Here is a 122,764-nt window from a genome sequence, read left to right on the forward strand (position 1 = left end):
GTCAGAGCCAGAATTAGACTGAGAGGTCAGAGCCAGAAGCAGTCTGAGAGGTCAGAGCCAGAATCAGTCTGAGAGGTCAGAGCCAGAGTCAGTCTGAGAGGTTAGAGCCAGAATTAGACAGAGAGGTTAGAGCCAGAATTAGACTGAGAGGTTAGAGCCAGAATTAGACTGAGAGGTCAGAGCCAGAATTAGACTGAGAGGTCAGAGCCAGAATTAGACTGAGAGGTCAGAGCCAGAATTAGACTGAGAGGTCAGAGCCAGAATCAGTCTGAGAGGTCAGAGCCAGAATCAGTCTGAGAGGTCAGAGCCAGAGTCAGTCTGAGAGGTTAGAGCCAGAATTATACAGAGAGGTTAGAGCCAGAATTAGACTGAGAGGTTAGAGCCAGAATTAGACTGAGAGGTCAGAGCCAGAATTAGACTGAGAGGTCAGAGCCAGAATTAGACTGAGAGGTCAGAGCCAGAATTAGACTGAGAGGTCAGAGCCAGAAGCAGTAAGAGAGGTCAGAGCCAGAATCAGTCTGAGAGGTCAGAGCCAGAGTCAGTCTGAGAGGTTAGAGCCAGAATTAGACAGAGAGGTTAGAGCCAGAATTAGACTGAGAGGTTAGAGCCAGAATTAGACTGAGAGGTCAGAGCCAGAATTAGACTGAGAGGTCAGAGCCAGAATTAGACTGAGAGGTCAGAGCCAGAATTAGACTGAGAGGTCAGAGCCAGAATCAGTCTGAGAGGTCAGAGCCAGAGTCAGTCTGAGAGGTTAGAGCCAGAATTATACAGAGAGGTTAGAGCCAGAATTAGACTGAGAGGTTAGAGCCAGAATTAGACTGAGAGGTCAGAGCCAGAATTAGACTGAGAGGTCAGAGCCAGAATTAGACTGAGAGGTCAGAGCCAGAATTAGACTGAGAGGTCAGAGCCAGAAGCAGTAAGAGAGGTCAGAGCCAGAATCAGTCTGAGAGGTCAGAGCCAGAATTAGACTGAGAGGTCAGAGCCAGAATTAGACTGAGAGGTCAGAGCCAGAATTAGACTGAGAGGTCAGAGCCAGAATCAGTCTGAGAGGTCAGAGCCAGAATTAGACTGAGAGGTCAGAGCCAGAATTAGACTGAGAGGTCAGAGCCAGAAATAGACTGAGAGGTCAGAGCCAGCATTAGACTAAGAGGTCAGAGCCAGAATTAGACCGAGAGGTCAGAGCCAGAAGCAGTCTGAGAGGTCAGAGGTCAGAGGCTCTGACCTCTCAGAATCAGTCTGAGAGGTCAGAGCCAGAATCAGTCTGAGAGATTAGAGCCAGAGTTAGACAGAGAGGTCAAAGCCAGAATCAGTCTCAGAGGTCAGAGCCAGAATTAGACTGAGAGGTCAGAAGCAGAATTACTATGAGAGGTCAGAGCCAGAATCAGTCTGAGAGGTCAGAGCCAGAATCAGTCTGAGAGGTCAGAGCCAGAATTAGACTGAGAGGTCAGAGCCAGAATCAGTCTGAGAGGTCAGAGCCAGAATCATTCTTAGAGGTCAGAGCCAGAATTAGACTGAGAGGTCAGAGCCAGAATTAGACTGAGAGGTCAGAGCCAGAATTAGTATGAAAGGTCAGAGCCAGAATCAGTCTGAGAGGTCAGAGCCAAAATTAGACTGAGAGGTCAAAGCCAGAATTAGTATGAGAGGTCAGAGCCAGAATCAGTCTAAGAGATCAGAGCCAGAATCAGTCTGAGAGGTCAGAGCCAGAATTAGACTGAGAGGTCAGAGCCAGAATTAGACTGAGAGGTCAGAGCCAGAATTAGACTGAGAGGTCAAAGCCAGAATCAGTCTGAGAGGTCAGAGCCAGAATCAGTCTGAGAGGTCAGAGCCAGAATTAGACTGAGAGGTCAGAGCCAGAATTAGACTGAGAGGTCAGAGCCAGAATTAGACTGAGAGGTCAGAGCCAGAATTAGACTGAGAGGTCAGAGCCAGAAATAGACTGAGAGGTCAGAGCCAGAATCAGTCTGAGAGGTCAGAGCCAGAATTAGAATGAGAGGAAAGAGCCAGAATTAGACTGAGAGGTCAGAGCCAGAATTAGACTGAGAGGTCAGAGCCAGAAATAGACTGATAGGTCAGAGCCAGCATTAGACTAAGAGGTCAGAGCCAGAATTAGACTGAGAGGTCAGAGCCAGAAGCAGTCTGAGAGGTCAGAGCCAGAATCAGTCTGAGAGGTCAGAGCCAGAATCAGTCTGAGAGATCAGAGCCAGAATTAGACAGAGAGGTCAAAGCCAGAATCAGTCTGAGAGGTCAGAGCAAGAATCAGTCTGAGAGGTCAGAGCCAGAATTAGACTGAGAGGTCAGAGCCAGAATTAGACTGAGAGGTCAGAGCCAGAAATAGACTGAGAGGTCAGAGCCAGCATTAGACTAAGAGGTCAGAGCCAGAATTAGACTGAGAGGTCAGAGCCAGAATCAGTCTGAGAGGTCAGAGCCAGAATCAGTCTGAGAGGTCAGAGCCACAATTAGACTGAGAGGTCAGAGCCAGATTTAGACTGAGAGGTTAGAGCCAGATTTAGACAGAGAGGTTAGAGCCAGAATTAGACTGAGAGGTCAGAGCCAGAATTAGACTGAGAGGTCAGAGCCAGAATTAGACTGAGAGGTCAGAGACAGAATTAGACTGAGAGGTCAGAGCCAGAAGCAGTAAGAGAGGTCAGAGCCAGAATCAGTCTGAGAGGTCAGAGCCAGAATTAGACTGAGAGGTCAGAGCCAGAATTAGACTGAGAGGTCAGAGCCAGAATTAGACTGAGAGGTCAGAGCCAAAATCAGTCTGAGAGGTCAGAGCCAGAATTAGACTGAGAGGTCAGAGCCAGAAGCAGTATGAGAGGACAGAGCCAGAATCAGTCTGAGAGGTCAGAGCCAAAATTAGACTGAGAGGTCAAAGCCAGAATTAGTTCGAGAGGTCAGAGCCAGAATCAGTCTAAGAGGTCAGAGACAGAATCAGTCTGAGAGGTCAGAGCCAGAATTAGACTGAGAGGTCAGAGCCAGAATTAGACTGAGAGGTCAGAGCCAGAATCAGTTTGAGAGGTCAGAGCCAGAATTAGACTGAGAGGTCAGAGCCAGAATTAGACTGAGAGGTCAGAGCCAGAATGAGTCTGAGAGGTCAGAGCCAGAATTAGACTGAGAGGTCAGATCCAGAATTAGACTGAGAGGTCAGAGCCAGAATTAGACTGAGAGGTCAGAGCCAGAATCAGTCTGAGAGGTCAGAGCCAGAATTAGAATGAGAGGTCAGAGCCAGAATCAGTCTGAGAGGTCAGAGCCAGAATAAGTGTGAGAGGTCAGAGCCAGAATAAGTCTGAGAGGTCAGAGCCAGAATTAGACTGAGAGGTCAGAGCCAGAATTATACTGAGAGGTCAGAGCCAGAATTATACTGAGAGGTCAGAGCCAGAATTAGACTGAGAGGTCAGAGCCAGAAGCAGTAAGAGAGGTCAGAGCCAGAATCAGTCTGAGAGGTCAGAGCCAGAATTAGACTGAGAGGTCAGAGCCAGAATTAGATTGAGAGGTCAGAGCCAGAATAAGTATGAGAGGTCAGAGCCAGAATAAGTCTGAGAGGTCAGAGCCAGAATTAGACTGAGAGGTCAGAGCCAGAATTAGACTGAGAGGTCAGAGCCAGAATTAGACTGAGAGGTCAGAGCCAGAAGCAGTAAGAGAGGTCAGAGCCAGAATCAGTCTGAGAAGTCAAAGCCAGAATTAGACTGAGAGGTCAGAGCCAGAATTAGACTGAGAGGTCAGCGCCAGAATCAGTCTGAGAGGTCAGAGCCAGAATTAGACTGAGAGGTCAGAGCCAGAATTAGACAGAGGTTAGAGCCAGAAATAGACTGAGAGGTCAGAGCCAGAATTAGACTGAGAGGTCAGAGCCAGAAGCAGTCTGAGAGGTCAGAGCCAGAATCAGTCTGAGAGGACAGAGCCAGAATCAGTCTGAGAGGTTAGAGCTAGAATTAGACAGAGAGGTTAGAGCCAGAATTAGACTGAGAGGTTAGAGCCATAATTAGACTGAGAGGTCAGAGCCAGAATTAGACTGAGAGGTCAGAGCCAGAATTAGACTGAGAGGTCTGAGCCAGAATTAGACTGAGAGGTCAGAGCCAGAATTAGTATGAAAGGTCAGAGCCAGAATCAGTCTGAGAGGTCAGAGCCAAAATTAGACTTAGAGGTTAAAGCCAGAATTAGACTGAGAGGTCAGAGCAAGAATAAGTATGAGAGGTCAGAGCCAGAATTAGACTGAGAGGTCAGAGCCAGAATTAGACTGAGAGGTCAGAGCCAGAATCAGTCTGAGAGGTCAGAGCCAGAATTAGACTAAGAGGTCAGAGCCAGAATTAGACTGAGAGGTCAGAGCCAGAATCAGTCTGAGAGGTCAGAGCCAGAATCAGTCTGAGAGGTCAGAGCCAGAATTAGACTGAGAGGTCAGAGCCAGAATTAGACTGAGAGGTCAGAGCCAGAAATAGACTGAGAGGTCAGAGCCAGCATTAGACTAAGAGGTCAGAGCCAGAATTAGACTGAGAGGTCAGAGCCAGAAGCAGTCTGAGAGGTCAGAGCCAGAATCAGTCTGAGAGGTCAGAGCCAGAGTCAGTCTGAGAGGTTAGAGCCAGAATTAGACAGAGAGGTTAGAGCCAGAATTAGACTGAGAGGTTAGAGCCAGAATTAGACTGAGAGGTCAGAGCCAGAATTAGACTGAGAGGTCAGAGCCAGAATTAGACTGAGAGGTCAGAGCCAGAATTAGACTGAGAGGTCAGAGCCAGAATCAGTCTGAGAGGTCAGAGCCAGAATCAGTCTGAGAGGTCAGAGCCAGAGTCAGTCTGAGAGGTTAGAGCCAGAATTATACAGAGAGGTTAGAGCCAGAATTAGACTGAGAGGTCAGAGCCAGAATTAGACTGAGAGGTCAGAGCCAGAATTAGACTGAGAGGTCAGAGCCAGAATTAGACTGAGAGGTCAGAGCCAGAAGCAGTAAGAGAGGTCAGAGCCAGAATCAGTCTGAGAGGTCAGAGCCAGAGTCAGTCTGAGAGGTTAGAGCCAGAATTAGACAGAGAGGTTAGAGCCAGAATTAGACTGAGAGGTTAGAGCCAGAATTAGACTGAGAGGTCAGAGCCAGAATTAGACTGAGAGGTCAGAGCCAGAATTAGACTGAGAGGTCAGAGCCAGAATTAGACTGAGAGGTCAGAGCCAGAATCAGTCTGAGAGGTCAGAGCCAGAGTCAGTCTGAGAGGTTAGAGCCAGAATTATACAGAGAGGTTAGAGCCAGAATTAGACTGAGAGGTTAGAGCCAGAATTAGACTGAGAGGTCAGAGCCAGAATTAGACTGAGAGGTCAGAGCCAGAATTAGACTGAGAGGTCAGAGCCAGAATTAGACTGAGAGGTCAGAGCCAGAATTAGACTGAGAGGTCAGAGCCAGAATCAGTCTGAGAGGTCAGAGCCAGAATTAGACTGAGAGGTCAGAGCCAGAATTAGACTGAGAGGTCAGAGCCAGAAATAGACTGAGAGGTCAGAGCCAGCATTAGACTAAGAGGTCAGAGCCAGAATTAGACCGAGAGGTCAGAGCCAGAAGCAGTCTGAGAGGTCAGAGGTCAGAGGCTCTGACCTCTCAGAATCAGTCTGAGAGGTCAGAGCCAGAATCAGTCTGAGAGATTAGAGCCAGAGTTAGACAGAGAGGTCAAAGCCAGAATCAGTCTCAGAGGTCAGAGCCAGAATTAGACTGAGAGGTCAGAAGCAGAATTACTATGAGAGGTCAGAGCCAGAATCAGTCTGAGAGGTCAGAGCCAGAATCAGTCTGAGAGGTCAGAGCCAGAATTAGACTGAGAGGTCAGAGCCAGAATCAGTCTGAGAGGTCAGAGCCAGAATCATTCTTAGAGGTCAGAGCCAGAATTAGACTGAGAGGTCAGAGCCAGAATTAGACTGAGAGGTCAGAGCCAGAATTAGTATGAAAGGTCAGAGCCAGAATCAGTCTGAGAGGTCAGAGCCAAAATTAGACTGAGAGGTCAAAGCCAGAATTAGTATGAGAGGTCAGAGCCAGAATCAGTCTAAGAGATCAGAGCCAGAATCAGTCTGAGAGGTCAGAGCCAGAATTAGACTGAGAGGTCAGAGCCAGAATTAGACTGAGAGGTCAGAGCCAGAATTAGACTGAGAGGTCAAAGCCAGAATCAGTCTGAGAGGTCAGAGCCAGAATCAGTCTGAGAGGTCAGAGCCAGAATTAGACTGAGAGGTCAGAGCCAGAATTAGACTGAGAGGTCAGAGCCAGAATTAGACTGAGAGGTCAGAGCCAGAATTAGACTGAGAGGTCAGAGCCAGAATTAGACTGAGAGGTCAGAGCCAGAAATAGACTGAGAGGTCAGAGCCAGAATCAGTCTGAGAGGTCAGAGCCAGAATTAGAATGAGAGGAAAGAGCCAGAATTAGACTGAGAGGTCAGAGCCAGAATTAGACTGAGAGGTCAGAGCCAGAAATAGACTGATAGGTCAGAGCCAGCATTAGACTAAGAGGTCAGAGCCAGAATTAGACTGAGAGGTCAGAGCCAGAAGCAGTCTGAGAGGTCAGAGCCAGAATCAGTCTGAGAGGTCAGAGCCAGAATCAGTCTGAGAGATCAGAGCCAGAATTAGACAGAGAGGTCAAAGCCAGAATCAGTCTGAGAGGTCAGAGCAAGAATCAGTCTGAGAGGTCAGAGCCAGAATTAGACTGAGAGGTCAGAGCCAGAATTAGACTGAGAGGTCAGAGCCAGAAATAGACTGAGAGGTCAGAGCCAGCATTAGACTAAGAGGTCAGAGCCAGAATTAGACTGAGAGGTCAGAGCCAGAATCAGTCTGAGAGGTCAGAGCCAGAATCAGTCTGAGAGGTCAGAGCCACAATTAGACTGAGAGGTCAGAGCCAGATTTAGACTGAGAGGTTAGAGCCAGATTTAGACAGAGAGGTTAGAGCCAGAATTAGACTGAGAGGTCAGAGCCAGAATTAGACTGAGAGGTCAGAGCCAGAATTAGACTGAGAGGTCAGAGACAGAATTAGACTGAGAGGTCAGAGCCAGAAGCAGTAAGAGAGGTCAGAGCCAGAATCAGTCTGAGAGGTCAGAGCCAGAATTAGACTGAGAGGTCAGAGCCAGAATTAGACTGAGAGGTCAGAGCCAGAATTAGACTGAGAGGTCAGAGCCAAAATCAGTCTGAGAGGTCAGAGCCAGAATTAGACTGAGAGGTCAGAGCCAGAAGCAGTATGAGAGGACAGAGCCAGAATCAGTCTGAGAGGTCAGAGCCAAAATTAGACTGAGAGGTCAAAGCCAGAATTAGTTCGAGAGGTCAGAGCCAGAATCAGTCTAAGAGGTCAGAGACAGAATCAGTCTGAGAGGTCAGAGCCAGAATTAGACTGAGAGGTCAGAGCCAGAATTAGACTGAGAGGTCAGAGCCAGAATCAGTTTGAGAGGTCAGAGCCAGAATTAGACTGAGAGGTCAGAGCCAGAATTAGACTGAGAGGTCAGAGCCAGAATGAGTCTGAGAGGTCAGAGCCAGAATTAGACTGAGAGGTCAGATCCAGAATTAGACTGAGAGGTCAGAGCCAGAATTAGACTGAGAGGTCAGAGCCAGAATCAGTCTGAGAGGTCAGAGCCAGAATTAGAATGAGAGGTCAGAGCCAGAATCAGTCTGAGAGGTCAGAGCCAGAATAAGTGTGAGAGGTCAGAGCCAGAATAAGTCTGAGAGGTCAGAGCCAGAATTAGACTGAGAGGTCAGAGCCAGAATTATACTGAGAGGTCAGAGCCAGAATTATACTGAGAGGTCAGAGCCAGAATTAGACTGAGAGGTCAGAGCCAGAAGCAGTAAGAGAGGTCAGAGCCAGAATCAGTCTGAGAGGTCAGAGCCAGAATTAGACTGAGAGGTCAGAGCCAGAATTAGATTGAGAGGTCAGAGCCAGAATAAGTATGAGAGGTCAGAGCCAGAATAAGTCTGAGAGGTCAGAGCCAGAATTAGACTGAGAGGTCAGAGCCAGAATTAGACTGAGAGGTCAGAGCCAGAATTAGACTGAGAGGTCAGAGCCAGAAGCAGTAAGAGAGGTCAGAGCCAGAATCAGTCTGAGAAGTCAAAGCCAGAATTAGACTGAGAGGTCAGAGCCAGAATTAGACTGAGAGGTCAGCGCCAGAATCAGTCTGAGAGGTCAGAGCCAGAATTAGACTGAGAGGTCAGAGCCAGAATTAGACAGAGGTTAGAGCCAGAAATAGACTGAGAGGTCAGAGCCAGAATTAGACTGAGAGGTCAGAGCCAGAAGCAGTCTGAGAGGTCAGAGCCAGAATCAGTCTGAGAGGACAGAGCCAGAATCAGTCTGAGAGGTTAGAGCTAGAATTAGACAGAGAGGTTAGAGCCAGAATTAGACTGAGAGGTTAGAGCCATAATTAGACTGAGAGGTCAGAGCCAGAATTAGACTGAGAGGTCAGAGCCAGAATTAGACTGAGAGGTCTGAGCCAGAATTAGACTGAGAGGTCAGAGCCAGAATTAGTATGAAAGGTCAGAGCCAGAATCAGTCTGAGAGGTCAGAGCCAAAATTAGACTTAGAGGTTAAAGCCAGAATTAGACTGAGAGGTCAGAGCAAGAATAAGTATGAGAGGTCAGAGCCAGAATTAGACTGAGAGGTCAGAGCCAGAATTAGACTGAGAGGTCAGAGCCAGAATCAGTCTGAGAGGTCAGAGCCAGAATTAGACTAAGAGGTCAGAGCCAGAATTAGACTGAGAGGTCAGAGCCAGAATCAGTCTGAGAGGTCAGAGCCAGAATCAGTCTGAGAGGTCAGAGCCAGAATTAGACTGAGAGGTCAGAGCCAGAATTAGACTGAGAGGTCAGAGCCAGAAATAGACTGAGAGGTCAGAGCCAGCATTAGACTAAGAGGTCAGAGCCAGAATTAGACTGAGAGGTCAGAGCCAGAAGCAGTCTGAGAGGTCAGAGCCAGAATCAGTCTGAGAGGTCAGAGCCAGAGTCAGTCTGAGAGGTTAGAGCCAGAATTAGACAGAGAGGTTAGAGCCAGAATTAGACTGAGAGGTTAGAGCCAGAATTAGACTGAGAGGTCAGAGCCAGAATTAGACTGAGAGGTCAGAGCCAGAATTAGACTGAGAGGTCAGAGCCAGAATTAGACTGAGAGGTCAGAGCCAGAATCAGTCTGAGAGGTCAGAGCCAGAATCAGTCTGAGAGGTCAGAGCCAGAGTCAGTCTGAGAGGTTAGAGCCAGAATTATACAGAGAGGTTAGAGCCAGAATTAGACTGAGAGGTCAGAGCCAGAATTAGACTGAGAGGTCAGAGCCAGAATTAGACTGAGAGGTCAGAGCCAGAATTAGACTGAGAGGTCAGAGCCAGAATTAGACTGAGAGGTCAGAGCCAGAAGCAGTAAGAGAGGTCAGAGCCAGAATCAGTCTGAGAGGTCAGAGCCAGAATTAGACTGAGAGGTCAGAGCCAGAATTAGACTGAGAGGTCAGAGCCAGAATTAGACTGAGAGGTCAGAGCCAGAATCAGTCTGAGAGGTCAGAGCCAGAATTAGACTGAGAGGTCAGAGCCAGAATTAGACTGAGAGGTCAGAGCCAGAAATAGACTGAGAGGTCAGAGCCAGCATTAGACTAAGAGGTCAGAGCCAGAATTAGACCGAGAGGTCAGAGCCAGAAGCAGTCTGAGAGGTCAGAGGTCAGAGGCTCTGACCTCTCAGAATCAGTCTGAGAGGTCAGAGCCAGAATCAGTCTGAGAGATTAGAGCCAGAGTTAGACAGAGAGGTCAAAGCCAGAATCAGTCTCAGAGGTCAGAGCCAGAATTAGACTGAGAGGTCAGAAGCAGAATTACTATGAGAGGTCAGAGCCAGAATCAGTCTGAGAGGTCAGAGCCAGAATCAGTCTGAGAGGTCAGAGCCAGAATTAGACTGAGAGGTCAGAGCCAGAATCAGTCTGAGAGGTCAGAGCCAGAATCATTCTTAGAGGTCAGAGCCAGAATTAGACTGAGAGGTCAGAGCCAGAATTAGACTGAGAGGTCAGAGCCAGAATTAGACTGAGAGGTCAGAGCCAGAAATAGACTGAGAGGTCAGAGCCAGCATTAGACTAAGAGGTCAGAGCCAGAATTAGACTGAGAGGTCAGAGCCAGAAGCAGTCTGAGAGGTCAGAGCCAGAATCAGTCTGAGAGATCAGAGCCAGAATTAGACAGAGAGGTCAAAGCCAGAATCAGTCTGAGAGGTCAGAGCCAGAATTAGACTGAGAGGTCAGAAGCAGAATTACTATGAGAGGTCAGAGCCAGAATCAGTCTGAGAGCTCAGAGCCAGAATCAGTCTGCGAGGTCAGAGCCAGAATTAGACTGAGAGGTCAGAGCCAGAATCAGTCTGAGAGGTCAGACCTAGAATCAGTCTTAGAGGTCAGAGCCAGAATTACACTGAGAGGTCAGAGCCAGAATCAGTCTGAGAGGTCAGAGCCAGAATCAGTCTGAGAGGTCAGAGCCAGAATCAGTCTGAGAGGTCAGAGCCAGAATTAGACTGAGAGGTCAGAGCCAGAATTAGACTGAGAGGTCAGAGCCAGAATTAGTATGAAAGGTCAGAGCCAGAATCAGTCTAAGAGGTCAGAGCCAGAATTAGACTGAGAGGTCAGAGCCAGAATTAGACTGAGAGGTCAGAGCCAGAATTAGACTGAGAGGTCAGAGCCAGAATTAGTATGAAAGGTCAGAGCCAGAATCAGTCTAAGAGGTCAGAGCCAGAAATAGACTGAGAGGTCAGAGCCAGCATTAGACTAAGAGGTCAGAGCCAGAATTAGACTGAGAGGTCAGAGCCAGAATCAGTCTGAGAGGTCAGAGCCAGAATCAGTCTGAGAGGTCATAGCCAGAATCAGTCTGAGAGGTCAGAGCCACAATTAGACTGAGAGGTCAGAGCCAGATTTAGACTGAGAGGTTAGAGCCAGAATTAGACAGAGAGGTTAGAGCCAGAATTAGACTGAGAGGTCAGAGCCAGAATCAGTCTGAGAGGTCAGAGCCAGAATCAGTCTGAGAGGTCAGAGCCAGAATTAGACTGAGAGGTCAGAGCCAGAATCAGTCTGAGAGGTCAGAGCCAGAATCAGTCTGAGAGGTCAGAGCCAGAATTAGACTGAGAGGTCAGATCCAGAATTAGACTGAGAGGTCAGAGCCAGAATTAGACTGAGAGGTCAGAGCCAGAATCAGTCTGAGAGGTCAGAGCCAGAATTAGAATGAGAGGTCAGAGCCAGAATTAGACTGAGAGGTCAGAGCCAGAATAAGTATGAGAGGTCAGAGCCAGAATAAGTCTGAGAGGTCAGTGACAGAATTAGACTGGGAGGTCAGAGCCAGAATTAGACTGAGAGGTCAGAGCCAGAATTAGACTGAGAGGTCAGAGCCAGAAGCAGTAAGAGAGGTCAGAGCCAGAATCAGTCTGAGAGGTCAGAGCCAGAATTAGACTGAGAGGTCAGAGCCAGAATTAGACTGAGAGGTCAGAGCCAGAATCAGTCTGAGAGGTCAGAGCCAGAATTAGACTGAGAGGTCAGAGCCAGAATCAGTCTGAGAGGTCAGAGCCAGAATCAGTCTGAGAGGTCAGAGCCAGAATTAGACTGAGAGGTCAGAGCCAGAATTAGACTGAGAGGTCAGAGCCAGAAATAGACTGAGAGGTCAGAGCCAGCATTAGACTAAGAGGTCAGAGCCAGAATTAGACTGAGAGGTCAGAGCCAGAAGCAGTCTGAGAGGTCAGAGCCAGAATCAGTCTGAGAGGACAGAGCCAGAATCAGTCTGAGAGGTTAGAGCCAGAATTAGACAGAGAGGTTAGAGCCAGAATTAGACTGAGAGGTTAGAGCCAGAATTAGACTGAGAGGTCAGAGCTAGAATTAGACTGAGAGGTCAGAGCCAGAATTAGACTGAGAGGTCAGAGCCAGAATTAGACTGAGAGGTCAGAGCCAGTATTAGTATGAAAGGTCAGAGCTAGAATCAGTCTGAGAGGTCAGAGCCAAAATTAGACTGAGAGGTTAAAGCCAGAATTAGTATGAGAGGTCAGAGCCAGAATCAGTCTAAGAGGTCATAGCCAGAATCAGTCTGAGAGGTCAGAGCCAGAATTAGACTGAGAGGTCAGAGCCAGAATCAGTCTGAGAGGTCAGAGCCAGCATCAGTCTAAGAGGTCAGAGCCAGAATTAGACTGAGAGGTCAGAGCCAGAATTAGACTGAGAGGTCAGAGCCAGAATCAGTCTAAAAGGTCAGAGCCAGAATTAGAATGAGAGGTCAGAGCCAGAATTAGACTGAGAGGTCAGAGCCAGAATAAGTATGAGAGGTCAGAGCCAGAATAAGTCTGAGAGGTCAGAGCCAGAATTAGACTGAGAGGTCAGAGCCAGAAGCAGTCTGAGAGGTCAGAGCCAGAATTAGACTGAGAGGTCAAAGCCAGAATTAGTATGAGAGGTCAGAGCCAGAATCAGTCTAAGAGGTCAGAGCCAGAATCAGTCTGAGAGGTCAGAGCCAGAATTAGACTGAGAGGTCAAAGCCAGAATTAGTATGAGAGGTCAGAGCCAGAATCAGTCTAAGAGGTCAGAGCCAGAATTAGACTGAGAGGTCAGAGCCAGAATTAGACTGAGAGGTCAGAGCCAGAATTATACTGAGAGGTCAGAGCCAGAATTAGACTGAGAGGTCAGAGCCAGCATTAGACTAAGAGGTCAGAGCCAGAATTAGACTGAGAGGTCAGAGCCAGAAGCAGTCTGAGAGGTCAGAGCCAGAATCAGTCTGAGAGGTCAGAGCCAGAATCAGTCTGAGAGATCAGAGCCAGAATTAGACAGAGAGGTCAAAGCCAGAATAAGTCTGAGAGGTCAGAGCCAGAATTAGACTGAGAGGTCAGAGCCAGAAATACACTGAGAGGTCAGAGCCAGAATTAGACTGAGAGGTCAGAGCCAGAAATAGACTGAGAGGTCAGAGCCAGCATTAGACTAAGAGGTCAGAGCCAGAATTAGACTGAGAGGTCAGAGCCAGAATCAGTCTGAGAGGTCAGAGCCAGAATCAGTCTGAGAGGTCAGAGCCACAATTAGACTGAGAGGTCAGAGCCAGATTTAGACTGAGAGGTTAGAGCCAGAATTAGACAGAGAGGTTAGAGCCAGAATTAGACTGAGAGGTCAGATCCAGAATTAGACTGAGAGGTCAGAGCCAGAATTAGTATGAAAGGTCAGAGCCAGAATCAGTCTGAGAGGTCAGAGCCAATATTAGACTGAAAGGTCAGAGCCAGAATCAGTCTGAGAGGTCAGAGCCAATATTAGACTGAGAGGTCAAAGCCAGAATTAGTATGAGAGGTCAGAGCCAGAATTAGACTGAGAGGACAGAGCCAGAATTAGACTGAGAGGTCGGAGCCAGAATTAGACTGCGAGGACAGAGCCAGAATTAGACTGAGAGGTCGGAGCCAGAATTAGACTGCGAGGTCAGAGCCAGAAATAGACTGAGAGGTCAGAGCCAGCATTAGACTAAGAGGTCAGAGCCAGAATTAGACTAAGAGGTCAGAGCCAGAAATAGACTGAGAGGTCAGAGCCAGAATTAGAATGAGAGGTCAGAGCTAGAATCAGTCTGAGAGGTCAGAGCCAGAATCAGTCTGAGAGGTCAGAGCCAGAATTAGACTGAGAGGTCAGAGCCAGAATCAGTCTGAGAGGTCAGAGCCAGAATTAGACTGAGAGATCAGAGCCAGAATCAGTCTGAGAGGTCAGAGCCAGAATCAGTCTGAGAGGTCAGAGCCAGAAGCAGTATGAGAGGTCAAAGCCAGAATCAGTCTGAGAGGTCAGAGCCAGAATTAGACTGAAGGTCAGAGCCAGAATTAGTATGAGAGGTCAGAGCCAGAATCAGTCTGAGAGGTCAGAGCCAGAATAAGTCTGAGAGGTCTGAGCCAGAATTAGACTAAAGATGTCAGAGCCAGAATTAGACTTATGCCTAATTAGAATTAGGCATATTTATGTGCGCGCAAATTTATGTTCGCGCATATATATGGTAGTTTTATATATGGTAGTTATGTGTGCGCATATTTATGTGTGCGTATATTTATGTGCGCGCATATATATGGTAGTTATATATATGGTAGTTATGAGCGTGCATATTTATGTGCGCGCATATATATATGGTAGTTATGTGCGCGCACAGTTATCTGCGTGCACAGTTATGTGCACGCATATATATGGTAGTTATGTGTGCGCATATTTATGTGCGTGCATATATATGGTAGTAATATATATGGTAGTTATGTACGCGCATATTTATGTTCGTGCATATTTATGGTAGTTATGTGCACGCATATTTATGTACGTGCATAATTATGTGCGCGCATATTTATAGGCGTGCATATATCTGGTAGTTATGTGCGTGCATATTTTTGTATGCGCATATTTATGGTAGTTATTTGCGCGCATATTTATGTGCGCGCATATTTATGTGCGCGCATATTTATGGTAGTTATGTGTGCGCATATTTATGTGCGCGCATATATATGGTAGTTATATATGGTGGTTATGTGCGCGCATATTTATGTGCGTGCATATATATGGTAGTTTTATATATGGAAACAAAAAAAGCATGGCAAGGGAGAGTAAAAAAACGTATATATCAAGTAAACATATTTAACTCTCACAACTCCACCCGATATCAAGAAGCATATCTCAACCTCTATGCAGAAATACAGACGGAAAAAGAAGGGTTCAAGACCCAACAAAAGGTAGTTGAGAATATATTGTATGGCCAGACCTGGGCTATACATAGATATATATATACAGTCCTATGAAAAAGTTTGGGCACCCCTATGAATCTTAATCATTTTTAGTTCTAAATATTTTGGTGTTTGCAGCAGCCATTTCAGTTTGATATATCTAATAACTGATGGACACAGTAATATTTCAGGATTGAAATGAGGTTTATTGTACTAACAGAAAATGTGCAATATGCATTAAACCAAAATTTGACCGGTGCAAAAGTATGGGCACCCTTATCATTTTATTGATTTGAATACTCCTAACTACTTTTAACTGACTTACTGAAACACAAAATTGTTTTTGTAACCTCACTGAGCTTTGAACTTCATAGCCAGGTGTATCCAATCATGAGAAAAGGTATTTAAGGTGGCCAATTGCAAGTTGTTCTACTATTTGAATCTCCTCTGAAGAGTGGCATTATGGGCTACTCAAAACAACTCTCAAATGATCTGAAAACAAAGATTGTTCAACATAGTTGTTCAGTGCAAGGATACAAAAAGCTGTCTCAGAGATTTAACCTGTCAGTTTCCACTGTGAGGAACATAGTAAGGAAATGGAAGACCACAGGGACAGTTCTTGTTAAGCCCAGAAGTGGCAGGCCAAGAAAAATATCAGAAAGGCAGAGAAGAAGAATGGTGAGAACAGTCAAGGACAATCCACAGACCACCTCCAAAGAGCTGCAGCATCATCTTGCTGCAGATGGTGTCACTGTGCATCAGTCAGCAATACAGCGCACTTTGCACAAGGAGAAGCTGTATGGGAGAGTGATGAGAAAGAAGCCGTTTCTGCACGTACGCCACAAATAGAGTTGCCTGAGGTATGCAAAAGCACATTTGGAGAAGCCAACTTCATTTTGGAAACAAAGATTGAGTTGTTTGGTTATAAAAAAAGGCGTTATGCATGGCGTCCAAAAAGAAACAGCATTCCAAGAAAAACACTTGCTACCCATTGTAAAATTTGGTGGAGGTTCCATCATGCTTTGGGGCTGTGTGGCCAATGCCGGCACCGGGAATCTTGTTAAAGTTGAGGGTCGCATGGATTCCACTCAGTATCAGCAGATTCTTGAGAATAATGTTCAAGAATCAGTGACGAAGTTGAAGTTACGCCGGGGATGGATATCTCAGCAAGACAATGATCCAAAACACCGCTCCAAATTGACTCAGGCATTCATGCAGAGGAACAATTACAATGTTCTGGAATGGCCATCCCAGTCCCCAGACCTGAATATCATTGAACATCTGTGGGATGATATGAAGCGGGCTGTCCATGCTCGGCGACCATCTAACTTAACTGAACTTGAATTGTTTGTCCAAAATACCTTTATCCAGGATCCAGGAACTGATTAAAAGCTGCAGGAGACGACTAGAGGCTGTTATCTTTGCAAAAGGAGGATGTACTAAATATTAATGTCACTTTTCTGTTGAGGTGCCCATACTTTTGCACCGGTCAAATTTTGGTTTAATGCATATTGCGCATTTTCTGTTAGTACAATAAACCTCATTTCAATCCTGAAATATTACTGTGTCCATCAGTTATTAGATATATCAAACTGAAATGGCTGTTGCAAACACCAAAATATTTAGAACTAAAAATGATTAAGATTAATAGGGGTGCCCAAACTTTTTCATAGGACTGTATATATATATGTGTATTTCTTTTGAGCAATTAGTAACTTTGTAATGTTTTCCTACATCAGCTGTGCTATGATAAGCTGACAGTGCTGGTTTCTGTCTCTGTGGGCTGTCTCTCTGTTTGTATTGTAGTGTTCTTTGTGTCAAAAATATTTCATACTCTATTTATTACTTTTGAGTTTCAAGAATAAAGTACAATATTTTACATTCCATGTCTACGTTGAATATTTCGGCCTTATGTTGGGTCTTGAACCCTTCTTTTTCCGTCTAGTTTTATATATGGTAGTTATGTGTGCGCATATTTATGTGCGGGCATATATATGGTAGTCGTATATGGTGGTTATGTGCGCGCATATATATGTGCGTGCATATTTATATGCTCGCATATTTATGTGCGCACATATATATGGTAGTTATATATATGGTATTTATGTGCGCGCATATTTATGTGCGCGCAAACTTATGGTAGTTATTTGCATATATATGGTAGTTATATATATAGTGGTTATGTGTGCGCATATTTATGTGCGTGCATAGTTATATGCGCGCATATTTATGTGCGTGCATATATATGGTAGTTATATATATGGTAGTTATGTGCGCGCATATTTATGCGCGCGCATATTTGTGTGCACGCATATTTATGTGCGCGCATATATATGGTAGTTATATATATGGTAATTTTGTGCGCGCATATTTATGTGCGCGCATATTTATGGTAGTTATGTGCGCGCATGTTTATGTGCACGCATATATATGGTAGTTATGTGCACGCATATTTATGTGCGTGCATATTTATGTGTGCGAATATATATGGTAGTAATATATATGGTAGTTATATATCGGTAGTTATGTGCGCGCATATTTATATGCACGCATATTTATGGTAGTTATGTGTGCGCACATTTATGTGCGTGCATATATATGGTAGTTTTATATATGGTAGTTATATATATGGTAGTTATGTGCGCGCATATTTATGGTAGTTATGTGCGCGCATATTTATGTGCGCACATATATATAGTAGTTATATATATAGTATTTATGTGCGTGCATATTTATGTGCGCGCATATATATGGTAGTTATATATATGGTATTTATGTGCGCGCATATTTATGTGCGCGCAAACTTATGGTAGTTATTTGCATATATATGGTAGTTATATATATAGTGGTTATGTGTGCGCATATTTATGTGCGTGCATAGTTATATGCGCGCATATTTATGTGCGTGCATATATATGGTAGTTATATATATGGTAGTTATGTGCGCGCATATTTATGCGCGCGCATATTTATGTGCGCGCATATTTGTGTGCACGCATATTTATGTGCGCGCATATATATGGTAGTTATATATATGGTAATTTTGTGCGCGCATATTTATGTGCGTGCATATTTATGGTAGTTATGTGCGCGCATGTTTATGTGCACGCATATATATGGTAGTTATGTGCACGCATATTTATGTGCGTGCATATTTATGTGTGCGAATATATATGGTAGTAATATATATGGTAGTTATATATCGGTAGTTATGTGCGCGCATATTTATATGCACGCATATTTATGGTAGTTATGTGTGCGCACATTTATGTGCGTGCATATATATGGTAGTTTTATATATGGTAGTTATATATATGGTAGTTATGTGCGCGCATATTTATGGTAGTTATGTGCGCGCATATTTATGTGCGCACATATATATAGTAGTTATATATATAGTATTTATGTGCGTGCATATTTATGTGCGCGCATATATATGGTAGTTATATATATGGTAGTTATGTGCGCGCATATTTATGTGCGTGCATATTTGTGTGCATGCATATTTATGTGCGCGCATATATATGGTAGTTATATATATGGTAGTTTTGTGCGCGCATATTTATGTGCGAGCATATTTATGGTAGTTATGTGCGCGCATGTTTATGTGCGCGCATATATATGGTAGTTATGTGCACGCATATTTATGTGCGTGCATATTTATGTGCGCGAATATATATGGTAGTAATATATATGGTAGTTATATATCGGTAGTTATGTGCGCGCATATTTATATGCGCGCATATTTATGGTAGTTATGTGTGCGCACATTTATGTGTGTGCATATATATGGTAGTTTTATATATGGTAGTTATATATATGGTAGTTATGTGCGCGCATATTTATGGTAGTTATGTGCGCGCATATTTATGTGCGCACATATATATGGTAGTTATATATATAGTATTTATGTGCGTGCATATTTATGTGCGCGCATATTTATTTGTGCGCGCATATATATGGTAGTTATATATATGGTAGTTATGTGCGCGCATATATATGGTAGTTATATACAGTATATGGTAGTTATGTGCGTGCATATTTATGTGCGCGCATATTTATGGTAGTTATGTGCACGCATATTTATGTGCGTGCATATATATGGTATATATGGACACTATTGGGGATAATACTGCGTGCAGGGGCCACTAATGCGCATATACAGGGTGGGGCGCATATATATGTGCACACACACATATATATGCACACACACATATGTATATATGCACGCACATCTATCTATCTATCTATCTATCTATCTATCTATATATACACACACAAACACATGCACATACATATGCGCACGCACACACACATATATGCACACACACATATACCGTATTTTTCGGACTATAAGACGCACTGGACTATAAGACGCACCTAGGTTTTAGAGGAGGAAAATAGGGGAAAAAAAATTTGAAGCAAAAACTGGTAAAATATTTAATATATGGGAGTTGTAGTTTTGCAACAGCTGCAAGGCCACATTGACAGGTGACCCTGCAGCTGTACGGGGACGCATAGAGTGTTTTTTTTTGCGGGGCCAGATGTACTTTTTAGTTATACCATTTTGGGGAATGTCTATTTCTTAGATCACCTTGTATTGAAAAAAAAACAGGAGGTGATTTAGAACTTTTATTTATTTCATATTTTTATTATATATTTTTAAAGCTTTTTTTTTTTACTATTTTATTCCCCCCCGGGGGCTTGAACCTGCGGTCACTTGATTGCAAGTCCCATAGACGGCAATACAAGTGTATTGCCGTCTATGGGACATTCTGTCTATTAGTATTAAGGCTGGTCATAGAGATCCGCCGCAATACTAATATAGCCGTGACAGGCCTGGGAGCCTCATTAGGCTCCCAGCTGTCACCCGAACAGGTCGGCTCCTGCGATATCGCTGCGCAGGAGCCGGCCTGCAACTTCAGAGGTACCGGCCCCGGGGGAGAAGGGGCCACCGATACTGACCCGGCATCCGCTGTACTAGAGAGGCGGATGCCGGCGAGGGATAGACACTGGCACAGGTGCCGGGGCCTGAGACATCGCTCCTCTGCCCTGCCTGAAGCCAGCGGCGGGGGACGGAGGAGCGGAATAGCATCGCCGCTGCTGGCTTCGTGCAGGGCAGAGGAGCGCAGCGATGTCTCAGGCCCTGGCGTCTATCCCTTGCCGGCTTCCGCCTCTCTATTACAGCGGATGCCAGGCGCCACATTCAGACTATAAGACGCACCCTTCTTTTCCCCAAAAATTTTTGGGGAAAAAAGTGCGTCTTATAGTCCGAAAAATACGGTATATGCACACAAAGTCCTGCATGTCTGACTTTGTGTCCAGTTAAAAAAAAAAAAAAAAAAAAATGGTTTCGCCACGGAGACCAGAAGACGCACACGGGCGGACACTTTGCAGACCCATTCAAATGAAAAGAAACTGCCAGTTTTCGTCTCCTGTCCAGTTTCTCGGGCAGAGGACGGAAACCTGCAAAGCAGAGAGCGGGCACAGGTGTGTACCCGCCCTAACATACATTCAGCACAGTTTACTATACAATTGTATAGTGAATACTGGATATTACCGGAAAACAGCGGCTTCACTCACAAAACTGCTGCCGATGTTACAAGCAGTGCGGCTTCTGAGTAATACAGCACTTATCTACTACATATAAGCAGTATACAGTACTACATTCACACCACACTGAATAATGGTCATGTCATCACATGGCAGCCTTACATTCAATGAGGGGATTCACATATCCGGGTCACAGACTGTCAAACAATACAACATGTTCTCTTTCCTCACAGATCTCTTCATACACTGACTATATACTATCTTATACCATCTGACACCTCCTAAGTACAGTATATGATACATGGATACAGTGTGAGACAGCTAAATACTATCACTGGAAAGGACCTCACCGGTATGAAACCTTGTAAGTACATGAAAGATGGAAAAGGTCCTTACAGAGTATAGTAAATGGTCAGTTCACTGTGAGACGGCTAAATACTATCGCTGGAAAGGACCTCACCGGTATGAAACCTTGTAACTCAGTCACACTTTTTGCCGAAAATGTTTTTTTTCCATCTGTTATTGATTTCAAACAATTGTTGGAATAATAAAGATAATGTGTCATATCTAAAAATTTTTACGATTTAATCTTGTCCCTTTATTGTGAGATTTACAAACATTACTGAAGCCGGAGCCCAGTTATTATAAAGGTCCTTACAGAGAGCGGGGTTTAGCCAATTCACTGTGAATACTATAAGAGTTCAGGACCGACCAATAGGGGCAAAAACGGTCCCTACAAATGATGGAAATAGACGGCTCACATAGAGTTGGCTAAATACCATCACTGGTGAGGACCTGGCTGTATATATATATATATATATATATATATATATATATATATATATATATATCGGTGCCACAGGGCCCGGGCCATTAGGGGGCCCGGTGACAGCCACTACCGCTGCGTTTTTTTTTAAATAGGCAGTTACGGGCCCTATTCACTTGCCGATCCTGGCTGGGCCGGGATCGGCAAGTGACACCGCGGGCCCCACAGATACTATCATTATACTCGGGGGTCTTTGCAGACCCCCGAGTATAATGTTCGGCGGACCGGGAGAGGTAAGGGAACATAAAAAACTGTTACTTACCTCTCCACGATCCTGCCAGGCCTCCGTCCTACTTTGTCTGACGTCACATAAACCCGGCATGCTTCCCGGGTCATGTGACGTCCGACGTCATTAAAGAAGGACGTGAGCGGCGACCGACAGCATAGGAGGCGGGGAACAGGTAAGCAACAGTGTTTTTTTTAAATGTTTTTATTCCCCTGGGTCTCCGATTACTATACTCTGGGGTCTGAAAAGACCCCAGAGTATTATAATTGTTTATGGGTGTCCACAGAGGGACATAATAGTATGTGCAGGGGACACTATTGGGGATAATACTGTGTGCAGGGGCCACTATTGGGGTTAATACTCTGTGCAGGGGACACTGTTGGGGATAATACTGTGTACAGTGGCCACTAAGGGACATAATACTATGTGCAGGGGACACTATGGGGGATAATACTGTTTGCAGGGGACACTATGGGGGATGATACTGTGTGCAGGAGCCAGTAAGGGACATAATACTGTGTGCAGGGGCCACTAAGGGACATAATTCTGTGTGCAGGGCTTATTAAGGGACATAACAGAGTGCGGAGGAGGGGGTCGGTCGAGGTCTTCGGCGTTAGTTGGGATGGGGGGGGGGGGCATGTCAAAAGTTCGCCACGGGGCCCGCCATTCCTAGTTACGCCACTGATACTATCACTGGTGAGGACCTGGTCCCTCTGGAGTACGGGATTTAGCCAATTCACCGTGAGCTGGTAAATACTATCTCAGTTAAGGACCTGACCACTAGGGGGCAAAAAGGTCCTTACCAGTAATGGGAAATAGACAGCTCGCACTGAGCTGGCTAAATACTAGACGCCGTAAGGACCATACCCTGTCCCCATACACAGGACTGCTCCTGTGTATGGGGACAGGGTATGATAGGACCAGGTCCTTACTGCGTCTAGTATTTAGTCACAACCGTTGTCTCTCTAGGAGCCAAGAACTCTTCCTGTCCGATAACAACGCAATGACGACATCACTGTGCGACAGTTTCACTGCCAATGACGTCACGTTCTCGCAGGATCCGCCCATTGCCTTGGCGAGACTGCGCTGCTGGATATTCCGGGAGCGCGCTCTCAACTGCCCTGGTGACAGGCACGGAAGTCACGTGACTTAGCTGAGACCGGCTGACGGGAGAGGGCGGAGAAGGCAGTGCTGTACCGGACGCAAACGACACCACGTCCCCAGTGTACGGAGCAGCCGGCGCCCTGATCCGCAGTACTAGTGTCAGTGTCTGCGGAGGAGGCCGGCCCCGGGATGGCGCAGTGCCTGCTCTCCGTACATGAGTTCCTCCAGGACTCCTTCATCCCGCAGGTGGCGGCCCTGTGTAGCGATGAGGCCGAGAAACTCGCACGGAAAAACCAGTTGTCCTTCTGCGAGCTCGTCCGGCCCTTCTGCCGACTCAGCACTGAGGGTGAGTGTGGAGTACATGGCCTCATCACTGGCAGCTCCTATCTATAGGGGAAGAGTATGATGGGAGTTGTCCTCCCTGCATGGCCTCATCACTGACTGCTCCTATGTATAGGGGAAGAGTATGATAGGAGTTGTCCTCCCTGCATGGCCTCATCACTGACTGCTCCTATGTTTGGGGGAAGAGTATGATGGGAGTTGTCCTCCCTGCATGGCCTCATCTCTACCAGCTCCTATCTATAGGGGAAGAGTATGATGGGAGTTGTCCTCCCTGCTTGGCCTCATCACTGACTGCTCCTATGTATAGGGGAAGAGTATGATAGGAGTTGTCCTCCCTGCATGGCCTCATCACTGACTGCTCCTATCTATGGGGACAGGGTATGTTAGGAGTTGTCCTCCCTGCATGGCCTCATCACTGACTGCTCCTGTGTATGGGGACAGGGTATGATAGGAGTTGTCCTCCCTGCATGGCCTCATCACTGACTGCTCCTATGTATGGGGACAGGGTATGATAGGAGTTGTCCTCCCTGCATGGCCTCATCACTGACTGCTCCTGTGTATGGGGACAGGGTATGATAGGAGTTGTCCTCCCTGCTTGGCCTCATCACTGACTGCTCCTGTGTATGGGGACAGGGTATGATAGGAGTTGTCCTCCCTGCATGGCCTCATCACTGACTGCTCCTGTGTATGGGGACAGGGTATGATAGGAGTTGTCCTCCCTGCATGGCCTCATCACTGACTGCTCCTGTGTATGGGGACAGGGTATGATAGGAGTTGTCCTCCCTGCATGGCCTCATCACTGACTGCTCCTGTGTATGGGGACAGGGTATGTTAGGAGTTGTCCTCCCTGCTTGGCCTCATCACTGACTGCTCCTGTGTATGGGGACAGGGTATGTTAGGAGTTGTCCTCCCTGCATGGCCTCATCACTGACTGCTCCTATGTATGGGGACAGGGTATGTTAGGAGTTGTCCTCCCTGCATGGCCTCATCACTGACAGCGCCTATGTATGGGGACAGGGTATGATGGGAGTTGTCCTCCCTACACAGGTTCATCACTGACTGCTCCTATCTATAGGGACAGTGTATGTTAGGAGTTGTCCTCTCTGCTTGGCCTCATCACTGACTGCTCCTATGTATGGGGACAGGGTATGATGGGAGTTGTCCTCCCTGCATGGCCTCATCACTGACTGCTCCTATCTGTAGGGGAAGAGTATGATAGGAGTTGTCCTCCCTGCATGGCCTCATCACTGACTGCTCCTATCTATAGGGGAAGAGTATGATAGGAGTTGTCCTCCCTGCATGGCCTCATCACTGACTGCTCCTATCTATAGGGGAAGAGTATGATAGGAGTTGTCCTCCCTGCATGGCCTCATCACTGACTGCTCCTATCTATAGGGGAAGAGTATGATAGGAGTTGTCCTCCCTGCATGGCCTCATCACTGACTGCTCCTATCTATAGGGGAAGAGTATGATAGGAGTTGTCCTCCCTGCGTGGCCTCATCACTGACTGCTCCTATCTATAGGGGAAGAGTATGATAGGAGTTGTCCTCCCTGCTTGGCCTCATCACTGGCAGCTCCTATGTATGGGGACAGGGTATGATGAGAGTTGTCCTCCCTACACAGGTTCATCACTGACTGCTCCTATCTATGGGGACAGGGTATGTTAGTTGTCCTCCTTGCTTGGCCTCATCACTGGCAGCGCCTATGTATGGGGTCAGGGTATGATGGGAGTTGTCCTCCTTGTTTGGCCTCATCACTGGCAGCTCCTATGTATGGGGACAGGGTATGATGGGAGTTGTCCTCCTTGTTTGGCCTCATCACTGACTGCTCCTATCTATGGGGACAGGGTATGATGGGAGTTGTCCTCCTTGCTTGGCCTCATCACTGGCAGCTCCTATGTATGGGGACAGGGTATGATGGGAGTTGTCCTCCTTGCTTGGCCTCATCACTGACTGCTCCTATCCAAGGGGGCTTTGCCACCGGTCTGACTGTTGGTTTGCTAGTGCATATGGTTGGCTGCTGTAGTACCAGTTTGGGTGCACCATCCCCCTAGCCTGGCACAACTGACTGCAGTGGCCTCTTACTTGTCCATGTTGTAAAGTACAGCAGCCCTTTGGTGTGTTGGTTTGCCATGTCTGCCTAGTACAATCACATGGCAAAACAATGTTTGTATGTACTGATTTTATTAGAGGGCTTAAAACTGTGTCAAATGTGCCTCAGCTGAGTGTAGCAGTCCTGTCACTTGTCCATCTGCTATAATTATGTGGCTTTCCAAAATTTTCAAAATAAAAACATCCTCTCAAGTGCAAAAAAATTAAAAACTTTAGGACATGTCATAAAATAATAGAACAACCTGTTCGAGTCCCCCAGAAACAACATCTGCAAGGAGTTTGTATGTTCTCCCCATGTTGGTGTGGATTTCCTCCCATTCTACATAGACATACTGATAGGGGAAAAAAAAGTACATTGTGATCCCTATATGGGGCTCACAATCTACATTAAAAAAAACCTATACTCGCTCAATAACTTTCCAGCGACTCTTGTGCTGTATCTCTGGAGGTCCTCGCCAGTCTTTGTTGATTTTCCTGCAGTGGTGACGTGCTGAAAAATCACATGACCTCTGCAACCAATCATTGACCTTGGTGGTCTTGTGCCGTACACGCCCGGTGATTGGCTGCAGCGGTCAGGTGGGTGTATAGTTTGTCATCACTGTGGAAAAAATTGAGAAAGCCCAAAAGGGATAACTGTAGTGGTTTCTGATTTATTGGGTGATTATTTGTCTTTGTTATTTTAAGCCATTTCTTTATCATGGAGAAAAATTGTCTTATCTTACCAACCCTCATTAATCATTGGGTCGATATGTCATGTTGCTGTTTACTTTTTAGATCAGTTTTTGACTTCCTTCTTTCTAGTCATTGAAGAAGAATCTCTATTGAAGTGGTTGTCCAAGCTAAAATCTTTTTTTATTTAATTTTTTAAAATTAGATCAGGGGAGGTGAGAAAAAAAAAAAGACTCACCTGTCCCTGCTGCTCCGGTGCCTACCAGGCTGGTCCGGTGCTGCTGGTCCATTGTTGCCTTCCCCACTGCACATGACCGCTGAGGCCAATCAGTGGCCTTAGCAAAGGGTATGGGACGTCACTACTAGTGATTTCCCATGTCCCTTCCTAAGGCTGCTGATTGACCTCAACGGTCACATGACCGCTGATGTCAATCAGTAGCTTCCTCAGAAGGGACACTGGGCATCACAGCCAGCCAGAAATTTCAATGCAACACAACAGTGGGAGGTCACCAGAGTACTGGGGACACGTGAGTATGTTGGGTTTTTTCATCACCCCCATCCTTATTAAAAATGAAAATTTAACCTTAACGTTCAGATTATATAACTATGCCCTAGTCATGTAAGGCTTCATTCACATCTGCATCGGTAATCCATTCGGGGGCGTCTGCATGGGGACCACCCCCCCCCCACCACCACCACCCCCTGTCCCCGAACGGACTACCGGATGCATTTGGAAGCGGTGTGCAGTGAAAGCACACGGACCTCATAGACCTATAATGGGGTCCATGTGCTTTCCGCCAGATCTCCACAGGGAACATGCGGACAGGAAAGTAGATTGTGAAGCACTTTCCTGTCCGCAATCTACTTTCCTGTCCGCATGACCCGTGGGGTCCGTGTGCTTTCACTACACAGCGCTTGCAAATTCACTCAGTAGTCTGTTCGGGGGGTCCCCTTGTGGACTCACCGAATGGATTAGCAAACGCAGATGTGAACCAAGGGTAACAATTACATATCTGGATGCCAGAGCTATAACGGGCTGCATGCACACTTGTGCTTGGTGTGATATCCTCCCTTCTATTCTTAAAGGGTTTTCAGAGAATTAAATATTGATGACCTATCCATAGGATTGCTCACCAAAATCTGTTTGTTGGGGTCTGACACCCAGAACACCCACAAATCAGCTGGGGAAGGCTGTTCATTTATCATGTGACTTATTCGCTGTGCAGTTTCATTCAAGTGAATGGGTCTGAGTTTCAATATCAAGCACAGGCCCTATACAATGGGTATTGTGCTTGGTATTCAGTGAGGAGGTCACAGTGCTCACCTGAACAGCTGATCTGTGGGTATCCCGGCTCTTAAACCACCACTAATGAACTCTTGATGAACTACCCTAAGGATATGTAATCCTCGGAAAAACACTTTAATTATCAAAAATAGATCAGAACAATCCTCGAGGGAGAAGACTTAAAATTGTGAGAATTTCCTCTTTAAGTTTCCTTTTACACAGTGTGCTGGGTTCTGTTAGGCCTGGTTCACATCTGTATTCGGTATTCTGATTGGGGAGTCCGCTTGGGGACACCCGAACGGAATACCGAAAGCATTAAGAAGCTGTTAGCTAAGAAACCACACGGACCCCATAGCCGATAATGGGATCTGTGTGTTTTCTGCATGAATCATGTCTGATCTTTGGGAGACCACCATCTACTCTGAGACTGAGGTTTGCAGGTAAGTACAGTACAACTCCTTCCCAGTGTTCAGAAAGTGTTTGCATATAGTAAATCACTTTAATGTGAACGTGTCACTAAGTTTGGGGACCACTGAACCACCAGCATGTTCATATTCTAGCTGGGATTTAGGGTCCTGTCCGTCATTCCATTCTACGTTTAATATCTTTTAACTTGCCAGAGATGAGCCTGGGCATCGCCAGTGGTGGCAGCTCATGTACCTTGCACAACTGAAGCAGAGGGACAGTACACCCTCTTACAATGTACATGGAAGTGATGTGTGCTGTCCCAGGCTTCAGCAGTGTAACACTAGTTAATAAGCATGGAAATGGACTGATAGATCGGACCCAATAATATGATGAGTTATTAAATCTCAGCAATTACATATATTCCTATGGCTGACACACAAAAACTAGTTCTGGGTTTATTTTATTAAATTTTTTTTAACAGAGGAATGGAACAAAATATTTCTAAGGAAAGACTTTCCAGAATTGTTTTAATTATGGGGAATACAACAAATACAATACAATAACAAAGACTCCACATTGCAGAATTGTAGCATTTTGCTTTTTTTTTTTTTTTTTTTTTTTTTTTGCAGATTTTGCTGCGGTTTTTTAGCCAAAGTCAAGAGTGGCTACAAAAGGAATGGAAAATATAAAGCACTTGGATCTTCCCTTCTATTAAATCCATTCCTGACTTTGGCTCAAAAAAGCTGCTACCAAATGAGCAGCAAAAAAAAAAAAAAAAGCACTGCATTTCCACAACGTGGGGCCTTGGCCTAAATTAGACATATCAGAAAAAGTAACAGGTCCTCTTTTTGCCGTGTCTTATGTTCCTCTCCTTTCTGAACACTGAGACACTGAAGTATCAAGTCACAACTCATTGGGATGCCATAAATGTGTTCTCTATAGTGAAATGCAAGAGCAAAGTTTAGTTTATGGGTGTTTTTTCCATCTTTAATACATAGTAAATGTTAGGTAGGCGAGGGTCCCAGCATAGCGCCATGCTTCATAACTCTATGGGGAGATACAGAGACCCCTCAATTTTCGTTTACCACCTCTTTTATAGGCCACACGGAATAGCTACGTTATTAGAGACACCCATGTAGTTGTGTGTTGGATATTCAGAACCGCAGCAATGTTTTCTGGCATGCACAGATATCATTCACAGATATGATAGGACCCAGGGTGTGCCAAGAAAACATTCCACCAGAGAGGAAGGAGTCTTCAGTATATACTTATCCTCCCGTCAGCATGTTCAGTGTGGCGCAACAGAATTCTAGGTTCATCTGACCAGGTGATATATTGTCACTGCTTGGTGATGCAATTTTTGTGTTCTTTGCCCACTTAAGTCTTCCTTTTCTGTTTGCCTTAGATAGCAATGACACACTAGATGTTACTTGTGCTAAGGAGCAGAGAGTTGTGCATTTTGACATCTTGCACTACCTCTTTATCAGAATGATTCTTACGTCCTCCTCTGCCCCTTTAGCTGATGAGTTGTTTATGTGTGAGATGTGGTTTTATCTCCTTGAAGAAAGTTACCATCTGATTATTATTCTGAGATTTGTTTCAATTAAACTACCTGTAAGGAGATGTCCTACTGCTGGCAGTGACTGTTGATTCGTGAAAAACCTACTCACATGCGGCACGTCAGGATCACGTGTGTAGTCTCTATACAGAGAAGCTCTAGTTGTTATAGGGCAATTGTCTCTAATAAACTGACTATCCAGTGTATAATGGAGTATGCCACAGGTAGGGCTGATAACTGTTACCAAACCTCAACCAGGATAACCGACGTGATTTTGTTCATATCTGTTATGTTTGGCCTGCAGTTTAGAACCAAAACTATTATATTCTGGGGTCGCTTTAGATGACTCATCTCTCCTGGGCTCCAGCACAATATCCTGCTGTCTTTGGGTCTGATCATTTAAGTTTGATCATCTTCCCTGGGCCTCTGCTAATTATTCTCTGGCGGTCTGACGGGACCGATAGAAATTGCCGAGTGAACACCTAACACATGCTCATAATGTAAAGGGGTTTAAAAGGGACATGACCTAAATAATCGCCATTAATCATAAGTAAAATTCCTGATTAATTGTGATTTTGATTTTGGATCATAACTGCCCAGCCCTAGTCACAAACATGACAGACTAAGGTTCTCTGTTCTCATTAATCACGGAGGACCCAGCCCTATGGATAGGTATTAATGCTCCAAAAGGGAAACTCCTTTTAGGCCAGAACACATGTGGCACACTTGAGCCTTGGGCACAGCTTCTGCCTGTCAGGCCTTTTGATGTCACATTTATTGGTCTGTTCGCAGCTTAGTCCCATTCGATTGAATACGAAGCATATCTGCTATACAAATGTACTTCTGTGTGCTTGGTAAGTACGGTACTTAAGAGGATGCAGCGCTCACCGGAACGCTGCGACTTCTTCAAACAGCTAATGAGTTGGGGGCTCAGATGTTGAACTTCTGCCCATCTTCAATTGATAAGCTATCCTAAGGATCAGTCATCAATTATTTACCCTGGAAAACCCCTTTGAACAAATCCCATCCATCTACTGCAGAAAGAAACTGCATGGTAGTTATTTTTGGGTGTTTGCTGTTTTTCAACCTTTTGCAAAAGCTGGGTCAGTGACAATGAGCTGACTTAGGCTGTTTTTTCTCTCAAGGCGAGTTCACTGGAGGATGTCCGCACTGCCTGTGTGGCCTTAGTCTGAGGATCCATTCGCACGGAGGAAAATGGTGTGGAATTTCAGTGCTGAAAAACAGGCCTCCCATTGACTTCCATGGGTTCTGCTAGCTTTTTTTTTCCACTAGTGGAATTTTCCGCTAGTGGAAAATAAAAAGCTAGCATAACCCATTGAAATCAATGGGAGGCCTTTTGTTTTTCAGCGCCAAATACAGCACCATTTTCCTCCGTTTGAATGCACCCTCAATGAGTTTTTAAGTATTGACAACCCTTCCTTGGAACAAATTGTCTGTTTTGTGACTCTACACCTGGGACCCCACATATCAGATGGTTGGAGTGGCAGAGGTGCTTTGGTGAGCGCCACCTCTGCTTCACATTCTAGTATTGTCATGTGGCCTATGTTCATCTCAGCCTCAATAAAGTGAATGGGGCTAAGTGGCAATACCAAGCACAACCATTATACAATATACAGCACTGTACTTGAGTAGCAATTTTCCTTACCAATCTGTTATAGATGACCTATCTTAAGGCTAAGTTTAGTTTTAAAATGACTGAGCCCATTATAGTAAGTGGGGTTTTTGAGGCTATTTTAGTGGTCAGTTTCTATGTTGTACTGGTCCTCTGGTGCTAATATGAACCTAGCTTAAGGATGCACCATCAATATGTTAGTCTTGGAATACTCTTTCAATTATGGTATATCTCTGAAATTGGAGACACAGTAGGATATATATATGTAGGAGCAATAACACAAGAAAGGTGAAGGTCTTTGTAAAAATCTACAAATTAAAAGCTTTCTTCTAGAAATGCCACCACACCTGTCCATGAATTTTGGCTGATATTGCAGCTCAGCTTTGAATGGGGCTAAGCACAAATATGTGTAAACTTTGGACAGGTGGGGTGGTGTTTTTGGAAGAAGCAGCATGTTTTTCTATTCCTGTCCAACGAACACCACTTATCCCCTATGCATTATCTGTGAGCAGATAAGTGGTTATTGAGCCCTGTACTCTGTGCTGTCTTCTGCTGTCCTATGCACATTGTGATGGGCGATACTGACCACCCTTTTAGGCTAAGGCCCCGTTTTGCGGAAACGCAGCTTCTTTTATTGCAGATTTTGCTGCGTTTTTTTGAGCCAAACCTAGGAGTGGCTGCAAAAGCAATGGGAAATATATAAGAAGCTCTTTTACTTCTCCCTTCTGCTCAGCCCATTGCTGACTTTGGCTCAAAAAACCGCAACAAAATCTGCAACAACAAAAAAAGCTGCGTTTTCACAACGTGGGTCCTCAGCCTTAATTGATTTTTTTATTTTAGCCCCTTCAGTTTGTGCTGAACAGGTAAATTGCAAAATAAGTTGTACTTTTCTTTCAACTCCCCCTCTGGTTTTGTGCTGGTGTTTCCCTGGTCCTCCTACTTGGCCCCTGCGATGTGGCCACAGTGGTGACATCACAGAGGTTGATATGATGTAATGTAATTGATGGTGCCAGGTAAACAACTACAAAACTACCGTACTTAGATTGACATTTACCAACGTCAAATAGTGTGAAATTCACTGACTTTCAATCTTTTCTTCCCCAAGTTCACATGCGGGATCCCAACAACCAACTCCATGTGATTAAAAACTTGAAGATCGCAGTTAACAACATTGTGACTCAGCCGCCATTGCAAGCAGCCATTCGTAAACTTCTGAATGACGTTGTTGCCTCCAATCAACCTGCCGAAGGTTTAGTTCCAAACGTAATTACGGCCGGAGATTATGACCTGAATATCAGTGGTAAGCGCTCAACTGCTTTCTTTTCCAGGAGAAAAATGTCATCCTCTGTAATGTACTGGCCATGTATCTTCATGGTCACCAGAACCCAGCCCTGTAGATAGATAGCAACGGAGGCAGATTGAGGAGACCCCAACCTATCTATCTTTACTTTACCATAAGTGTCTTCTTTGAGTTCTTCTCTTCTGTTTTGTTTAGTTTGTGTAGTCCGTGGTATTTTATTGCACCCTGTGATATTGACTTCTCATCAAAACTCACAAGGACTTTCAAACCCCATCTTAGACTATGTTTTCATCACTTATTTATTTTTTATATATGATTGATATCCAAAACTGTATAGAAAAATATACATGTGTTGTGAATAAGGCAACTCTATTAACTGTCATTGAGTGGCTAATCGGGCCTTAGGTCATTCAGCCTAAGGTGTGGTTCACATCTGTGCACGGGTTTCTGTTCATGGAGTCCACTTGGGCCCCCCCCCCCCGAACGGAAACCTAATCCGCATAAAAGCGGTTACCTTAGGAAACCCGCGGACTCCATAGACTATAATAGGGTCCGTGTGGTTTCCACATGAAGAATGCGGAGAGAAAAGTGCTGCTTGCAGAACCTTTCTCGAGGCATTTTTCATGCGGTAGGGGAATGGAATGGCCCGAACGCAGATGTGATCTAGGCCTAAGTGCCTCATTCATAAACCCTTGAGGTATTGGTAAATCTTCAGAATTTGTATAGGTAATAGCTTTGGTATGAGCAGTTTTCGGCATACACATGGCAGATAGTGGATATAAGGTCAGATCTTCCTGTAATCTTGTGATGTGCTAGTGGAAGGCCTGAAGTCTTTGTATTAATATTCTTGCCAATTGCAACAAGTCATTATTGGTCCATGCAGATTTTTATGAAGAATAAACCTTTTCATTTATTAAATGAACACTAAAGTACAGAAATTAATATCCCAGCACCTCTTCCCGTAGTCCTGTTTTTTCTTGGATTTCAGTTTAAAGAGGACCTTTCCCCATTTGGGGCACATGCGGTTTAATACACCGCTAGAAAGCAGACAGTGCACTGAATTCAGCGGTGAGGAACGCCCCCCTCCTCTCCTGATAGTACTCGTCTATGGACGAATATTAGAGGGGCGTTACTCACCGCTCAGCGTCATGGCTGGGCAGTAAGGAACGCCCCCTCTCACATTACAGAGCAATAGATGCTACTGTGAGGAAGGACGTTCCTGACGTTCCACAGCTTTTTGTGCCAGGTGACCCCTGCAACCAATGACAGGCCTCAATGGTTCCCTCTTCAAAAATGACATATGACTGGTGTGATGTGCCATCTGTGAAGAGGCCACCATTGAGGCCTGTGAGGGTTGCAGTGGTCCCCTCGCACAAACTGGACAAAAATAGTTCAGTCATGCTGTATGTATTTAGCTAGTGGTTGGCCAATATCAGTATAGGCCAAAAGTGGCTGGTCAACCCACCTGAATGGGCAGTTTAGTAGTTAATGTTAATGGTGGGATCATTTGATAGGACTGTATAAAATGTATGACTGAAATTAGGTAGGTAGGTAGGTCTTTATTTTTTATGTTATATTTGCATGTTTACCTTTCCTAAAGTAAATTGACTGATTGAAAAATGTGTTGGGATTGCTGGACTGATTCCTGCTCTGTATAGTGTGATATGTAGAGTTCATGTGTCTATTTAGCAATAACTGGAATTGGATCCCACAGACGCAACATTTAGACCTCCAGCAGTTTGTTGGTGCCGTCACATGGATGCATTAAAGTCAATTCATGTAAAGGCACCTATCAAAATATAGGACGTCCTTTTCCCCTTTTTCATGGATCCCACAATACACTCAAATCTATAAGGGATCCAGGAAAATTTGTGCCCCACGGATGCCAACTTTGCATATTTTAGTATGGTGCAGTGATTTCATTCTAGAGGAGCCACAGTCAGGCCAGGAAGCATGGCATTAATAAATCCGGAGGTAGGTGTAGAATATGAAGAATAAAATACAATATGAAGAATACTAAGAATTGTATACATTCCTTATGTTATATTTGATAAGAGAGGAAAAAAATCTATCTTAAGTGATATAAAATTGTGGGACTTTATATTTGACCAGTATCAGATTAGTGGGCGGCCGACTTCCTACACCCGTATCCTGATCAGCTGTCTAAATGGACCATGGTGTTCGGTCCTTCTTTTTACTAGGTGCAGCTCCAATTTTTGCACAGTAGCTGCTCCTGGTGCTGTTCCTAGCTCAGTCCCTCTCTCTGGGGGATCTGGTTCACATCTGCGTTTGGTATTCATTTCGGGTAATCTGCTTGAGGACTCCCCCCGAATGGAATACCAAACGCATTAAAAATCGGTTTGCAAAGAAAGCACATGGACCCCATAGACTAAAATGAGGTCAGTGTGGTTTCCAGGTGGTGTCCACTCGAATTATGCGGAGAGAAAGGTACTGCTTGCAGTACTTTTCTCTGCACATGATTCTTGCGGACACTGAACGAAAACTACATGGACCCCATTATAGTCTATGGGGTTCATATGTTTTGGGGATTTTTGCTACTCACCTTTTAATGCGTTTGGTATTCTGTTTGGGGGAGTCTTCAATTGGACTTCCTGAACGCAGATGTGAACTGGGCCTGAGCTGCAGTACCAGATATGGCTGCTGTGAAGTGGGTGTTAGACCATCAGTTGTAAATGAGTAAAACAAAATGTGTAATAAGGTTTTTTTTTTTTTTGTATCATCTGTGCTGTGTACACCTTTGTCTTCACATTGTATAGGTCTTATGCATGCAGCCAGCAATGTTGTGCGTGTGTTGTCTGTGTCTTCTGAAATAAGTTATGTTCTCTATGCTGAACCTTGTTTGCAGCGGAATTAATTTTGGTTTGCTTTTACGTGTAACCTTTGTTCCCATTTATCGTGTCATACCGTGCTTAACGCTTGTGTATTTTCTTTGCACACCATTTGGATTTGGTAAGTCTGCAGGTTTAGAATAGCGCATATTGAGAAGCTAAAGCATATTAAAGGATTGTTCACTTGTAGAAACTTTCCCATGACAAAGGGCAAGGGAAGTTTGTGTTTCCAGTGTTTAGTGCATTTGCAAACTAGGCCATGCTTTAGAGCAGGTGAGGCCTAAGTCACATGGGAAATCTATTTTTTAAATGTGCAATTGCCAAGAAAATCTATGGCTGTTTTCACTTTTTTTTCCCCCCAGCAGAGTAGTAAAATGTTTCGTTAAAAAAAAAAAACCAGACATGCCCTATAGATGTTTGTTCTGCTAGTTTCAGGCTAAGACCCCACGTTGCAGAAATGCAGGTTTTTTGTTGTGGTGGTTTTTGCACTAAGGCCAGAATTGGATTGAGCAAGAGGGAGAAGTAGAAGAACTTCCTATATATTTCCTGTTTCTTTGGAAGTCATTCTTGGCTTTGGCTCAAATACGCAACAATATCTGCAACAAAAAAAAAGTTGCATTTCTGCAACGTGGAGCCACAGCCTTAAAAACGGATGTGAGATTTCTCATATGCTGTCAAACTGTCTTGTGTTGGCTGTTTAAATAACAGATTCCACTTGTGAATAACTCCAAAAACAGACCAATACCTCTGTTTTTCACAAATGTTTAATACATGTAAAACAGAACATCTATATGAATAAGGCCTGACTGTTATGTAAAAAAAAAAAAAAAATAAGACCTGACAAATAATTTGCCAAAGTATTGACCTTTTTTTGCACATGTTGTTGTATCTACTATGGTAAGGCCAGTCCACCTGTCATACAGGCAATACGTATTATGTACAGACCACACCTGTAATGTTTTACATATCTGCCTGAGACCTGAGGGGGGGGGTTGGTCTTTCTGCAATGTGTGTGTAAGTCCCGAAAAAGCTTTTGTAACAAACTAACAGTAATGTTAATCATATACCTGTTGGTTGCCTCTTTTTGTAGCCTTCATAGCTTTCAATGGAAAGGGTCAAATGGCTTGGGTATAGTTTGCTTTCGTTGGAAGTCACAATGAGTATGCCACATCAAGGGCTGCACTGAAAGGGGTTGTCCAGGCAAAAATGGACAACCCATTTAAGTTTTAAATAGGCTGGGAGCAGTGGGGGAAAAAAAAAAAAAAATCATACCTTTCTACGGTGCTCTAGTGCTTCTCCGCGCGGTCTGGTAGTCTCGGTCCTGTACTGACGTGTGGCGGAAGTCCCACCTGCACATGACCACTGTGGCTTCAGTGAAAGGCATGTGATGTCACTACCTGTGACATCATGGCTCTCTTCCTGAGATGAACCCGCTGATTGGGATGGTCTTACGTATGGGATGATCGTACAAGATCAGAAATCCCTTCTCACCTCTTGCCATAAATTGCAAATTGGGAAAGTTATGCAAAAGTGAATGATCTCTTTAATATGCTTTGCTTTCTCCTAGATTGGTCACAGTAGGTAATGTATTTATTCCTCTGGATTTGCTGTGTTTTTATCACTGCTATTCTCATGTCTAACTAAACAAAAAAAAAGAAAAAACCCTGTAAAAATTTTTTGCTTTGTATTCTGTCCAATAGTGTAAAATTCTGACCAGTTTCTCAGTTATATCTGTTTTTATAATACATGGGTGGTAAAATATATAGGTTCTTATCAAACTTAAGAGGATAGAAGTCTTGTCTAGTTATTCTGTGATATATATACCAGAGATTTCAGCTCTGAAGCCTGCAGTGTGTAAAATGCTGCCCAGGACTATAGTACAGTTTGTTATACAGAAACAATATAAGAGTAACTTTACAAATATAATACCGTAGTAAGTGATGTACTAAAATGATCAGAACGTTCCAGATCAGTGTCACTTTGCATGCCATCTCCTTAGGTTTTGTTTAGGATTGCTATGACTTTTCTTTATAGAAGTTATTTTCTATCATTTTACTGTAAATCCTTACCCATCATTCCTGGTCTTCTGTATTCTTTTGTAGAACGCTTCCTTATATATACAGTTGAGTTGAATAATGCCATGTTCTCTCTATCAGATCGCTCTATTAAAGCTAGTGTCCCTTGGTACAATAAATGGAAAGAAACATTGACGGAACTGAACAAGTCCAAGTTTTATTCAGGTAGTATTGCGCCCGGGACTGAAAAAACAATCGCCCTCTACCTAATCCTTGTCCCGTTTTTTTCAGTTCCTTTTCCCTTACCATTGTGCTAGGACTATCTAGCAACCTCCTAATCTAGTTGTGTTTTTACTTAATTTTGTCCAAACCTAGCAATTGGTGATGGTTAACTAATCTGACTTGTTTGCTGTAATCTACTAACACACCATTCTATGGAAAAATGAACCAAAAAAAGGCTTGTTACCTTGAAATTTTTGTCTCAATTTTGTCTTTTGACCCAAGTGTTCTGTTTTTGGTGTACACTATGACTTTTTTTTTTCATGTATTGAGTTGTGTGTCGATATAGACTCTGGCTTCTTAGTCTAGCATTCAGTAACTAGAACAACATGCCTGTACCATATGCAGTAGATCTCAGAACAACCTGCTGGTAGGCGAGTAGCAAGTAGTCTAAGCCAAGCCAGAAGAAATCCTATACAGTATCATATTAATCTGTCAGAAGGTGTCATCTATAACAGTCACTTATGTCTCATTTTCCATTGTTGCTTAGAAAATATTTAATGCAGTTTTGTTCCTTCCCATCTGTGTTAAGTTTATGTCACTATATATTATTGTGATTGGGTCAAAAAATATCATAGAATTTGGGATAGAAATGTTTTCTTTTTTTTACAGTTATGTGTATTTATTAGAGATGAGCGAGTAGTATTCGATTGAGTAGGTATTTGATCGAATACTACGGTATTTGAAATACTCGTACTCGATCGAATACTACTAGCTATTCGCAGTAAAGATTCGATTCGGAACCAGCATTGCAGCATCCCTCCTCCAAAACCAGCATTGATTGGCCGAATGCTGTACACTGTATAGCATTCGGCCAATCAACGCTGGTCAATGCATTCCTATGAGAAAAAGTCAGCTTCCGCGTAACCGCAAGCTGCCAGCTCTCCGGACTAGCAAAGACGAGCCTGCTGCAGAACCAACGTTTTTAGGACAATCTCATATCTGAAAGCAATCCTGCTGAACTCTCCAGGTTGCTCTAAACCCACTTTTATTCACTCCTGGGAAAGAGATCTGAACACTGAATTTTCAGCTGACGAGATAAGCTCCATTTTGAAAAATTCCTCTGGATTTTCGAGATGTGTAAGACTTCAAGAATTACACTACAAAGTTCTGACAAGATGGTATAAGACCCCTGAGTGGCTCTATACACATAAGCTAGCAGACTCAAATTTATGCTGGAGGTGCCAGAAACAGACAGGTAGCATGTTACACATCTGGTGGCATTGCGACCTTATCAAGCCGTTTTGGTTGAAAGTTGAGCATCTCATTTCTAAAATTATAGGAAAACAGATCTCTCTCTCACCCGAGGTTGTACTATTATCAAAACCCACCCCCAATCTCTCTCTTTCAAAAAGGGACCTTGCCACACATCTGATAGAGGCAGCGAAATCTTTAATCCCTATCCTTTGGCTTCAGACTTCTTCTCCTACCATCCGGTCATGGCTAGAAAAAGTTCATCAGATAGCGAGATATGAGGAGTTAATTAGCTGGCAAACGCGGACACGAGATATTTATCTGAAAACATGGTCTCCCTGGTGGTCAACCTATGAAACTCTCGACTCTGTATAAATCCACACACACAAGCGCTCAGAGAGACCCACTTGGAATATTACGGGGAACTTTTCTGTAATAAACTGGATCTGTTAATGTTTTCTGCACTCACATTTACTCAATACCCTGTCTATACCTAATCTACCTTTTACCAAGCCACCCCCCCTCCCCAACCCCCCCTTCTTCTTGCTTACTCTAACTGTCACCCTTTCAGGTAAAAAAGCAATCTTGTTCTCCACACCTGATGTAGAGACTACTTACTTGTTCCATGCTCTGCTTAATGTTAAAACTAAATTGTTGTTTATTCTAACTTTATGTTTTGACTGTTAGATTCCTGCAAAATATGACTTTCACTGTTTGTGAACTATATGTAAGATTGTAAAAACTAATAAAATCAGAATTTAAAACTAAAAAAAAAAAAAAAAAAAAAAAGAACCAGCGTTGATTGGCCAAATGCTATACAGTGTATAGCATTCGGCCAATCAATGCTGGTTCTGAAGGAGGGATACTGCAATACTATCCTGCGGGTCTATCATTCTCCCCGCGCTGTGTCCTACTCCTTCCACTTTGCTTTTAGGGCCGGTTCACATTAGCGTTTACCTATGGGGTCCGTGTGCTTGCCGCGCACTGCCCGCACAAATCATTCGTGCAGGCAGTGCTCTGCAAGCACACGGACCCGTTATAGTCTATGGGGTCCATGCGCTTTAACTGCACAGCGCTTGCAGTTGCGCTATATTCCGTTCAGGGGGTCCTCATGCGGACTCCTTCCGGACGGGAGGCAAACGCTAATGTGAACTGGCCCTAAAAGCAAAGTGGTAGGAGTAGGGGGAAGGAGCTTGATATTTCTGATGTAGGCTTCTTTGTCCTATCTCACAACAATTGACTACATAGAAGGAATTGTTCATCATAGTTTCCATGAGGAGGACAAAGCCTGCATAGAATAGATCTGACTCCGGGGCGGGACTAACATCGATTTCACTATTGTGATGAAAATCAATATCGTAACTTTTTGGCAAAATTCTTTGATCACTTGCCCAGGCTTAGGAGTAACTGTAGTAATGGGAACTTCTCCATCAACACTACTGTCTTACAGTAATTCTTCAGGCTCAATAACTGATTACCTATAAGTGATCAATTAAAGATCAGTAGGGTCTGACACCGAGGTCTTTGGCCTGTTAGCTTTTTTTTTTTTTTTTTTTTTTTAGGAGGCTGCAGCATTTGCATATACTTTACAAACACTATATCATACATTTGTGCTTGGGGAGCACTGCTACCACTTCAAAGCGGCTGGTCCTCAGGTGTTCTCAGTGTTGGTCCTACACATATTTTAATTGAAGACCTATCCTGAAGAAGTCCTGAAAAACTCCTTTTAACCCTTAAGTGCTATCATAGTGTCTATCATAATGATATGTGTATGATAGTGGTGTATGATAGACACCATGATAGTACTTGAGGGTTAATAGTTTTGTAGAGGAAGCTACTGGCATAGTACGTTTGCTACAGTAACCTCTACTATTTCACTTCAGCTGGGAGATCTAGTGCGGCAAACATCTTCTATCCAGAAGTACACGCTCATATCCACTTCCATGCTCAGGTTTTGAACACAGTTGAGTTCAGTGACTTTGTGCATATTACACAGACAGGTTAGTCAGTATTGCTGCTTGGAGGACACATACACTTGAGGACTGGTTTGCAAGGTCTTGTGTCTGCTTCTTACATAGAGACACATGTGGGTAAAAGCTGGTCACTGATGTATTTGGTTTCGTTAATACTAGTTAGCTGACAGCAGGGTGTTGTAGGGTAAAAAATATGCAAATCTATTCTCCAGGATGTAATTAGGAAAACAGTGCACTAAGTATGTCGCCCTCTAGAGGGCAGCATCCTTAACTCAGTTAAAAAGTCTACTGTCATGATGCGGATTTAATTGCCAAATTAGTATTTCTATTCCAAAAGGGACAGATTCCCAGCTATGGACAGCGCTGTTTCGGTCTTTTGGACCTCCTCAGCATAGCGCAAGGATACTGATTTGGCAGAGTGAGAGACTATAGACCAGGGTCAGGGGGTAATCGTACACATCAGGGAGAGTGTTTGCCTACATAGGCAGTATGGAGACTTACAAGTCATTCCTGCTCCGCAGGGTGTTGTAGTCAGAATAAATGGTTGGACCATGCAGCACTGCTATATACTGGTTAACAGTACCCAGATCTCACCTTCCTGGATGGGGCAGGGGGTCATTGACAATACTTAAACATGAAATCACAATGCTACGCCTGCAACGTACTTCAGGAAGTGTGGTAACACTAAAGGTCATTAACACACTGTAAACTGCTCTAAAATGTGTAATAGTTTGTAGAATTGTGACTTTCCTGATAATTGCAGAAAAATGCATCTGACGTCTGGTTTACTTTTTATGCATTGCAACCTATATTTTCTATTTGGTTATAGTTTTTGGTTTGTATAGCTTTTGGGTTCTGTTGAGGGGTCTGTCATTTTGACATAAAAATAGCGCTGCATGCTGTGCGTTCATGAGGAGGATCCAAAGCATATATGAACATAGCAATAAATACATGATATGGTACAGGATGGAACATGACATTTCAGTAGGACTCCATGCACTATGGATGTCCTAGTAGGACTATATGCACACATTTAGGATGTTAATGTGGAAAATCCTCATCAAAAACCACAGTTTTAAAAGCAAATAACTGTGGAAAATCAAACAAATTACTGCATGGAAAATCCACACCAACTCTTGAGGAGTTCCTGGCATATTGTTGAGCTTGTAGGTTGTACATTCAGGTTTGATATAGCTTTCATCTGGATTTTTGCTTTGAGGTCAGTGTAATAAATATACATGAAATCGGCAGCAGAAAATTGGCATACGGAAAAATGAAAAATCTTCACAAGACAAAATCTGCACAGAAGAAATCTGCAAGGCGTACTTTACAATTTCCAAATTCTCATTGAATTCTCTGCTAATATATTATGTCATGGTTTTTGTGTATCTATCCCTGGACGTGTGCATATAGTCTTATCCTCACACATAACCCAGAGCTGTATTACTGAGGACTAGGATTGTGTGACTTTTTTTTTTTTTTTTTTTTTCTAGCACTTTGCGACATGTACAACTGTAGTAAAAAATATCCAAATCTTGCCGTTCTCATTGTAACGCTCACATCACTTAGACTTCATTTTCAGCTGTAGCTAATATATAATATGTTTTAGAGATGTTTATTTGTTCACCTTAATGTGTTTTAATTCAGGTCCTTCACTTTTTCCTCTATGTACCCTGGTCCCTACTCAAGCAGTATATGTAGTCTGTCTATACACATTGGTCTCCACCGTATGTACTACTTTCTATGTGCACACAGTATCTTATTGATGACTATTCCTTATTTTACAGCGACTACACCTTGGTTTGAGTCGTACCGGGAGAGCTTTTTTCAGTGCATGCCAGCGTCAGATCACGAGTTCTTAAACCACTACTTGGCCTGTATCCTTTTTCGTCTCAATGGCGTTGGATAACTAAGAAATCGTCAAAACCTATACAGTTTATCAGAAGAGTTGTTGACTCCATTAGCTGAACAGATAAGCAGAAACTGATTCAAATTGAACCCTTGGAAGGGCATATGTTTATACAGTCTGAAATCATATCTATAACATATAGATATGCTAGCTAGTTATTCTTGATTTTCATTTAGGTTATAATCGTCCAGCCCTAATATAGTGCCTCATATTTCGTTCATTGACTTAACAAGCACCCCAGGCATGCTGGTTGTTTCTTCACATGAACCTGAACCTGTGGAACAGTTTTTAAAGCTGTCACAAGAGCAGCATCGAATTCAGCACAGCAATGACTATTCCTATCCCAAATGGTTTACACCAAACACTTTGAAGTATTATGTGCTGCTACATGATGTCAGCGGTGGGGATGAGAAAAGGTGAGATAAGAGCCTAGACGTATGCACTATATATTGTAGCTCTGCACAATACATATCTGGCGTTCCTTATTGTTTCATTCCTTTGAATTTCTACATATATTATAGTGGAATTTAGTGAAATTGCTAGAAAATAAACAGTGCCCCTCATTTAGTGGGATGTCCAGTGTCTGTGCGCATGAGCATTGGAGGAATCCGGAGTACTCTAAGGAAATCCACACCAATACAGGGTGAACATACAAACTCCTTGCAGATGTTGTTTTGACTGAATTGGAACGCAGGACTTCACTCCATTGCAAGGCAACAGTGCTAACCACTGAGCTATCAGACTCTCAATTCTACACCAGCTAGGAGCAGTCATAGATATAAGATATAATGTATGTAAATTTTGGTCTAAATTATATTACATAAGACATGAAAGAGGCCATGTCTTATGTTGCTGAGTCCATGCTGACACATCCACTTATTGGAAAAGTTGCATGGAGAGTACAATTGGGGAAGAAAAAAAATTTGCCAATATGAGGCTCTCAGGCCGACCCCTCTGACAATACAATACCGAAATTAACAGCTAGGATATTTCTGGCATAGGGGTGCATACCTGCAAAACTGTCAGTGTGCTGAAATTGGCTTTGCAGTGTTATGAAGCATGGCACATAGAGGACATGAAAGGTCCTTTTTAACTTTCTAGTATAGAAGTAAATAGTAAATTTCCTCCAAATATATGTTTATTTCTTCTCAAACACATGCTCCATTCCTGAAGTTATTCATTTAGACTTAGGGGGCGTTCACACTACCGTCGGTGTCCGACATGTAGTGTCCGCTCCTAGTGTCCGCTCAAAATCTGTCACGGACACTAGGAGCGGACACTAGATGTGTCCGTGACACCTGTCATTCACTTGAATGGGCATCGGGTGCGTTCTTTTGCACTCCGTGCCCGTCCTTCCCTGTCCGCAAGAGAAGATGTCCGACTTCTCAAGCGGACAGAAAAACCCTGCATGTAGGGTTCTTCTGTCCGCTTGAGAAGTCGGACATCTTCTCTTGCGGACAGGAAAGGACGGGCACGGAGTGCAAAAGAACGCACCCGATGCCCATTCAAGTGAATGACAGGTGTCACGGACACATCTAGTGTCCGCTCCTAGTGTCCGTGACAGATTTTGAGCGGACACTAGGAGCGGACACTACATGTCGGACACCGACGGTAGTGTGAACGCTCCCTAAGCTTATGTACACGGTTCTCCTCTTTTATTTAAAGGGGGTTTATCTAGTCTAGAAACTCCATTGTAATATACACTCCTAAGGAATTCTGAGTTAGTATAGGGGGTCCTTTTTTAGGTCTTGACTAGAATGGCACGGCCTGTCCTGCATTACACAGGCAACTCCTTGTTTTAAACGGACAGAGAGTAATTCCTTTTTTCTTTTGTCTGACATTGATGGGGGGGAAATTGAACATGAACGGCATGGTTTCCCTACTGATGGAAGCGAATCACTGGGGGTCCCAGCAGGGGGACAGTCTTTGATGAACCTATAGACAGGGGATTCTTTTAACAAATGCCAGCTGTCAACAAAGTCCAAAGCTGACAACCCTTTAAAGGAGAGGGTACAATGTAATGGCTGAATCCTTTGGAGGGGGGCGTTATGTGCTCTTAATCCTGTTAAATGTGTTTTCTTAGTATGTCCATGTTTTTTGTCAAGGGCTGATTCCATTTATGAAGAAATGATCCAGCGCTATGGGACTCAGGGATGCTACTTACTCAAAGTTAATTCCAGAACATCCAGTAAAGGAGCAGATGAACAGATCCCTGATCCCTGGAGTCAGTACATCCAGAAAAACAGCATTCACAGTCAGGTATGTAGTGACAGAATATATGCAGCTTATTGCCGAAGTCCTCATCTAATAGGATGTCATGGTTGTCATTTAGTCAGTGGCGCCCCCATCAGTCCTCTGTAGTTGCCACTGTATTTCAAATGTAGTTCAGTCATTTAAGTCCCTTTTCCCCGTCTTTATCATTTGTATACATGCATTAAGGTTCCTTAGGGGTACAAATAAGTAGTAAACTGGTATTAGTGCAGGTTTAGCGGCATTCATGATTTTATCCCTATACATCGAAAGCATAAAAATCTGCGACCTAACTGACCTGCTGAAGATTTTATATCTGGAGTGACTTCTTCTCCTTTAGGGTATATTCACATGGAGTTTTTTTTTGTAGGCGGATGCCGAATCTGCTTCAAAATTCGCCTGAAAAATCGTCTCCCATTCATTTGAATGAGAGGTTTCTGCTTGTGAACTTACCCTTACTAATATTTTTCTGTTACGTGTGAATGGAGTTTTCAGAGTCCATTGATTCATTGATCAGATAGTTGTAATAATGTTTACTGTGTGGTTTCAGTCTTATGTGACCTGAGTGAAGTAAACCCCATTCACTTAGTATGGTTAAGATCTATTATTTGGGAGCATTATAGTCGTGAATCAGCTCACCTGGGGTCAGTAAGGCACGGTGTGATTTTTATGTCATGATAAATGAATTATCCCTCCATGTCCACAGTTGTACGTTTTCTAATGTACAATGCTTTGGGTTCCCTATAGCAGCGGTGCAGATTTAACATTTTGCATATAGTGTATTAAAATTGTTGTGACGTTGCTGCTTATTCTCACAGCTAGCTCACCACTTCTGAAGGCGGTCTAAGATTCCACACCTTTTGTCTCTGGAACGGCATGTACATTAATAGAGTAATGATTTATGTCAGTTATCGTCTATTGCAGACCTTGATTTTCTTTCCTTTTGTCATCTCTCTAGGATTCTTATGAAGATTCTTCTAATGCTGTTCAGCTAAATAAAAATTTAGACCATCTTGTGCCCGTTGACGGGCTGGAAAACTATGAGAAAGGTTGGAATATATTTACAGTTTATTTGTTATTAAACTCTATAGGTTCTCCTAAGTCTCTTATTACTATAGAATGTGGTACAAGCTTATGCTAGGTTCACACTAGCATTCGGGTCTCCGTTCTCAGCTTTCCGTTTTCTGCATGCAGAAGACGGAAAGCTGTCAGAGCTGGTCCGGCCGGGAGCAGCGGTGTTTTATGCTCTCCGCCGCAAAACCGTTTTTTTTAAAGATCGGACACAGAGTACTGCATGTCCGACTCTGTGTCTGATTTAAAAAAAAAAAACGGTTTTGCGGCGGAGAGCATAAAACGCTCATGGCCGGACATCTTTCACACCCATTCAAATGAAGGGGTATAAAAGAGTTCTGCAGGTTTCTGTCTTCTGCCTCTGTTTTGTGCAGGAAACAGAAACCTGCAGAACGGAGACAGGGCGCAGATGTGAACGAGCCCTTAATAGGGTTATCCAGGATTAGAAAACATGGCTGCTTTCTTCTCACATTGTAATGTTCAGCCTCAGTCCCATTCAAGCTGCAGTGTAGCAATGTGAACATTTAACATGATGTAAAAAGAGAAAAACATGGCCCGCACATCCCAACCTTATACATTAATCTAGCGCTTCTCAGCAAATTTTACAATACCGAACATGAGGTTCTTAGTATACATATTGATCAATGTGCATAAGCCCACTAACCACTTCACGGCAACCTCTTTATAGTGGGTCCCTACTCTACTGGGCGCGGCGCTGCACAGCCACCGCCACAACTACAACACAGCGCCTGCAGGCCATGTTTTTCTCTTTTTGTACAATTAACATGATATCACTTCCTGGGAAGAGGAAGAAAGCCATGTTTTCTAATCCTAGATAACTCCCTTTAAAGATAGATTCACACTTTCTGTCATTCACATTCAGTTTTTTCAGTTTTTGACATGTTAGTATGCGTTTTGATTGCAACTCCAAGTCAAAGGTTTATTTTTTGCTTTGGGAGTTCATCGACCAACAAAAAAGCACAGTGAGAACACGGCCTTAATGGGCGGTAGTTGTGGAGCCCTGGCTGTGTGCAGTGGAAAGATCCCAAATGATTGTTGAGGGACAGGTCTAACTGGACAGCTGTCACATCCTCAGGACTGTGTGCCCTGGTAACTGAGGCTGCTATCATGGCGTAGTGTACAACTAGATGTCCCACAAATAAAGATGGTTTAGATTGGAGCCCCCCCTTGATTTTTTTACACCCCTGGTTTTCTGATTGTAACTCTGGACTTTTCTGATTTCTCCTTAGAGGCTTTATCGAACAATTTAAAGACACATCCGCTTGACCAGCTTAGTGATGCTGGTGGTAGTTTTGATGGTCTTGATAATGGAAGACCCCCAGGTACTACAGCTGAGACAAAGAAGGCAATGACGGGAGCACTTCATGGCAGTTGTTTGACGCTCACCGACCATGATCGCATTAGGCAGTTCATACAAGAATTTACCTTCCGAGGACTTATACCACATGTAGAAAAGACAATAAGACAGCTGAATGATCAGGTAAGGATGCTTTGATTTGACTGTAGAGATACGTATTGGCCTGTTTCACTTATAAGATTGGTCAATAAAAGAATAAAGGGAACCTGTCACATGAAAGTACAGTCCAGGCATCATGTTATAAAGCAGGAGGAGCTGTGCAGATTGATATATACTGAATAGATTCACTATAACCAGTCATTTATTTACACTGCTCCATGTAATGTATAGTTTGGAGTCCAGTGGGTGGTCCTGCTCTGTGACTGGCAGCATTCCCTCTAAACATACAAAACCTGTGTAGGACCGCCCACTGGACTCTTTAAACCCATTTTTCTGCCACAGCCATTTTCTGTTATTAATTATGAATAGGAAAAAACAAAAAGCTATTTTCTTGTGGGCTTTGTTTCTACAAACTTCACTGCTGACTTCCGATTTTGGTTATTTTCCGATTAACAGCCTAGTCCTAGCTTTATACCAAGAATTGCAGTATTTTTTTTCCGTCCATGGTAAAATCTCTACACACAAGCAGAGCCAGGACTGAAAATCTCAGTGACATACATTACATCATCTGATAGCCACTGTCATCTGGAGCGTTTTTGTTTTTTCCAAATCTGTTCAGTCGTTCCAAAGATATAAGCCCTTTTAGTGTTTATGTAATGTAGGGACTGTTATCCAAGTGGGTGGTCACTGTGGTTTCTCAGGGCAGGGTATGTCTGTACTGTATATCATGCCGTTCGAGCCATGCCAGTAGCTGATATAAAAAAGTGTAATGTAGCAAAACCTGAACAATAAAGTCCCCACAGTCGTGACTCCATTAATTTTACATTTCATCTACTTGTGTTTTCATTCCAGTTGATATCCAGAAAGGGACTGAGTAGATCGCTGCTTTCTGCAACAAAGAAGTGGTTCACTGGTGGTAAAGTACCGGAGAAAAGCGTTAATGAGCTAAAGAATACCTCAGGATTATTGTAAGTCTTCTATTACTTTTTTTTTTTTCAAAGACCTATGCCTATAGTTGGGCTATGTTCACATCTGTGTCTACATCCAGAGTCTTTTGAAAATTGTAGATGGAAAAAGTCTTGTATGCAGGCCTTTTTCAGCTGGTAAAATGACGGATGCCATTGCTGATACCTGGTGAACTCCATTACAGTCACTGGTGACCCTAGGTATTCATTGGTGTCCGTTGTTTAATAGAAGGGATTTTATTTGTGTTGGAACAAAATAGGGGGCTACCTCGTAAACTTACCCTGATATAGAGATGTATAATTATTGCTGTATATTATGGTCCATGTAATTAAAAGGAAAAATGTATTTCTAATGTCATATAGACTTAAGAGCAGCTATTGCAGAGATCTACCAAGATGGGAATAACCCTTTAAGTCCTGGCTCCTATCGTGGGATATACTGGAACAGCCGAGTTGCGCTGCTCTATGCTGCTTCCTTAACTCTTATAGAGGTGAATAGTGGCTATGGAAACTACATAGACCAACCGAACTAGCCTATTTCCATAAAGGATGCAGCTTATCTGCAGAACATCACCCTGTGTAATGAGGGATGTGTGCCATTGTTTATCAGAGCAGCCAAAATTGGAGACAGTCCGTCGCAGTGGCGATCATTCCTCTCCCATTCACTTTGCATTGACCTGTGTAGTAGGCCGATGCAAATGAGTGCCACTTGTCATGTTTCGCGGTGCTTATCCTGGCTGGGATTTGGCTGTGTAAATGAATCTTTAGACAGGATTAGTTTGAAGAATGTTTTTGGATGTTCATGAGCGTTGAATGATTTTCTCTTATTTCTCTAGTGATGGTAATTCAGAAAATGTCTATTACTGTGCCCTTTTGAAGTGTAAACTTTACGTAGATTGGTATTCTGCGTTTGTAAACAGTTTGAGTCTTTATCATTAATATTAATGTGCTGATTTATTGCGTTTATATGTGTCTAGGTATCCACCAGAGGCTCCTGAGCTTCAGATAAGGAAAATGGCTGATTTGTGTTTTCTGGTGCAGCATTATGACTTGGCGTACAATTGTTATCACAGTGCAAAAAAGGACTTCCTGAATGACCAAGCAATGCTTTATGCTGCAGGGGCTCTGGTATGTATCACACTACATTTTGTATTTCATTTTTATTATATTTTTGTTTGCTGTTATAAAATGAACTAAAGTAATACAAATTGTAATAGTTAGGCAAAGGCCCCATGTAGCATTCCGCAGCAAAAACGCATTGCAGGAAAACATGCCATGTGAAACGCATCGTGTTTTTTTTTTTTTTTTTTCCCGCAGCACATTTCACAGAAAAGCTAGAGTTTTTTCCTGTGGACTTTGTTTTCATTAGACCTATATAGAAACCACCGTTTCCGTAGGTACAATTGACATTCTGTGATTTCCAAAAATGTGACTGCTTTAGGATCCCATTCATTTTGCAGGGACTGTATAAAACGCAAGGTCTGCGTGCCGGCCGCCGGCAAGGTCTGCGTGCCGGCCGCCGGCAAGGTCTGCGTGCCGGCCGCCGGCAAGGTCTGCGTGCCGGCCGCCGGCAAGGTCTGCGTGCCGGCCGCCGGCAAGGTCTGCGTGCCGGCGTGCTTCCCCAATGATTAGGCCCAATGATTGAGGTTTTGGCTTTCTGCTGGATGGAATGGAGCACAACATAGTCACCCAGTAACAAAACCATAGCTGCTTTTTTTTATTTAATATTTTTTTTAAATGTTTTTGTTCTATAAGCGCCACCATCCACTTTCTGGATCTTTTGAACTTGTGTTGGGAGAATCCCTGACATGTATATTAAACTGAGAGGTGGGATGTAATGTAAAAGTATCTTTGTAAGGAACTTGGCCTGTAGGTAGCATTTAGTATCTTGTACTTTTTAACCTCTGTCCGACTGCCCATCAACTATATACTTCTAGACGGTGGGTATATAACTCTGCAAGGATGTATTGGTAAATCCTTGCAAAGTTAGCGGCTGCACAAGATTATGCAGTTGAGCCGCAGGAGTGCTGGCTGCTAGTGATAGACTCCCAAAGAGTCTGTCCCTATCTCCCAATTGCTAAATACACAGTGCTCAGTGAGTGCTGTATAGGTGACTGTGATAGCCGCTACCTTACAGCCTCCTCCCAGGTACCAGGGACCTAATGGAGATGCTGGCTATGAAGACCCAGATCAGCTCTGCAGTGACTGCTAAGAAATTTATATTCCTTCTTGATTTGGGGCTAATGGAAATGACAATGTTAAGGGTTATATTAAAATGCTGCCTATAAGAAAACAAAAGAATACCAGTATCACATCCATGTCACAGGTTGTAGCCCTGCCCCTGCATCACTAAACTGTATAAAAAACACAGTAATCTAAAGAAAGACTAAGAAAACTGTAAAAAGTAAATTCCAATCGTGCTGAAGTCCTGTTGTAGGATGCAATGATTTGGAGGTGGCGAAAGGTCCTGCCGTTTGAACTAGCCCCCTCCCCCTCATTTGGTCTCCAGCCAAAGATGGGGCATATCAGTACGATATTAACCTCTGTGTGGGATTTCTACAAGACTGTTTGTCAGCATGCAGCATTTTCTGTATTAACTTGAAACAAACAACAAGGGCGACCATATATTTATTTTTTATTTTTTTTGTGTGTTCTTTGACCTAGCTGGAGATTTTATGGTATGATCTCTTCTGATACTAGGCTGATTCATCCTTATCACATCCTCATATGTACGTCTTTACTTTTCAGGAAATGGCAGCAGTATCTGCTTTTTTGCAACCAGGTGCACCGAGACCGTACCCAGCTCATTACATGGACACTGCAATACAGACCTACAGGGACATATGCAAGTAAGATACTGACTGTGCAGGATGGGAATTTTCATTGTGGAAGTGTTTTAGAAGATATGCATTGTATTGCTTCAGAAATTTTGTTGTCCCGTGAAATGTTGTTGTGCTCCCCCTTGTATGTCTCTGTTACAAAATCTCTTTGGGGTTTAAAGTTGGGTGATAGGTCTCCAAAATTTGGTGTATTTGCCCCCCACCACACACCATTTTTCAAGTAGTTGGTGGAGTAACTCAACAAATTTAATGTAATATACACCTGAAGCTGGCTATATAATATCTTAAATATACACTAGATGTTAGCTGGCATAGATTGGAGATCCATGGTTACAAAGGACAGGAAATGCACCTAATTTTCTAAGGCCTGGTTCACATTGGCGTTCAGGCCATTGTTTCCTTAGTGACTGCTTTTTTTATGCAGATTAAGTTTCCTTTCGGGGGTCCCCAAGCGGACTCCTCGAATGGAAACCCATGCGCAGATGTGAAGCGGGCCTCAGAGGCGTAAAATAAGAGGCATCTTAATAAATTCGGCACATCTTAGGGTGGATTTACACTACCATTATTTAATGTCCTTTCATCCATCTTTCGTACACTACAGAGGTAGACAGAGCCACCTCCTTCTGGTGTCCGTCTGCATTCACCCCTGTGTCAAAATATCACAGAAGCTTTGTTCATGTGTTTTTGTTTTTTTTTTAAACGTTTCTGATGGAAGACAAAGTCCTACATGAAGAACTTTTTCTTTCATTACAGAAGTATAAAAGATGTTATAAGGGCGGGTTCACATTGGCACCCGGTCTCCGCTTTGTGGGTTTCCGTCTTCTGCTGACAGGAGATGGAAACCCGGCAGTCAGTGTCCACCCGTGAGCGTCGTCTGGTCTGTTTTTGTTTTGTTTTTTTTAACTGGACACAAAGTTCTGCATGTCTGACTTTGTGTCCGGTTAGAAAAAAAACGGTTTCGCCGTGGAGAGGCAGAAAACGCACACAGGCAGACACTTTGCAAACCCATTCAAATGAGTGAGTTGGAAAACTGACTGCCGGATTCCGTCTCCTGTCCAGTTTCTCGGGCAGAACATGGAAACCTGAAAGTGGAGACCCAGCATAGGTGTGAACCTGCCATTAGAAAGCATCTGTCATGTGGTGTTTTGTACATTATATTCAATGGGAATGGGTGCAGACAGAAGGGGCTCAGTCTGCGTCTGTCACTTTACTACCAGTAATGTCTGTTAGTCTCATCCTTTGGATGAGAGCAACAAATGTTCCTAACAGTAGTGAGAACATACCCCTACCTGGTGCAAGAGACTTCCGTCAATGTCGGTCCTGATAAATCTCCACCGCTGTTTTTCAGGCAAATGGCCTCCAGAACCAGCACGTTCAGTCAGGTTGCAGTTAGGATGTTGGTTCACATGCAGCAGATGTGATGCTGAGAAAATGAATGGAAAAATCACCCAGACTGTAGAAATAGACTCAGTTGTGTGTGTGGAACAGAATTTGCAGAATTTCTGCAGCGATTCTGTCATAGGTGGACTTATTCTTTAAGTGTTCTGCCAGTTTTAAAACAACTTTTCATAAATGAATAGTAACAGTATTAGTAACTTTTTATATAGAAGTCTGTGAACTGGGAAGGTGGAGGGAAAAGACACTAAAATAGCTGCAACGTCTTTGATCTTCTATACTGAGTGACGGATCTGACATTGCTATATCTTCAAGATAAGACTTTACCACTGCAGGGAATGAGGTGATGTATCTGTTAGCAGCAGCAAACACCCCCCTCTTCACTCCATAGACTTCTGTGTGAGGTAACTATGAAGACTGATTCTATGCAGATAAATACTCTGAGTGAAATGAAGACCAGCCTAATAAGTGAAGAAGGTTACTTATTTCTTTAATAAGATATTTTACAAAGTTTCTTATATTGACTGTTACAATTCATTTATCAAGAGTGGTTTTGTCATCGGAGGTACACTTCATAGAAAAGATTGTCTGGTGCCAACAAACTAAATTGTGTTCTTCGTAGCACAAGGTACAGGCATAACAAATTTGTGGAAAGCTGTAATGTGGACTAATAACTTCCCAATGTTTCCAGATTATGTAGGATTAGTCATTTCCATTGGTTAATCTTGCTCAGTCCAGTTACAAGCAGGCTGAAGTTACTCGTTTGCTTTTCCAGCAGGGTTCTTAATTTCCAATTTGCTTTGCTCTAGGAGTATGATTCTGGCAGAACGGTGTGTCCTATTGAGTGCTGAAATATTAAAAAGTCAGGGGAAATATTCAGAATCTGCTGGCCTTCTGATTCGACTGACAAGTGAGGTATGTTTTATGTTCTGTATATTCTTGCTATCTGTTCTGTCTAGCTAAAGAATGCATTGTAGACATTTGCTGGCCTTTTTCAATATCCTCCATAGCTTATACATCCCCCTTAAGACTGGCTGAAAATTTACACAGGGACATGGGACTGAAAGCCTTTATTCTTTTAGTTCGTAATCTATAAAGTCCATATACAGTAAATGAATATCTATTAGTAGAAAAGCCATAGCTAACATGTCACAGAGACATGGTTGTTGTACTAGGATTGCATGGTGCCCTGCTCTTTAGCCACACTTCATTTCCATTCTATAGAGGTGACTATTGGTGATCAACGTGAAATGTAGTCTATGGCCAGACTTCTCCTCAATGAACCTGAAGCAGTATGGCACTCAGCATGGCACCACAGAGCTCTGACATTGAAATGATCATTGGGTGCGAAATCCAGCTTAAATCAGTGAAGGTGACACATGGCTGCGGCACCGTATGTGGCCCATGGCTGCGGCACCGTATGTGGCCCATGGCTGCGGCACCGTATGTGGCCCATGGCTGCGGCACCGTATGTGGCCCATGGCTGCGGCACCGTATGTGGCCCATGGCTGCGGCACCGTATGTGGCCCATGGCTGCGGCACCGTATGTGGCCCATGGCTGCGGCACCGTATGTGGCCCATGGCTGCGGCACCGTATGTGGCCCATGGCTGCGGCACCGTATGTGGCCCATGGCTGCGGCACCGTATGTGGCCCATGGCTGCGGCACCGTATGTGGCCCATGGCTGCGGCACCGTATGTGGCCCATGGCTGCGGCACCGTATGTGGCCCATGGCTGCGGCACCGTATGTGGCCCATGGCTGCAACACAGAAAAACCTCACAATAATAAAGTCTTAGATTATACAAAGATTTGTTTAGCTGAGCTGACTGTGTTGTTTCCGCTGACTATAGTGTGAAAAGGCAAGCAGTGTTAACATTAGATTCACAGCTATCCCTGCCATCATTCATTTAGCCATTAAAGGGGTATATATATCAGAAATTCACAGATTATCCACAAGATTTGCCATAAATCTCTCATAGATGCAATCTATCACTGGGACCCAAGCCTGTATTGAGGATCCCTGTCCTGCCTGGTGAGGTGGCTATCTGTAGGCGTTAGATGCTTACATCTATCCTTTGGGTCTGACATACAATCCACACCACCAAAGTCAGCTACTGGCTTTCTGGCTAATGTCATGTTGCGGCAACTTGTGTCTTTGCCAAAGTCCTCATGTAGCCCTAGCTAAGTATTTGTGCTCCATTTTATTTGTAAATTTTTCCTTTTTTTTTTTTTCTTCAAATTTGCTTATATTTCCACAAGGTGGCGCTAGAGACAAAGCTTTGACGTTTTCTATCGATGGAAAATGACTTTCCTATTCTTGTGAAGTGTTGAAAAAGGAGACTTCCATTTTGGGAGTGACCTTTTTAGAGGTTTTATATTTATGAAATATCTTCTTCAGTCTTTGTGGCTTGTAATATTTATCTGTGATAATATACTGGTACATAATATTTCCCTGACCACAGGATTCAGATCTTCGGAGTGCACTTCTTCTTGAGCAAGCTGCTCATTGCTTCATCAACATGAAGAGTCCGATGGTGAGGAAGTTTGCCTTCCACATGATTCTGGCAGGCCATCGATTTAGTAAAGCAGGCCAGGTGAGAACATCCGAAAAGGAAATGGAAATATAAAAGACGTCTTCCAGCCCTAAATACTTCTTTCAAACATATCTAATCTATGGAGACACAACCCAAGGACCCTGCGCTGATCAGCTGTTACAGCAGTTTGTTTTTATTTTAGTAATGGGGCTGTTCACTGGCACCACTGCAGTAAGAGGACAAGGCAGAGCAGTGGACTGCACTGTACAGTGGATGGTTCACTGCAATATCTCAAAAGGAGCAGAGCTGATCCCATCCACTGCTGGAACAACTGATCTGTGAGGGGTTCTGATGTCAAGCCCTCACAGACTGAGGATTGCCTATCAGTATCAAACCAGCATTTGGGGCTGAAAAATGCATTTTAATTTTTCTCATAACTAGTAAAATTTACATACCGGTAGTTAGAATGTGCAGTTGAATTTATTATCCAGTTTTCTGATGTATTTTTCTTTCTTGTGCCCAGAAGAAACATGCCCTTAGGTGTTATTGCCAGGCAATGCAAGTTTACAAAGGAAAAGGCTGGTCCCTTGCTGAAGACCATATAAACTTTACCATTGGCCGTCAGTCTGTTACCTTGCGGCAGCTGGACAATGCCGTATCTGCCTTCAGGCATATTCTAATAAATGACAGCAAACAGCCAGCATCGCAGCAAGGAACCTTCCTCCGGGAGTATCTCTATGTTTATAAGGTAAATCCTCATTTCACAAAGCATGGTACTGTCTGTAAGAAAGCATATAACGTCAGTCCCATGAATAAAAATAGAAACTGTTTCCTCTCATTGTGATTTTCAGGTTTTCACAGGTCTAGTATTGAAACCAGGAATCAAAACTGCACAGTTTCATAGAATATTAGCACTTTCTTTGAAGGAGACTGACTTGTGATCTGCAAAGCATTATTGCATAACCCAAAGTGAAACTTTATTCCTCCCTGTCCCTTTTTGGGAATGTATGCACTGGAGTTTGTATGTTCCTGTGTCTGTGTTTGTGAAGTTCTGTGACTGAAAAAGAAATGCATATGGATATTGTATGAACGTTTATTAGGAGCTGTAATGTGGGGGTTTGCGTTGAGCATCCACATTAGCCTGTCACACAGTGTTTTTGTAGTTTAAAAACTGCATGATTTTTCCTGCAGTACCGAATAGCACATGATACACTGCCTGGCCCAAAAAAAAGTCACGTTGTGCAACAAGGTACCGTTCCACCCCTGATATAATTATGAACTGTTCATGACAGGAGTTTGCATATATTCTTGAATATATATAATTGAGCTGTAGCCTGTCAAGTGCAGATCATAACTAAAGGTGTGAAGCGATGTCTACCAACGGAAGAGCTACCAGAGGAAGAGATGTTAGTGCCTTCAAGAAGGGGCAAGTCATTGGATTGCATCAGGCCAAGAAATCGACCAGGAGATAGCCGAATTAACTGGTATCGGACAGAGAACTGTTCAGCATATCATACGAGCATGGCGAGATGGTGGAGAACCCCCCCTCCAACCGTAGAAAGTGTGGGCGTAAGACTATACTCGAAACTCGAGGTCGTAGGTCCCTAAAGCGACTGGTGAAGAATAACCGCCGGAAAACCACCTTTGAGCTCACACAGATGTTCAACTCGACGGAGCGACACATTTTGGAGCGAACAATGTGACGAGAACTCAAAGGAATGGGTCTCAACAGTTGTGTCGCCACACGAAAGCCATTGGCGACAGAGACCAACAGACGTCGGCGCCTGTCATTTGCAAGAGACCACAAGGATTGGACCCTAGAGTAGTGGAGAAAGGTCATGTGGTCAGATAAATCACGTTTCACATTGTTCCAGAGTGATGGTAGTGTCCGGGTGCGACGAGAAGCACACAAAACACTGGAATGTGCTGGAAAGGAACCTGCGCTGTCACTCACCACCCCAACGAATCTGCGTAACCTGATACTCGAGAATTCGATCAAAATCCCTGAGTCTACACTACAGAACATTATAGACTCCATGCTGAGATGGATACGTGCTGTTATTCGTGCTCATGGTGGCCCAACTAAATATTAACACTAGCGACTTTTTTTTTTGGCCAGGCAGTGTATATTTTACCTGTAAGTTGCTGGCCATAAAATTGTAAGCTTCACGTTCACTGATTTAGCACAAATGAGATACTATGTATAGTAAAATGTACTAACTACGGCAATAAAAAAAGCACTGAGTGAACCAAGCCTTTGAAAGCTGTAGGTAAAAAGTTTTCCGGAGCAGAATAGGTCACACTTTTTTGTTACGTATATAATTCCACACATGTTAATTCATAGTTTTAATGCCTTCAGTGTGAATCTACAATATTCATAGTCATGAAAATACAGAAAACTCTTTGAATGAGAAGGTGTGTCCAAACTTTTGATCTGTACTGTCTATGTAAGCAAAAAAAAAAAAAAAGTGTTTCTATGAGTCGTAACATCATCCTCACTGGTATTCAGTGAATAAGATGTAACGATCCTCCGAACACTTGGCCTTGTCAATTAGGTAGTTCATTGGTGGGCTTCTCAGTTGTGGGACCCCTACCAATCTCATACCTGTCACCTATTCTGCTCCAGAAAACTTACCTACTGCTTTCAAAGGCTTGGTTCACTCGGTGCTTTTTTTATTGCAGTAGTTAGTACCACATTTTACTATACCTAGTATCTCATTTGTGCTAAATCAGTGAACGTGATGTTTACAAATTTATGGCCATCAACTTACAGGTGAAATATATAGTATTGTGTGCTATTCTTTACTGCAGGAAAAAACATGCAGTTTTTTTACTACATACACAATTATACTAATATATATATATATATATATATATATATATATATATATTGGACCTTCTGTAGTGGGAATGATCCTACAAGTTGTTGATTTTGCTCTTTGGACTGTAGATTTCTGACTATATAATCCTGTATTTTATGTTTTGCTCTAGAATGTGTGTCAGCAATCTCCAGATAGTCCATTACCTCAGCTACCACTACCATATATCAATTGTTCCGAGACTCGTGTCTTCTTTGGTCATGATAGAAGACCAGCCGAAGGTCAGTATCCATTTTCATTGACTTAGCCAAAGTTCTCACCAATAAAATATCAACACCAATCCTGGATCAGTTATTGTGTAATTTCTGTACACCTTACATGTTATTGTAGAGGTGTATTCTAGAATATGCCTTATATACTCGAGTATAAGCCAAGTTTTTCAGCATAGTTTTTGTGCTGAAAAAGCCCCCCTCGGCTTATACTCGAGTCAAGCAAAAAAATAATAATTTAGTCTATGACCAGCCGCAATAGTAATGTATAGAATCTCCAATAAAATAGTGAGGAAAAAAAGCTTTAAAAAAAAATAAAAGTTCTAAATCACTTCCTTCCCTAGAATACATATAAAAGTAGAAAATTGCTGTTAAACACATACACATTAGGTATCCCTGTGTCTGAAAGTGCCCAGTCTACTGAATATAGGGTATTTGCAGTGCTCCTGTTCTGTTGGGAAGAGGTTAATAGGAGCACTGCAGATACCCTATGTTCATCCAGGCTGAATTCCAAGTGGGGGGGGGAGGGACCCAGTCCTCAAGCTCAGGGAAGGGGCAGACAGACAACCAAAACACCCCCTCCCCTTTCCCAGCAACTACTGCACCCAAAAACTCTGACCATTTTAATTTTTGAAATTTTCCAGTAGCTGCTACATTTCCCCCCCTCGGCTTATACTCGAGTCAATAAGTTTTCCCAGTTTTTTGTGGTAAAATTTAGGGGCCTCGGCTGATATTCGGGTAGGCTTATACTTGAGTATGTACAGTATATCATATATTCTTGAATCATAGAAATGACTTACATGAGGTAGCACTTTGTTTGTAGGGTTATTGTATATTGTGATGTCCTCACTAGTACAGTTTGATGTTACCCTTTTGTTATTTTAATATGGTTTACTTGTTTATGTGAGTGGTTTATAGTGGGTGTGTGGTTTTTTTTTTGTTTTTTTTTTTTTTGGGGGGGGGGGGTTTGTGAATTTTTAACTTCACTTTAACCCTTAAGTTTTTTTTCCCTGCTGTAAATAAAGGTGAGAAGCAAGCAGCGACCCATGTCAGTCTTGACCAAGAGTATGATGGTGAATCTTCTCAGCAATGGCGGGAGCTGGAAGAGCAAGTGGTAGCAGTAGTCAATAGAGGCATCCTTCCCATTAACTTTCAGCCAACGCAGTATTGTTTAAGTAGCAATTCCGATAACTCCAAATTTCCTCTTGCTGTTGTGCAAGGTAATGTACACGCTACACACACAAAATGAGATGCAAATTGTGAACCATTTATTTGCAAGCAAAATGTTGTGGCTCTATGTTAAAAAAAAAAAAAAAAAAAAAATCTACGCTGCTGTTCTGGTAAACAGTACGCTGCAACCTCATATGTAAGCTGATCGATGGGGGGTGCCAGGGGTCAGGCCTCTCGTATCTGATAGTCTCAGATTGCAGATAACTCCTTTATGTTGGAGATACGTGCAGTTTTTTAATCAAAGTCAGAAGTGGATCCAGCGGGAAAGTGTAAAGTGTTTTTTTTTTTTTACATTTCCCATTTCTTCACATTCCCATTTTCACTTTGAGTACAAAAGATGAATGAAACGCTGCCCCAAATCTGTGTGTGTGATTCCAGCCTCCATGAAAGCGCTTCAGGCTAAGGCCACATGGGCTGGAAATGCCGTTCTAAAGCACTGCGGGAACGACCGTCGCGTGAACGCATCGCAGTTCTTTCCGCAGTGCTTTGAACAGAAAGTTCACTGAGTTTTCCTCCGTGCACTTTCTGTTACAATTAAATCTACGGGAAAGCTGCCGACGTTTCCGTAGATATAATTGACATGCTGCGATTTTCAAAACCGCGACTGTTTTGAAAGTCGCAGCATGTCTGCACTGCGATTTTTTTTTTTTTAAATTTGTTTAATATTTATTCCCCCCCCCCCCCCCCCCCCGCAAAGTGCTTGAACTTGAATTCACTTGAGTTCACTTGAATCCCATCCACATTGCAAGTGCTGTAAAAGGCCACAATTTTTCCCGCGGCATTTCCGCCACGGGCAAAATCGCTGACTTTCCGACCCGTGGGGTCCCGGGCTCAAGGGGTTTTCCAGTTCTTTTTATTTATTTTTTTTAAACTTTTGGTTTAAAATAATAAACAGTCTGTGATCGCATCTCCATTTCAATGGGATTTGATCTGTTGTCTGTTAGTGTCCATTTGTCAAATCATTACAGGTAAGGCAAGGTGCAGGACTTCGGATAAATCCTATTCACCATGGATGGCTGAACCCAAGACTCAGCTACAGGTTACGCTAGGTTCACACCTGCGTTCAGGGTCTCCGTTCTATGGTTTCCGTCTTCTGCATGCCAGAAGACGGAAACCACAGACCGGGTCCTGCCGTGAGCGGCGGTGAGCGTTTTATGCTCTCCGTCGCGAAACCGGATTTTTTTTTTATCCGGACACAGAGTACTGCATGTCCGACTCTGTGTCCGGATTATAAAACCCGGTTTCGCGGCGGAGAGCGCAAAACGCTCACCGCCGCTCACGGCCGGACATCTCTCTCACCCATTCAAATGAATGAGTGAGAGAGACTCCTGCAGGTTTCCGTATCCTGCCTCTGTTTTAGGCAGGAAACGGAAACCTGCAGTACGGAGAGGGTGACGCAGATGTGAACGAGCCCTTAAAGAGATTTTCCAGAGTTATAATATTAGATAAGTGAGGATCTGACACCCAGTAACCCCATTGATCAACTGTTTGCAGCAGCTTATGCATGGCGCAGGAACCAGACAGCTTTGTCCACTGTGTAGTGACAGACCAGTGTATTGCAGATCAGCTCTATTCACTTAAATCAGAGTATTACAGTAATGAAGGTGTCTCCTTTTTTCATGTATTAATCATAACTTGTCTCCTTTTATTTTGATATATCTAATAACATGTTTTTCTCTTTTTTTTCCCTTGCAGAGCCCATAACAGTAGAGGTGTCGTTCAAGAACCCTCTGAAGGTTCCCCTATTATTGACCGACTTGTCCCTCCTGTGGAAATTCCAACCAAAAGATTTTAGTCAGAAGCAAAATGAAGAACCAAAGGAAGTGTTCAGCAATGAAAAGGATCTGCCCTCAAAGGTCTTACAGATATTCAGTCTTAGGCAGTCTGTATTGTCAGTCCTGGCTTACATTTTCTATAGTAGAATGAGCCATCTCCCCTTTCCCTATTGAAATACTCACTAACTGACCGACGTAATATGTAGATATGTAAAGAGCAAAGAGTATCCAGCTAAGTCTGGTTTCACAAGCATTGTTTTGGGTTGATTTTTTTATTTTTTTTTCCGCTTTTCTAAGTGGTGGCATGGGGGACTTTGTTCCATGTTCTCCTGATCGCTGGGGGTCCTCAGTATAGAGAATAAGTGTCCTTAATAGACTAACCCCTTTAATAAAGAGCGACTCTCACTCATTAACTGTTGACTGGATGTATTAGAAGCTGGACTCCTTGCACCAGCCTCCAATGAAAAAGGAGTTGTCTTGATTTTCCTGTTAATGAGATTGATCCCCTAACCACAGGTTGATGAATCGCTGGGGATTCAAGAGGTCAAACTCCCAGCAATATTCCTCATAAATAGAGTGGTGGTGCTCCATTCACTTCACTGAGGTTGCAGATTTTGCAAAGGCCTGTAGAAATGAATGGTGTGGTGGCTGTACATGCCCGCTACTGATCCATTTACATGGGTCAATTGGACAAATACTTGTAGATACCCTTCTCTTGTTTTCTTGATAACTGGGGTCAAGTGTTATGATAGGATTCTACTTTAAGTCTAGATTTGCTTGTAGCATTGGCACAAAATATAAGAGTGGGGTGAGTGTAAAGAAAAGCTTGATACTCTGTTTTTGGCTGAATAAACTCCATCAAAACTGGATGTGTGAAACTAAGATGCTTTCGCGTGTACTGTCTAGATGCAATATTTTTTAAGCTGGTTTATAGGTTTAAACTAGGATTGGATTGATAAAAACAGTAAAAATTTAAAGGGGACCTTTCATCACGTCTATCAACTTCACTTTTTTTTTTCTTTCCTCTAGCCCCCCTCTGTTCCTGACCAGTCAGTGCAGTTAGTTTTGGCACCTGGTACACTACTTGTGCTCTATACTGTCAGGAGGGCAGTGTCAGGTAGAAGCAGGCAAAGGGGTATGATTCAGGGCTCCAGTCAGAGGCAGCCAGTGTCAGAGCTCAGATTCACACCCAGTACCTGCTTCTGCCTGACTCCGCTTTCCTGGCATTACCCAGTGTGTATAGTATTTCAAGGACCACAACAAAGTGCACTTGTTGGTTGTAAATGATGGGGCTAGAAAAATTTTATTAACTGTACCAGAATTGGTGGAGCAGTATCTAATAAATGATGGACTTGGCAGAAGAGGTGAACAAACTCTGCATCGGAACAGCCTTGAGAAAGCATCTTTAAAGCCTTTTTTTTGTTGTAGTAACAAATCTTTTTCAAAGATGCGTCTTTGGCTATCTGGTGCTGAATCCTTTATCTCTTTAGGGAAAAAGCTTCAGCGACGTGATTGGAACAGAAGAAATCAGCGAGTTTTCAATCAACAGTGAAGAAACGAAAATTGTAAGTTGACCATTCATCTGTTATATTTTTTCTTTGGAATATTTTGCTTAAAAATTAAGATTTAACATTTTTGTAAGTTCGTTAGTGCTATTTAGGGTACAAGTTCACTGTGAATTAGTTCCATGTAATTTTTCTCTTATGTTTTTGTTCTGACAGGCAAGGCTAAAGCTATTTCCGCAGCAAACCGGGGAGTTGCACATTCTTGGTATAGTTTATAACCTGAGCACAATTCCGAGTGCTAACAGCCTTGATGGAGTCGCTCCACCTAATAATGTACCAACAGGTAAGAACATGGTATGATTTAATACTATGCATAGCATTGTACCAATAATACAGGGATAAAATACTTAATTTATGTCTTAAGATCTATTATTCTGTTCTAAAACTATAGTGTTCTCAGAATGTGATCTCCTGGCTCACAGTCTCTCCACCTATCATATCCTGATCCAACTTTATTATTTTAAGACTGTACAGGTTTACTAACCTGTGGGCTTCTTGTGATCTGTTGTATTTATTTTAGGAAAATTCATATCTAATGGAATGTCAGTAAGAGGACGACAGGACTTGGAAATACAAGGTCCAAGGCTTAATGGTACAAAAGAAGAAAAAACATCAATTCAGTATGGCCCTGACCGACGGTTAGACCCAATTATCACCCCACAAATGCCTTTATTGGAGGTAAGCAGTGCATTCAATTCTTGGTGTTGTGTTTATAACCAGTTTACTGCTGACAGAGCTTAAAAAAAAAAAAAAAAAAAATCCGAATTCTGAAAAGAAAAAATGGCTGCAGCAGGAATAGCTTTAAAAGGGTTAACCAGCTTCCAAAAATTATCTGTAAATACATCCACTGCAGTGCTAAATCCTCACTGTTCCCTTGTGCACACTTTTGTTGGCTGTTATTTTCTACTTGTATCACTGTAAGGGTGCTTTCACATCATGTTTTGTAGGTCCGCCTGACTGACACGTTTTTATAGCTGTTTACCTTATAAAAACGTGTCAGTCAGCGGACCCACTGCCTCCAATAAAAATAAAATACTCCGTTGTGGCTTGAAAGTGTCCCTCTGCATGGGCGGAAGGAGAAGGAGAGGAACTTTCCCAGGAGCTTTCCCAGCACTAAAGATTGTCATTGTGATCCCCTTAGGGTGTAATGTCTGCCCCTCCCTTACCTTGTCCCAGCAGGAATCACTTTGCCATTTGTGACATCTCCATGTATTGTTTCTTTTATCTGCTGCTATGAGTGCTGCCCCTTTCCCACCTCATTCAGTACCCGGGACAAGCGAGCATTGTGAGTTGGGGGAGGGGCAGCAAGAATACCATGGAGATGTCACAAATGGCAGTGATTCCTGCTGGGACAAGGTAAGGGAGGGGGTAGACATTTACTTTAAGGGGATCACAATGGCAGAATCTCTAGTACTGGGACCAGGGGTGGGGGAAGGGGTAGCAGCCATTAGGGGCAGCACATGTGGCTTCTCCTCCCCCACATGTGCTACCCCTAATGGTACTAGGTGAAGCGCATGTGGGGGGTGGCATAGGAGCTGTCCCCCAAGCACAAGTCACAGCACAAATTTTTTTTATTTGTGCTGTGACTTGTAGTGCTTGGGGGACAGCTCCTCTGCCACCCCCCCACGTGCTTCACATATCTGCCGCCCAGTGACACCATGTTCTAATGCCTGCACTAATTGCGGGCATTAACCCCTCTGGTGCCTCGGTCAAAGCTGACTGAGGCACCATTTTACCGGTGCCACCATTTTACCAGCAATCGCAGGCACCCTGAGCAAGCTCTGGGTCCTGGATTCCGTTGCTATGACAGCTGGAAGCCTTGTGAAGGCTCCGGCCGGCCATTCTTTACTTTCTATTGCAGGCTACTTTATGTAGCCTGCAATAGAAATGCCGGATTTTTGCAATGCATTACCATTATGCTGCATTGCATTAGTGATCAGACCCCCTGGGGTTCAAGCCTCTTAGGGGGTCTAATAAATGCAAAAAATTAAAAAAAAAAGTATTAAAAATTCAAATCACCCCCTTTCCCTAGAACACATATAAAAGTGCTTAAATACTGTGAAACACCTACACATTAGGTATCCCTGTGTCTGAAAACGCCCGCTCTACAAATCTATAAAAATATTTTTCCTATACAGTAAACGCCATTTTTTATTAGCAAAAAACTGATGCAAATCTGTTAACGGATCAGTTTTTTTGATGCGTAAATTGACATCAGTTTGCACCAGTTTTTTGATTAAACTAATGGATCCTTTTAACTGATCAGTTAAACTGACGTGAAACACATGATGTGAAAACACTCTTAGGGTGAGTTCACACGGAGGAAAGTGGAGTGCAATCTGGTACGTATACACGTCAGCAGATTGCGCTTGCAAAAAGATCCCATTAATTTCAATGGGTTTTAGGATCTTATACGCAGCGTTATTTTGCGGCCGTGATTTTGCGTATACGATCCTAACTCCCATTGAAATGAATGGGGTTTTTTTGCGAGCGCAATCTGCTCACATGTGTATACATGCCAGATTGTGCTCCACTTTCCTCCGTGTGAACTCGCCCTTAGTTACATGCAGTGAATCTGGAAAAAAAAAAAAAATTGCATTTCCCATGATTCCTCTCCCTGCTCTCACTCTGTGTTTGAATCTCACAGGAGGTGGGGAGGAGTAAGCTTACAAACCAAACATCATGTGACCCCCAATGTGGAAGTGATTTATTACCTGTGATTTCATTGGGAGGAGAGTGGGGAAGGAAGTGGACACAGAGAGTGAGAGCAGAGAGAGAAATCATGGGAGATGTAGTTTTTTTTCACACGGTCATTGCATGTGAATAACAGTGATGCAAGGAGTCTTAATTAAACAAAAGCCAAGAAAAGGCTGCACAAGAGAACAGTGAGTATTTAGCATTGCTGTGGATGTATTCACAGATAATTTTTGAAAACTGGAGAACCCCTTTAAACATAACTGTATTAAACCTGAAGGGGAGTGCAGGGTTAGTACGGGAATGAAGACAAAGTAATATGTTCACTGTATTTATTAATGCTCTGTTAACATCTATTTCCTATCTTGGCAGGTGTTCTTTATAAATTTTCCCACTGGACTGTTATGTGGTGAAATCAGAAAAGCCCACGTTGAATTTGTGAATGTAAGCAAATGTCCACTAACAGGGCTCAAAGTAGTGTCCAAGAGACCAGAGTTCTTCACGTTTGGCAGCAATACAGCAGTACGGACTCCATTAAGTCCTGCAGCGTCGATGAACTGCAGTGCCTATAAGACGGTTGTGACGGATTCTACCTCTGGGAGCTCTGTGCTGACTTCATCTGTTACTCCTGTAGACTTTGGTTTTGGTGATGGAAACCAGCCGGAGGTTGTAGATATTCCACTTACAGACTCTGTTTTAGCTCCTGGTGCATCCGTGCAGCTTCCACTCTGGCTCCGAGGACCTGATGATGAAGGAGTCCATGAAATAAACTTCTTGTTCTACTATGAAAGCACAGAAAAGCAGTCACAGATGCGGTAGGTTTCTCTCCAAATACTAATACATTGGGTGATAACCGGTTAAAGAGGCAATTGCCGTATCAGAACAAGCGTGATTTTGCCTATATGATTGGTATTGAGGTATAGGTTTGCCTAAATGACTGCCCAAAGTGTAATATGTATTTAGGCTAATGGCCTGGCATATAGATAACTACACATTAGTTACAAAATGAAAACATGTCTATCGATCAAAAGAAGAAATAGAAAATTATAAATCTAACTTTTTATACGCTAAAATGTATAATTCCTTAGGCTGACAGCTATAAGGTGGACGAGCTCTCGGAGACACACGTTTCCAATTTGGATCCTCATTGTCATGCATATATGGCAGAGGAGGGGACCCGTTTAGGAACCTAAACCTATGAAGAGAGGCGCCCACTCTTTCAGATTTACTGGGGCAAGTTTTGTTAAGAGGATGCACAGATAATAGGGCCACTCTAAAGGGGTTCTTTGGCCAGTAAAGGGAATCAGAATGGCAGTGATACACTCCTCACCGATCCCATTTGTCTCTCATTGTAGCATGCCTTGGTCTCTACTTCCCTCTGGACTTAAATGACTGGTTTATTGTGGGTTAGCATTACGGCCAGTGACTCTTTCTAGACATTTATACTGGCTGGTAAACTCCTTTAATGTGAATACGTCATAGGTTGTGGTTTTAAGAAAACCTCTAGCTATAGGAATGGTATGACCGCTATGCTGTTCTGGTCAAAGCAGGTGTGTTCAGCCATTGGCATCAATCTGCCTCATACCATTCCTTTTAGACTTACTGCAAATAACTAACTTATCTTGTTTCTTGGTTCCTAGATAGTGTAGTCTTACATTTTCCACCATGCTTCTTTTATTCACTTCTTTATATTGTAGTTGTTAATGTATACTACATATATACCTGAGCACGCACTCCTGTTGGTCATGTAGTCTGTACTTGGAGGCATTTGGGTTTCTATTATTTTAAGGTGGGTTATATGCAGCAAGACATCCCCGGGGAGTCAGATCATTATTGTATGGGTTTGACACAATGATAGATCATAGAGTAGAGTTATGAATGAACAAAACGGACATCTAAGGCAACGTATAGCGTGTACATTGTTACTTTTGGGGATGGTTAAACAACAGATTTCTTTTTTTTTTTTTTTTAGCCACAGAGTGTTAAGACATACTGCAGTTATATGTACCAGCAAGTCCTTGAATGTTCGAGCTACTATCTCCAGAAGCAATGCACTAGAAGATGAGGAAGGCAAAGGAGGAAACATGCTTGCATTTGTGGATGTAGAAAATATGAATACGGTGAGTTGTCACGAATGTTGCTGAACATTTACTCAAAGCACAATCCATCTAGGATAAGGGATGTCTCCCATTTTAGCACGTTCTTATCCATAGCAGAGATAACCTGGAGATTGGGGAGTTTCTGAGCAGTTGGACTCCCTCCCATCAATAGAATGTGGGAGTTTTGAGACCTGTCCTGAATGGAGCGATGGTTGGGAAGTTCACACATTGCTCCATCTATTTCAGTGGGAACCCTATACTTCAGCTATCTGCGACATTCCCATTGAAATAAGTGGAGTGGTGTATGCATTTCCCAAACACTGCTCCACTTTATTGGTGGGAGTTTTAGCAGTCAGACCCCCTTTCCAATCTGCAAGCTATTCCTTATGCTATAGATAGAGTGAATTCTTACAAAGATTGAAAACCCCTTTAAATTCATGTTATATCTCACATCAATTTGAGAGTTCCCTAGTGTGGAGAAATAGCACTGTGATAATATTTATATCTGAAAGTCTCGGAAACGGTAAAGGGCATTATAGCTGGTTTTTGGGAGGCGTTGGAGCTTGAAATCACAAAAACCTACTGTGACATCATCTGACAGGTCTGAGATTTATTCCACGCGGAGAAGGGTAAGGGCCAGCTCTGGTACTGTGAATAATTTTTTACACATTATGCACTTTCTATTCTCACAGCTTATTACATCTTTACAGTTTTTATCCACATAGTAAGTCAGTAACCACAAATAAACGCAAACGTATTTAATGTCAACCACAATAATTGAGAAAAACAAACCTGAAACTTTTTTAGGTTGTCACAGCACGTTTACATTTTCTACAGTCTGGGTCTTGTCTCGTTTTTCTTCCTGTGTTCACATCTTTTTGGGTATACTTTGGAGGTATGCATTGGTAGTATCCGCTAATATATAACTCCAATGTATCTCTGTTGTATATCCCACTTTATAGACTTACAATAACGGTGGTAAAAAAAACCTGTTTTTTGCAGTCTTGTACTATTTAGGAAAGTGCAGTCTGTTGTATTTTCCTATATGGTGGGGAAAAAATGGCTACATGCCAACAGGTCATTGGGGGTCTGTATTTCGCATGTGTGCCAGGAGCTTTCATTGTGCATGTAGTAAGTGTTCACAAGGTCAAAACAGTTGTCGCAAACCCGCTGGAGCTGCTCTGGCCTTTGATATGAGACTGTACTCGAAAACAAATGAAAGATGCAGAAAGTCAGGTGGGTCTTTCCACAGATATTTGCCTTTGGTCAGTGTGGGGGACCAACAGCAGGCAGCAAATGTGGTGAATCAGCTGCTCTGGCTGTGTAAAGACTCCAGCGTATGTGTAGCTTAAAGAGGACCTTTCACCATCTGGGGCACATGCGTTTTAATACACCACTAGAAAGCTGACAATGCGCTGAATTCAGCGCACTATCGGCTTTCTCTATCTGTACCCCCAGTGAAGACCAATCGGTGCCAGTACCGTAGCTCTTCACTGTCTGTCAGAAACGCCCTTCTATCAGGAACACCCTTCCTCACAGCAGCGTCTATAGCGCTGTACAGTGAGAGCGGTGAGGAACGTCCTCCCAGTATTCGTCTATGGACAAGCACTATCAGGAGGGGAGGGGGCGTTCCTCCTCACTCTCACAGTACAGTGCTATAGGCGCTACTGTGAGGAAGGGCGTTCCTGACTGACTGTCAGAAACACCCTTCTGACAGTGAAGAGCTACGGTAACGGCACTGATAGCTCTTCACCGGGGGCACAGAACTGGAAAGCCAATAGTGCGCTGAATTCAGCTTTCTAGCGGTGTATTAAACCGCATGTGCCACAAATGGTGAAAGGTCCTCTTTAAAGCTGGACTGGTAAAGGCAATGGCTCTATAAGAAGGATTATGACAAAGTTACTAGTGGTCTAAAAATGGTGTGAAAGATATTACAGGTCTAAATCTAAAACAGATTCAGGTATTGTAATCGTAGACGCTGTCTCAATCATGCATGATCATATTACTACTGTTGTTTAGAGTTACTTTACATGCACACGATGGCGCACATGTAGCCAGGCCGTGATTGGACAGCACAGATGGCACATTGATGTCGGCCGTGATGTGACGTCTTAGTAAACCTAGGTCACAAAACAGACAGGAATAACACCTGTTCTGAGTCTTGCCACATACACGGGCCGGTGAGGATACATGGCTATATGTATGGGGCAAAGAAATGAATGGGTCAGTCTGCTAACCCTGAAAACCACTTGGCACACTGACAATACACTTTGTAGTGTGCATGAGGCTTAACATCTTTTTCTGTTTGGATTCTAGAGTGAAGCAGGTGTTAAAGAATTTCATATAGTGCAAGTATCCAGCAGTAGTAGAAACTGGAAGCTGCAGAAGTCTGTCAACCCTACAGCAGATAAAGGTACGTTGTTTTGGGCCAAGAGAATTTATAGAGAGCAGTCTCTTTTAAAATGCACATAACTTTATAGGAAACTTTGCATAGCGCAGCATGTGTACGTTATTTCTAACCCTTATGTCTTATTATATGCGTTTTTAAGAGTTTTACATTATGCAGACTTCACTTCCAGTTTTCACTTCTCCCTGAGCTGGAGGTTTAAGACTAGCTGCTATTATGTCTATCATAAATAGCACATGAAAAGTAGAGAAGATTGTGCCCTATAATATTATATAGGATACTGATGAGGAGTATTGACCTGTATTCATGTGAATACAGGACTTGGAGTGAGATACAAAGTTTAGTTCTCTGCTGTGGACTCAGTGTGGTCTCCTTTCTCCTTGGGCTCCACCACACTACTGCTCTCTCATCTCCATAGACTTCTTTTGTGAACTCTAATATGATATCTCTGTGATCTTCTGTCCCGGTGTGATAGCAATACCAAATTCAGCTATAATTTCATAGTGAAAATACATGAAAGGAGGCAAATTTCTCTCTGCTAAACTATATTACACCGCATGGAACATTACAAGCAAATGTAATAAATGAAGTTAGTGGTGACCATTTAAAGCCTCTTACTCTGCAATATTGGGAACAGGAACTGGAAGAATTACCGTATTTTTTGGACTATAAGACTTAATTTTAAGCAAAAAAAATTGGTGAAATATTTAATAACCTAATAATATAATATTTCACCAATGTAAATAGAACCGGGGGCTTTCGGACACAGGGATACCAAATGTGTATGTGTTTCAACAGTAATGGTTTTTGTTTTATATGTATTCTAGGGATATGGGGGTGATTTGAACATATATATATATATATATATATATATATATATATATATATATATATATATATATCATCCATGGATGGAAAGAGACACCCTGCAGTGAAGCTATGCAAGAAGAGAAAAAGGGGTGGGCCAGATGGGTGAAGGAGGTGTGGTTTTCTAAGCAAACTTGAAAACACGCCTCTTTCACCCGTCTGGCTCGTCCCTCCTTCACTGCCTCTCAGATCTTGCTCCTGCAATGAAGCCACACAGGCAGGGAAGTAGGGGCGGGCCAGACGGGTGAAGGAGGCGTGGTTTCAAGCTTGCCGAGAAAACCACGCCTCCTCCTCCCGTTTGGCCCGCCCCTCCCTCCCTGTCTGTGTGGCTTCATTGCAGGAGCCAGATCTGAGAGGCAGTGAAGAGAAGGAGGCGTGGTTTTCTCGGCAAGCTTGAAACCACGCTTCCTTCACCTGTCTGGCCCGCCCCTACTTCCCTGCCTCTCATATCTCGCTCCTGCAATGATGCGACACAGACAGGGAAGGAGGGGTAGAGCAGGCAGGCACTGTGCTGCTCTCCTTTTGATTCTCATAGACAGGACACAGACGCTGCACACGCTGCATTCGGACTATAAGACGCACACACATTTTCCTCCCATATTGGGAGGAAAAAAAGTGCGTCTTATAGTCCGAAAAATACGGTAAATATTGTCACTAGTGGGTAACAACTGTCGCAAGACAATATAGGTGGTTGGCATTTTCCTAATTGCTAGTCCCCCTGAAGTCCTCCGACATTACTTTTTTGTTATTTTTGGGGAGGAAAATTTGTGGTCGCTTTTGTTTTCTGAAGGAATTGTATTGTCTTTCCCCTATACAACAATATTCTATATCTTTATAAAGTACATTTTATAGAATAGTTTCTTCTTCTGTCCATGGGGAGCCATCCAGGACGCACTGTACTATATTGCATCTGTTGCCCCTTGCCTGCTTCTTTGCCGTTGGTTATGGAAAAGATTTAGAGCTGATGCGTATTAGGCCCATGCACATGTTAGATCCTAAGTGTATGACTCCATAGTACAGAACAGTACAATCTCCCTGAGATCACACACAGGTTCTGTCACTTACACTTTGATCGAGTCATGGGATCTCTAGAAAAATAAAGGCATAATACTGCCAAATGTTCAAGACCCTAGAAAGCTGCATTTTGAGCCTTGCCCATGAGTCCACATTTTAGTAAATTACAGTACAAGTCTAAGTTTTTATATACAAAGTATGATGGGTATGGGGAATACGTTTCATTTGCCATACACTGCATTCAGATGTATTCCTCGCCGGATCCATTTTCATGGGGCTTACAGATCAAGAAATAAGTAACACTTTGGCCTGGAGTCTGATCCTTTGCACTCTATTTCCTCTATTAAAGTGAGTAGATGCACCTAGGTATGTATTTGAATGCAGGTTTTGGTACAGACCATTCCCCCAGTGGAAAGCCATAGGTAAGGGCTGCCGTTATGTGAGCCTGATTCCACAGTTATTTTGTAAATACATTGCATTACATATCTTGTTCACACCTATTACCGTGGTCCAGAACGGCATTCACAAATCTGTTGGCTTCAGAGCACAGATTCCCCAGCATTCCTTGATGTTAACACAAAGCGTGTACTGGTGGTTTTCAATGTGAGGAGTGTAGCATGGGGTGATGTATAGTAATATAATGTAACTGTGCATTATTAAGAATATAGGATTGTACTAAAGTTGTATTTTTCCATACTAGATACTAAACTGACCAGCAGAGAGAGGGCTAAAATGTGCTTCAAAGTGGTTCGCTGCAAACAATCCTCTGTAGGTAAGGTAGTAATTTCTTGTAAGTAATGGTTTAATATATTCAGTTTACATTACTAAATTAGCATTAAGAGTTGGATGACGGTATGTTAAAAATAAATGTACATATTGGTTAGAATTCTGCCGCTGTGTTATATCCAGCCACTATGTGAGCAGTGCATCAGTTTAGCCCTAGGATGTTCACCTTTGGAGAATAATTCATGGCTGGTGAGCTGTTTGCATACAGGTGAAGGTTTGGGGTGTGTGACGGTGACTGACACGCCAGTGGTTACCTTTTTTATTTCTTCAGAATAAGGCTACGGTTACACTAGTGTTGGGTGACCGCTCCCTCCCCCATTCAGCTTAAAATATGCAGCAGGTCCTTCAAGCAGCATTTTTCTCTCTTCTGTTTTTGGGGAAAACTGAGTGTTTTTCACATCCCCTAGTGGACCAGAATAACGGAATCCTGAACGCTAGTGTGAACATAGTGTAATGTGTACATGCGCCAGGATATTGCAAGCAAAGATCCTGCACTAGTTGAACAACTGAACAAATAACACCCATTTTGCCATTGCTCTGAATATACCTATGTCTATGATATTTAGGTGCTGAGCAGTCATCAGACAAGTACACCTTTGGGGACATTGTTTTTGGAGGAGAACAGGTATGTTATTTTGGCTCGTGAAATCTGAGACTGACACAGGTGGATGGGTCTTTACACAATAGCTATGCTACACTGTAATGTGCGAGGAGGTTTTATTTTCTGGATATAGACAAGGATGTTTTTTTGATGATTGCACGGCTTTGTGCAAGCCCTCAGGGTGTCAGCATACTAGTCGCCTTAGTATATGTATTAAAGAGGTTTCTTACCCTTAATTCCAGATGTTTCATGCTGATGGCCTATCCACAGTCTGTATCTGATCATACCCCACTCAGATCAGCTGCTCCAGCAGCCGTTGGACTCCAGGATTGGAAACCGTCTGCTCCTTTTCAAGTAATAGACGCGGAGCTGAAGTTCCACCGCAGCCACTTAGTGGATAGTGCTGCAGCTCTGATCCTATTACTTTCATTGGAGGACACTGCTTCCACTCCCGGGTCCCCTTCTGTAGCTTCCAGTGCTTAGAGGCTGCTAGATCTGCAGGTTTGTTCGGGGTCCAGATATGTCGAACATCCACATGTCAAGTACAGTTACAAGTGTGAAACTTGCATATAGGGCCAAAGAGAAAACCTTTAACAAAAGTAAACATGAACAAGCGATTGTGAATCAAAGCTTAGTTCTTGTAGACAGGTATCTGCTTTCTCACCTCCCTCTGTATCATCCCTAGCATACCTAGAGGATGGAGGTTGTTGCTGGAGAACAATATGATTCTTGAAACAGAAATGCATTACAAGTTTTTGCCTGTTTGCCATAGTGTGTGAAGGTGATGCAACAGTTCATTGTAATGTGTTTCTATTTTGCAGATAATAAGTTCCACCACTCCCTGTGCAGATTTTTTTTTCCGAAGTTGCTTATCACAGTTTAAGAAGAAACATCTGCCACATACAAATGGATCAATGAAAACCTTACCGGATGAGTCAGTTCGGTTGATACAGAAATGCAGTGAAGTGCCCCTTAATATCATTGTATTGTGGAAGGTGAGTCTAGTGCATACAATGGTCCTCCAGGGTTACATGTATCAGTCATATTACACTACTTCCATCCTGCTATCACTTTGTTGAAGGTTGGAATCTGTTTTACAATTGACTCTTTAAGTATAGATGCCATTCAGAAGATCTAATGGGACCATGGCTCCAAAAAGAAGGGAAGTACTCTCTAATATGTCCGAAAGGAATATTTTGACCCTTTGTGCCACAAACTGATCCTCATTTCACATGTTATGTAAACCTAAACTAGCAACAGATGACAGCAGACTTCCTAATGCTTGTTGTAGTCTGTAGCCATGGAGAATCCCAGGTTTACATAGGCATGCAGGTGCAGAGTTGCTTCATTGTTTTAGATATACTGGAGTAGCCAAAGTCTAGATACTTTGAGTGTTATTGTATACATTTGTGAATAAGCTAAATTCTTCTTTACTGCAGCTCGGCCACACTCATTTGAGTATACTAAGTTGCTGAGTATTGTCACCTGCTGCTTCATTCATATAGTTCTGTCTTCTGCTTTTAAGAGCTGACAGGGAGAAACCTATTATTCACAAGCATGAGACATTCTGAAGCTGTATCTCATAGAATACACCGGAGGTTCTGCATACAGCACTGACTGGTAGTGTGAGTCAGTGGAGTTTTATATTCATATTATAACTCTGCAGTTATTAATTGTAGGGACCATGGAAATATCCGCCCAAATTATAAAATAATCATAACTTTGTTAATAGCACAAAAAAAAAAAACAAACAAATAAATAGTGATGACTTTTCCACTGCTTAGCAATGTATAGTGGCAACACTTAGTATTGCAACTCAGCCCCACACATTTGATTGAGACTAAGGCCGGGTTCACAGCTGTGTCCCGGCCTCTGTTATGCAGGTTTCTGTTTCCTGCCCGAAACTGGGCAGGAGACAGAAACCTGCAGTCAGTTTTCAAACCCATTCATTTGAATGGGTCTGAAAAGTGTCCGGCTGTGAGTGCCGGTTAGCGTTTTGTGCTCTCCGTGGTGAAACCGTTTTTTGTCCTTTTTTTTTTTAACCGGAAATGCAGGACTTTGTGTCCGGTTAAAAAAAAAAAAAAAACTGTTTCGCGGCAGAGAGCACAAAACGCTCACCGGCGCTCACGGTCTGTCGGGTTTAAAGACTGAACCCGACAGACGGAGATCTGGGCGCAGATGTGAACAAGCCTTAAGCTGTAGACATGGCTAACTGACCAATGGTCATGATGTCACTGGTCTGAATAGGGAAAGTTCACCACATGCCACAAGCTCTTCAAACCAGTGATCTGCAGGGGTCCTTGGTGTTGACTTTACTGATATAATAATGGTGACCTGTCCTAATCATGGATCATCAGTATGATTGTCTTGGAAAAAAAACCTTAACACTGTGGCATACAAATAAACAAGGATGCACCCCGGGTACAGCCGGAGTAAAAATATTTCCAATGTCACAAACCAATCATTGCAGTAAATATCAGTATCTATATTATTGAATCAGTCCACATGGATTTTTTACTCTCTTGCTCAATGGAAATAATCCATGGCTTGCTTTTTTTTTTTTTTACCGCTCACACTTTTTGTGATCATATTATTAATGTACAGTACAGCCGCATCTGTGTAATATGGCACAGGCCTAATTCCTTAGCCTGCTTGCCTCTTGCACCCATCTTCTTATATATTTTTTTTTTTTATTTATTTTTTTAAATGTAGATTGTATGATCAGTATGTCTGTTTTGGAATATGGGATGGAAATCCATGCTAACACGGGGAGAACATACAAACTCCTTGCAGATGGTTTTTTGCTCTTGGCGGGATTTGAACACCAGGACCCAGCGCTGCAAGGCTGCAGTGCTAACCACTGAGCAACCGTGTGGCTCCCACCCATCTTATATTATTGGTGAGCAGTAGAGATGAACGAGTACTTAAATACTCGATATTTGTTTCAAGTAGCCCCTCAATATTCGACTACTCGAATCGAATATCGAATCCTATTATAGTCTATGGGGGGGGAATGCTCGTTTCAGGGTTAGGCAACATTCAATCAAATTATACTTACCAAGTCCATGAGTGAGGGTCCGGCTGGATTCTCCAAAAAGTCTTCTCCGCGCAGCGTTCCCGTGGCGTCTTCCGGCTCTGAATTCACTCTGCCAGGCATCGGGCCTGGGCAGAGCTGACTGCGCATGCCTGCACTACAAGAAAATGGCCGCTTACAGTCAAAGCAGCCATTTTCTTGTAGCGCGGGCATGCGCAGTCAGTTCTGCCCAGGCCCGATGCCTGGCAGAGTGAATTCAGAGCTGGAAGACGCTGTGGGGACGCTGCACGGAGAAGACTTCTAAAGGTAGGAGAAGAACCAGCGTTGATTGGCCGACTGTATAGCATTCGGCCAATCAACACTGGTTCTGCATCGAATCTTTCCATTTGAATAGCGAGTGGTACTCGATCGAGTACGAGTATTTTGAATACCTATTTGATCGAATACTACTCGCTCATCTCTAGTGAGCAGTCTTGAAGGGGTTAAAACTAGAAAAGAAAAGCAGTCCTATTGTAACTCCACGCTGGGTTATCTTATTCCCGTCTGTCCTGGAACTCATCCTGGACATGGGTTAATCTGTAATGAGGAAAATGGCTATGGGCCTTGCATATAGTTACTCTTTAGTAACATTTGATGCTTGCCATTATCCGCAGTGCTAGAAAGTTATACATTTCTGGACTTCTCATTTCAGGCATATGTGATAGAAGATAACAAACAGCTCATTTTAGAAGGCCAGCATCATGTGACGCTGCACACCATCGGAGTAGAGGCATTGTCTTTCCCACAAAAGCAGGTGATCCATTGATAACACTATCTGTTAACTACAGCAATAATTTTACAGTAACAACTTTGGCGCATACAGCCCATCACTCAACGTAATGCATAGCGCAATGTAACGTATTGTCAATTATAAATATGGAAGCGCCGACGGTTTCCCCATAGTGCTTTTTTTTGCTGCAGAATGCCCATGTGGCCTTAGCCTAAATTTTGAAGGACTTCTAGGAGAAATAGTCCTACTTACCTCGTCCACACAGTGATTGACAGCTTTCTGTATACAGGGAAATCTGTCAATCACTGTGTGTAGGCGGGGTGTCACCAGAAATCAGCATTGGCCATGTACGGTAATATTCCGCTGGTAAGGTGACATTCAGCACGCTGTCAGCTTCCCAGGGGTATATAACACAGCCGATGTTAGAGGACATGAAAGGTATTTTTTAAGGAACAAATCTGTGATCTTTCAATCCCTGTAAATGGCAGTCCTGGGCATAGACTAGTCCTTTATAGGAAAAAAAAAATGTTTATGCAGGACCTGTTCACATCTGTGCATGGGTTTCCATTTGGAAGTCTGCTTGGGGACCCCCCAAACGGAAACCTAATCCGCATAAAAAAGCGGTTACCTAAGGAAACCCGCAGACCCCATAGACTATAATAGGGTCCGTGTGGTTTCCACATGAAAAATGCGGAGAGAAAAGTGCTGCTTGCAGGATTTTCCTCTTCACATTTTTCATGCGGATAGGGGAACGGAATGGCCCGAACACAGATGTGAATCAGACCTAACTGATGGATATCAAACTCTAAACATTGTTAAATTCCCACTTATAAATCTGTGTTCTTTTCCGATGAAGGAGCAGCCAGAAATGGTTCTACTTAAGTTTAGTAGACCAGAACAAACGACTGTAGCAGTGAGACCATCACCGGAACAACTCTCCAATCTAGTAAAAACTAGCCTTCACTACCCAGAATCTTTCAATCATCCCTTCCATCAGAAAAGGTAATTTCATTTGCTCTGAGTCTTATCTATGCAAAAGGTTTCCTATTTTTGGGCATTCACTTTTTCTTTTATAAAAAAAAACAAAAAAAAAACAAACACATGCAAGTGGATAGAACAGCTCTATTTTCTACCAGACTCTTACACGAACCAAAAAAAAGAAAAAAAAAAAACTCCTTTCAATATTTACTTACAATTGCTAGTGATAATATGTAATAAAAAGCATGGAAAATTGATAAAGCCTAACTTTTAGCAAAGTACTGAAAATGGCCTCCACAAATGTACATAGAAATAAATGCAGAGGAGCACCTAAATGCAGGCCCCGATAGTAAGCCGTCACACTGTGCGAGCGCATGACTGTAGTACAGCCTAGTTACTGTACGAATGCCCGACTGTGCACCTGTGTACTCCTCTTATAGACGGAGAAGAAAACCAGCTCCATCCATTGAAAATCCCCTCATGAGTCCTGGTAAATATAGGACAAAATGCATTAGGGCACAGGTTCTTTACCAGGTTCAGTACTTACCAGGGGCGGGAGTCTTTCTTGGCATGACCAGGACACAATGTAGGCCGGGTGTACTAGGGACACTCTCCCATCAGTCATTCCACTGTGGTTTGTCTGAGGTTACCCTGGTTTTCCCATCTCCCCCCCCCCCCCCCCCCCCCCCCCGTTGAAGGTGTATTGGAGCACCAATAAGACTGAGTTATCTGTGGTGTTTGCAGTGAATTCACATTTTGCTTATTATTGGAGCATGTTTTAGAGGTTCATTTGCATTCATTTTTATTACATTTATTTGCGACTTTTTTATTTGTGATTTTATGAGGTCTTTTTTAGTAGTTTAGTAAAAGTTAAATTTTTAGCAATTTGCTTTGGTCTTTCTGGCTATAGAGGATCTTGTTCACAGCCAGTCTTTGCTGTATTTGTGATAATATGCTATATAAGTATCACACACACGACCATATGCACTGTATGAATTATCTGTATTTGCTTTCTTTCTGCAGTCTTTGTATAGTTCCAGTTACACTTGTGCTCTCCAATAGTTCTCAGGCAGAAGTGGAAGTAATAATCGATCTCAGACATAAGACAACAGGGTACGTATGGATATGTTTCCATTGTTATGGTCTGTTTATAAGTAGAAATCCATAAATAGATTTGACAGATCCTTAACTATTAATTTGCCATCCATTGTACTGTGAGGGGGATCAGTCAATGGGGAACTTTACACTTGTACATCTGCTGCATGGACAAGTATACTTCTATTGAGGTCTAAGGAATCGGAGACGTCCTTACTGAAGCCTACAATGCTGCCCCTACAGAGGCTCCAGTCGCCGTCTCTTAGAAGATTTATTAAAGTGGTTTATTAGGTAAAAGATAATGACGATCTATCTTTAGGATAGGTCATCAGTAGCGGTATTGGTGTCAACTGGGCAGAAGCACAGAACCATAACCATGCAGTGGGTGTGCCTGGTTAAGCCCTAATCACACAATTGGGACATTTTTTGTTGATCAAATGGCCATGACAAATTGATGTACATGTCTGTTCAGTTTTTGGTGGCCTAAATCCATTTTTAACAGAGAAAAAAAAATTATTGGTCTGTCTTTTTTGACCCAACATCAGTTCATTTTAGACCCATTAAAACCGGATCCCTTAATTTCAATTGGGTCTGTTTGTCCATTAAAATGGACAGAGCGCCATTTTTCTGGTGGCCATTAGAAACAACCAACATACATGTGAATAGACACATTGAATTCTGGGCACAGTAGCCTTCAGTATTGCCGCCATTACAGCTATCACACTTATTTTCACTTGGCTTTCTCAAACTTGATCACTAATTTTCCTTTCTCTGTTCCAGCCCGGAAGCCTTAGAAATCCATGGTTCCTTTACCTGGCTGGGGCAAACTCAGTACAAACTCCAGCTGAAAAGCCACGAAGTATTTAGCCTGAAGCTGAGCGCTTGTTTCGTCCACACGGGAATCTATAACCTTGGGACTCCCAGAGTGTTTGCTAAGCTTGCCAACCAAGTCACGCTATTCGAGACCAGTCAGCAGAGCTCCATGCCAGCGCTGATAGTCATTAACAACGTGTGACTGCTTAACTCTTACCAGATGAGCAATGGATGAAATAAATTGTCTTACCATGAAGGCTGCCACGTTCCCCCATGTCTGGAGAGTAGCACACCTTCTCCTTTATACGATGCTCTGAGAGATTCCAATAGGAAACATTTAGACTATTGACTATTAGTATTTCCTTATGCAAGACATATGGAACTGACTGACTCACCTACCTGCTCTGTATATAAAACTCATTTAATTTTACCAGGAAAAGAATTATTTTCTCATAGTCAGTCGGTCGGTTTGGTTAAAACGTGTTTCCGAAGAATAACTGTTGTCTATAAGCCCATCCACGTGAGGTGTTGCTGTCATTTGCACTTTTGGTCTTCATGGCTGTTAAGTTCCCAGATGTAGCTAGATTTTTTTGGGGGGGGGGTGTTTTATGATTTGAATACACGTGTGTGTGTGTGTAGACAAAAGCAAAACATAATGAGGATTTTGCTTCAGATTTATAATAATTTGATTCATCTCAGTAAAGAATGCACTATTTTACACAACCACAACATTCAAGTCAGACCATTCACTTTATCGTGTAACTTTACCTAATAAAAATCGCCTCCGTATGATGAAAAGTATGCTTTTGAATAGAGGATGATGTATTATATTTATAACAAATGTATGTACATAGAATAAAACATATGCCATATTTGCTGTTTTAAAGACTTTCCTTGCATATAATAGGCTGTATCAAGGGCCACAATAATATATACTACTTGTTGCTCAATAATGTTAACAGTATAAAATAATGTACATACTACATTAAAAGTTTTAACAAGTACGTGACTAAACAAATCGATTATTTTTTATTTATTTTCAGCTTCTCTCTTAGCTATTAGTATGTCCATACACAGAGGAAAAGATTGGATCGCTTGGACTCCAACTTTTTTTTCCCCCCCAAACAAGACCTTTGAACAGGTTTCAAACACTCCTTTAGCCATGTAAATAAGTTCAAAAGGGATTTTCAACTGGCCAAAAAAACTCCCAAAATACTTTAAAGGGATCCTGTCTGACTTTTGCTACACTAAACAACCCACAAGGTGTTATAGACTGGTGGTTAGTGCTCCAAATAATTCTACCCTAATGCTGTAATGAGAAATAAAACCCTTAGGCTCTGTTCCCACGGAGTAACGCACTCCGCATTCAGACATGTATACACGTGTCAGAGTGTGAGCGCTCAAAACAGATCCCATTCACTTCAATGTGTGCTTGATTACGGGAGCTACACATTGAAATCAATGGGAGGCTTTTTAACACATTGATTTCAATGTGTAGCGCGTGTGAGTCGGCACACATTGAAGTGAATGGGATCTGTTTTGAGCGCTCACACTCTGACACGTGTATACATGTCTGAATGCGCGGCACGTTACTCCGTGGGAACGGAACCTTACACTTACATAAAGGTTAGTCTGATGAGTCTCATTGAGCTCTTCTCTGGCAGCTCCTCTCGGATGTTCAAGCACTACTCCGGCTTCAGTAACATGGCAGGCATTGGGAGTGGCAGGATTCGGGTAAGTATCTAATTTTATTTTGCACTAGGACATGGTGGCACATAAGGACCTGTGGGTAGTTTAGTGTTCAGAAATCCATGACGAGCTCCCTTTAAAAAGGTTCCCATCATTGTAAAACGACATTGCAAAACATTATGTTGCAAACAGGACTTCTCTCTGCCGATTTTAGTATAAAATCCTAGCATTAGTTAGTTGTCCCCTTATAAGAGATCTGTATCTTGCAGTACTGTATTTTGAGACGTATTATAATCAGTATCTTCTCCCATGTGTCAGGCACAGCTGCTGATCCATTTTTTTTCTGATCCATGCGAGGATAATATAACAATTATAAGGCATCCAAAGGATTATACTGTCTATTTGGTAATCTAGAATGCATCTAGAACCATGACTAGAGATATACTGATGTTTGTGAAGCTTCATCTAATATCATGGGCTCTGTATTCATGACCAATTCCTTATAGAAACAAATGCACACATGTGAAAGTGATCGTTTGTCACGTGCTGGATTAGAAGGGTCTATAGGTGTAAACTAATGCTGTAGCCTACACACTGACGTATAGCACAGATATAGCGGCGATGGCTACTTACCAGCCTGTCAGTGGGTGTGCAGGAATCTGTATAACCGGGCTCAGTATCTGCAATGCTTTCTAGATAAAAACATGGCTTAAACCTAGCTGGAACAGTCACTATTGTAAATTTGTAGTTTTTATTGGTACCATTTTCTGGTATGTACAACTTTTTGATCACTTTTTATTGCTATTTTTGTGGAGGAGAGATGACCTAAACACATTCACTTGGGCATTGCGGTATGTGTTTTTAGGTTTACTGTTGGAGATAAATGACATAGTTTGGATAGTTCAGCTCTATACACACAGCAATACGGAATACGTTTGTTTTTGTTTACTTTTTAAGTGGGAACAGTTTCTTATTCTTTTGTATTTTCGGGTGTTTGTAAACTTTTGGCATTTATTTAATAGATTTTTTTTTTCCTTTTATTGTCCCACACAAGGAATTGAACCTGTGATCTCTTTATTCAATATACTGGAATACTTCTGTATGACCGTATATAGTACAAGGATTATTTCACCTCTGTACATGGCAGGTAAGTAGGGGACTGCTGATTGGCCTACTGTCTGCCATGGCAACCCCTCAGCACTCTGTGATCTCACCGGGGGGGCCAATGGGGTGAAAAAAGGACCCCTCTTCCTACAACCACCCAGATGCTGTGATCGATATTGATCACGGCCTCTGAGAGGTTCGTCTTTTGAAGTCAGAGCATTTTCTACATCCAACAGTTAGTCCCATTTTACAGTTGTATTATCCAGCTGCAACATAGAAGTGATTTAGTGGGTAACGCTCCTGTGCGTGAGACATCGACCACAGGTACTAATAAAGCACTGAGTATTAACTATTTGCTGACTATGATATAGTTTGGCACAAAGCAGGAAGAGGTTTGTACAGAGGCCTCTGATGTGGCCCTTGACAATGCTTTGATGGAACTAGCAAGGTACAGTGTGATATGGCAATGTTCTGCTTCTTTACCTACATACATAATACTGAAATGTAAGGGGCTGGTCCCCTAGCTAGACACAGTGTTACAGCATATATCCCAATCTTCAAACAGACAAAAGAAGGGTAGTAGCCTGCATGTGTTTACTGGACCCTAGTAAATGTGTTGCTTTTCTATCTTCTAACATAAGTACCCAATACAGGATGTATATAAAGTGACATCCATAGCACCTTATACAGCCCCTATGCCCACATACATATATAATGTGTGTATACAGTGTAGCAAAGCTCACAGAAGCGTATAGAGTGCCTATTGCAGGCTACATCATTCATTCCCAGGCTTCAGACTCTCCATGGAAATAATCTAAGCCTCAGAACTGTTCATGATGCGCTTCATGGATTCCGTTCTAAAGCATCATAAATATTTGCCCCTGGATGATGGATCATACGTTACGATTTAGCACTGTAATGGAGGAATGTAGGTTGGGTTGAGCTAGGAGGTGGCCTCGTGCCAAAATATGTTCCACAAAATCATTAGAAATTCTTTGTATTGCATGTACTCTATATTGGCAAAAAGTACGTGGACTCCTATATGAGCCTAATGGACATTTTGTTCTAGTGTGAATTATCAAGTTGGGTTCCCTTTTGTGGCTGTAACATATTCCGCTTTTTTCAGAAGGCATGTGTCTGTGGGTATTTGTGCCCATTTAGCAGATACGGGGTAATTTGCTGATCAGTAGAGGATTTGCACCCCAGTTTTAGTGGAGCTGTTGGTCCAAAAGCAGTTTCAATGGAGATTGCCAGAGATGGCTGAAGTACAACATGTACAGTACATAACAATACATAACAGGATGTTCAACAGCACATAGGAAAATATACTCTCATCTGGGATCACCTAAGTCAGTGTTTCCCAAACTGTGCTCCGCGGAGCAGAACCACCTACAGGTGCTCTGCGATATGGTGATAATAAATGGTTCCTGACTGACTGTCAGGAACGCCCTTCTGACAGTGAAGAGCTACAGTACCGGCACCGATAGCTCTTCACCAGGGGCACAGATCGGGAAAGCCGATAGTGCGCTGAATTCAGCGCACTGTCGGCTTTCTAGTCGTGTATTAAACTGCATGTGCCCCAGATGGTGAAAGGTCCTCTTTAATGCTTTTCTGAAGGATCCAGTCTTCACCCAGCGATCCATTGCTGAACAACCAAATTAGGAATGTTTTTTGAATACTGCACAAACTAAACTGACACAGCAAGGATCGAGTGACCGCACAATACAAGCGGCTTTCTAGTGGTGTATAAAACTGCATGTGCCCCAAGTGGTGAAAGGTCCTCTTTAATACCACTGACACAGACCCTCCAGTAGGAGCAGCGGCTTCAACATCGAACAGGTATGTTCAGATATTATGTTAAAAAATTTAAATATGGATATTGTGATTATCCAGAACCAGATTTGGGTGATACGATTTTTCAAGCACAGTATTGAAGAAATTACTGATGATGAAATAATTTGATTTAAAAAATAGGATCTGTGTTTTTTTGGATTTTTGTTTTTCTTTATATGTAGTCAAGATCCTTATTTTTTAAACTGTGACAGAAAAAGAAAAAAATTTGAATAAAGTTAATAGAAAATGTAATATCTAATATCAATTTGTTTTAGAAATCTCCCCCAACCCCCCACCCCATTGTTAATATTGCTCACTATCTTTGGCACCTATGTAGGTTTTAGGTAAAATATGTTAAGTGCTCCCTACAGAATTTCTGTCCTGAATAGTGCTTTGTGACTCAAAAAGTTTGGGAAACGCTGATCTAAGGTAACAACTGATGTATGGACGGAACTACACACAGCATCTGCTGTGGGGTCCAACAACGAAGGGGGGGGCATTTTTACTCCAACCTAGGTTGCAGTCAGTGATAGCTATGGATGGTGGAAGGGGACGTGGGAAAACTGAATATGCCTCCAACTAGTGGGACATTATTCTAATTAGTTTCTTCCTATAAAAGTCATGTCAGCATACACAGTGATCTTTTTATGTGGGCAACATCCCCGTACTGTGACATCACTGGATCCTTGTGTTATGACATCACTTTCTGTAAAGGAGTCCAAAATAATTGCACAATTTTCAAGTTTTGAACATACTTCTTAAAGGGAGTCTGCAAGCAGGAAAATCGGTATTAAACTAATGACAGTATCTTGTACAGCGGCTTCTACTCTGTCCAAAGATGTCTCTCCTATTCCGCATTGCCGCTCCATTTTCATGGAAAATCAGCATTAAATTCTTATGCAAATTAGCTGAAAAAGTGATTTATGGATGTGTCCTCTCCCATAAGTGCTTCAACCTCTGCGCTAGATAAATTTGCATAAGAGTAAAACTGATTTTCAAGAAAATGGAGCTGCAATACAGAATAAGAAGGACATCTTTGGAACGTGTACAAGCTGCCCTTCACGGTACTGTCATTAGTTTGATACTGATTTTCCTGCTGACTCCCTTTAAGGTTGTCATGATAGAGTTGCTGCCCCGCGGTTGCTAAGCCCCTGAGATGCATATCGAACCTTGATATGGAGAATGCAATACTTAGTTAATAGTAATATAGTATATCGTTATATATATTAGTAATTAGTATATGGTAATATAAAGTACAATACAAAAATAACTACTAAATCCAGAGCAAATACGTACTCACATAAATAACATCCTGATATAGAAGAATCTATAGGATTATATTCCGGCATACCCTGTACAGTGAATTGTCAGCATCAGTGGGGCTAGATTACAGAGTACTCTGGTTTATTAAGCACAGAGAAGTGTATACTATTTACTTGTGTGGGTAGAGATTGTTTTGGGAAGAAAAAAACCCAGAGCAGAATGTCACTACATAGTATACTACTGTAACCTTTCTATCTCGGAATTTCCCAACCGGTTCTTGCTGTTCTGTCTTTTGCTTTTTTCATGTGTGCTCAGTCTATTCAGCTTCTAGGCATGATGATATGTTCAGCACATTGTAATACATTCTTATTGCAGCAGACAAGGATTCTTCTGAAACCAGGTTATTCATTTACAGGGATTATTTGAGGACTTATGTTTACTTATATCATGTCAAGGTTTTACATTTTCTGAATTTCAGGTTTCCGGCTGGTTATGACGCTAGGTCATCTGATTGACACCCGACAGCCCCCTAGCTATCACACTAGATTTGAGGAACAGGGATAGAGGGGGGAGTTGGGAACCAGGTGCCAATCATGTGACCCGGTATCCGAACTTGAGCTGGATGTGAGTAAATGTAAGCCTCTTTGGGTTTAGTGCCCACTTATATAGAGGAGGCTGTTAATGCCATAGCACCGCCCACATGGCTACTACATTCAGAAATAACTGGGATTGATATGAATAAATGACAAACATCAGAGGAACAATACAAAGCTATATTAATCTGCACAGCTCCTGCTGCTCTACAACATGTACTGACCTTACAACATGATCAATATAACAGGTTTTCACAAGTTTGGCCAAATTTAGCATTGACACAAAAATAAACATGTTCTTGACTCTTCTTTTTGAGAAAAAAAAAACCTATAAGTGATACCAAAACAACATGTCAGAAGATGCCTTATAATGCCTTTGTTCGGTTGTCATATACCTTATTAGTAAGTTCAGAGTTAATAGAGAGGGGATCTCTGTTTAAGATCCTCCTTTTTTGCCCATCTTTTGCTCTGGAAGACCCGTCCTTTCTAGCATACAACCTATTGAGTTTAATGGGAACCTGTGGTTGTGCTATAGGGAAATCGAAAACTTACTACTAGGGTTTCCCACCTGCAACTATCTATTTTGCAAGGGCAAAGGAAGAAGGAAAGAGGGAAAGTGTGCAGTAAGTATCCCTGGGGGACCATATGGCATCAAAGGCGACCACTGTATTGTTCAGGTTAGCTGTCAAGAGTTCCAGGTACGAGTTTTCTTGACCCAGGCAATAAAATCAGACGTGGAAGGGGGTGTAACTACCTAGCCGACTTCTTGCCCATCTGCCTCAGTGGCAAGTTGAGTGAATGGGCAAAAGTATCTAGTGGTTATGTCTGAAGAAAGATATCATCCATGCTAGCCCATGCCAATAACCTTGTATTAGATAGCAGTCCCAGAATATGTGGTATAGGGACGTAGGGACGTGGTGCATCTCCATCAGGTAGCAGGGATCACAGGATTTAGAGACTGACAAAGGGCAGGAGTGTGATGTGATCATCTTATTTTTAAGAGACTTCTAAGAAGTAGAGCTGAAGTCTTAGAGAACCCCATTAATGTGACTTGAGGCTTTTGATCTGCTGCCTGATGTAATATAAAACATAAGTGCAAATCACAATAGGAGTGATAATAAAATAAACATGTTAAAGCAGCATTATCAACTCATTGTTCCAAGAAGACCTCCGAAGTGGGCTACACCCAACCCACTTATATGCTGTACAAATAACATGAGCTTTCATTTACCACCAGATGTTTTATCCTAATGGTGCAGAACAGGGAATGCTGGGTGAAGATATTGTTATGGTTTTTGTTACACCCACAAGTGGCACATGTAACAGTAATGGTGCCCATATGCCCTTCCTCTTGTGTTTAGCATCAAATCTGCAATGAAATTTACACATACATTTCAACATGTCTACCTATCACCATATGGTGTGTTCAGTGTTGGACTGAGGTTCCTTGAGCCTATACTCCATCCATGTCTAGGAAACCGTTAATACCCTGTTTCCCCGAAAATAAGTCATACCCCGAAAGTAGGACATAGCAGAGGTTTTGTTGAATTGCCTAATATAAGGCACCCCCCGAAAGTAAGGCATCCCCCAATAATAATAATCTTTGTGCGCAAAGATTGTATGAAGAAAAACATTGCAGCCGGCTGAACTCTGTGTGCGATGTTCCGTGTGCTGCAGATGCCGCAGCGATACCTTGTATCCACTGTTCCTGCTGCTGTAGGATGAGCTGGGAGATGCCCGCTGTGCATACATTAAGCATTATATGCGGCGGGAAGTCCACTCTCCCAGCTCATCCCACATCTGAGGAACAGTGGATACAACGTATGGTATAATAGCAGCGGCAGCAGCCAGCTTTCCTGTGCACCGCACACAGCATTCAGTCGGCTGCAATGTTTTTCTTCATACAGTCTCTGCGCAGCAAGCACGTCTCAGCGTAGCACAGTGGGTGCAGCAACACACAAAAATAAAATAAGACATCCCCTGAAAATAAGACATAACATATCTTGAGGACCAAAATTTAATATAAGACACTGCCTTATTTTCGGGAAAACACGGTAGTGCCCATGAAGTTTCAATGTCTTCAGATGGATCAATATTCTGTAAATCCATGGCGCACCTCTGGTATTCTGTCCAACCTTGGGTGTGTTAGCATATAAGGTAAGACTCCTCAAATATTTAACTTGACTATGGTACAACAAATAATCTTGGATCCCTTGTATTTAGGCGCTCCATGGTGCAGAGCACGCAAGCTGAAAGGGGGCTGGAGCACTGAGCATTATAGTACAGTGTAAAGGTGATGACATCAGTGATCTACAACATCAGCCAATAGTTGATGAGCACTCATAATGGTAAGTGAAGGGGAGTGGTTTGGACTACCCCTGCTACTGATGTGCAGCGGTGGTAGCTCTGATTTACACAAATAATTTATACAATATACAGAAAGGAACATCTATATAGTAAGCCTTTAGGTAAAACATGAACCAAAAGGAGTGGGAATGGACCTCCAAGAGATTGCCAGGAAGAACCACGCTTCACCCAATGATGATCAATTGAATACATTTTCTTTATTTGTCAACAACACATAAATTGACAAATAAAGATTTCATCAATTGAACATCCTTGGGTAAAGTGCGGTCCTTCCTGACAATCTCTTGGAGGTCCATTCCCGGTCCTTTTGGTTAATTTCCTGACACCTTTGGGTGATACGGACCCTGCGGCTGATACCACCCAGAGAGGAACTCTCGAAATGAAGGCAAGAGACACACGGGACACAGCAGAGGAAAGCTAACTATCAGATTGAACCGAGTAGCCAGCAGTGAGCCGGGGCGGAAGTTCATAATATATAGGCTCCAAAAGGCCCAGTATCACCCCTGCACCTGAAGAAGACTGTGCTCAGTGTCAGGAGAGGGCTGGCAACCCCTGCATGCCGCGGTGAAGTTTCTGGTCCGACTCCTTAATAGCCGAAAGGAGAGGGCCAGCAACCCCCGCATGCTGCCGTGGAGGTTCCGGCCTGTCTCCTAACAGTGATATGGAAAAGACCAGAGGCAAGTGTGATATCATATGATGTCACTTGTATATGTTACTTTTCATACTAATAATTACCCAAAAGATTAATGTATCAATGAGATGTATTTCTTACTAGAACTGCATTTATAGAGCCAAATACATTGGAACATAGAAGTGGAAGTATTTGCCTCCAAGTCACCCAAGGCTGCATCATTCTATAAAACTATTGAGATTAATAAATAATTGAAAATACTGCATCGTCTATCAAATTAATCACAAATCCAAGGTAACGCTGGGATAGCCGAGGTGTTTTTCTCCTTACTTCCTACTTAGGGTTACATCAGATGGGTTATAGTCTATTGACTTTTAATAACTTTTGCATGGTTGCAGTGTGTGCTGTGTTTGATGGAACGACCAGTAGGTGGCATATTCCTGTGGCGGCTGTATATACGATCAAGATGCCATTTCTAAAACTTTCCTTCTATTCTCTCAGTATTTTACATTGGACATATTCTTGCAGAAATGTTGTCAGTCCTGTCTTTCCTGCAGAAGTTTAATCCTTGTTAATCCTTCCTATGACAAATTAGGCATTGTGTATTGAAGTAGATGTTACGTTATTCATAGTAGTCGACAAGACATCGAGCTGACGTAAAGATCTGGGGTGATACCTACACTGCACACACAATACAGGAAATTTTCACTGAAAAAAAAGAAGTTACATCTTAAAAATCACAACATGCCTCACTTCTTACCATTGATGCATCACCCAAAAATGTGAATATGTCCTAATGATGGACATGCATGTTAGATCAAAGCAGCCTAACACACAATTATGGCACATGTACACGAGATATGGATGTCACAACTTTCTAGAATGAAGGGCAGGGTTGTTGGTGTTCACATGACTGATACTTTTGCTTTCATAGTAAATAAGCCTCAACCAAAAGTGTCTGACAAAGGCGAACTCTCCTTCTGATCAGAGCCCACGTAAGAAGCCGTATAAGCAGGGCAGAGGGATAGTGTTGCTACTTAAACAGTCACTAACTTTTCAGATAATTTACTCTCATTTCATAGAGCATGTTATTCTGGGCCAAAATGTAATGCACTTTTATTAAACATGTGGCTGATTTCTGCAAAAAAAACTCTCTAAAGTTCCTGCCAATAGGTATTTCTCTTCCAGTTAATTTGCTGTTCACTCAGTGTTGCTAGCCCAGGTCTGTCCATAGATACACTAGACATGTGTATATTGTTATGTGTACATTTCACACATCACAATGAGTAAAAGAGGGGGTTCTTTTCTGTCTTCCAACTCCTCCCAGGTCTGTAAACTGCTCTGTACAAAGGACTGAACATTCCGCAAATCTCACAGTTTACAATGTAAGAAAAAAAAATCTTTATTGTACTTGTAGCTACATGTGGCAACTTGTGTGATTACAGATATGATCTTATTAACAGCCAGCAAGCACCTTTCCTGACTGTGCTCATAGGTTGTTTTTATTTTCAGTTTTTTTTTTCTGTTTGTATTTGCCTTGTATTTGCAGTCCAGTGTTCCTGAATTTCCTATATTATGGCATCTTGGGCTTTTCTCAGCTGTTGGTTTGCTATTGTATAGTTACTCCTGGTAGAATTACATATAAATAAACCTATAGCGGGGGAGGGGGGCAGATTGCTCTGTATTGTACATGTTGCCTGCCTCAGAGACAAATGCAAAATGTGTTTGAGTCATAATGTGATTATTAGCAGCAAAAAACGGATAGGACATCACATACAGTAAGAAGGCTTATATAGTCATAGAAAAAGCTGCTCAGAAAGACCCTGCACATATCCAGCATTTATGGCTGTATCCACAATATATGCCATAAATACCTGATAGATGGAGGTCCCATCTCTGAGACCCCGCATCGATTTCAAGAACAGTGCCCTGCCAAGGCTATCTGCTTAGCTATTTTTGGACCTCTCTTATAAGTGAATGTAGAGACTTGTGCTCTGCTACATAGGAATGCCCCTTTGATGCAAGATACTCAGCTGAGTGACTGTGAGTGTCTAAAAAGCTGTAAGCAGACAGGAAAGTAAATCGGTTCACAAATCGGCTAGGTTCACAACTGCATCTGATCTACGTTTGGGCTTTCCGTCCCCGAATCCGCTTAAAAAATGTGGAGAGAAAAGTCCCGCAAGCAGAGGTTGTGCAAGATTACAAAAACTGGTCTGCTTTCATGAGACAGAGGGTTAAAGAATTTCTTTAGGGCTTGGCCCTTGGACTCAGTCTGGTCATCCAGTAACTCATCTGACCTCTGTGAATAAGTTTATTGCAAACCTTCTATAATGTAGTACAAGCGCTTTCAGATTTCAAGTACATGATGTCAGGATGGAAATCAGAATCATCTGCCTATTTACAGACAACCCATAAAAGATATTTTTGGCCACCGTCCATATCTACTGTCATTGATTATTATTTCAGAGGTAGAAGAAAAGAAGGCAATAGGCACGCTGGTCCAAATGTGAAAAGCTTTATTGGCACACGACTCATTTTGGAAACAGGTCCTTTTCTCAATTGTGTACACACTTGAGAAAGGGACCTGTTCCAGAAACGCGTCGTGTGCCAATAAAGTCTTTCACATTTGGACCAGCGTGCCTATTGCCTTCTTCTACCTTTGGATGTTCCTGACGCATGATCCTGTTCAATGCGTTCCTGAGGACGGCTGCTGCTACTGTGGTCCGTTTACTCTATAAGAGTCTATTGTACATGCCGACATAGTGGTTGTGAACTACGGTATCTGTCACAACCCAACAAGGTGAACCTTCAATCATCTATTTCATCTTCATCACCTACATGTGTTACAGTATTACGCTATTAACGCTTGGCGCTGCGTTGTGCTTTTTTGTTCTTCTCGGTATTGATTATTATTGGCCTGCATAAATTCCTTTTCTTGTTGCTTTTGCTAATATCAGTTTTGTCCTGTTAAAAAAACTTTATTCCATTATACCAACCAGTGTAAACTGGAGCGTTCATTATTATGAATTTTGACTGTAATTTTTAATTTAAAGAAAATGTGTCGCCAGAAAATGTTCTATTTTTCTTTTTTATTTAATCAAGTTTCATGTTAAAGATATTTTTAAAGAATTTTTGATACGGTTTTTAAAAAATTTCCATGCTATATATTTAAAAAAAAAATCCTAAAAATTCCTGCAGTTCTGACTCTGGCCACAAGGACAAATACTATACTGAGACTTACTGTTTTCTTTATGTGATTTCTTTGCAGCAGCCACCTCACTTATCAGCACACTGATATCATGTATGTGTAGATAAGATACAGAATCCACCACTATAGGTGGTTTCACAACTTATCTACTCCTCTTTCCGCATAATGACCTCTGCAGAGGTCACAGATCATTCCTAAAAAGCTCTTCCATAGAAGCCAACAGGGTCTGCTCCAGACCACTGTTTCCATTTCAGGAGACAGGAAGTTACCAACTATTTTACGCTTAGTGGCAGGACTTGTTTACATATGGAAACTAAAATGGAAAATTAAAATGTAAATCACTAAAAATACTTAAAATACATGTTTAATATAAACAAAGTGGTTTGAACAACAGGTCAGTTTCCAGAGACACTTTCCTTCTAAGATCTCCTTGTAGACATTACAGTAAATAAAGATTATGATTATGTCTCTTTATGAGATCTTTCAGTACTTTTTAGCTTGAAGTGAATAAGTCTGATGGCTTTAGGCTAAGGCTCCACGTTGCGGAAATGCACCTTTTCTTGTTGAAAATTTTAAGTTTTTTTTTAACCAAAGCCAGGAAGGAACTGAGCAGATGGTAGAAGTTAAAGAACTTTATATACATTTTCCATTCAATGTAAAGCCACTCCTGGCTTTGGCTCAAAAAAACGCAGCAAAATCTTCAACATAAGAAGCTGCGTTTCCGCAACGTGTGGCCTTAGTCTTAATGTGAATGGGTCTAAAGGCTGGAGATGAAGAGACCTATCTAACCAATCAAGATCAATGGAGTATGTTACCCAGAGGCGCAATGCTAATGAGGCGGCAATGTTAAGATGTCATCACACCTCCTGAGACGCAGATGTCTTATGTGCGGGTAAAGAAGAGGAGGCAGCAGCGGCTCCATCAATCGATAGCAGGTAGTTGAGGATACCTTTTTTTGTTTTTTGTTAATAGGCCGCTACCTGCTGAAGTATCCCCAGCAGGTAACGACCTATCTCTGTTCTTGCTCATGGCCACCCCCCGCTATAGAACACAGAAGAGGGGAACAGAAGTGGCTGTGAGCAGGAGTGGGCCCATGAACCCCAATATCTACCACTATTATTGTACTCCGGGTTTTTTTTCAGACCCCAGAGTATAATAATCGGACACCCATGAACTATTATTATACTCTGGGGTCTTTTCAGAGTATAATAATCGGACACTCAGGGGAGGTGAAGAAACATAAAAAACACTGTGACTCACCTCTCCTGGTTCCGGTGTTACTCCTAGCAGGCTTCGGGCCTTTATGGTATTGTCCCAGATGTCATGTGGATGTCCACGTGACATCTGAGACATTACCATAAAGGCCCGAATCCTGCTAGGAGTAACACCGGATTCAGGAGAGGTGAGTTATTAACAGTGTTTTTTATGTTTCTTCACCTCCCCTGAGTCTCCGATTATTATACTCTGAAAAGACCCCAGAGTATAATAATAGTTCATGGGTGGACCACTATGGGACATAATAGAGGTTGGGTGTGAAACTGTGGGGTATAAAAGAGTTTGTCTGGGCAACTGTGGCCCCTGCGACCTCTATTATGCTCCACAATGGCCCCTGCAACCTCTATTATGCCCCAAAGCAGCCCCTGCAATCTCTATTATGCCCCACAGTGGTCCCTGCAACCTATTATTCCACTGTGGGCCATAATGGAGGTTGCAGGAGCCGCTGTGGAGCATAAAAGAGGCTGCAGGGGCTGCTGTGGGGCATAATAGAGGCTGCAGGGGCCGCTGTGGGGCATAATAGAGGCTGCAGGGGCCGCTGTGGGGCATAATTCCGCGTGCAAGGGACATTTATAAAAGCGATCATTAAGGGACATTATGAATAGAAGGGGGCCTCAGGCAGCAGAGAGGCTAGGGTCACCACTGATGTCATCTGATATGATCAACCAGTCAGTTGTTAAATTCTGTTTCCTAAGAGGATGCAATCCCTAAAGAATAGTCATCATCAGCCACTTATGGCTATTTAATACCAGTAACAACATATCCTCCCTGTATGAGCTCCCGAATATCATAAATCCTCCATACATATGCATGCGCAAACGAACAAATAACCTAACATATCCAGTGAATGAATCAAGGGAGTTCCAGCTTAAAGGGGCTCTATCAGCAAAATCATGCTGATAGAGCCCCACATATGCGTGCATAGCCTTTAAAAAGGCTATTCAGGCACCGTAAATGTTATATTAAACTAATCCCCCGTTTTAAAATAATAACCTAAAAAAGAATGTGCTCTATTTACCGAACGTGCACCCTGGGCGGGCATTCAGGGTGTGTCTTCATCTTCATCCCCGCCTCTTCTTCCTCCGATGTCCTCCGGTCTCGTCTTCCTCCAGCGCTTGCGAACGGCCAGGGGCGCATGCTACTGCGCATGCGCCCAGGCCGTTTTTTCATATCAGTGTCCGCGAGCGAGCGCTGGAAGAAGACGGGACCGGAGGACATCGGAGGAAGAAGAGGCGGGGATGAAGATGAAGACACACCCTGAATGCCCGCCAAGGGTGCACATTCGGTAAGTAGAGCACATTCTTTTTTAGGTTATTATTTTAAAACGGGGGGGGGGGGGGTAGTTTAATATAACATTTACGGTGCCTGAATAGCCTTTTTAGAGCCCCACATATGCGTGCATAGCCTTTATCAGCATGATTTTGCTGATAGAGCCCCTTTAAAGGGGTTGTCCAGTTTCAGACCAATAATGAGAGACAAATGTTATTGTTTGTATAATAAAAAGATATGCAATTTATCCTCTAGAAGTAACAGAATGAACTGCAGCAAGCAGAGATCTAGAAAACCGGGAGGAATAGATATAGAAGGTATATTGGAAAATTGTACTTTTTATTGTACAAACAATAAAAATTTGTCTTTCAGTATATCTGAAAGTGGACAACCCCTTTAAAAAAGAATGGTTGCTCCTCATCTACAAAACCCAAATCAGCCTATACATGGTTAACATTTCAGTATAGGCTATTTTGTCCATATGGATCTGGTTATTTCCAGCTTTTTCCATTTACCTACAGATGGGACTATATTTGATATCCAATCCTGCATAGTTTTTTCTTTCTATGTATAAAGTGGTTGTTATAACGCTCTTGTATTGTCTATCCATGTGCAGGCTGCTCGGAATCTAAATATGCAGAGCCAAGGATCTTCTAGGATTACTACCTGAAATATTTCCTTCAGATTATCCACTACATTCTTCCAGTGTCTATGCAGTACGGCTAGTTTTAGATACTGAAAGAAAATGGCACGTCACATAGTGCAGAATATATTATCATGATTCTCCAATGACAGGTACAGAGATGTAGAAACCTTCTATTTTCTGAAGCTCTTGTTTTGTGATGCTAAAATCTTTTGTCTTTATTTTTAGAACATATATGGTACAATCTATGGGCTCCTGTGGGCTGAAATCCTTATCTGTTTGTTTTATCTGTATGGTTTTCTTAGGATATACTATATTACTGAGTGTGCACATATGTTCAGAAAGGTCTCACTGGCATCTATATACAGATCATAGTGATTTAGGTAATTCAAAACAGCAGCCGTATTGCCTTTAAAGGGATTCTATCATTAAATTCCTTTTTTCAGGCCTACCACATTGGAATAGCCTTAAGAAAAGTTATTCTTCCCCTACCTTTAGATGTCTTCTCCGTGCTGTTGTTACGGTGATATTCAAGGTTTTCACCATATGCAACTGAGTCTCCAGACAGCACTGGGGGCGGTCCCCCTGCACTTAAACAGCACTGGGGGAGTCCCCTGTGCTGCCTGCAGACTCTCCAGTGACACCCTCATCTTCTTCTTGCGACCACCTCTTCTCTGCGTCTTCAACCGAAAGCGTTGACTGCGCATGTGCGGCGGCCATTTTCCTGTGGCCGAATAGACAATTGCATAAGAGGCCACAGAAAAATGGCCACCGCACATGTGCAGTCGCTGCTTTCGGTTGAAGATGTGGAGAAGAGGTGGTCAACGGAAGAAGATGGAAGTCATTGCTGGAGAGTCTGCAGGCAGCACTGGGGACTCCCCCAGTGCTGTCTGGAGACTCAATTGCATATGGTGAAAACCGTGAATATAACCGAAACAGCAGTACGGAGAAGACATCTAAAGGTAAGGGAAGAATAGCCTTTCTTAAGACTATTCTAACATGGTAGGCCTGAAAAAAAGCATTCTAATGATAGAATCCCTTTAAGCTTTATATCCTTGTCATAACGGAAATCAGCAGGGGTGTATGTAGAGGTGATTAAATCCCAATTATATGCGCCAGGAATATCTTCATCACACCCTTGTTTAGGGAACCCGTGGACAAGCACCCCCTGCATAGTTTGACCAATAATAAAACATAAGTGGTACAGTAGACTTGGTATGGGCCCCCCCTTCCCCAGGGGCCTCCTAATAACTGCAAAGTGTACCTCTATTGAATACACATCCATGTCATTTAACTCTCTATTTTATGACTTTTCATTATTGCTAGCAAGAAGGGAAAACAATCTTATAGTTATGTTTTTTTCCTTTCACATTGTGACTTGTAACATACCAGAAAGACTAAGTCATCATAGGAAGTGTCTTACTAATAGTATGTTGTGTACATGTATTACCTCATACCTACACGCCTTTCTTAGCTTTCCCTAGGAGACATAAAACACAGGTCATAGCTGGTGTTGTGTACAGATGTCTAAGGCTCAAGTCACATCTCATTGTATTGTGTCCTAATACAATGCGAGGTTGCCAGAAACATGAGTAGTGACGCATAATGTAGATTCTTCCTTACTTAATCTGATCTAGTTTCTACAGCACCTAAGCTTCCAATACATGCTAAGGTAGGGACAAAGGTTGTGGGGTTTGCAATCCGATTGTTAGTGGCTGAACAATAGAATCTGAAAACTGTGGTGGAGCTGCATGTCAATGCAGATTCAGCTACCCATCTCTGATCCTCACCGTGGTGTTTAGATGTGCCTTTGGGAAATGGGCTACTGCAGTTATCGAATCTGATAAAAACACTTGGATGCCAATGGTCAATCATGATGGTCAACAACAAAATCTGAGGAAAATCTGATTGGTCTTGTTTATTTTATTTTTTTGCATCCTTTTGTCATCCATACTATAGTATACCTACAATGTGTGATAGATGAGTGTCCAGCCTCTGTGACCACTGCAGCTCAGTACTATGAGTAGGAGTTGCAATACCACGGGCATCGGCACTGTCCAAGTCTGATGAGTAAGCTGGTAATACGCTGGGGCACATTTACTATATGTTTTATGCCAGATATATGATTCATTGAGTCTGTAACGTGAGGTTCACACCTCTGTTTGGGTTTCCCAAGTGGACCCCACTAACAGAAACTGAATTTTGCCATGGTGGGACTAATAAAGGATTCTACTTAAAAAAGTGGTTACCCACAGAAAACGTGAAACCCACGGACTGTGTGAGCGCAATCCACTCTAAGTATCACAGTATTGAAGTCTGAATGAATAAAGTTGATGTACAATCTAGCTTAGAGAAACACATATACACACATAGCTATGGTGTATATAGCGGGTTCTGCATTGTATAGACAAAGCACAGGTTGGACTAGTATAATTAGCATAACATGATTGGTGGCAAAGTTGTAAAATAGTTCTGGCACATGGCTATAGATGAACGGATCTGTATTGGTAACATGCTACATTGATAATATGTAGGGAAGCATGATCCACTTTACGTTAACATTAATTTTACCTAAAGTGGATTTCCCACGAACATAACCATAATTAGATTTGTAGGCAATTAAATGTTAAACATTTTTGCAAATGTAAAAATGTTTTAAAGATTTTCTCTAATCATCCTAGTGGTGACCGTCTGTTGCCTTGATCAGATTTCAATGGATACGACCATGAATACAGGAACTTTCTATGGCCTGGCACTTTTAGGGCTCGTTCCCACGATGTAACAAGGCGCTCATTCTGAGAGTCAGCGTTTCATAAGAGAATCCCATTGACTTCAATGGGTTCTGTTTAACGCACGTAACACACTGAAATCAATGGGTTAAAAAGCCTCCCATTGATTTCAATGTGTAGCGCGCGTAATATGGAACCCATTGAAGTCAATGGGATTCTGTTTTGAAGCGCTGACTCTGACACGTGTTTACGTGTCAGAATGAGTTCCGCGTTACATCGTGAGGACGAGCCCTTAGAAACCAGTCATTATTTGCTTATTGTGTCTGGGTTATACATACATGAGAAGATCACCTGGCTACAATAAGGAAATCAGGGTTGGATTTCTGAGAAGTGCCCGTCCGTCAGTCAAGTTTTTGCATTCATGGTGGTATCAACTGATCAACAGATGTCACCACTAACATGGCTAGAGAAAAACTTAAAAAAACTGCAAATGTTTAATTATTTATGTTTTCAAAAATGTTTCACTTATAATTTTAAAAATTTAAATATTGTTCTGTTTATGGGAAAATACCTTTAAGTGTCATGATCTGTATTACATGGAATTGCATTACTACCGTAGAAACTTTCTGATCTTTCACCAAATAAGAAAATAAAACGGTTTATAATATACTTTCCGTTGCTCACCTGCTCTCAGCCTTTATAAATCCTTGCAGCCCCAGTCTCATGATCTTGATAAAATGACAGTTCACACTGCTTGACCACAGCAGTCAATACAATACTATGGGTGAAGTGTTTCCACAGCGGATAGGAAAGAGTTATTATGTTCTTATTGGAAAATCCTACTTCTTAGACATTGCTATGTAATATATCATTATTGTAAGTATCTCTCCCTTTACAAGTAGAGGCGTTGTGCATAGAGCTGTCAAAAGAAAAAAAAAATCTGTCAACTCAGTGTGTGCACAGGATCCTAACTATAAGAAGCACAAAAGGAAGCCAGCAACGCAAAAGTCAAGGTGTTCTGGTTTGTCGTCTGACTTCATCTCTTGCAGAAGATGTAATGTTCATGACTGACAACAAAGACATTTTTGTAAGATATGCAGTGCCGTGGTTTGTGTTACCTGTGGTTCCATATTAGTCAACCTGGTTGACATTTTCAGACTATGCGGCTCAAGTCCTATTTACTGTCTTTAGGCAGCCTGGACTTTTCCCATGACATAAACACCCAGTGGTTTTGAATTGCTTCACCCAATGTAAAAGCAGCCTCTATGTGGAGCATTTACCAAAATTCTTCTGCAATTTCTCAGTACTGCCACAGCAGTCCCCATTCTTGCAAATTCCTACACAGAAATAATATTTCTTTCTTAGATGTCCCCACTTTAGGTCACATTACGTAAGTGAATTTCAAGTTTGGCCCTTGAAAAATGTAAGCTATGCTGTATTCCTAGTATCAGCTCAGAGGTTTACATACATGTAGTTAGTACTTGATATTATTGTCTAACATGGGTAGCCTTCACAAGCTTCTCACAATACATTTTTGAAATTTTAGCCCATTCCTTCTGATAAAACTGATGCAACTGTGTTAGGTTTGTAGACCTCCTTGCTTGCACATTCTTTTTCAGTTGTGCTCATAAATTTTTGATAGGCTTTTCTATGGCTCAGTGATGGCTACTCCATTACCTTCACTCTGTTGTCCTTAAAGGGGAACTTTCATGTCCTCATAAATATGTGGTTTTATATACTGCTAGAAAGCAGACAGACTGAATTCAGCATTCTGTTGGCTTTCCTGGTATGTGCTCCGGAGCTGGCTGTCATCGCTGGGCTGGTCCATAGACTTGTACTGGGGAAGAAGGGGTGTTCCTCACAATTCAGTGTCATCACTGGGCGGTAAGGAACACCCCTTGTAACAGTACAGGGATATAGACGAGTACTGTCGGGGGCATTCCTCACAGCTCTGAAGCTGAGCTATGAGGAACGCCCTTCTGACAGTGGGCAGATATCAGTGCCGAAACTAATGTCATTGCGGAGCTGTGAGGAATGTCCCACCTGACAGTACTCGTCCATAGCCCTGCATTGTCAAAGGGGTGTTCCCTACAGTCCAGCTATAACAATGAGCTGTGATGAATGCTCCCCCAATACAGGTCTATGGACGAGTACTGTCGGGGAAGGGGTATCAACAGTATGAATGGATACAGTTGTAGACTACTTGTGTGAGTGTAGGGTCCCAACCCGTGGTCAACAGTATGAAGGCAGACGTCACACTTGAATGTGCCAAAATTGTTCCTTTATTAACCACAACTTGTGTAAATTGTAGAGTAAAATGTTTTTCGGTCAAAATTCAGACCTTCTTCAGACTCTTATGGTATGCAGAGGCCGGTAATTCACCATACAATAATGTAAACGGAATGGATACGTCCACTAATCTCCAACTCTGTGGACGTCCCAGAATGAGGGCCCGCAAAAACAGCCAATGGAAGGGGAAAAGGTAGCTGATAACAGTTAGGAGATAGGCGCCGTAGAGGATCGCCCGGGGAAGGTGTGTTCCACACAACCCAGTCTTGCCGCTACGCTATTAGAAATGCCCTTCTGACAGTGTGGAGATATCAGTGTTGAAATTAACGGCACTGGTATCTCCAGCCCCGAGGCAAATACCGGGAATGCTGACATTGCGCTGAATTCATCTTGGATTGATTTGTACATTCATCTCTAGACTAGAGAACATGTCTATCTCCTAAATGAAGCCTGTGTGGTCCCGATACCTGCATATTATGGGTGTAGGAAGGACCTTCAGGTATTGGAAATTGCTCACAAATATGTAACAGTTATCATTTTCTGAACTTTTCCAAGTTGTTTAACGGCAGATTCAACTTTTGGTGTATAAAACCTCTGACCCATTGAAAATTTGCTATTGTGAATTATAAAAGAAATGATCTATTTGTAAATGTATGTGCTATATGTATTATAGGAAGTGCGTGTTGACCATGTCATGCTTGTGTAGAGTAATAGCGCTTATGGTGTGGCAGTGGCAGGTTCTTACATTAGCACTAAGGTGTGGGTGGTTTGATATTGACTCGTAATAAAGACTCCATGGCAGAAAAATGTCAAAGTGAAATGAACAGTAAAAATTGTAGCAGAGTGTGTGTGGAAAGTAAAGTAAGCAGAAGAGATACCGGCAAAACTGTAACAAGTGTTATGTTACAGTTTGTAAAATTTATTATCCTTCATTTGTCAGGAAATATTAAAGGGGTATTCCCACGTCGCATACTCACCAGTCTTCGTTGCTGTAAAATCTTCTGTCTTCCTGCTTTGTTGCGTCATTGGTGGGCGGGGTTACATATGCTCATAGATGGTGAGACCAGTCTAGCCTTCACAATGCGAATACAGACCCAGCATCTGCCTCTCTCTATTACAGCGGATGCCGGGTTTGTATTGGCATTGTGAAGGCTAGACTGGTCTCACCATCTATGAGCGTGCACGCAGGGCCAGCGGCATCTCGACAGCGATGCTGTTATTCCGCTCCTCCGCCCCCCCCCCCCTTCCCCCGGAATAGCAGCATCGCTCCTGCCACTGCTGGCTTCATGCAGGGCAGGAGCATAGCGATGTTGCAGGCATCTGTGCCGGCGTCTAACCGTCCCCGGCATCCGCCTCTCTATTATAGCGGATGCCGGGTCTGTATTGGCGGCCCCTTCCCCCCAAAGGGTAAACTAGCCCCCCCCTCCAAGCTCGCTCCCGTGCACTTAGCCCCTCCTCCCTCCCCCCTCAGAGCAGCAGATACATCACTTGACTTATGACCAGATAAGTCAAGGGATGTGTAAAAAAAAATGAATAAAGTAAGATAGTGGACAAACAAAGCAGTTTTACTGAAGCAATGTATTTAGGAAAAGTCTTACATTCACATTAACAAGCAGTATAGATAGGATCCTTGTGATGGGACAACCCCTTTAATTCTAGTAAGAAAAAAATACATAATAAGCAAAAAAACAGTCATCCCTTAGCTGAGACTGCTCCTACCATATCTGTTTTATCGAATAAGTGTATTCCATGTGATATAACAGTTTTGTATTATTTTTTCTTCAAGATATTTTCCCAATATATAGCTAATTCTTAAACTTACACAGCCATACACATGACCTATCTGCACAGTAAATGTGACATCACCCACCTGCTATGTGTCTGCCAAGATTTTCTATGGACCCCCATAGCTCCATTATATGTTCAGTCTATAATGGCCAGAGTGGAACTTCCTATATTTCCTATATGATGTAGCATGTGACTGTCTGCGTAAGGCTACGTTTACATCTGCGTTGGAGTCTCTGGTGACTCAGTCACAACGTGCATTGAAAATCGACAGATGAAAAAGTTCTGCAGACTTTTTCATCCTGCAGTTTCAAAGAACAGACATCCAGTGGTTTTATTATAGTTAATGGGATCCAATGGGCTCCATATGTGACCACTGATGTAACGGTCCACCTATCTGTTCTGGTTCTAGAATAAAGGAAAGGCCAAGGCCAATGTGGTCAGATTCAAACCTAGGACTCCAGCACTGCAAGGCTACCATGCTAACACTAAGCCACCATGCTGTTCTTTTGTTATTTTATGTTGAATATAAGTATTTTCTGTGCAGCGACCTTAGAATTACATATTAGAACATTTTTGTGTCAAAATGCAATCTTGCTGCTAAAATATCTATTTTTAATCTATCAGCGAAAGAGCTGTTTGATGCACATGGGGAGTGGTAGTGCCTTCTAAAGCATGTATTTTTGCCACTCAGCATCCCCCCGCTAAGACAGCTCAATATGCAGTAACCACAGGCAAAATCAGGCGCTTTGACAGATGTGGCCACATCCTGAGTGTACCAAACAGCTAATCTGTGTATGGATTTTATAGTTCATTTATTTGGCTTCAAAATGGAACTTTGGTACAAAAAAGTAAATTCATTATACTACTAATTGCTCCTGTAACAGCATAGAAGGGTTTAGAAGATATTTTGGTGGCGGTATTCTTCCTGTGAGGGTTATAATCATGTAATGTATAAAAAAAAAACATTGTTATCCTTAAAATCTGAATACTAGATATAGTTGCTTATGCTTGAAACTGGTATAATGTTATATGATAAGATGGCGCCTGCATCCAGGATGGGTCCAAGAAAAACAAATGCTTGGCTTGCTTGCAGAAGACAGCTCCCTAAGGTTACCATGCAGGACCGGGAGTAGCTGGCTATATATGGCACTGCTTAAACTTTTTCTGTTTGATTGAGATGTATCATACCAATCAGGAATGAATATGAAAACTTACGTTGTTGTTATAGCTCTTCCTATCTCTGCTACTATTTAACCCCCTTGTTTTTAAATAAAAGTGCGTCAGCATACATTCCTCTGCTAAGAGAGGTTTTAATACCAACCTTTTTGTCTGGTATCAATACCTGGTCACTAGCCTTTAGCTCATATCAATTAGGATAACGACAGTTACCCAGGATTATTGTTCAATTAGTCATAAACACGACTTTGACCTTATCATTCCTATCAGGAAGGGTGAGGGCTAGAGAAAAAATTCCAACTGTGTCGCAATCAGTAATTCAGCAGCTATTAAATGATGCAAAGAGCTGGACTTGGCGGAGGTGGTAAAGGGTCCTATTAAGGATAATAAAGAACATTCACAGATTAGTCATTTATGTACTTTTTTCAACAAAGTGGTTACAAAAAAGAAAATAGCAAAGAACCTTTAGACAGCCCAAGTGTCATGCTGACGAGAGTCAATCTACAATATAACCTTTCTGTTCAGCTTGTTTGCGTCAGGATTTTACACAGGCCGATGCAGACCACATGGGAGAGGAATGATCAATACCACATCGCTCTTCCTCCATTCAGTTATATTGATTATCAGTAGAACGTCCTTTTTTTTACACAGGACAATGGGCTGCTGATATTCTTGCATCTTTAAGGTAGCAAGCAAGTGTTTCTCAGCTGGTCAGGAGGACATCTAAATAATCTTTCTTATGAAAGCTTGGTCTCTATAATTGGCCCAATATTAGGACTCTGTAATGAGCCTTTAATTGTTGCTTCATATTTTCCTTCCACATTGAGAAACTTTAAAGGTCAGTAAGTCTTCAGCAATCAATAAGATACTTTGTAATATATCTTATCAGAGATATAAGGCTGTTTCCCTGCTCCGACTCCCTCTACTAACCTGACAATCACTTGGAAAATTTCTCATATACCAGTCTTAAGACAGACTGCAGGTCACTTGGTTCAAATTACACATACTGTATCTGTAGGAGTCTATGGAAAGGGGAGGGGGAGCAATGAGCAGGAGCAGAACGAGAAACTCACACTAATGCTGGAGCTAAATAGATGAATTCATTCACAACCAAAATACTTTATTCAGATGAATGCAGGACAGTACTTTACTATATATGTCCTATATGGTCCTTCGGTTGTTTCTAAGTGTAAAAGAGCCAATTTTGGATCAGATTCCTCCTGTACTTACTGTGTGCAGTGAATGGCAGCTAGACTCTATCCACTGGCTCAGAGAGAAATGCAAGCCTCATATAAAGCCTGCAGAGGGGAAAATGCAAATTGCAGAATATGAATTATAATGTCTAAATATAATGTTATCCCCTATGTCCATAAACCATACCATTGCTCTACGTAACAACTGGGTTAGGTGTGCTTTAAGTAAGGAAGCTTTGCTAGGACTAACATTACCGCCTTAGTTTACAGATCCTATAATCTGTCATGTTAAAGGAGTTTTCCAACCCCAAATCGATTAGGATAGGTCATCAGTATGTAATATGTGGGGGCCGTATGCCCAGTTCCTGCACAAGTCAGCTGCTCTGGCAGAATCTGGGCACCACAAGTTATAGTATTGGACAGGGAATGCATGTGGGCTCTTCTAGTAATAGGAGCAGCACTGCACTCTGCTGGAACCACTGCTATTCAGTGGATGGGACTGCTGTGCTACTTCTATTACTTCTATTAGGCTGCATGCACTTCCCGTCCACTACCATAGCTTCCAAATCCTGGATTCTGCCGAAACAGCTCATCTGGGTGTCAGACCCCCACAGATAAAACATATTGATGACCTATCCTGTAAATAATTCATTAGTATGAAAAATTGATTTGGGACTGGACAAGCCCTTTAAGAGTAACTGAACAAGTGCATGGTCAATACTTTCACTTGAAACAGCGATGATATCACTACCTTTACACTGTGCTCGCCATTATGTTGGATTTCTTTGTCGTTTATGGTGCTATAAACATCATATTTTAAGACAAAGTAGCACAGTGACTCATCATAAGCAAACATGTATATCCTGAAGCTATAGCATGAACAAACAATAGATCTATTAGATTTTACCATGTATTTACAAAGCCCCCTTCCGGGTACATGTCTCAGGGGTGGATTAGCTAATTAGAATTTTCTTGATAAACCCTAGAGATATATAATTATGCTTGTATCTGGAAAGGGAATGGTGAGAGGGGTTGCTCAATCTGATTGTCCAAGAGAGGTCAAGTGAAGAAGGGACTGGGTGACCAAACTGCAGAAAAAGTAGCTTAAAGTTTGTATGTTCTTGCCGTGTTTGTGTGGGTTTTCTTCAGATTCTTAAATTTCTTCCCACACTCCTAAGATGTACTCAAAGGAATGTAGACTGTGAATTCTACTTGGGACAGTGAGTAATGACAGTATGGGGCTCGGCGACAGACTCTACCCCTGTGGTTTTTTTCTTAATAGGCCGTTACCGGCTGGAGTTACCCCAGCCGTTAACGGGCCCTATTTACTTACAGGTCCTGGCAGGGGCTGGGATCGGTAAGTGACGCCGTGGGCCCCACAAGAACTATTATTATACTTGGGGGGTCTTTTCAGACCCCCGAGTATAATGATTGGAGGCCCCGGAAAGGTAAAGGAACATGATAAACGTGTTACTTACCTTACCACGCTCCTGGCAGGATTTGGGCCTAGTTGTGTGACGTCCCTGACGTCACATGACTCAGGCCTGCGTCCCGGATCATGTGACGTCAGTACGTCATTAAAGATGGCCAACACCACCGAAGACTGCAGGGGAACCGGAGATAGGTAAGTAACAGTGGTTTTTTATGTTTGTATCCCCCCCGGGTCTCCTATTATTATACTCTGGGTTCTGAAAAGACCCCAGAGTTTAATAATTGTTCATGAGTGTTCATTATGGGGCATAATACCGTGTGCAGGGGCCACTATGGGGAATAATACTGTGTGCAGGGGCCACTATGGAGCATAATACTGTATGTAGGGGCCACTCTGGGGTGTAATACTGTGTACTGGGGCAACTATGGGGCATAATACTGTGTGCAGGGGCCACTATGGGGCATAATAGAGCGTGCAGGAATGCAGCAGGTGGGTGGTTCGGTCCAGGTCTTTGGTCTCGTCAGGAAGGAAGGGGGAGCCCCATGTTAAAAGTTCGCCACTGGGCCCCGCCATTCCTAGTTACGCCACTGCCTCTGGGGATCTATATTTGGTTTGGGTCCTCTGACACCTACCCTCGTAGTGCGGGCAGAGATGGTCGAGCATGTGCGGCTCTCTTCAATCACCAGTATGGTTGTTCCAAAAACATCCGAGGCTGCTTAGATATTTCTATACATGATAATTTAGAGAACTCACTGTGTATCCGCATGAGCAGCAGCTTTATACTGAAATATTTCTTACAGCAGTACCAATAATAGATCTTTTCTCAGGTTTTGCTGGATATTGAATACATTATGGTTATGTTGAGGGATACAGTTTCGATAGATGCGGGACCTGCTTTACATGGAAGAAGCATTCACATGTGCAGATTATTAATAAAGACTTGCATATATTTGCTTTATTCATTGCCATCACGCATTAGGATCCATTTAATTCAAGGCACAAATGTTATCATTTTAATTCTGGCTGCCAGAAGGTCAGAGGAAAATGCTAATCTCCAGCAATTCACAGCCTTCAGTGACACTCCCAAACACATAAGCACATCTGCCTTCATTCTCATTACTGGAATCTTGTCAAAGACAGAATGCATTTTGTCACTGTGGCCAAATCCTAATATATTGATGTGGTATATAAAATACCGGCTACTCAAGATTCACTTCATGTCGCTACTCTTCTACTTTCAGAGAGAAGAAATATAACTATAACTAGATATAGATGTAAGCTAGAAATAAACAGGACTACTAAGAAATAACTAAGAAATGGTTTATCCCCCTAAATCCCCTCTAAGACCAAGGACCAAAAACCCTCAGGTGGACTGAATGCAGCCAAGTATTACATAATCCTACAAGTCATTGGAAAAAGTATTGGGACACCTACACATTATACTTATAGGAATTTCTAGGATGCCCCATTCTAAATCCATAAGCATTATACATAGTTGTTTCAAAAACAGCTTCCATTTTTCTGGGGAGGTTTCTACAAGATTTTGGAGTGTTTCTTTGGGAATTTTAGCCTGTTGGTCTACAAGAGCATTTGTACGGTCAGACACAGATGTTAGATGATAGGGCCTGGCTCGCAATCTCTGTTCTAGTTCATTCCAAAAGCATTCAGTCGAGTTTAGGTTGGGGCTATGTGTGGACCAGTCAAGTTCTATCAAACTAAACTGGTCCACCATGCCTCTATGGACTTCACTTTGTGTGCCATGGAATGGTCATGCTGGAACAGAAAAGGGCCTTCACCAAACTGTTCCCATAAAGTTGAAAACATACAATTGCCCAAAGTGCCTTGATATGCTGAAGCATTAAGATTTGTCTTCGCTAGAATTCACAGCCCTAGGCCAAACCTTGACAACATTATTCATCCTCCATTAAACTTTACAGTTGGCACAATATAGTCAGACAGATAATGTTCTCCTGGCATTCACCCAACCCAGGCTCATCCATCAAGCTACCAGATAGTGAAGTCTGATTCATTGCTCCTCAGAACATGTTTCTACTGCTCCAGAACCTAGTGGTGGTGTACTTTACATTACTCAATGTGAGCTTGCGTGTTGCTTGATGATGTAAGGATTGTATGCTGCTGTTTAGCCATGGAAACCCATGTCATGAGGCTCTAGGCACATGTTAAAGTGGTTCCCTAGGGAGTCTATCTACTTATATCCTCTGAGGTTTTGTATGTGATGTGATCGCAACCAGCATCCGACTTCCCAAGTTGCTCCACCTCCCCACTCCTCTCCCCTGTTCACTACTAGTTATCTAGTCCCCATGTGAGTTAGCTTCACTAACACCAGCCCCCATAATACAGGTAGCTAGGAGTGAACATAGGATAGGGCAGAGCAAATCGGGGTCCAGGTGCTTGTTCCAATCATGTAACTCACCAGCCTAAAACCCCTGGGATTGCAGTAATTGATGGACAACCCCTTTAATAACGGAGAAGGTTTGGAGCTTTGCAGTTACTGAGTCAAAAGAGCACAGGCAATGTTTATACACTGTGAACCTCAGCACTTGGCTACCTTGCTATGTAACCCTATATGGTCTCACACTTTGTGGCTGAATTACTGTGGCTAATAAACGCCTCTACTTTTTCATATTACTCACAGATGAATATCTAGAAGGGAAGCAATTTCGCAGACTGACTTGTAACAGTGGCATTCTATTATGGTTGAGACTAGAATGGAGTAGTTTGTGGATCCAGTAGACTCTGGGAGTGTTGGCTGACAATCTGGCAGGCTCTGGCTGCCAATCCGTCACAGTTAACTCACCCAGATCTAAGGCATTTTTTGGGTATTGATTTGTTGAAGTAGAGGCTAACTATGCCTCCCCTACATGCAACCCTAACCCTCCTGGTTTGATGTGTCAACAGCAGGTGGTGCCTCATTGTCGCGGTGTGTTTAGAGTCTATACTATAGGCCATGTGTAATATATATTTCATGTGGAATGTATTCTCTAACCTGTTGTATACATCAATGTGTAGTTGGCTGATTAGGGTCTAGTGTGTTAGCACATTGTATGCAAATACCTCTAACTAGCGAGGACAATGGGTGGACAATCTGCTCAGTGTCCCCAAGAAGATGTTGGACAGTGCATTGTCCACAGGAGACAGGGAGTCTGCTCTCCTTGGTATAGGTGAGGGGGGAAGGATCTGTGACTCAGCCCTTCCCACCCACAGATATAGGATGTAACAGTGTTAGTATATAGTATGTAGCTAGCAGTTAGTATGTGTTAGCCGGCCGGTGCACAGCTCTGCAGAGAGCCAGGATTTAGTTACAGGACCAAGGAACCAAAGCTATCATTGGATTGTGACTTCCGTGGACTTATTGTTATTATGGTTGATGTGACCGCCGCCGGCTACTAACTTTGTGGATTACAATAAATTGCTGTTGTCTCCCGACCTCTTGCATCCCTGTTGATTCAAGATATCCTCCGGAGGAAGGACGTATACCTTTGCTCCGTGACAACTGGTTGGCAGCGGTGGGATCAACAGCGGACAGCGAGATGGACTACAACAGCTCAGCGATTAATGGAGCCACAACCTCAGAATACAGGAACTGGACTATGGCAAGTCTACAAGTAAGGGCCCGGGAACTAAACCTGAGTTACCAGGGAAGAACGAAAGAGCAACTGATCGAGGCACTGGAGGAGATGACCCTGCAAAGCGACCATGAGGAGGGCTGCCCCCAGGAGACAGTAGAGATACGGGAGCGGCAGGTACAGACCTAAAAGAGCAGATGGGTTGTTTTGTATGAGGAGGAATTGGCAGTGCTGGGGCTAGAAGAAACTGCAGAGCAAAGGAGTAGAGCATTACAGAGGGCTCAGGAAACGGAGAAGGAGAAACAGAGAATGGCGCATGAAAAGGAAAGAATGGCGCATGAAATGCGAATGGCTGAGATAACTAAGGGGAATTATAATCAAACGCCGACCCCCAGCCAAACAGTGAGAGAACCACCATATGTCTCCCATAAACACTTCAAGACCTTTGAGGAAGTGGCTGGGGATGTTGATGGATATTTTCAGGACTTCGAACACCAGTGCCACCTGATGTAAGTCCCAGAGAAGGATTGGGTCCGGTATCTGGTGGGGCACCTACGAGATGGGGCTGCGGAAGCTCTCAGAGCCATGGACCCTAGTGATCAGCGGGACTATGAGGCCATTAAAAGAGCGGTGCAGAAGTATTATGCAGTCACTCCAGAGACCTACCGAGTTCAGTTCCGCTCTTTGTCTTACAATGGGGGAAGCTCCTTCCACATGTTCGCCCACAAGTTGAAGCAAGCCTGCAAGCGCTGGCTAGAAGGAGAGGGGACTGTCACAGTCGATAAGGTCCTCCAAGTCATACTTAAGGAACAGTTCTTTTCCCAGTGCCCCGCTGAGATCCGTGAGTGGGTGCTGGAACGGAACCCAGCCACAGTTGAGCAAGCTGCTTCTCTTGCAGATGAGGGCCTGACCATCAAGCCGCAGTGGAAGAGGTTGTTTGCAGAGGAGCGGAAAACTACCACCGTCCCCCAGACACCCTTCAGCCAGCCACCCACTTTTCGTGTCCGGCCTCAGGATTATACTTCACCCTCTACCCCTGCCCATCGGCCTCCAGCTATGAACAACCCTGTCCCTAGACAACGACCTGCTGGAAGAACTCTAGAGCGCAGATGTTTTGGGTGCGGGCGGCCTGGACATTTGCAAGCTAGCTGCCCTGCTAACATGGGGGCACGGGCCACAGTGGCATCCCGGCCTATTCACTACCTGGGAACCACCCCTAGGACAGAAAGTTTGGCCCCATTTCCAGATGACTCTATGAATGACCCATCTGTTCCACCTCCAGGGGTCTATGGGATTCAGCCTTCTGCCGCGCATCCCGCAAACCTTCAGCGGAAGCACTTGCAGGAGGTCCTACTGGATGGCCGAACAATTGTTGGATTCCGGGACTCGGGAGCTTTCCTAACGGTAGCGGACCCCCGAGTTGTGCGACCCGAGGCCCTAGAGGAGGGCCCTGGCATTTCTATCGAGTTGGCAGGGGGTACTCTGAGACGTATTCCTAAAGCTACCGTGGAACTCGACTATGGTTATGGACCAAAACGATGCACAATTGGTGTGATGAGCGGGCTGCCGGCCGATGTTCTGTTAGGCAACGATGTTGGAAATCTACAGTGCCACTTTGTGGGAGCAGTGACCCGAGGCCAAGCTCAGGGAGAAGCCAACATGGATCCTCTGGATTTTCTGCCAGATGCCAGCCCTTCAAACCTACAACTTTACCATTCAGTACCGCCGAGGGAACCAACAACAGAACGCAGATGGGTTATCCCAGCAGGAGGACATATGAGCTATAGAGACTGATGTGCATTCCCCAATTTACCTGTGTAGGCCAATTGTGTCATGCACATGTTTTGAGAGGGGGAGGGGTTGTCGCGGTGTGTTTAGAGTCTATACTATAGGCCATGTGTAATATATATTTCATGTGGAATGTATTCTCTAACCTGTTGTATACATCAATGTGTAGTTGGCTGATTAGGGTCTAGTGTGTTAGCACATTGTATGCAAATACCTCTAACTAGTGAGGACTATGGGTGGAGATAATCTGCTCAGTGTCCCCAAGAAGATGTTGGACAGTGCATTGTCCACAGGAGACAGGGAGTCTGCTCTCCTTGGTATAGGTGAGGGGGGAAGGATCTGTGACTCAGCCCTTCCCACCCACAGATATAGGATGTAACAGTGTTAGTATATAGTAGGTAGTTAGCAGTTAGTATGGGTTAGCCGGCCTGTGCACAGCTCTGCAGAGAGCCAGGATTTAGTTACAGGACCAAGGAACCAAAGCTATCATTGGATTGTGACTTCCGTGGACTTATTGTTATTACAGTTGATGTGACCGCCGCCGGCTACTAACTTTGTGGATTACAATAAATTGCTGTTGTCTCCCGACCTCTTGCGTCCCTGTTGATTCAAGATATCCTCCGAAGGAAGGACGTATACCTTTGCTCTGTGACACTCATACTAACAAGAGGCAGCACCAACCTACTGGATCCACGGCATACTGGACAGCACCTGATTTTACCCACTCCATTCTACCATCTATCATTCTATTACAGTACCACGCTGGTATTCACTGAGCTGCAACACATAGTTTTTATTAGGAGCTGTACACAAACAATAGTATGATATTTGTTAACAACACTATTTCCACTGCTTTAAAGGTGCACATAATATTGCAGCGCTTTAATGCTAATAAACCTATGAAGGTTTACAATATACTAGCATCTGCGCGCGACTTCATCTGCGTGTTGTTGTTGGCGATGATCCACTTATATTTAGGCAATTGTTGTTGTTGATAATTCGCCAGCTGCGTCTCGGCTCTGCTACATCACTGCATATGCACACCATGCCCAGCTATATGTACACCTCTGCATATGGAGAGCCAATCAGCTGTGCTAGAGCTAAGCTGCCTAAGCTCTGCTACATCTGGCAATTTTGATTACAGGGGTGTTCTTATGTCAATGTCTGAGCAGCTTCTGTGTTAGAAACGGCTGAACGTATGTGGCAGAAATTTGCCACAGTTTGATCTGCATACTCCCACGTCTCGGCTCTGATACATCGCTGCATATGCACAGGATACCCAGCTGTGTGTACATCTTTGCATATGGAGAGTCTACTGAGCTGTGCTACAGCGCTTCTTGAGCTCTGCTACATCCGGCAATTATGATTACAGGGGTTTGGTTATGTGAGTGTATGAGCTGCTTCTGTGTTAGAAACGGCTGAACGGATGTTACTGAAATTTGCCACAGTTCTACCCCCTCCCCCATCAGAGGCTGAAAAGCACATTCCCCGTCGTACTCACAGAAACTCGACACCCAATATACTTCTCTTGCCCACACACAGCCTTCATGTTCTGTACTCTCCTGATGTTCCATGAGACTCCATTTCCTGTAGCTTTCACACTGTCCAGTTTCCTCCTATATAGCCCCGCTCACAAAATAGTGTGTAGCTCTGCCCACCGAATAGCAGCTCAAGGACCTGTGATGATGTCATCACCGGTCCTTTAGTGTACTCTGAAACTAAATACGTTCATAGCGGTCGTGAAGTTACATAATTTACCAGGATAAAAAAGTAGCCTATGTTTTAATCGGGGGTTCCAATCTATGTATGTGGCAAATTTCAGCCAAATCCGTTTAGTCATTTTTGCGTGATTGAGGAACACACATTCAAACACACAAACATCCAAACACACAAACTTTCCCATTTATAATATTAGTAGGATCATATTAATAAGTGACATCATCACATTCTAGATACAGTCCTATGAAAAAGTTTGGGCACCCCTATTAATCTTAATCATTTTTAGTTCTAAATATTTTGGTATTTGCAACAGCCATTTCAGTTTGATATATCTAATAACTGATGGACACAGTAATATTTCAGGATTGAAATGAGGTTTATTGTACTAACAGAAAATGTGCAATATGCATTAAACCAAAATTTGACCGGTGCAAAAGTATGGGCACCTCAACAGAAAAGTGACATTAATATTTAGTAGATCCTCCTCTTGCAAAGATAACTGCCTCTAGTCGCTTCCTGTAGCTTTTAATCAGTTCCTGGATCCTGGATAAAGGTATTTTGGACAAACAATTCAAGTTCAGTTAAGTTAGATGGTCGCCGAGCATGGACAGCCCGCTTCAAATCATCCCACAGATGTTCAATGATATTCAGGTCTGGGGACTGGGATGGCCATTCCAGAACATTGTAATTGTTCCTCTACATGAATGCCTGAGGATTTGGAGCGGTGTTTTGGATCATTGTCTTGCTGAAATATCCATCCCTGGTGTAACTTCAACTTCGTCACTGATTCTTGAACATTATTCTCAAGAATCTGCTGATACTGAGTGGAATCCATGCGACTCTCAACTTTAACAAGATTCCCGATGCCGGCATTGGCCACACAGCCCCAAAGCATGATGGAACCTCCACCAAATTTTACAGTGGGTAGCATGTGTTTTTCTTGGAATGCTGTTTCTTTTTGGACGCCATGCATAACGCCTTTTTTTATAACCAAACAACTCAATTTTTGTTTCCAAAATGAAGCTGCCTTGTCCAAATGTGCTTTTTCATACCTCAGGCAACTCTATTTGTGGCGTACGTGCAGAAACGGCTTCTTTCTCATCACTCTCCCATACAGCTTCTATTTGTGCAAAGTGCGCTGTATAGTTGACCGATGCACAGTGACACCATCTGCAGCAAGATGATGCTGCAGCTCTTTGGAGGTGGTCTGTGGATTGTCCTTGACTGTTCTCACCATTCTTCTTCTCTGCCTTTCTGATATTTTTCTTGGCCTGCCACTTCTGGGCTTAACAAGAACTGTCCCTGTGGTCTTCCATTTCCTTACTATGTTCCTCACAGTGGAAACTGACAGGTTAAATCTCTGAGACAACGTTTTGTATCCTTCCCCTGAACAACTATGTTGAACAATCTTTGTTTTCAGATCATTTGAGAGCGGGCTGTCCATGTTCGGCGACCATCAAACTTAACTGAACTTGAATTGTTTTGTAGAAAGAAATGGTCCAAAATACCTTCATCCAGGATCCAGGAACTGATTAAAAGCTACAGGAAGCGACTAGAGGCTGTTATCTTTGCAAAAGGAGGATGTACTAAATATTAATGTCACTTTTCTGTTGAGGTGCCCATATTTTTGCACCGGTCAAATTTTGGTTTAATGCATATTGCGCATTTTCTGTTAGTACAATAAACCTCATTTCAATCCTGAAATATTACTGTGTCCATCAGTTATTAGATATATCAAACTGAAATGGCTGTTGCAAACACCAAAATATTTAGAACTAAAAATGATTAAGATTAATAGGGGTGCCCAAACTTTTTCATAGGACTGTAGAATCCACTTTCCATTGTTGCAAGCTGTAAGAGAATGCTTACACAGCAGGTTTTACTATCCAGAAAAATCCACTGCAGTGTGGATGAATTAGATTTCTGCAGAAGATTTGCAGTTTTTCATTTTTTTTAGACTCTGCTTTCTAAAAAAAAAAATCATAACTTAGTTATTTTTCCATTCACAGAGCTGTGTGAGGGATTCATTTTTTTTACTGGGAAGCTGGAAAAAAAATCAGAATGAGGTAGAATTAGAGAAAACTACATTTGTGTGACTTTTTTACAGACTTCTTTTTCAGAGCATTCATACTGCAGACAAAATGATGTGTTACCTTTATTCCGTGGTATTATGATTACAGCGGTACCAAATTTACATAGGTTTAATCACACTTTAACAGCTTAAAAAAATACAAAACTTTAAGAAAAACAAATTCTGATTCCTGGAACTATTTCATAAGGCATCTTTCTTTGCATGGCTACATGTACTTTTATATTTATACTATTTTAGGAATATCTCATTTTTTAATAGTTTTGTATTCAAATTGTTATCGGAAACGAAATGGCAAAAAAACAGCAGTTCGGCTCTTTTGATTTTATATCATATATATTGATATATATACATATATATATATTGATTTTATACATATATATAACTGCTGCCCGGCTCTACCCTCCAGTACTGCAATGACCTCTCCCTCTATTGCCTCACCAACTGGATCGGCTGTGGCAAGTACAGTTCTAGGGGCACAGCTTGGCAGCAGTTAGGGCTGGTCATTATGTGTGGAGAGCAGAGCCCCAATAGGAGAAGAAACAACCCTATAGAACTTTTCAGCTAATTTGCATAAGAATAAAACACTGATTTTAATGAATAAGAAAGGCATCTATGGAAAGTGTAAAAGCAGACCTACAAGGTACGGTCACACAGTATTATACAGCAGAGACCCAGTGCTAATGCCCACAATTAGTAACTGAGGCACCACGCTCCTGGTGGTGCATGGGCACTGTCATTTTGGGGAGGATCGCTTGCAACCGGAATGAGATCCAGGGCTCTATGCAGCCTGTCATACAAATGCTAGTATTTTTCAATGCATTAGTATCGTAATGCATTGCATTAATGATCAAATCCCCTGAGGTTCAAGGCTCCTAGGGGGGTCTAATAATTACAGCATATAAAAAAAAAAAAAAGTTGAAAATTTTAATCACTCCCCTTCAAAACACAGGGACATTAGGTATCCCTGTGTCCGGTCTACAAACTACTAAAAATATTTTTCTGGTGAACATGGGGAAACAAATTTTCCAAAGTGGTGAACCACCATTGTTTCTCCAATGATAAAAATAGACGCTCACCAAGATGGCTCTGCAAAAAAAATGTCCTATGCATTTTATTTCCAAAGTTTTGGAATGTTATTAAGGGGTTAAAAAGTAATTAAAACTATATAAATTTAGTATCCCTGGAATTCTACCAGAACATAAAATACAGGTTACATGTCATAAAAACCATAAAAACAAAGCCTGTAAGAAAGGGCACTTTTTCTCCACTTCCACTCCATTCTGAATTTTTCTTTCCCACTCCTCAGTACATTGTAAAGAATAATAAATGGTACCATTGTGAAGAACAATTTGTCCCACAAACATAAATCCCTCATATGGTTCTATGAATGGAAAAATTAAAAAAAAACAAAAAAAAAACTTGTGGCCGCTTACACCAGCTTACTGTGTATGCGGCCACAAGAAAATGGTTGCTCACACCAGGCGGGCATGCGCATTTGGCTCTGGCCGAGGCCCGACGGCAGAGTCGACTGCGCATGCCTAGAAGTTTGAAGTCAGCGCCGGAAGAAGACACAGGGAGAGGCCATTCCAGGCATAGATAGAGGCGGTGCTGGAGATTCTTTTTTCGAGAAAATTCATCTACATACCGAAGAAAACCGGGATTTCTACTGAACGGCGGCGTGGAGAAAACAACTAAAGGTAGGAGAAGAATAGCCTTTCTTAAGGCTATTCCTACATGTTATCGAGAAAAAATAGAAATTTAATGATAGAATACCTTTAAATCACCTATTGAGGAAGTTTTGAAAATTGACACCTCTATAAACAACAATTTAGATCCTTTCCTGACTGAGGATCCTATGACTTCAACATTCAGCATAATACATCCCTATGATTCTGGGATGAGATTTGAGGATGCAATATGGTGCGTATTATATGGATGAATTATGGCTGTGCAAGTCCAGTCTTAGAGTAATCAAAGGCATTCTAGAATAAATGTTCTGTGCTTTGACTGTCTAAGGCCCAGTTCACATCTTCGTTCAGTATTCCATTTGGGGAGTCTGCTTGGGGCTGCAAGCACCACTTTTCTCTCTGCATGTTTCGTGCGGAAACCGAACGGAAACCACGCGGACCCCATTGTAGTCTATGGAGTCCGTGTGGTTTCAAGGCTATCTGGATTTTAATGCATATAGGTTTCCATTCGGGGGGGGGGGACTTGGGGGGGGGTTGGGTCGGTCCCCAAGTGGACGTCCGGAAAGCAGATGTGAACTGGGCCACAGAGCTCAGGAGTAATAAGGTCTGCTTGTACATTAATGCTACCCGTTATCTCAGATGACGTTCCATACACTGGAGGAGAGCTAGTACCAAATGTCATCACTTTCTAAATAACTACTATGGAACCTGCACCATGTGACCAACCCCTGAAACTAGGTATAGGGGTATCTTTTTTAAACAGATGCCCCTGCTTATGGTGAACTTAAAACAATTTCTTAGAAACCCCTTTAAGGCTAAGGCCCCACGGGCCGTAATCACAGCGCTAAAGCGCTGCGGAAAGAACCGCTGCGTGAACGCATTGCGGTTCTTTCCGCAGCATTTTTAAGAGAAAGTTCACTGAGTTTTCCTCTGTGGACTTTCTCTCAACATTATATCTATGGGAAAGCCGCCAGCGTTTCTGTAGATATAATTAACGGCTTTGCAAATCACAGCGTGTCCGCGCTGCAATTTCTTCTGCAAAGTGGGCAGGGGATTCACATGAATCCCATTTCCTTTTCTTGCACTGTAAAACGCCACGATTTTTCCCGCAGCATCTCTGCTGCAGGCAAATCTCGCCGTTTACGTCCCGTGGGGCCCCGGCCTAAAGGGGCTCTATCATTGGGAAAAGTCATTTTTAACTAATCACATCCTTGCATAGACTATAGAAATGCTTTTCCACACCTACCTATAGTATGTAGATTGCCTCAGTGGTTTCTGAATAAGTCCGTTTATATTGATATGCTAATCAGACTAGTGCACGATGCATTGTGCACCCTCTGTCTATTGTTTCCTATGGGAGACTGCTGCTGATGACTCAGCTTCCTGTTTGCACACACACATAGGAGATAATAGCAGAGAGGAGGCTGCTGGGAACTTCCTGTACTGGCTGGAAGCTCATTAGCATATGAATAAAAATTGACTTATTCAGGAACCACTGACGCAATCTACATACTAAAGGTAGGTGTGGAATAGCATTTCTAAAGCCTATGCAAAGATGTGATTAGTTAAAAATGATAGAGCCCCTTTACCAGTGGGTGAAATCTCCTTTGCTTGTATACAATTTTTTTCTGAAACTTGGAAATTGAAGGAATAGTTTTGTAAAGTTCACGCTCTGGCTGGGATTCTGGAATGTTATCAGTGACACTTTTTATGAATGCTGCGGACTTGTTCAATGGGAGCTCATGTGACAGAAACTTGGCATTTACTCTAATAATTATGTGCAGATAAATAGAGCGTGTAATTGCCAAGTTGCTAGGGCTACAATATGCAGACGTACAAAGTTCTAGTGTTCAGGGATCGCGGCGTATTGAAACGGACTATGAGATGCTGTTGTCACTTACATTTTTTTTAAGGACACAAATAATAACTTCATGACTTTCTTTGTGACAGGGACCTACTCTATGTTATCTAAAGAAATAAGCACTTAGACTAGCTTTGGTACTTGTAACCTTGCCTTAATCCTGCGTGACCCTTTCACCTTACATTTTTGGTAACTGACATCATGTTACAAGTTACTCACGTTCCCTTATTTCAACACTGGTTTGTCTCTCACCAGAGCCACCATAACAACATGACGTTTGGCTGGCATATGTCTCTTGGATTGGGTCCAATGTATCACTTTAGCTTGCTTGTCTATCCGGACTTCATCCATTGTCTGCCCCCACCACCTTGACAATTCATTTGTTTCTGCTCATGTGTTCGGGTAGCCCTCAACATTTATGGCTTATTCTGAAGGCTCAGCCTAGAAAACTCCATGCAGCAAAGACCCTACCATTGTGAACTGGGGTAAAATTAAAGTCATGGAGTTTATATAAAGTGCGTCCAGCTTAGCTGACTGTGCCACAAAGAGTCCAGAGTTGTGGCGTAGGGGAGTTAGTGGCTGCCACACAGGCGCTCATCCCCAACAGCCACAAGGGTCACCTGTTCTTTTGTGGATAGCCAATTTATCTATCAGTATATTTTTGGCATGTGGGAGGAAACCCACATGCCAAAAATGAGGAGAACATATGGGCAAACCCTCAGAAAAATGGGGTTTGACCTTACCATACATTTTGACCTTGGGCTGAACCACCCTACATAGTAAATCAATATATATCACTGACGGGTATTTACTCAATAGTATTATTGGGACCGGTTACGGCGTTCATGCATTATTCTGTGAACACCATAGGGACAATCGCATCTGATAATTAGTCTGGGAAGCAGTGGGATTCCCCCTAGTTTTTACCACGCAATCTGTGGGGTCTAGTTATACTGCTATGGGCGAGCCATCCTATGACCTATTTACAATAGGACTGTAGGGATTATGTAGGTTTATCTAAGCCAAGAAGCAGGCTGATAATTGTGGAAGTAGTGAGAATATTCAGCTCAAAGTAGTTTGAGCATATGAGACAATATATAATCATCCAAAAAAAACATGTCTGGTGATTATCAACAAAATCGGTGGGGTACATCTATCTGGTTACCGTTGGGTTGTCTCATTTACTTCCCACCACCTACTAGGCTGACTGTCCCACCCGCTCTCTATTACCTACTAACATCCAAGAATATATGGATGATTAGTAGTGTTGTCCAAACCAAAACATATTTGGACAAACTGCATCAGAAGGGATCTTTTTGGTTATCAATTTAAAGGGGTTGTCCCATCACAAGGATTCTATCTATACTGCTTGTTAATGTGAATGTAAGACTTTTCCTAAATACACTGCTTCAGCAAAACTGCTTTGTTTGTCCACTATCTTACTTTATTCAATTCATTGTTGACAGCCCTTGACTTATCTGCTCAAAAGTGGAGTGATGTATCTGCTGCTCTCAGGGGGGAGGGAGGAGGGTCTAAGTGCACGGGAGCGAGCCTGGAGGGGGGTGTGTGTAGTTTACACTATGGGGGGAAAGGGCCGCCAATACAGACCCGGCATCCGCTGTAATAGAGAGGCGGATGCCGGGGAGGGTTAAATGCCAGCACAGGTGACGGGGTCTGCGACATCGCTACGCTCCTGCCCTGCATGAAGCCAGCAGCGGCAGGAGCGGTGCTGCTATTCCGGAGGGGTGGGGGGAGGAGTGGAATAGCAGCATCGCTCCTGCCGCTGCTGGCTTCATGCAGGGCAGGAGCGTAGCGATGCTGCAGGCACCTGTGCTGGCGTCTAACCCTTCCCAGCATCCGCCTCTCTATTACAGCAGATGCCGGGTCTGTATTGGCATTGTGAAGGCTGGGGAACTGACTGGTCTCACCATCTATGAGCGCGCACGCAGGGCCAGCGGCATAGAAGTGACGTCATGTCGCCGCTGGCTTTGCATATGTAACCCCGCCCACCAATGACGCAACAAAGCAGGAAGAAGATTTTACAACAGCGAAGACTGGTGAGTATGCGATGTGGGAATACCCCTTTAAGCCCTTTACAAGTGAGGTTTTCCCACAGTTTTTTAATATTTTTGAATTTCATAGGGGTATTTTAAGAAAGCAAAATAAAAGTTATGTTTTATAAATAACTATTTATCTTTACTCCTGCAGTGATATGTACATAGTAAATCAGGATTACAGATCTTTAAATCGAATAAGCTTAAATATTTTGTTTCCTGTCCCCCTCGTTCATTGGCTAACCTTCATTTGATTTATGCCACCTTTAGGGTAGTTTTACCCAAAGACAGTGGTCCAGGGTAACTTTTGGGTTTATGACTAAACACTGTCGTATATGTGGTGAATCTAGTTTAAGTTAAAATTTTTCTGACTTGTTAGACATGTGGGCACGGCTTCTCAAACAGGGTGTTGCTTAAATGATTTGGAAAAATTCTTTCTCAAAATAAGCCAACGACTAGTTGGTATACACTTAGACTAGTCAGTGTAAGGATACATTCATTTGGTAGAAATGAAAGAGAAATTTGAAGCCCTGTTTTAGCTTTTCCCTGCTGATAAGGGTCAAATGGAACTAACCAGCGGAATGGCTCGTGCCAGGGGTTCTGGGGTTGAATCTGTCCTGGAATCTGTGGCATGATGCTTATTTTTTCAGATCCCTGCTTTGATCTTTGCTTCACATTGAATATAATAGGAGGCAGAATCAGAATGGAATGTGGTCCTGATTTTGAGGCAGAATCCACCTCGAAATCAATACACCATCATTCAATGTGAACAAACCCTCAAGGTGCACCAAATTTATCATCCAGCATCAACCATTGATTTTCAGGCTACCTAAGTTTATACTGTCCAACTATTAGTAAATGTGGGGAAGTGTTTCTTAAACGCTAGGTTCACACTAGAATTTGGGTTTCCATCCTTCGGGTCCGCATGGAGACGCAAAAGATGGAAATCCTATCTGCTTAAAAAGCGGTTACAGGTGGAAACCCACTGACCCTATCGACTATAATAGTGTCCACAAGGTTTCCGCTGATTTTATACTGAAATCGGTGGAGAGAGAAGTCCATCTTGCAGCCAATTTTAAGCTGAATCCGGGACAGAGTTGTCGAACACTAGTGTGAACCTTAGCGCTAGACAGGTTTTAGGCAATGCGGTTTTTGACACTTTTTTTTTGAGCCAAAACCAGAAATGGATTCAGCAGTATTTGGCACCCAGGAGTGCTAAATGACTTTGGACCATGTCCCCCGCTCTATCTTTTTTGGAGACAGGTCCGGACCCTGATTGAGCAGGTGTTGAGAGAGTACGCCTCCCACTTCTCCCCAAGACATATTTACTTAACCTGACCTCTGGCCTCCCACACAGACCTTCCCTGCAGCTCCTACTCCACATCCTCACATCTGCCAGGAGTCTCATGGCTAAGCATCCTCTTCCATATTTAGAGGAGCTGTATGTGAGAATTTGGAAGCCCTTTATTTTTTGGTGCTTCGGGATCTTTGACCTCTAGAAATGGATTCTCTATTGCTCAGTTTGGCTAGACGTTGCTGTGATGATGTGTCCTTCCTCCCTTTCCTTATGGTTCCTGTCCTGAGTCTCCCATCTCTCTGTTTCCATCACTATTCCGTTGCTTGAATATCTGCTTGTCTGTATATATTTTTGTAGGCTCTCATGTTGTGGGCCTCTATGCTTTGTCAATTTTTGAACTTTGAATGTTCTTTACTTTACATAAAAGCAATAAAAATTACAATTGTTCTGTGACAGTCGAATTCTTCAATAAAACCTGGTTTTATTGCATGGAATTCCAACGCTCTAGTGAATATCAGACGCTTCTGGGCTCTGGGCCTTCATCTTAGGCCTGAGCGGTATACCCAGTGCAGGGTTTCTGCTGACCGTCAAGGTGATACTACCACTGTTATGCTAACCTCTGATGGGGATCTAAGGGCCAGTGCACAGGGATTTAACGCGCTCGCATTCTGGCACATATACACGTGTCAGAACGTGAGTGCTCAAAACAGATCACATTCATTTTAATGGGTCGTTATGGGTGTATAACGTGTGTAATATTGTGGCAGCAAAATTGCGCGCGCAAAATTACACGCGTTATACGCCCGTAACGACCCATTGAAATGAATGTGATCTGTTTTGAGCGCTCACATTCTGACACGTGTATACATGCCAGAATTCGAGCGTGTTAACTCCATGTAAACTGGCCCTTACATGGCTGGTTCTCTTCTTTTTAACTCTTCTCTCCCCCCTTGCTCTCCCTCCTCTGCATTTCTTCCTTTCCTCTAGTTCTCCTTTCCC

At 42.8% G+C, this 122,764-nt stretch overlaps 1 protein-coding gene across 5 annotated transcripts; it reads left to right on the forward strand.

The window, feature by feature from the left end:
* The first annotated feature begins 22,289 nt into the window (after positions 1-22,289).
* On the forward strand, positions 22,290-80,201 carry TRAPPC8 (trafficking protein particle complex subunit 8). Of its 5 annotated transcripts, none has more exons than XM_075270577.1 (30): positions 22,290-22,671; positions 31,437-31,631; positions 36,637-36,720; positions 41,729-41,818; positions 42,092-42,266; positions 43,956-44,109; positions 45,059-45,149; positions 46,422-46,672; positions 47,501-47,616; positions 48,591-48,741; positions 50,362-50,462; positions 52,658-52,763; positions 54,311-54,442; positions 54,906-55,130; positions 57,374-57,482; positions 58,496-58,690; positions 60,396-60,556; positions 61,966-62,040; positions 62,197-62,323; positions 62,561-62,718; positions 65,107-65,549; positions 66,707-66,854; positions 69,150-69,246; positions 71,822-71,893; positions 72,474-72,532; positions 73,330-73,503; positions 76,234-76,335; positions 77,168-77,313; positions 78,313-78,402; positions 79,165-80,201. In XM_075270577.1, exons 1-30 carry the CDS (start codon positions 22,515-22,517, stop codon positions 79,397-79,399), a joined length of 4,419 nt encoding a protein of 1,472 aa, XP_075126678.1. In that variant the 5' UTR covers positions 22,290-22,514; the 3' UTR covers positions 79,400-80,201. The 5 variants fall into 5 exon arrangements, with proteins under 5 accessions (XP_075126678.1, XP_075126679.1, XP_075126680.1 ...); XM_075270578.1 differs by having other exon boundaries at positions 54,909-55,130; XM_075270579.1 differs by having other exon boundaries at positions 36,652-36,720.
* The last annotated feature ends 42,563 nt before the right edge of the window (positions 80,202-122,764 follow it).

Source organism: Leptodactylus fuscus, chromosome 4 (genome assembly GCF_031893055.1).
Source record: "Leptodactylus fuscus isolate aLepFus1 chromosome 4, aLepFus1.hap2, whole genome shotgun sequence".
NCBI lineage: Eukaryota > Metazoa > Chordata > Amphibia > Anura > Leptodactylidae > Leptodactylus > Leptodactylus fuscus.

Coding starts and splice junctions, on each gene's coding strand:
- TRAPPC8 (XM_075270577.1), top strand. CDS start 22,515: ATGGCGCAGTGCCTGCTCTCCGTACATGAGTTCCTCCAGGACTCCTTC. Junction 72,533..73,329: donor TTGTTTTTGGAGGAGAACAG/GTATGTTATTTT, acceptor TCTATTTTGCAG/ATAATAAGTTCCACCACTCC. Junction 78,403..79,164: donor CTCAGACATAAGACAACAGG/GTACGTATGGAT, acceptor TCTCTGTTCCAG/CCCGGAAGCCTTAGAAATCC.